Source organism: Trachinotus anak, unplaced genomic scaffold (genome assembly GCF_046630095.1).
Source record: "Trachinotus anak isolate AG129_WGS33_773 ecotype Australia unplaced genomic scaffold, CSIRO_AGI_Tana_v1 ptg000019l, whole genome shotgun sequence".
NCBI lineage: Eukaryota > Metazoa > Chordata > Actinopteri > Carangiformes > Carangidae > Trachinotus > Trachinotus anak.
In genome coordinates, this window is record NW_027273870.1 from 19,542,437 (window position 1) to 19,685,374 (window position 142,938).

Below are 142,938 nucleotides of genomic sequence, written 5' to 3' on the forward strand. Positions count from 1 at the left end.
ACCAGAGCACAAACCTCTGATCATCCAAGAGTCATTTTCAAATAATGCAAAACAGATCCAATTCATTTTTTGGCAAACAAAACCACTGCGCATACTCCATGATAGTTTACAATAGTTAAATTAAAAAATAAATAAAAAATCACTTTTTAGATTCTGTAATATCACATTGGATACAAAGAGGCTGGATGCCTCATCACTTCAGTGCCTAAAGTCAATATTTCTTCCAAAATAAAAATCCATTCTCCCACCCCCCCAGTTCCCTTTGATGTGTGGGTGTCTTGGTCTTACATCAGACATCAGGGTCAAAGCCTGAAAAGGCAAGTCAATTTACAGACAGACATCAGAAGGAGAGGCTTCTCCTGCGCAGGTAGGGCCAAGAGAGCCGGGGCCGCAGCTCCACAACCTCCTCATCTGTCAGATTTGAATGGAACAGACAGCTCGGACAGCTCAGCTAAAGCAGGTTCATTGTTGGCTTCGTTACACACATCGATTTACGTGCAAGAGCGCAAACAGTTCAGCGCAGCGAGTCCTGAAGTGTGGGTTGACTAAGGTGGTGTGTCCACTGGCAGCCATAAAGGTTTATATGTTGGTACATCAAAGCCCCAAGAGAGCATGGTCCAACAGCCAGTAAACTGCTTCATGGTATTAGCAATTTTCCCATGTGCCCTTATCGTCATGGATATCACTGAGTTCATTCAGAGAGACATGAGAGGGATGACAGGAAGCGAGAGCTCACTATGGCAACAGTTGGTTGGTCCAGAGTGGCTGATTTCTAACTTGATGTAGCGGTAGGGTACGTGGCACAAATAAAGCAAATCTTGTTTACACGCCTGTGGGTGTATTGGAATTTCAGTTTGACCAAAGTTAAGATTTAACTTTTCTGTTTTGATCTGCATGAGGAGTATTCAGACCACTGTAAGCAAGTACAAAAAAAAAAAAAACACATTTTACTTTGAACTGCACTGAAGTCAAATATATGTCTTTGTATGAGGAGTTGTCAGACATCAAATAAATGCAGGAGAATACATACTTTTTTTTCTTTTTTTTTCTTTTTTTCAACTCAGCCTCTGAAGAATGTTTTAATCTGAACCCCTACAGGACTGGAGCCTGTTTCACAGAATTAATTGCTTTGACTGTTAAAAAATATTTAATTTCTTGACCAAAGCTTGTTGAAAATATGAAATGTGCATGCACAAAATCTCTGAAATGTTTGGCGAGATTTAATTTCTGTACACAAGGAAACTCAATTACACACCACCGGTTAAATATACTGCATTTTTTATTGCTGCAGTCATTCATCATTTCAATTTGTTGATGCACCCAAAATGAGATTGCATTAACATTTCAGAGATTGTGTGCATACATGTCTCCTATTTTGAATAAGCTGTTGTGTGGAATTCTAATGTCTCGGCGTTCAAAGCATTTTTTTCCACACAGTCTTGGTTCCTGGGGGGGGTCAAAAGGACAATTTTCTATTGTAGCAGGTATAAAACGAATATGTATTATTACTGGCTGCAGCCCTCATATAATCTATTAATAATCTATTAATTACAGTCAACTTCAACATGCTTCAAATCTTCTTGTGTGTGTGTTTTTTTTTTCAAAATCTGACCTTTGTGTGATGCAGATTAGGATGCATGAAGGAAGAGCGCAACATATCCACCACTAAAAGGCAGAACCTCAAAGCCATAAACAACTCTCCCTCCAATATAATGATCTGGCAGGCTCACATCAAATACAAACATGGATGAAAGACAGAGGCAAAGCACCTCCAACACAGCTCCTGTATGTGCCATTACATGCAGCAGAGTTCATTAAGCTGAGTATGTGAGGAGAGATAAAGGCCCCTGTATTGGGGGATTTCCCCCTGCTAGCATACTGTCTGGACATGACTGCCAGTGTCTTTGAATACTGTACAAATGCATGGCTGAGGGCGTATTTTCATCAGGGCCTCAGATCCCAGATCCTGTCTTCTTTCCACACACATATGGAAGTTCCTTCTCTTTTCTGACTTCTTTTTTTTTTTTTACTAGCATGCTAGTTAAACGGTACATACAGTGATTGAAATATGCCTTTGATAAGGATGAAGAATTGATTTATGGCCGTACTTTTATCATCGCTCACTCATAACCCACTGCCCCCAAGCACTCTATCCTGTGGAGAGGTTTTTGGGGAGGAAACCACCTGCTTTGATTTATAACCGCCATGGATTGAAAGTTGTAGTCAGGACTGCAGTGTGTTAAATCCTTGACATCTCTTCTAGGTTGAGTCCCACTGCTGGGCTCTGGGCAGTCCAGACTTTGAGCCTGATGGTCTAAATTATCAGTTATGAGAAAAAAAGAAAACTACACAGGAGGCAAATGGTAAGAATTAAAGAGAATGTGTGATCCGTAGTAAGGTGGCAGACGGTTGTGAACATTAGAGGTGATTAAACAAAACAAATGTCCGCAAACTGAATACTATAGAGCAGGAGAATATGACGTGTGCCGCACAGGGATAGAATTAGCATCATCTTTTCTCCATCTCAGGGCAGAAGGACGCTCTCTAAGCCCAGAAGGTTTGGCTATAAAACATGCATGTTTTAAAAATTACAGCCAAAGCATATCCAGTAGAGGAATTCCTGCTGTTTTGTTCAAACAGATGCAGGCCTGACTGGATATTTGTCTTTAATTGAAAAGTTACAACAGGAGCTTTTCATAGTGGCTCAACTAAAAAAAAATCTTTTGTCTGTGCATGTCAGGAAATTTGTAGACATGTGTACTGTACGTACTGTATTTACGTGTTTGCAAGGACTTACAGATGCTATAGACCTGGATGAATATCAGTTCTTTTTCTCTCTTCCCCTTTTATACATGTTTTTTATATGTTTTGGTTACATACCTTTAAGTAGTATGTAGCACAGACCAGAAATGTGGAGAGGAAGAGATAGGGTATGACATGCAACAGCTAGACTTAAACTGGAGATTCTGTGATTATGGTCAGCTCTTAAACTCATTACATTACAAAGTCATTATTATAGTTCTTGTTACAATGATTACTGTCGTTGCTATTGTTGCCATTATTACTGCTACGATTATTTGTCTTGTATTGCCCATTCATTCTAGTGTTTAAAGTTGTATTGCTCATTGTCCTTATTGTGACCCACCCTAATAACATAGTATACAATTCATCATGTAATATAAACAAAGTGACTTTATGCTTTGTTTTGTCTTCACTGCGTCAACAGTTGTTTGTAACACCAAGCTACAGATGGGACTTCCTTCAGTGAAACACACTGATACACTGGGATCTGCATTGGAAATGCAGTTCGTCTCCTAGGGCTACAGGCCCTCCTCCATTGTTTCACGGCTATCTTGACACCCACTCACCAGAATGGAGGCATGCCGCAATGAACCCTGGGATCTGTGATCCTGCCACCGATAGGCACAGCAGTGCCACAGATTCCATTAAGCTCCAAATTAAAGCAGGCACATCAAAGGGCCTGTGAGGAGGCAGCATGGAGATGTGACAGGGAGAGGGGGAACGAAAATGAGTGAGGGGAGAATAAAGAAAAAAAAAAAGCCTCATTTATGCAATCCCCGAACGTGACAGAGCCTAATCCAAATCAATATCTCTGAGTGGTAGAGTGTTGTTACAATGCTAGTGTGGAACATATTAGCGAGAGATGAAAGCATCAAAGTGGTTAGCTAGATGAAATTATGTCTTTTATAGCACAAGAAATAATTGGAAAAATCTGGGAGAGCTGGCATACGTTTTTGCTAACATGACCACATGTGAACTGGAAGCAGTAGCTTTCTTTAGCCCAAGAGATATTTTGCAACCAAAGTTTCACTGATTCCTGACTGACAGCTCAAAGAAGACTGTTTTCCCACTTTAACAGCCCATACAGACATTATGTGCATTAACATCAATGAAAAGACTTGACTTGAAAACATACCCGCTTTTCCACACAGTTTTTGACAGCAGACCAAAACATTTATACAACACTATTAATGCTATTGGTGCTATTTATTTATACAGTACATCCATTTACTGTGCACGTTGTCCATCTCAGTGGCCATGATTTTTTCTCAGTCGATATCTGAGAGGCTTTATCTGTGTCCTCATGCAGAGGGTAGAGTATCGGGGGAACCACTGGGATCATATTGTCTCTATAGATAATCTCTATTTATTTTTCTGTCCAGGGTGGAAAATTTGCAACAAATCCCTTGGGTTTCTGTGAGTGTTTTATCACTTAGAGATGCTCCTGGAGATGCTTCTTGCGATTGGGGAATGGGAAGGACTCTACGTGATACTGCCCGCATAATTCCCAGGGCCTGTCCAGAAGCTTCTGCTGCTCAAACAATACCCAGGGAGCCTTGGAGCGCTCTACTAGCATCCGTCTATGGTGGTAAAGGGGGCAAAGAGGGGTATTGGACAGGAGGGGTTGGGAGGGGGGTTAGGAGGTAGGGTGGGAGGGTGTTTTTTTTTTTTTTTTTTGCGGCCCTACAGCAGTCTGCCTGATTGCATCGCCACACAAGCGTGCCTTCAAAGCCTTCCCCTCCCCACCGCCCAGTTTGACCAGATAAGGGCCCCCTCACGCTGTGGTTCAGCTAGGGGACAGGAAGACACACGGAGGGGTCAACGGTAGTGCCATCTGCTCCCCATGTACAACAAACACTGCACATCTATATCAACAAAATGCTTCACATATCCTGCCCTGCATATGGACTGGCTCCTCAGACTGTAGCTTTGATCACTCTATAAGCTTTATATTGAGGCATATACTGTGTAATACATCCAGGATGTTTATTTCTCTGCTCATACAAGTTTCATGAGGGCAATGTTGATTGAGTCAATATGTTTGTTCCTTCATTTGGTGCCTCAGACAAATAATGGAGGACTGTTGCAGCGCAGCAGAGAATACAGGCTGTTGCCAGCGGGCTGCCTGGTGTATACAGTGTTAACGATCTGCATTAAGGACCGTGCTGATGTAGGTCAGCTCCCCATGACATCACATTCCTGTTTGTCGCTAACTGCAAGTGCCGCGACAGTGATTGACAGTGGGCACAACACACAAGACGTCTCATTCTTGGAGGGTAGGGCACGTTGGAATGCAATTTAATCTGCAAGTAACAATTCTAAAAATGGAGGATGGCATATCATTTGCCTTGCGGCATTTTCTGGATGAACATGCCAACATCAACCCCATACCGCCGCAATACAGACACACACAGTCCCATAGTTCCCGACTGGTTCCACAGTCTCTGAGTCTACACATCAAGTGGTGTCAGCAGCTGTCACGGAGGCCATATCATGTTGCACACAGGCAGCAAGGCCAGTGCCTCCAGGTTTACTGCTCACTAAGGTGGCTTTTACAACAGCTTTTCATCTTTTCCTTTCTTTTATATGCCTTGTATATGCATTGTCTTCTGCGTCTACTCTCCCTTGCATTTTTTGTGTCATGAGTCGGACGGTGGTTTCCGGTGCTAACACATTATCAAGCCAATCAGGAGATAATGACTATCATCTGGATCTATGTTTAATTAAGTAGTTTCCAGTACGTCCTAACAGCACACCTCTGTTTCCCCTATCCTCAGTCTTCCACCGCAAAACTGCACTCATGACTTCACCTGAAAAGGTGCTTTCCACTTTTCAGTAGGTAAGACCTGAGGGAGTTTGCCTCTCAACAGCCAGGGCCCCCCAGAATCAGTAATCATACTGCAAACTTCAATTACATCTGTGGTTCCAACCATTTGATGAATGAATGGTTTACTTGCCAAGACAACAAAGGAGTAGCTGGATTCAGTCACCACGCCGGGTAATAAAACCAGGGAATATCAAAGTGTTTAGTCAGTTTAAAGACAAGCATGAACTCCAGCATATAGTATGAGCTGTTCCCCAAGCACGAATCTCTACAGTGAAACTGTCATGCAGGGCCTTGTCAAGGAGCCAAAGAAAACAGAATTAGCTTTGCAAAAAGGAGAAAAGTTACACAATAGAGCTGGTAATACCTGGTCAAACAAACCTGTGATTGATGCATCTCAGACAATGGAATAGTTCAAAAGTGAAAAGGATCATGGGACTGTGACCCAGTAGTCTTTAGATCATTTTTCTGGGAGAGGCCTAGATGCGGTGGGGCTTCGCCCAGTGGTAATCATGTTTTGTTTGGAAAACCCTGCTTTATATTACAACTAATGGGAAACAAATTGCCTGAGCATGTAGTCCCCTCAAACTGAGGGATTCCCTAATCCAAATCCACAACTGATAGAGACAGACAGCTTTAAACCTCATACCTTCTTCTGTTTGGTTTGGCAGGGTGGGATGTGACAAGAAAGACTGAGAAGAAAGTCTCTTGGCATGGGCACGGGAAGCCCCAAAAAATGAATAAGTCACATTATAATCCATGACACCACAAGGAGACGAGATGAAGAAACACCAAAGAGAGCCAAACATATGGCTGCAAGAGAGGCCGAGAGAGAAAATCAGAGAGAAAAGACTGAGACCACAAATGGACAGAGTAGAACAATCACACTCTTTCATTGGGGTTTGACGATGAAGGGAAGATGAGGACAGATGAGGGTGAAGTGTCAGAGCAGCTTCCATGTACAGAACGTCTAAGGCCCTGGACCCCGAAAAGATGAGTGAGTCAATGTCAGGCTGCAATCCAGCGGATCTTTGGATACGGTGAACATATGGCGGCTATCGAGTACAATGTGCAGTGATTGATGACGAAATGACACATCTCTGTTTCAGTGCGTATCCCTATGTATGTACACAGGGAGTGCGTATGTGCACGTGCGCGCGCGTGTGTGTGTGTGTACGGTGAAAGGGTGGGGCATAGAACAGAGGCCCCTCTAGCCCAGACTTGAAAAGGCATTCTTTCATCATTGCTAATCTCCCAAACATAAACATGAGAGCATCCACACAGTCTCTCTCTCAGGGCCAAAGGGGTGACCCTCCCATGACTGGAGATGAGGAACTGCACGAGTGCAGTGCTGTGCGTGCTTCTGGCTGTCTGACTGTTTGTATTAGGAAGAGTTTCACCGACTGTTATCAATCAACATATCAGTTTTATAGCAGTTGTTTGTGAGGACATTACGAGATCTTGTCGTAGGTGTGTGAGAAAGAGAGAGAGTTTGTGCATGTGTGTGTGTGTGTGTGGCTGTTTATGATTGTGAAGGATGTGTGTGTTCCTGTGCTGCTGGGTAAATCAGGCTCCAAACAAGGGCGCGACTCGACATGTGAGACAGTTTCATCCGCAACAACCGACAATTAGTTATTTTTCCACAATCACCGTGTAAACCATAATTGCATGTGGTTTGAACAGGAAAAATTATGTCATGAACACATAATCCGTAGATATAGGGACAAAAAGTGATTTGATATCTGTCTGGAAATCGAGCAACCGTATGCTGAGAAACAAATCGGTCGCTGCGCCCAACAAAACAGGGAGATATGGAAAATGCGTCACCTGGCAATGGCTGTCAGGCTTTCAGGGAGCTAGTAAGGCTGAGGTGTGAACTTGCACAGGGCGGCACTGGGCATGCTCTTCTCTATAATAGGGACCCTTATTTCTCAGGCCTGTATGGCTGGCATGAAATAAGCTCAGCTCACATGACACACACTCCTGCGTACACACACACACGCACACACACAAACCCACACACGCACATACATCCGAGCTTGTACAGTACACTGCACCATTCCCTGTGTACAAGCCAAAGCTGTTTTTGCAAAGCGTTTAAGAGATAAGGCCAGTGAGTTAATGCAGACGTACTGCCATAATCCAGCCCCCCCCATCCCTCCGCTCTCCTCTAACAGCTTCTCTGCACTTCAGCTGCGTATCTGTGACAGATTAGGGCAGATCACCAAGGATTACCTCCACCAGACACAGCCTCTACACACTGACCATAGACACCTCCTCAACTCAGAGGGAGGGAGGGAGGGAGGGAGCTGGATTTAAATTTAATATTGAACAGCTGAATTTATCGATCATGTGTTCAAAGGTGTTTCTTTTTTTATCAGGCCATGGTTACAAAAGTAGAAGTGTCACAAACATATTTGTTTTAGTCACGTGTACTCTTCACATCCTGTGAGGAGCTGATGTATTGCTGGGAGGGTGCATGATGCCCTGGTACCTGTCGTTCCTTTGGGATGCTGCTGCAGAGTGAATATAGGTCAGACCTTGTTTTTGTTGTTATTTGCCTTTGATTGCTGGATAAAAGATGTCCACAGTCTGGTACTTGCTAATGATCAACCTTTTACTAAGAACAAGAGTAGCACTCAGTACCCAAAGCCAAATATCTGACAGAGAAATCATTACTTTATTTTCTTTGTTCCAGACTCAACGACTTCATCATCCTGCAGTGTATATCTCAGCATCCTCCAGTGGTCTGTTTGGGTACTGCACACTGGGAGGGGAGAGGGGGAGACATGCAGTGAAGGGTTTATCTTGAGGATTTGATGTGAGTGTGAGATAAAATAAAGCTGATATCTTACCACTTTTAAATGTGTTGCTTTTGGGCATTTTAAGGGCAACTTTTTACATATGATATGCATTTGAAGTGTGAGAAAATTTTCTGCCGAACTTTCGGGAGCTGTTCACTGTTAAGTCCAGAGAGAATATTTTACTCATTTCCATTAGAAGAGAGCCTGAATAAATTAGCAGCATCCTTTATCCCTCTTCATCTAACTACAGCATTTGACAGCAGTGATCTTGTTTATGATCAATAATATATGGATCTAATTAATATGCATATATAATATGTATACAGCTCGGTTTTCATATAATAAAAAGTTTTTATTAATATTCTTTGTAAAGAGACTTTTTTTTAGCCTAAAAATACCTTCTCTTATGTCACTGAGTTGAACCAAACAGATCAAAGGGAATATTTCACAGTGTTATAACATAATAGACGGGTAAATTATTTTATGGGCAAAGTCAGATTTGGGTTACAGGCACCAGTCCTGATCCAAGACTGAAATATAACAACCAATTTTAAAAATGCTTAAAATGCAAAATGGTAAATAACAACAATTCAAAGACATTCAGTCTTTAATCTGTGCATGGATAGCTGGAAACAAAAAGGTGTGTGCATGTGTGTGTGAGTAAATGATGGAGCAGGTGTGTGCGAGATCGGCAAATTGGGGGGTGGGTGGTGGAGGAGGGGGACTGAGACCCCACCTGGACTCAGAACAAGCGGGAGACCGACTGGGGATGGGGACACACACTACAAAGGGCTGGCGGGGCGAGGTGCACTAACGCCATAACACAGCCAAAGTCCCATTGTTCTATCCCTGTTTCATCTCTCCTCCTTCTCTCCAAATATTTGGAGGAACACTCTGAATAACATACTGGTACTGAGAATATTGCACTCTGTATATTGTTGAAAGGAACTTAGGCAGTCTGAGTTTTTCACTCTTCAAAGACGGTTGCTTTGTTTTGTTTGGGTTTTGTTTGCTCCTGTATTTGAATTGTGTACCGTGATTTCGTGGATATCTCATTGTTCCAGGATTTGAGATTGTTGGACAGAGAAGCACCCACTGGCTCATTTATTTTCATTGCATCATGTGACGCATTGTGATTGCAACACACTGGGAAAAGCAAGCTGAAATGATGCAAAAAATAACAACTGGCTCCTGTTTCCCACTGCCACTACTGCGGAGCTGTTTGTGAGAGAAGTTTCATTCTCCTTCATCATTAGAGTTTCAGTCAGACTGCTCCTATATAGGCTTCCAGGGTGCACATTTCCATACCAGAGCCAATGGGAAGTCAGTGATTAAAAATACAAGACCACAGCTTTGCATCAGAGTTCAAATACAGAGCTGAAAGTGTGGAGCTGAGCTATTAATCATGTGATCAATGGGGGATGAGCATGGAGCTCGACAATGCAGGGCGACAGCATCATCTTATAGGGTCGTTTGATGGCTCTTTCCTGGGGACCCCAACATTGATTGGGCCCTGAGGGTGCCCTGTGGCGCTGCCCCGTCACCAGGGCCTGACTGACAGCTCTAATGAAGCTTGCCATCGTTGGGCGAGGGACCGCTCCAGAGCAGGCACCAAACTTCAATCGGCCTGTGTGACGTCCAAAGAGTTTTGATTTCTCACCAGTGGCGAGGGGGTAAAAAGGAGACCCCTGTGGGAGGCAAGCAGCCCCGGCCTGCCTTTGAATATTTCTTCGTTTACCGCATGTCAGTTCTCGGTGTTGGAGATACACAGAGGACACACTTTGGTGGGGTGGGGGTGGCTGTGGTGGATTTTTCATAGACAAAAAGAGAAAAAAAAAAAAAAAAAAGGAGAAGGGGCCCACAGTCCCGTGGGATTAGGTTTTGATGCCGTCATGATGCCGAATGTAGACTTTTTCATTCTGCGTAGCTGTCATTGTGCCAGTTCACAATTACACGTTTTCAAGCAAAGTTTGGTATTTTAGTGGTGAGTTTTACTTGATAAGAGCAAAACATGTCAGGTAACTTTAGCGTTCTTCATAGTTTAGTTGAGATGGATGGAGAAGTTGCAACTATCAGTGCTCTCTCCAGCTCCCTCTCTCTCTCACACACACACACACACACACACACATCCGCTCTCCATGCAGGGAGGGATATTGAAGAGCAGTGGAACCTCAGAAGACTCATCCTCACTTTGTTCTATTATTCACCATCTCTGGCTTCAGAACTCTCTAGGATCTCCATGGGGTTACACTCTCTATCCTGATGGAAAGACTTCTGTGCCGCTGAGAGCCTGTTTACTCCCTGGCCCCGGCCCCGCGGTCCACTGGAATATACAACCAGTCCCTTCACTTCCATGCTCACATCAGAGCTATGAAAAATAAATCAAAAACAGACTGGTACAAGCCATTTGTTAATCTCATGTTCGCTGGCACTTTCTGAAACCACTTGCTGAATCAAAAAGCGTCATTTCACAGATTGGCAGCCCACTTCAGTGTAGCACCAATGATGACATTCTGGCAAACGTCACCAAAAACAATTTACCCTGCTGCACACTGTCTTCCCTTTATTCTTTTCAGTCAGCACCAATCTTTACATCTTCACCCACTATGATACAATATGATCCCCTCTCAGAATGCTCATTTGTACCAGCATAAATAGTTATTTGAAAGATAAAAGCAAACATGTTTGTTTTTTGTTTGTGTTTTTTCCTCTTCTCAACTCCCCAAAGGCATTTATGAGCACTTTGGTAATAAGGACCACAGAAGGATTTAACTGAAGAAGAGGAGCAGAGGATGCTTTGATGTACTCTTAGATTAAGTGAAGTGTACGACGATGTCTACAAAAATACATGCAGAGTATATACTGAGCGCGGGTAGACAGATTTCTCTCTGCTGGCCCTTCCTCTTTGGTCCCAAACCACCACAGCATGAAAGACTGTCTGTATGCTCCGTGGTAGCAGGAGACTTGTATGGACCTTGTCGACAGCTTCAGATGAACCATTCCCCAAAGAAACACAAACTGGGGAGATTTTTTTTTTTTTTTTTTCGCAAACTTGTTTTTTCCCCCAACCCAGAAATTTTCCCCAACAAAAAAATCTCAACTTTTAAAAGCCTGGGTTCAGAGTTGCTTTGATTTTTGATATATTGCTCTGCTTAAAAGAGATTTAGCAACTAGGCAATGCTCAGAAGACGAGCATTGCCCAAGCGACTCGACACAGTGCCAATGTTTGAGTCAGAGGAAGACTCAGAGAAATAGAAAGGGAAGAAGAAGAAGAAAAACTCGACAGAGGGAATGATTTTGTAACTTGTTATGAAACAGTCAGCATTTTCGATTTTCAATTTTATGTTAAATTTTAAACATTGGCTTCAGTGTGATGAGCTATTCAGCCAGAGGCAACAAAAAGTCTCAAATCTAACCTTTTCATATTTTATGTATTCTTGCATATTAGTTAGTAAGCAGAAAGCAACACCAGCTGGCCAGTGGGTGGTGGGCCGGGATGCACGCTTCTTCGTACCAATATACAGTAAGCAGGTTGAAATATCCTTGAGAAAACATGCCTTGGCACAGTGTGACTGCTATGATTCCCTCTATGCTGTGCTATTTGTATTTATTAAGAGTGTTAATGAAAGGTTGCATGAATAATTTAATATAAACAAAGCATGTCATTTCAAGTTAAGAGCAGCGTGGCGAACACACGAAGCAGCCCCCACTGCATGTGGTGCAGACACTGGTGATCTGATACTGACCTCTACTGGACTGCTCTGCTGCGAAATGCAGGAGGGATGCCACACCAGCTCAGCGTTCATCTGAAACACCACCACATGCTCGTCCTTCAACTATAAATTTATTATCAACTCTTAGTCAGTAAGTAGTAATTCACTCTCTATTTTATTTGATATTGATTTTCTAACAGCTCATGATACTTGTATAACAACAATGGCCATCATCATCTTGATATTACAGCCCACCGCTAGAAGACTTTTGAGGCCAACACCGAATAATTTGAGAATTAAAAAAAAAAAAAAAAAAAGATGGTAATTTAGTTTCATATAACAACATAACACAAACAACCACTTTAGTTAAGGACTGGGTTGTTAATTAATTTGTTAATCAAACAACTGAGGTATATGTTTCTATATTACTGTCTCCAAAACATCTATTTCACACTTCTGTATTGTACTTTCTTGTTACTTTATTGAGCTACAAATATGCCTATGCTATGAATCTGGAATAATTTGATATTGGCATATATGTCTACTTTATAATCACATTTTTATTCACTAATCCTTCTCAACAAGGTCTTTGCACAGTTTTATACTGCCTGTGTTTCCAAGCAGGGCTGCAACTAACAGTTATTTCATTGATCAAAAAAAATGTACAGATTTCCTTGATTCATTGGATTTGTCGTTCTGTCTATAAAATGTGAGGAAATAATGAGGCATGCCCATCACCGTTTCCCGGAGCCAAATGTGTTGTCTTCAAGTGTCTTATTTTTGGTGTAAAAAGAGTTTCCATTTACAATGATGTAAAACAGAGAAACACAGCAGCTCCCAACGTTTGAGATCCTGGAATCAGCCAGTGTGTGGTATCTTTATCTTGGACAAGATTATTATTTAATTATTTAATTTTATTCTCTATCACTGAAAAGATTAATCGATCAACTAATTGTTTCAGCTCTACTTTTTGATCAATTCTAAATGATCAAGTATTCATATAAGAGTTGATGAACCCTCAGCTGCCTTTTCCATTAAAGGTGATGTCGGCTGAATATCAAAAACTCATGTATTTACCTGCTCCTATAATTTAGATGTAAAACAGGCAAAGAGTGAGTTTTTAATTAGCTATGTGGGAATTAAGCCTTTACTTGTAATCATAATGAATTTTATTGATTCATTGCCTCCCTTGCTTTTAACTAAACACACACACACACACACAAATGTGATGTCCAGTTGCCCTAAAGCCTCATCCCTATCCACAACAAAACAAACCTTTAGCGATTTTTGTTCCCCTACAAGTAGAGGAAAGCCCACTTTCCACTTCATTCCTACTTTTTAAGTCCCCCCTCCTTTTTTCTACCACCCCCCCACCCCCCAACACACACATATTCACACACCCAGCAGCACTACCACCCCACTCGGCTCAATTAACACTGCAGGTCCAAGGGTGTGAATTATTTAGCGATGAATTATTAATAAATAATAACAAAGGGGCTCGGGGGGAGATGCGGCCCGGTCAATTAGGAGAGAAGGGAAAAGTGAAGGCAAGCAGTGGGGGGTTGGAGGCAGGGGATCTGCAGCTGATCTGATCTGCGCCTCATCATTATCGCCGCCCGTCAGACACAATTACCTCAGCTGCAAACTCCCCGGTACTTCAAACAACAGCCCGTCCCTCTGACTCTGACAGCCCTCCACTTTCTACTACCTCTGCTCAGCCAACACACACACACACGCACACACACACACACACACACACAGACACACACACACACACATTCAAGATGCGGTTGGTTTATCATATATTGTAACATGCCAAAGAAAAGAAAAACACCACCGTGATTGGCAGGTGTCTGAATAAAATCTTATGTCAAGACACCTCAAACTCAACTCATGTTCTAGGTCAGCTAGCAGGATACAGTGCCTATAACACGTGTTCATCCCTGCCTTGAAGTTTGACAACATTGAATCAAAGGGGATTTGATTGACACTGATCAACAGAAAAAACAACAACACTGAATTCAGAGTGAAAACACATCTATACAAAGCCACCTGAATCATCATTCGTGCAGCTAACTGCTTCTATAAGCCACATAATTAGTGTGTGTAGTTGGGTTTCTATTGATTGTAGTATATGTATGTAAAACAAAGGAATAAAACATGAGTATTTCCATACATTAAACTGCAGCTAAGAATATCAACAACACTTGTGCTTCACCCTGCTTTATACCGATTAACTCCCAGCTGTGAAACAAACCCAACGCAAACAATTAACAAAAACAACACAAAGTAGTTGGCAGACATCCAAATACCACAGAATAAGTCCCGTAATGTCACAGAGGCATCCGCTGAGGTAACTCTGACTACACAACCCACAGAGTGACAGACTATAGCTACTGTATATTCTAAGGGAAAGATTATACAGCCATTTTTGGATATGTCTTTTTCTGTCAAATTAATTCAAATGGATTTGACATGTCAATGTTCATCTATAATTTTCAACTGTGATTCTGTACGTCAGTCTCTCAACACAGCAATTTAGATTTGATGTGATATACAGACAAAGCAGCAATAAACTTTTATTTCCCTTTCTTAATGGTATCCATTAACTGTAAATTGGGCTGTTTTGAGGATATATCATCATTTGTAGGTCTTATGTAATCAACCTAATCATGTGAAACTCTGTTCATGTTCCTGAAGATGCAAAATATATTTTGACTATGAGCAGTGTGTGATCTCAGCAAAACAGTACAGCTTAACCCAGACTTTCAATTAATCCACCTGGTATTTCAGATATTGTTATGTCTTTTTATTAATTTATTACTTAGATGGAACATTTTCCAAGCATCTGCACGTTGCATACCACAAGATGGTGCCAAATATCCAAAAGATGTAAGCCTCATGGAGAGAAGGCCTGCTCTTTAACCCTTTCTATGAATCTAATCAGTAAGAATTGAACAGGGTATTGTATGCCTATGTAGATCTCATTTTAATAAAGAAGAGAAAGACTGTTTTTTTTTTTACTTTATCTGCAGGATTTCAGTGGTAAACATGTTTATTTTTTGGGGTGGTTATCATTGCGCATTATTTTGTAATAATGTAATACTAATCCAAGAGCTCCAGGTGGCAGCCTCATCACAAGTTCACAAGGGACCGTGAGAGCACCGTGTAAAACAATTGTTTTACTAACTTGACAGTGTAAGGATTGTGCACTGAACAATTTAGGCCTCTTGAAGTAGAAAAACTAAACAAAACTCACTGAACAAGTCGCCTCAGTCTGTCCTCTGTCTGTCCCAGCAACAGTTGGTTCTTTAGGTCCATATCACTGCAGTAATACCTGCAATTAAGACCAGAGGATAGATAATATACTGTAAGAACCTCATGAAAACAAACCCATCCTATAGTGTAGTATACAATCTATGATCTTCCATGAAGTATGAAAGAGGGTATTTAAGTGTTTTGTTTTTTTTTAAATTCTCAATTTCAATTCTTTTCAAGAATTAAAAATATAATAAGACCAATACACAAAATGTTAAGAGCAATTTATATATAAGAATTTTGTAATCACAAATACGGAATTAGTGCAGTTATCACTTTGCAATTTAATAATTAACCAGCAAACAAAACTCTGCGCAATCAGATTTCATTATGAAAGTGCAGCTCCTCTCAATGGCCTAAAGCACACTAGCCAACTCATTAGAAAAAGAAACTTGGCACATACGCTGAGAGCTGAATGCAGTCTTAAACAGTCAGCAGGTGGCCAATATGAGAGGATAAATCTAGCAGCAGGGTGATGGGTAATGGCTGGTCAGGGAAAAGAACAGTAACTGGCAGAAGATTTTGTCTGATTTTACTGTAGTGTCTCTCTCAAATGAAGCTGGAAAGTAATAACTTACGCCCATTACAATGATACTAATACTACTAATACACTGATGTTTAGTAATGACATCATTTTATTGAGGCAGCGTTTTTTTTCTACACTTTCTCCGTAACAGCTGAATAAATGTAAATTTAAAAAAAATACAAGAAATGGTTATTGGTAAAGGAAAAAAAACCAACCACTTAAAAAACATATGGATTGCATCCAGCCTGTCTGTCAGCTCTCTCCACCTTTTCTCTGGGCGTATTGATGACTTTCACCAATCTCATGGGTTTCATTGGTCTGCAGGATAGATAGGGGAAAGGGATAAGGAGAGGAAGTCAGACAAATGAACAAATGCTTCTATGAATGTTAGCCTGACTTTTCTGTATCTAATAGGTTTTAGTAGAGCAGGGTTTTTTGTTTTAGCCTGTGAGGATCAGATTGAGAAGTAAAGTCTCACTTTGCACCAGTCCATGCTCTTTGTGGGCCCTTATAGGGATTAACACAAACACTGCAGTTTTTCCCCATCACAACATACCTTATAAACAACAGATCTTATTGCAGTATATTGTTTGAAGCTACACAAATGTTCTCCAGAGTAGGCAAAATGACGCATGGATGATGCATGGTGAGACATGTTTTTGAGGAGGGTTCTCAAAGGATTTGTTTAGTCTGTTGGGCTTGAAGCTTAGAATGAGATACGTTTTCTACTGTATCTACTGTAGTACTGTCTACTGCACTTATACAGATTGGTCATTTGACTGGTCGTTCTTTAGAATGTGAGCTATGAGCAAATTATTCCTTTACTGACCACACAGCTGAGGGTTCATTAATTAGTTTGTAGGCGAGGAACTAATAAATCACATATCAATGAATCAGGGAGGAGCTGGGTGGTAAAAACTCAAGTCATCATCAGACTGATTAAATGTAATGATGCATAAACATAAACATAAAGTACATGTCATTTGATTAGAAGGGATTGTGTGCTTTGTGATTATCAAAGAAAGAGTTGAAAATGCTTCCTTTTTTCTCTGTCTGTCATACGCATTCTTAAATTAGCCAGATAAACACAAATAAACAGGGAAAGTTTTGCATAGTTTTAAATGGTTAGTTATGGAAAAAACCTTTATTTAACTAAAAACCTGTTTTAAATTATTTTCATAACAAAACAACATTTTTTTAACCAAATGGAATCATCCTTTAAGTTAATCAAGCATGGGAAGGTCAGTCTAGTTCTTCCTAAAATCCAGATCCAAGGTCCAGAGAACAGAGGAACTTTTGAGAGGGGAATAGTTAACTTTCCTTATTATTTCATCTAAGAAAATATGATGCATGTCATTGTTTTCAGTTTTCTCATATCCAACATCAAAAACCCCCCTTTCAGATTTGAGTGATAAAGCCAAAAACCATACTCTTATGGTTTTTGGCTTTTATTTTATTGTCTAACTGAGGGCTGCAGAGTTTTGACATTTGAAGCGGCCCAAACGGTTACACTTCACACACACCCATATGAGAAGTTGCACATTTGACTGGGTTCAGTCCCAAGATGGAGAACTGTTGATATAAGCTGAAGAGTTGAAAGACAGGAGTGTGATCAGAACAGACATTCCTGCCATTCCCTCATTCTGAAAGTAAAAACAATCTTGTCAAGCCACAAAATCAAGCTTTCTCTTGAACTGGTTTTATTAAGGAGAGAAACCAACAAGAGTCACACTCACCATGATTATTTTTGTCAACAATGAATTACTGCCCATCTATTCAAGAGTGTTGGGCAGTTATAGAGTAAAAGTAGTGAGTTACAGTACAAGATTATTTTTTCAGTAACACGTAGAGTAAGGGATTACAATTTGAAATTCAGTAATCTCAGTAATGTTTTTTACTACAGCATTTTTGGGGGGTTAGCATGTTTGCTGTCTTGTAGGAGTTGGATGGGAGGGTTGATATAAGTTTTGTCTCGCATCTCCATCTTCACACTTACTATTTACTTTGCAAAGGGGCTGAGGTGAGCATAATGTAAAGAGCAATGTCACTAATTGAATCTACTGCATAAGAAGTAGAGACACTGAATTCCAATGAGTAATAAGTAATGTCAACATTTTTCAAGTTATATACATAACAGTGCTTGTGAGACACCAATTTTGAACATCCAATTCCAATAAAGTTGCATATTGAGCAAATATTGAATATGCAAAAGTAACTAAAGGCAGGCTAATGTCCTGCCACATGGGGGCAGCAGAAACAAGTTATGAACACAACATAACACAGAACACAGACACACACTCACTGTGTAGTTTATTAGGAACACCTGTACACTTGCTTTTTCATGCAATTATCCAATCAGCCAATCAGATGGGAGCAGTGCAATGCATAAAATCATGCAGATACAGGTTAGGGGCTTCAGTTAATGTTCACATCAAACATCAGAATGGGTTAAAATATGTGATCTCAGTGACTTTGATCAAGACGATTGTTGGTTCAAGACAGGCTGGTTTCAGTATTTCTAACATTGCTGATCTCCTTGGGTTTTCCACACACAACAGTCTCCAGAGTTTTTACTGAGAATGGTGCAAAAAAGAAAAAAACATCCAGTCAGCGACAGTTCTGTTGACGGAAACACCACGTTGATGAGAGATGTCAGAGGAGGATGGCCAGGCTGGTTGGAGCTGACAGAAAGGCTATGGTAGCGAAGATAACCACTTTTTACAACTGTGATGCCTTGAGGTGGATTGGCTACAACAACAGAAGACCACATCTGGTTCCAGTCCTGTCAGCCAAGAAAATACATCTGCGCAACTGAAGAAAAATGTAGCCTGGTCTGATGAATCTGGATTTCTGCTGAGGTATGCAGATGGTAGGGTCAGAACATGTCAGCATAAATCTCTGGATCCAATCTGCCATGTGTCAGCAGCCCAGGCTGTTGGTGGTGGTGTAACGGTATGGGCAATGTTTTCTTGGCACACTTTGGGCCCATTAATACCGATTAATAATAATTTCAATGTCAAGGCCTGAGTATTGTTGCTGACCATGTGCACTCCTGTGTGGCCACAATTTACCATCTTCTAATGGCTACTTCCAGGATGATAATGCACCATGCCACAAAGCACAGGTCATCTCAAACTGGTTTCACGAGCAACAGATCTGAATCCGGCAGAACCTTTGTGGTAGAACGGGAGGTTCAAAGCATGAACGTGCAGCTGAAAAATCTTCACGTGTGACGCAATCATGTCAACATGGAGCAATACGTTTCCAGCATCTTGTGGAATCCATGCCATGAAGAACTGAAGCGCTTTGCTGAGGGTATCATCATGTTTTACATTGATGTGGCAAAGATCTTAGCAAACAGTTTTGTTTTTTTTTATTGACACATCCAACAGTTATGGAGTAATGTTAGCTTTCAGTTGGAGTCATGTTTCTGGCCACCTGCCAAACCTACGCCCAGTATTCATTCTGCTCTTAGCTCTGTCTGTGGTCTGCACTGTGCTCTCCACCAACCCCTGAGGAAAACACCTGGCTCTTAAGCTGCGAATGCTCCATTATTTTCTCCAGCTAGTTGCTACCTGTGTTTCCCTGCCATCTGATGCTAAGCAGGTAGCTGAGGTGGGTTTTTAAATCTTTTGCTAACAGGGCTATGAGAGTGGTGAGAGTGAACAATAAAGTAAAGTTGTGGCCAGAGAGCCGCATAAAAGAATCTTAATGACCCCTTTCACAATGTCACATTGTCATTTGATATATTTCTCTAAAAATATTGCTTAGGCTATAGCCAAGATGGCTAAAATGTATGAGATACATTTCCTGCTCCTTTGAGTGCTCCCACTGAGGGCTGGAAGCTGTATTGCAGCAGTCCATGCTAACTGCTAACAATGTTTTACTTGTTAGTTGTTGTTTTGTTTTGTTTTTTTGTTGTTGTTGTTTTTGTTTTTTTTACAGTGTTTCTAATAATATTACACAGTGCTCAGACATTTTACTTTTCGGGTTTTACCCACAACACAGTAAATTTAACTCACCTGGAGGCTAAATGGAGATAAAGAGAATCCAAAACCAGATTTGTGATTGACCTCAAAGTCCAGCATGACCCCTGAAGGGTCCTCGAGCCTTAATGTGTCAACTACCTGTCTTATGCATGTGTACAGGCACTTTAAAGTTGGTAACATTTGATGTGGTGATGTGGAAACGGTGCCAGCTTCCTCTTGAGCTGGCAGATCACACACTGCTCAGTCCGCTCTGCTGGTTCATGCAAAACAGCCCAACCAGAGAGAAAAGGAGGAGGAGGGGGGGGGGGGGGGGACAAAGGAAGCGGTGTCAGATGTTGTTAGGAGGGAATGGTATGCAGCTCAGGCTGGGCTGCGCCTCCCTCTGTCCCGTAGCTATCAGCACATCTGTCGTTATTTACACACGCAGCGGCCAGTTTTGACCTGGAGCGCCGGGCTCTGGTTCGCTGTTTGCGGGAGCGTCTGCACCCGGTATGCCCGAACAACGGAGCTAAAACGGGGAACGGCTGACGATGGCTTCGGTGCGGATGGTCGGTAAAGTTACGGGGAGACTTTTGGGAAGTCTGAAGCCTCTTCGCTGCGGTCTCAAAACTACTCGTCCGGCGACGTTTCTTCAACAGGTAATCGTATCGTACAGCTGATTAATTTATCTCTACCTCTGCACAGCTATTGAAGTCCCTGCCTTCCTGCTTTTTGAACACCACGCTCGGTTTGAGTAGCTGACCACAGTCCTTTTTAAGCACCGCTCAAAGATGGCTTTCTTTTTTTTTTTCTCCAGCTCTTTCTTTTCTGCAACAGCAGGCCCGTGTTTCTTTTACTGTCTTAAATCGGATGTAAACTTCAGAACAAAAAAAAAAAAAAGAAAAATGTTTCGCTTTCTCTCTGATGAAGGTTTTTATAAACAAACAAAAAAAAGGCTGTCACTCCAGCTCTCCGCTCCCGTGTCCTGTAATTTTCATTCACCGCCAGCGGGACATCGGATAAATTATTCAATCGCATTTACAGCACCTAGCTCTGCAGGGGTTCAGGTGGTCTACAGATGTCACTTCAAGTCAATCGGTCCAGAAAAGTGTGCAGGCCTGATCATTACCGAAGATGATCTCGTCACTGAAGCAATTACTCCTCTGAGAAAGCTCTTCAGTCAGCCCTTTTGAGCAAAGAGACCATGAACAGGCTGCTAAATATACTCGAAGTAGAAACATACGTCGTCCCACACAATCCTAAGAGACTCCACTATCACCACCATACCCTGCAGCCCACAGTGTGTGCAGCACAGAGGTCAGTATCTTGTTGTATCTCGTGTCAGTATTGAGCATCAGCAATAGCAGCATAGCTCATCATGTATCATAATTCCTGTGAAAGTCAAAGATACAAATCATCAAATGCAAGCAGAGGTCAAAGTGCAGGAGGGAAATGCTGCAAAAAGTGACAAACCCACATTGAGTCCATGTCACCGCCCATTGCAAGAAATTGCAGAGGTCAGCTGAGTCGAGAGCGTGCACGGCCCAACTGGATACCTCAAATCTCTGACAGAGCAGGGGGCAAGGGGCTTGACACCATGAAAGTCACCATACTGAGTGAAAACTGATGTACTCTTTCTGGGATTGACAAAAAAAACCCCAAACAATTTATGGGTTAGGCAAGCTGTCATGACTCACTCCTGCATGCAAGAATGAGGGAGATGAGTTCTATTTTTAGACTGGATCGTATATAAAATCAGAGCTGCAGTCTGTCTCTTTTCAAATGGCATACTGTGAGCAAAGCATTCCTATAGCCACAAACAGACCAGCACATCCCATTCAGCCCTCTAAAGGTGGAGGCACAAGTCATCAAATGCAAACAACGCAAATTACTTCACAAACGGGAACTCATCTTAATATTCTGTACACTCCAAACAAGTCATATTTTCACCAAAATATGGTTAAGGCTATAGTTTTAGCAAAAAAAAAAAAAGTCTCTGAATCATATGAGTGGATAGCAGATAAGTAGATTATGGTGGAGGAGAACTTAGATACGGGTCATTTGGATAATGGATAATGGTATGGATAATTTAATGATGTTTTTCTGCAGTGGAAACTTGTCACCATTGGAATCCATTGAAGCTGGTCATGGATTCTGTTCTGTATCGTGGAGCAAACTTCTCAAAGCTTATTAGACACAAAACAGTATAGAAGTGACATGAAGCTTGTCTGCATCTTTAACCCCTAGGTCTATACAACCAGCAGTCCTGGCTGAGTGTTTGACGATCAACAGACAGATTTTAGGTGGAATATCAATTTAAATCTCAAACAGCCTGACTCAGTGCAGTGTAGTTCCCAGGATCCATGTAGAAACGTATCAGAAAGCTGTTGTAAACTCAGCATTATCAATGACTCTCCCTACCAGTAATGTGGCATTTAGATATTGGACAACATTTAAAACTCCAAGGTCAAGAGTCTTCTGTTCTTAATGGCATGGCTGTACTGCAATTTATTTAATATAGGCTGGTACAACACCTATGATAATACAAATGTTGACAAGACAGAATACTCCTGCGTAGAAAACCAGCTTTCAGAATCCAGGGAGGAAATTGTCAGATTTGTATGAAGTAAGGTGTACAAGTAGTAGTGTGGAAAAGAAATGAATTTTGACCATAAACATCTGGTTAACTTGCAAATCCTTGATAAATCCCCTGCTTAATATCCTCTCATAACAGCAGCTATAGTACAGTGTCAGCAGACATAAATTGAGTAATGAGTAGATGACGGCTTTAGCTGTTGAGAATTCAGATACCATCTGTTGTGGGTAGCTCGGGTGATGGTCATATTTATGTTATACTCTGTTATAACATTGTTAAAGAACAGCCATTACCTGCCACAGTCCACAGGAGACAAATCACTCTAACATCTGCTTTAATTTGCACCGCCTCCAGCAAAAGATTGAACCTTTAGGGAGTTTGGCTTTTATGCCAGTAAGTGCTGGTGCTGTTAGATAATATGTTTCTCTTCAACAGACAGCACTGTAATTCTATACAGGTAAACAGTATATGAGGGAGCTTGAAAAGCTACTAAGTAAATTAGCAAATCTGACTGGCCTGCGGTATTCTTTATGCAGATGAGTGTTACTGAGTTTGCTCTGCAGCGACTGTCTGTTTTTCATTGCCTGTATTAACAGTAACACATTAAATGAACTGTATGGCATTTTGGGAGATACATTTGTTTTCAGTTTTTTTCCTGCAGATGAGAAGATCAATATCAGTTGCATCTCTCAGCCTGCAGCAGTGAAATGCTCAGGAAGCTAAACAGGATGAAGAAGGGTAAACTGCCACAGTATGTCCAACACCGTCTTATTTTCACAGTATGTCGTGTGGATTGAACGTGTGCAATAGATTCAAACGAGATGTATTGGCCTTAGAAGTTTTTGTTTTGTTTGCAGTTTTTGTGCGTAGCAGGTTAAACATGCTCCCACTCTGCAACATACTGTACCTTTGCATTGCGTGCACAGAGATGATTGATGTGGGTCCCTTCATCTGGCTGTGGGTTTAAAAAATATAATCCTGTTCCTTTAGGCAAGGAGTGACAACACTGCTCATTGTGACAAACAAAACATGTTCAAGCAGGGCTTCAGCACACAGGAAGGAACCACTGTTTTGTCATCAAGTCTGTCTTTACACATGTGTAGTTAATGTCATTTTATGGCTGAAATAAAGACAAATGTCTTCTATTCCACAGAAACTTTAAACCCCAAAACGAAAGCACAGCTGAGGCAGGCATCACTTTGTCGTTGACATGTTTATCTCACTGCAGGCATCCATCTGCTGCCTTGCATCTTTCATCGTATGGATTGGCATTGCACTGTAAAGATGGAGGAGGTTTCATTCCAGCAGACCCGACTGCTTGTTTCTCAGTGTCAAGACACGTCATGCCAGCCATAGAGGCTGTTCTTTATTAGGGCAGCAGCCACAGAAATAGAATGGGACTGAACTCCTGGTAGGTTAATTACACAGAGTGAGTGTTTCAGACTTGTGTTTCAGTGGATATCAAGGTCTTGAGCTGTGGACCAGTGCTGCTTAACAGAGCTATAGTGAAGAAAATACAGTTGCTGAGTTTTCAACCCCATTCATACCTGGTACATTGCACATCTGGTGGCCCAGTGGTTAGAACGAAGAAAAACAACAAGAAGTTTTAAACATGCAATTTCTAGCATCTGTATCTATATAAGACATCTGATATCTAGAAAGGGAAACGTGTATGTCAGTGCAAGGTACTAATGCATTGAGGTGCACTGAAATCAGATGGATGCTAGGAAAAAAAAACACTAAGCTGAAAGTTCACCTAACTCTGCCTTGTCATGCTATCTCATAACAACTCGTTCATCTGCAAAGGAAGCAAGTAAGCAGGACCCATGCAGCAGCTTACATGCAGCCATGTTAGGTGATCAGTCTGCTTTCCTAATTTGCATATTGAGATCTGATCCACACCAAAAGTGAGATAAAATATATTTTGTAACATTCAAATATCCTTGGTTTGGACTTGCAGATTGTCTGAGAAAAGTCATAACTGGAAGTGTTAGGATATCCATATACAGAAAAGTTAAAGTGTTATACTGTAGATTACATAAGTAAGCTACATAATGTTGTGGCCTATATTCTGTCTTGTCAACAACATATGCTGGACATACTGTGCATTGGACCAATAATGTGTGAATCCTTAAAATGAAACCTAATCAGTTCAAACCATCAGGCTGCACAACAGCTGAAGCCTTTGGCAAAGGAAAATAATGGGGACGATGGTGATGACCACACTGAAACAGTTCTAACAATACCCAATAAACCTTCAAAGGTTCAAAGTACTGTACTGTGTGGTAAGAGCAGTGAAAGTCTTAGGTGTTCAAAATCTAAAACAACACCGTGAAACAACAGTGATTTCTGACTGAGTGTCTTTTTCTGAAGTAAGTTTGAAGTAGTTATCAATTCACCAGATTAGTCACCCTGTGAGCTTGTTGTCCTGACATGCCCTTGTGATGAAGCATTTCCTGTTGTTGTGTAACCTAAAGGGGAAATATGATTCAGTCAAGCCGGCAGAAACAGCGTTTCTGTGGCAGCTTTGGATTTTAGTTCTGGATGGAAAGTTGTTTTTAGTTTTTGTTTGTGCTCCTCTAAATCTGGCTGTTCAGGACCTTTGCAAAGACCACATAAATTCCTAAATCAATGCACCCCATCCAGCTCTGCCTCTGTTTGTCACCCTGTACCACTCATTTTGGCCACAGTGATGACACGGGTGCGAAGTCCTTTCAAACAAACAGTTACCCTGTCACCTGGCAGTAGAGCTATGTGGAGAGCTGTCAGGAACGTGGAGGTGGTGTTTGTTGGAACTTAACATTCCCATCATGCATTAAATAAATTCAATCTGGCTTTTGATTTGGAGTAACAACTGTAACACTACAGTTTTACATGTTTTCTTTCCTTTGTTTTTTTTTTTATACCTCAGTGAATTATAATTTTTTCATTTTGACACTTTTTTTTTTTACTGTTATAGTTTGAATTTCTGTGTTACCAGACGTGTTATTTGTCGTATTTGCATGAAATTTGTTATACAAACACAAACCTTGTCTTTCCACTCCCGTCATGCCGTCGTCCTGCCTTCATCAGTATCTCACTCTGTTTTCCCTCCGCCCCTCTAACCCAGCTGGATCATTAACTGTATAGCTGAAAACAAATGCTTCAATGCAAATCATTTTCTTGATAGAGTGCTGGCTGTTCTCAGTCAGTCAATTTCATATCTTGGCAGCCTTCGATTTTCTTCCCGCAGCCTTCAGGCCGTTTATCACACGCATACATTTTCCTTTCCTTATGTTTCGAGTCATCCTCGCAAAATACTGTCATCCTGTCATGATTACATGTGTGTATGTGTGTGGGGGGGGGGGGGGGGGGCCTTTGCTTAGTGGTATCAAACCTGTGGTGAGAGTGGGAGGAAATACCCTTAGGAAGTCCAGCAACATGTGATGACAAGTCTGCAACAGGCCATAGCTCAGTTGTGACAGGATTCATAATGCAGTGACCCGCTGGGAGACTGCAGGGAAAATGAGGCTGCTTTTCGCCATGATAACCCTGATCATTGCTCAAGCAGGCTTTACCGCAGGAGAGGGAGAGGGCAGTTTGTCACTGCTCAGTTTTCACACCCCATGTTCTCTCTCTCCTCTTTCCCTTCTCCCCGTTGGAGTGGCATAAATAACATGGATCAAGGGGTAAACATACCTTCAGCTGATTGCTTTGAGAAAGAACAGTTGGAGGAAATTATTTGGTGCTGGGGAGCAGGTGTGCAGCGTTTTACCCTGCGGCTCCAAAGTGACTTCCAAAAATGCGTGAAGGACAATGGACAGACAGCGCGACCCTGCACTCTGGATAGTGATTAGCTGTGTAATTGGAGAGTGTGTTTGGTTTTGATAAGCAGACAAATGTTCAGTTGGGTAGCCATCGGTGACGTTCGTTATCATGTCGAGGACAACATCCCACTCCTCTCTGCAGGCTATACATCTTGTGACATGATGAGGGCGTGATTGCCTGTTACTCATACATTTGCCGTGTGTTGTTCAGGCCGTACAGTGTTTTATGTGTTTTAATCATCTATGGGTGTGTCGGTCTTTTTCCAAAGCCCCAGTGAAGCATTAGATTATACTGTATGTAAAACTGAGATTGGAAATTTCCTCTCCAGTCTGTCCAACAGGGACTGAGCTGACCTTTCTGGCATTTGGGTGCAAGCCTTATAATCTCTGTCTACCACTTGCCTTACATGTCTAAACAAAAGAAAGAGAGAGAAAAAAAAGACTAATTAACATGCAATTAAATTGCATTTAAAATTCACAGCAAATAAGAGCTTGAACTGTGATTTATCATAAATTCACATGAATATAAGTAATAGTTTCACTATCACTAACATCATCTTTTTCCTTCACAATCTTCCATATTGCAGACAATAAACCTTTATAATCATCTTTTTAGATTTTATCTTCCATAATCTTGGTCAGTACCTGCGTTTATAATTGTCAGCAATAAATGTGATTAAAGGTTTTTAACAATATTTCTCCTTCATTTAACCTACTTACTCTGCTATTTCTAGCCACGTGAGCAACAGGTTGGTCCACCACTTTAGTCCAGACTAGAATATTTTCGGAAAATGAATGTTGGATGGATGACCATGAAATTTTGCACAAACGTTTAAGGTCTCCAGAGGATGAAGAGTTTTTCTGTAGTGCCAGCATGAGGTTGACATTTTTGGCTTTAAGTGAAATATCATATGTGAAATTTGGTAAAGACATTCATGTTCCCTACAGGATGCAGTGAAACAGCTTTGGTGATTCCCTGGGATTTCTGATAGCGTCATCATTGGGTCAAAATTAAAATTTGTGTAGTAGTTTGATTTATGACTAAATACCTGGAAAACTGGTGACATTCAGCTTAGCTGTACTTTGTGTTTAGTTTGCACTAGTAAACGATAGCATGCTAGCATGCTAAGATGATTAACACCAAATATCTGCAAACATCAGTACATTGTAACTGTGAGCATGGTAGCATGCTAATGTTAGCATTCAGTACTGCTGTACCTAAATAGTTAACCTGTACTTTTTGCATTTACAGGCATTTACAGCAGCAGTCCCAGTTTATCCCCACAAGGCATGTAAAAACCATTACTGCACTTGCTCCCTATGTGTCCGTCATTGAGCGTAATGAGGCTGGGAAGCTCATCCACTGCTTTTCAATAGTCTGCCGGTGGTCTCAGGTTTTAGCTTGAAACTCAACTCTGGGGGTCATCTGTCACATAACACTCTTCCCCTTAAATCCATATAAATTGTGTTTACTATAAATGTGTAACGTTGTTGTGATGTGTAAGAGCATTTGTAACTGCCACATGTAGGTGAGAGAAGTTTAAGTGTCAGTATTTATAATGTAGTGTGCTACAGACATTAATAACACAGGACCAGGGGGATGGCTTTGGAAATGGACTATTAATCATCACACAGCTCTCAAGCTGCATTATCTGCTACAGTCGCCACGTTGTGTTGATTTAGAATGGGCTTGGTATATGTGCACAAAGCATATAAACTGCCTGGAAGCAGTCAGCTGTTGAGCTGACTCCGGTCACTAATCTTAAACACACAGACACACACACACACACACACACACACACCCCCATTCGGTAAGCTCCAGATCTGCTGTTTTCACTTTAGCAGGGCAGCAATGTGCAGTGTGACTGCAAATATTGCTAAGCTCACTCCCCTTTAATACTACTTTGCCATGCAGCGTTAATGAGAGTGACATGGTATACGCTTTTTACTGCCGTGTGTTGTCATATGTGTTGGCAGTCAGCTCACGCACCACTCAGGTTAAAGAAGAAGCTATGGCTGTGGCAGTGGGGGTGCCATTTAAATGTGTTTCCAGGCTGTTTACTTGCTGGTAATGTGTTTGCTGTCTGGGGTTAATTATGAGCAGTCACAGAATAACTAGACTCCTTCAGGTTTAAGGGACAGTTTAGTTCTGTATTGATGTGTTCTCATTAATGTGACAACATATACAGTAAGAAAGTACACATTTGTAAACTGAGATTTTTCTATACCATTTCTACTGTGACAGATATCCCTTTAATTTATCTAGGTGTATTAGCCAGGGGTTGCCAGTCTTTTTGGCTTGTAACCCCCTTAAAACAGAGACGTCACAGATTATGGCCTCAGTGTGGAAATGACTTGTGAGCAGTTAAAGCAAAGGGTGATTTTTGTTTTCTTCTCAGATTGTTTTTTAAAAAGACTCTTGGAGGCTGTTCATATAAATTATTGCTTAAGAAAAAAACAAAAATAGAGAAAAGTCAAAAAAATGTCTTATTTAGAGAGAATATATTTGTCTTATTTGTTATATCATCCTGTGACCTCTCAGACACATCATTTGACCCCCCCATGGAACCACTGTATAAGGCCATTGTAGTTCCAAATCAATAACTGGGACTACTTTATTGTAGTATGGATTTTTTTTTTTTTTTTGCATGCTATTTGCATCAATGCAATAAAGCACCTGAATGCCAGGTGTTTGATGGATTAGCCAGAGACAGTCCATCAGTTTCTTTCTTTATTGATTTTCAAAATCTGACACTACATACACTGTGATGCAGGGTTTCATCCGTATCACCCACTCTATACACTTCTGTGTATGTCACAACTTTAAATGTTTTTTTTTAAAAACCAAGAATGTAAATGCTTCTTTTAAGTTAACGTTTTAGGTTTCAGCTGTACGCCTCCTTCACTCTTCTTATTTAACCAGGTTCTTCACCGATTTAGTATTGTGTTGCCATAAAGTTGAGGGGCTCACAAGACACAGATTGTAAAAGAATCATCAAAATTGAAGCAGCTGAGGCTGAGACATCTTGACTCTTGCAGGAGTCAAGCTCCAGAAACACTGGTGTCTACAATTTGACTTATGCAGGTGAATGGCATCTTTTATTAGACCCTCCCTTCCTCCTAAACACTCACTTCTTTCAAACCCCACAGCATCAGTTTGAACCATATGTTTTCTGCTAGAATTTTTAAGCCTCTAGCGCAAACTGAGATAACAGCACTAGGGGTTTTTTCAGACTTTGGAAAGGTCCCCTCAGAGCCAGAGAAAAAAAAACAACTTCCACAGTCATGACAAATAAACAGCACTTCATGTGTAAAATCTGTGATGTGCATCTTCAAATGTCAATGTACTTTCACATGGATCATCTAAAATAAAAATCCTCTTCTCCACTCTCCATGGAGAGCTGTTGTGCTGATGTGTAGGTGGTAAAGCTCTGTGAGTGCTCTCAGCTGCATAATAACATCTGGAGATCTTACACAAGCTGAGCAGCTCAAATTTGTCTCACTGGGATCACTTTGTCTGGCTCTTTTTGGGATATGCAGTATTTATAAAATCACAGTTTACAAGACATGGTGGTTCAGATTTGCTTGTAATCCTCAGTTAACAGAAACATCTTTTTTAAAGGTGCATTTGCCCTTATAATGTTTCACCTTCTGGCTCTGGCCACTGGATTGCTGTCATGTCTTTGTGGTCCAGATTGCCACTGAGACAAAGCCCTCGAGTCACATGTACAGTTACTCATTGCTGTACATGAATGTTGCTTTTTTTTCTCCTTCTTGTTAAACCCCCACTCCTAACCAGCGGCGTGTGAAGGATTGCATATCTGGCTTCTGCTCCACCACTGTGCCTTTAGGCTTGTCTGCTCTCTCAGCCCATAAAAATGGGCGGCTCCTTTGTTTCTGTTTAATGCGATATTGATCGAATGAACTCCCAGCTGGAGGACGAAAGGGTGGGAGAAGAGTGGCTGCCACATCCTTGATTGTCAGTTGGACAAAGATGTATGCAAGTGGGACCCTTCTGACTCTCAGCTAAATAAGAAATACTGTGGAGGAATCTGTTCCAACACAGGGGTGTGGCTAGTGGTGAGAGCTTTTAGTTGCAAACTGGAGGATGCAACATTGTGAGTCATTACTGTGCTATGACATGGCCCAACATGTCTACAGTAAAACTTGTGGCCCTAATGCTAAAATAGCTTCTTTGTATCAAATATGAGTTTGCATGTAAACCGAAAGGACTAGGCCTAAGGAATGCCAAGCACAGGAACAGAGTCCTGCTGACAAGAATACTGAAGTGTTGGCTATGGATGCATTCTCCATTGTCAGGAGTGTGGGAGAGAGCTGAGGTCTTGCAGTGATAGTACTTTGTATTGAGGGGCACAGGGGCATTTCATTAAGCATGAAATACCACAACCTAAATTTAAATGGAAAAAAAAGCATTTCAATAGGCAGCGACTGTAATAGAAGACATTCATATTAACCTAAAAGCACTCTCAGAGCCAAGCCACAGCACAGACAACTCAATTGATGCTGCCTTTTGGCAGCCTGTTTTGGAATGGATGTTTTTTCAGATGCTCCTTTTCAAGAGGGACCTATTTACTCTCTGTTTGCTGACACAAGTGTTTGCCTAGGGAGGGGTGTTTTGAACACACAGATCAAACTGAATAAGCTGTTCATGCTGCTGCAAACTGACTACTTTATGTCCTCCTGGCTGTCTGTCGTTCTTTCTTTACTTCTGTCTTTCTCTTTTTAGGTTCAGCAGAGGCGGCCCCTGCTTGGAAATTGTCAAGCTCTTTTCTACAGTACTCTCCCACCCTCCAGTGGTAATATACTGTTACTACCTCCCCTTGAAAATCAACTGCTGTATGTCACACGGCTGCCCAGTTTTTTGACTCGACAACCCTAAACCCTCTGAAAGTAGGTTATCTGTTTTTGTGTTGCAGATGTGTCTTTGAAGTACAAATATGGCCGTTTGGTTCTGGAGGTCCCATTGCCATCTAGGAATGAGAAGTGTCTGTTCTTCCTCAGACCCATGCTGATGAGTGTGGGGGACCTGATTGCAGATCTGCAGAGAGAGGACCCCGGAGTTACCGCTTCTGTTTTCTCCAAAGGTATGACACAGCACATGCAAGCGATACACAGACTGGGTCGACCACATTCTTCAGGTGAAGTGGTTTAACCTTTTTTTTTTTTTTGTTGTAGTCTGGTTTGGCAGGTTGCATGTAAGCACTGAAAGCTGCATATAGTAGTTTGGCAGGATGCCTGCAGTATATCATTAACTACTGAAACATTAATTTTCACCACTGTAGCTATATTGTTTGTGGTGGGATGTAACCAAGCATATTTACTCAAATACTAATAATTTGTACTTAACTTGAGTATTTCCATTATTTATATATATTTATATATATATATATATATATATATATATGTGTGTGTATATATTTGTGATTTGTCATATATATATTGTAGTGGTTCCTATCTAACTGAAAAAAGAAAGAATAGATAAATAGATAGATAGATGAAGGAATTACTTTATTCATCCCCAAGAGGAAATTCAATAAAGGTTAGTTATAGGTCAGATGTAGTTGGATTTATGTTGTATGTGCTCAGTGCATTTTAAGTAAGGGGTGTGACTCACATTCTTCTGACTGGTAAAACATGCTTTTTTCTGTAGCAACATGCAGACACATTGCCCAGAAGCTCCTGAAAAGTATCTTATCACTTCAATCGCTATCAGAAATGAAAGTAGTTTAGGCAAGTTGTTCGATTTTATCATGTCACAAAATAAGACGTTAGAACTGCACAGCGTAGATTCAGCTGTTCCCTATTTTCCCCATCTGTCTCATTTTTGTACAAGTCTGGTTTTGCAGTGATGAGTAACTCTGTCTCAGCTGTAAATTACACTCGCTCTCTGGCGGTTTCTGTCTGAGGTTTATGTAATATATGCAAGAGAGATCTGTTTAGCTTTTCATTATATTCTTAAATGCATTTTCTCTCTCTGTTTTGTGTTTTTGTTTGTGTTTATTTGGGCAGTTTGTCAGAGAAGCATTTCTACTGGGTTCTAGATGAAGTTATATGATTGCAATAAAATACTCAGTTGGACATTTGTCTTATTCTGACAGACGGAGAGCGTGTGGCCAACACCACGCTGATAGATGCTCTGCTGGACAAGGACTTCCAGCTCGTCATAAACAATGCAGTTTATGACATCCAGTCGCCTGAAAAGGGTATAAACACTTTTCTCTCCAGCCGTAAATGATCCTCATTTTGCTTTCCTCTCAGCTGCACTTAGCCCTGCTGATAAATAGTAGGCATTATCTCTCCAGGTGTGACTCATCTCAACATTTCATCTAACTTTCTCATCGACCTTGTTGTGCTCTGTCTTGCAGTGTGTACGTCCAGTGAGCACGCCCTGGAGCTGGAGGACATGAAGCATGTTGTGCATCTGCTACACACAGCGTTGCACCTGCCTGAACACCACCTGCTGAAAGAGAGGGAGCTGCTGGAGAAACTGGACAACCTCAAACAAGAACTTTCACCTCTAGAAAAGGTAGTAGATGTGTGTCAGCATTTCAATGCCATTTTTATCTAATGCCACATCCCTTTGTCTGCCTTTTGAGTACACTTTGACAGGTGACAGATGGCATTTCTGTCCTGCTAGTTTTGCTGGACAGGCTTCCGTGAATTAGCCAGTAAGCTTTCATCCTTGTATTTTTTTTCCTGACAGATGAAGGCACAGCTGTCCCATAGAGCAGAGTTCCACTCATCCAAGGTTATCTGGGCGGGCATGGCCCTGTTATCTGTGCAGGGTGGTGCCCTGGCCTGGCTCACTTGGTGGGTCTATTCATGGGATGTTATGGAGCCTGTCACTTACTTCATCACCTATGCCACCAGCATTGGAGCCTTTGCCTATTACGTCCTTACCAAACAGGCAAGTCTCAGGGACATATAACTCACTTCAGTTCTGTTCTTCTCCAGTTGTAGACATTACACTGTGGAACTGAAAGGAGTAGTTCGGCATTTTGGGAAATACACTTCCTTCTTGTATGAGGAGATTGATACCAGTCTCACATATTAAATATGAAACTACAGCTAGAAGGCTTAATCCGTAACCATGAGATGGTATGTGGTACCACTTGTCTCACTTATTTCACAAAATGTCAAACTATTAATTACAGTTAGTTAAAACTGAAGTCATACATATGCTTACAGATATCTTTGTCCTCCCCATATTAACAGCAAACCTAATTTATTCTTTCCTTCAGGATTATTTGTACCCAGATGCTAAGGACAGACAGTTCCTGCATTACTTTTATAAGGGGGCCAGCAAGAAGAAATTCAACGTGAAAAAATACAATGAACTGAAGGATGAACTGGCTCAGGTTGGTTGATTTATTCAGTTTTTATAACCTCATAATAGCTAATTCCATAGTGACAGGTACAGACCTTGCTGACACGGACGCCTGCTACAACTTTAACGACTATTTCTTTAAGCGTAGGAGCAAAATTGAAAGATAGAATATGTGAAATTCCACTATCCAGCATTTAAATCAAATAACATGTAAATTGCTTAAGGTAGACGCTTTATATATTAGCAAACAAGACAACGTTGACAGTCATGCTAGCATAAAAACTTTAAGAAAAATGCAACTCTCCTATTTATTGTTTCAAGGGGCTACAGCAGCTATGATCGCGCGTCTTCTTAAAATCCCAATAATGGGAATAATCATTGGTATTTGTTTGTGTTCTGTGTGTGACCGTGTTTTCTGTGCGTCAGGTGGAGGAGGACCTGAGACGTCTGAAATACCCAAATCAACTTCAGCTGCCACTTGAACAGATCCACCCAAAGCCATGAACGAAGCCAAGCCATGACGAATTGTCACTCACACTAAGACGCTCCAAAGCAAAAACAATTTTTCTGCTTTATTTTGATAATGGCCCCTTTTTAATGAGGAATCCATATGATTCTGTTTTTGTTTACAACATTGATAACAATGCCAATTATATCTTTTAAAAACGATACAAACACTGAGGTCTATTGAAATAAAAAGTATTTCCCCAACACTGGGAGCATCTCTTGTCTGCGCGATGTCTTTTTATGGAAATCTCAAAGATGTTTTGATGCCAGTAGAGAGATAATAACCCTGTGTTCTTATAGAGGAAAGAGATTTCAACAAAACAACAAAATCACTGAATCACTGTAAATCACGGTACAGAATTTATTGTAAAAAGTCACAACAGTAAAACCACAAAAATACAGTATGAATGTATGCTGGTAACTTTGTTTTTCCTGAGTTTATAGATCATGTGACACAGCTGAAAGTGTTTAAGGTTCACAGTACATGTGTAAAAGAACACCCCTTTTCCCTGAGGTACTTTCCACACTAATGTTTGTTAGCATTTTGGGTGCAAATATGCATTATTAAATTTAGTACTGTAAACTGCTACGACACATAGAAGATCACAAACATGAATTCCCTTTTTTGATGGAGCGAGCTTAAACAAACAGCATGTTTGTTGTGTCTGGATAATCTGTTATGACAGAGCTTTTTCATTATCAGTGTGCTTATAGAGACGTAGTTAAGTATTTAACCCTGATGTGAAAAAAATTGTGAGTGTTACTGTTTCCTGGTTGTCATGCTGTCATGCCACCTGCCTCTCAAGGTACAGTAAGTTGGAAAATATTTGACATACCTGCAACTGTCTGTATGGCTAGAAAAAGCCTCATCTGACATTTCCAGCTTCCACAGAGACAGTGTTTAGAGGAAGGCTGGCCTGAGAAAGGACACCAGTGATGTCAAAATATACCGGTTTCTTTGATTGTTTAGAAAAAAAGAAAGTTAGCTAGAGAATAAGAAATTTTTGTGCCGTACCACAATAGTTAAAACTAGATTAAACAAGCAAGGTAAAATACCACAAAAGGCAATGAAAAGTAGCTAACACAGAGTGTGGTCCACGATAATCCAGCAGTTTAAAAGCAATTTTTTTAAAAGTGCAAAATGTGTATTGAGCTTCAGTGGTTGAATAAAATAACAGGAATACGTTACAACATAATGCAATCTGACCATGAATTATGGTCTCAAAAATTTCCCTTATTTTGAGTCCATGCAATATGTATATATGCACCCAGATCCTGTTGCTTCTCATCTCATGATTAATTTAGGCCTAAAGAATACTCAGTAATTAAATATATGGCATTTGCTGTATAAAGTAGTGCCTCTGCTTCTTTTCCCTGAAGAATAATGTTTTATATCAAAAAAGCATATTAACTTTTATGATGTTACAGAGGTGGTAATTGCTGGTCTTTGGTCATCTGGTACTGTAACATACTTTGAAACGCTTGCATTTTTTTATGGGTGCCTTTAAATTTGATTTTCTAATTGTTGTGACAAATAAATACTAAAGGCAAGATATGATTGCTTTTTACAGACTATTCATTAATCAGACTTATAAGACAGGTAAAGGTTCTACCCAGCCAAAAAATCTGGTTTATGAAGAAGAAACATCACATAAATAGATGAAACCCCATTTTCGAAATACATGAGGTTTCAGGAATGAAGTGACTGCCTGAGGCCAGTAACATTCATGTTTCTTCAGCTCATGTCAATACATGTTCCTGTTATTTTGTAACCACTGATTTGAATGGAAAAACTAAACCTGTAAATAGCTGATTATTCAGTGCATATGTAAATAATAGTGTTTGTAAGCAACATAGAGAAAATGACCAGAGGAAAACAGCAATTAAAAAAAAAAAATCTCACTTCCAGAGACCCTCTTTTCCAGGCATTAATATAAATCAAGCTAATTAATGACTGAGATCTGAAACTGTTACTGTTTTGGTCGGAAGTAGAGTTTCCTAGTGAGCATTGAAGCAAAGCAAGGAACCTGCTTCTTCCCAATCGCACTCCGGTCACTACAGTTCCCAACACTCCTCATCGACACTTTTCTGTTGACCAGTGTGAGTAACTCTGTGAATTCAAGGGAATCCCCATACTTCTGAAGCAGCTCACACAGATCCTGGATATACCAGGATCCGTTGATGGTCTCCCGGTGGGAATAGTAGCCTTAACAAATGACACAAGACAGGACAGGATAGTGGATTTACTGGTCAGCAAAAAGAACATTTAACTACCAATCAAAAGCGGATTCATTAAATTTCAAACATCCTCGGCAGCTCACCTTCAGCCACAGAGTAGCACATGATGATGTCAGCTCCAGCAGGGAGGGTGTATACGGCGCTGGCATCCACCACCACCTCATTCGTCTTTATCTCACTGTCCACTGCATCACAGGGGGTCACTGGGTTATCATGCTTGTCTCCACGGCATGCCTAGTGACAAACACAGCATTAAATAAAAAAAACAGGTAATATTGCATAGTCTGATGGCTTCAAATGAGCTTTGGTTTTGGTTTGCATGTACCTGTAATATAAAGATCTTTGGCTTTCCTACAAGGCTCCTGCACTTGTCTCCTTTGAACATGGATGTGATGTCCTGAATGCTGATCTTGCCATCATGGGCATACACATAGTCATCCTCGCCATGGCTCAGGAAGACGAGCAAAAAGCAGTCTGCATCCGTATGATCGTCCCCAGCAGCTGGTGGGACATCAGGTACTTGTTAAACTTGCAACTGAACGAGCTAAAGTGGACTGTACTACATCATATCACATGTTGGATCTTTGCATGTACAGGACAGCAAGGGAACAGGCACTACAGTGATGATGTAATCGTGCTTCCTCCTGAATATACATTACTCTGTTGGGTCTCACAGGTGATCATGTGCATTCTTACCTTCATTGATTTTCTGTAGGACTTCATCCACTTTGTAGTTGTCATAAGCCTTCACTTCAAAACCCAGCTGGCTCAGTCTAAAGGAGAGGTGAAAATTAGTTGAGCGTGTAATAAAATACAAACAGAGAAGATAAAACAGAGAAGATAAAACGAGTCAAACAAGTGCAAGCACAAGTAGTACTAAAGCACATAGTTATACAAAACACAGTGTTCCCTTTCCTGCCACTGGCTGCAAAGTGATACCTTTTCTCCAAGTTGTAGCGGTCAGCGTTGGTCCCGTGCCTATCGTTCAATGTAAGTTGCCAGAAGAAGCGCTCCTGGTTAAAGATGAGTGCGAGGCCTCGTCGTTTGTTGTTCATCTTGTACTCCTCTGCAGGATCCAAAGCTAAAGAGCTGTTTCAAAAATGAAATAGAGCACATGAAAACAGACATTAGGTGAGCACTGGACCAGAGCAAAGTGAGAATTTTATGCCAATAACTACACAAACAAGAAGAATCTGTTTACCTTCTGATGAAGGCGTCAGTCTCTGTCAGGTTCTCTGTGCATGCTATAAAAAAAAAAACACCAACACATACATGAATAACCCACTTAGAATATAATTATAAAACAATAAAAATAAAAGGTCTAGTTTTATAGCTTTTTTAAAATATCCCAAACACTGTTTTTGCCAAAAATAAATAGGTTGATTGAGCTTTCAGGCTTTTGATTCTTTGTTAAGCAGTACAACTGCAGGTGCATGAATTGCTCCACTGCAGCTGGTATGGGGTCAAGCAGCCATTGTTCTGTCAGCTTAGAGTCCTCATTGCCCTCAATAGCTAGATGAAAGGTGGAGAAAGATGGCAAAGAACAGAGGCCAAAAGTGACACCTCTATGCCCCACCCTACAGATATGTCGGTCAGACTCTGTGTGTGAAGGCAGCAGCTCAGAGGTGTTTGACAACTCTCTCTGACCAATGAGTAGTCTGCAGTGTTTTCACGCCCCCCTTTGGTATCGCCTTGCAACTTTTGCATGATCAAAAAACCAAAAAAGTAAAGTTGAGGTGAGCCAATCCCATGCAGTGTAAAAACACTATTAGAAGGTAGAATCTACCTTTAAAAAGCGTAACTAATAGGCTTGTGTGTGGTTTTTTTTCCACTTACCATCAGTTGCCAGCTTATTATAATGTTGATGATTCACCTCAGTGTGTTTGAACTGACTGTACTCTGGCCTCACCGGTAATAAAACCTGATTTCTTCACAGATTTACACTGTTTCACTTTTGCTTTGTTGATAAATCACATAATAACAGCACACAAGCTTCAATAGTAGCATGTGACAAATGAAAGGAAAAGCCAACACAAAGTGTCTTGTTAAGGTGTTGGGCCACCACAAGTTGTACCAGCAGAATAGTTTTAATGTTACTTGGCACAGATTCTACAAATCTCTGGACTCTACTGGAGGGACGAACACCATTCTTCCAAAACATGTTCCCTCATTTGGTCTTTTGATGATGGTGGTGGAGAGTGCCGTCTAACACGTCAGACCAAAATCTCCCATAGGTATTGAGTTGGGTTGAGATCTGGTGACTGTGTCATTTTCATAATTGGCAAACCATTCAGTGACCCCTCATGCCCTATGGATGGGGGCACTGTCATCCTGAAAGAGACATTTCCTATCAGGACAGCACTGTTCCATCATAGGATGAAGGTGATCGCTCAGGACAGCTTTGCATAGATTTGCAGTAACCCATCCCTTTGAAAAGGCAGGTGGATCCAAACAACGTATCCATGTAAATCAGTCTCAATGTCGAGCACTCACCTGTTGCTGTTTTGCTGTCTTTAGCAACGCTTCCTGGGAAGATGAGACAAAGACCTATTAAGTGCGGGCATTGGAAATGGTTTAATGACATTAAAAACCTGTCCCACATGTTATGCTAACTTGGTGACGAAGTGAAGCGAAAGAAGACTTAAAGCACAGGCGTAACAGTACTTGAAGTATGTAACAGTATGGTAGGAAATTAAAAGTCACTGCATTTACTTTTTTTTTTTTTTTACCGTACAAAGAAGTAAACAACAGGCTTGTCGACTTTTAATTAAAACATATGTATGTGAAGTTGTTACCTTTACAGCTGTCTTTCGCCGTGTTAGACATGTTTACAGGTTGTTTCTCCTCCAAATGACACCACTGAAAAATGAATTTGCTTCGTCAAGACAACACCAATGAGCCTGGATTTAGCCCCTCCCCCGCAATCTCATTGGCTGAATGAGACATACGGAGAAAACGATTGGCTGTGACGCCTGTTACTCAAAAATTAACAGTCAGGACTTCCGCCTTTGTCACTTTTTTTTTTTTTTTTTTTGCCTTTGCCACATTTCGACGCCGTCTCATAAAACATCCAAGTACAGTCTTTTAATCAATCAAAATCGGTTAAAAGGAGATTAGGACAGATGCTGAATATTAGGAAAGTGAAACATCTAATCAAGACAAGTTGAATTTCAAATTTTTGTACCTCATAGAATGAAATTTAATAGCTACTTGTTTCATAGTCACACCACCCAAAGCATGAAAGATAACAATAAAAACCAGTGAGGATGATAAGACCTAGAACATTATTGATTGATCTGCCGATTATTTTATTATAAATAAAATAAATACCCCTCAGAATGTGGCGGAGTCACAGATGTCTTATTTTATCAAAACTGTTCAAAACCCATAGATATTCAGTTTATTGTGATATATCACAAAGAAAATCCTCAACAAACTGGAATGAGAAAATGTTTTTAATTTGATTCACTATTTTCACTGGAAAATATAAGGCAAACAATTAGCTGATTATCAAAATAACTGCCAATTATTTTTCAGTCAAATCAATTAAGCGACTAATCGGCTCTAATACAGCCACCCAGATCCTGTTGCTTCTCATCTCATGATTACTTTAGTCAGTAAATGCCTAAAGAATATTCACTAATTAAATATATGGCATTTGCTGTATAAAGTAGTGCCTCTGCTCCTTCCCCCTGAAGGATAATGTTTTATATCATAAAAGCATATTAACTTTTATGATGTTACAGAGGTGGTAATTGCTGGTCTTTGGTCATCTGGTACTGTAACATACTTTGAAACGCTTGCATTTTTTTGTGGGTGCCTTTAAATTTGATTTTCTAATTGTTGTGACAAATAAATACTAAAGGCAAGATATTATTGCTTTTTACAGACTATTCATTAATCAGATCCACTGTGCTCAAGTATGCTGCAAATTCAAAGCTGTACTGAGTATTATAAACCAGTCAACCTCAAATGCTCTATACTTTTTTCTTACCAACCAGTCAATGCATACATGTAGCTGTGATGAATCACTCTTGGTCCTCCAGTAGTATAGTGATTTAACTTTGAATTACTGCAGCGCTGTTTTTATTGGATTGCAATAAAATATCTACTGCACATTACCAGTTACACCAGAAACCAGACTAGTATGAGGAAACAGGTTAAGACACGTTAGGAAAATCTGTAAATAAGTACATGGGGCGGCCTGGTAGTCGAGTGGTTAGGGCATGTACCATGTGTGAGTGCAAGACTCACCTTAGCAGGCAGTCACCGGTTCGACTCCCGATCAGTCTGCCTCTTTCCTGCATGTCATTCCCCTCTCTCTCTACCCGCTTTCCTGTCAGCCTCCACTGATCTATCATAAAGGCACAAAAAGCCCCCTCCCCAAAAAAAGATATTACATGTTTATGGGCAGCCGCTCACTTATCAGATTTCTCCTGTATTCTCTATCTCAGCGCTGCCACAGATATTTCCACTATCTTGACTGTTGTTTTTTTTTTAACGTTTGACAGATGCAAATGTTAAAAGAAAAAACACTTATAAGCCAGGTCAAGGTTCTACCCAGCCAAAAAAATCTGGTTTCTGAAGAAGAAACATCACACAAATAGATGAAACCACAATTTGGAAATACATGAGGTTTCAGGAATTAAGTGAGACGTTGTTCCTGTTATTTTGTAACCACTGATTTCAATGGAAAAACAGATGCAAACGTTGTGTTTGTGAGCAACATAGAATAGATGACTGGAGGAAAACAGCAATTTAAAAAAAAATCTCACTTCCAGAGATCCTGTTTTCCAGGCATTAATATAAAACAAGCTAATTAATGACTGAGATCTGAAACTGTCACTGTTTTGGTCAGAAGTAGAGTTTCTTAGTGAGCATTGAAGCAAAGCAAGGAACCTGCTTCTTCCCAATCGCACTCCGGTGGGAATAGCATTGGCATACACATGGTCATTCTGGCCACGCTCAGGAAGACGAGCGAAAACCAGTGCTTTCAGGTGAAAATAGTGAATAAAATGGCAAATTCTGAGGGCTAAGTTTTTGATGTATCACAGATTGAACAATTATTTGATTAATTGAAAGAATAATCGGCAGATTAACCGATAACTATAAAAAAAACATTTGTGTGTGTGAATTCCACCCTGAGAGTCTCTGTGGGAAAGGATGCTGCTCTTTATTTTTTGATGACATTTTAATTAACTTTTCCTCCAGTGTTGTCACATTCATATCAGCTGAGCTCACCAGCGCATTCAACATGTGATATTGTACAAATTTTACACAAGGGAAAACAATATCGCTTCAGATGCTCTAGAAATCACATGTTCCTATTATGTGTATGGTAGAAGGGACCGGGGAATAATGTTTTATTTTACAGTCTGTTATTTCTCAATAATTTTTAATGCAATTTTCTTGGAAATAACTGTATAAACTGGTACTAATTATTGGGAAAATACAGGCAAAGTTACATTACAGCATTACAGACTGGGTCTTGCCCAAGCATCCAGAACCCAAGGAAACCCTGAACACCATATTTCCACTTTCCACATCCCAAATTACACAGTATTAACAAAATATAAATACACAGGAGAGATATTATGGTTGACTCTAAAAACTAAAGTAATTTTACATTCACTTGTGTAACAGAAATGTGCCTTTCATAACTTCAATAAAAGCGAGGTGAGTGACAGTATCAACACCCCCCTTTTCTACCCCTTAGAAAATATACTAGTCTGAAAGAAAATTTATTCTTGTTGTCCTTCTGTCAGTGTTCTGCTTTTGAAGTTTCCTGTCTTGTTCCTGTTGCAGAGTTACAGTTCCCTCATCATTTCATGCAGACACACACAGGATTCTCTCTGGCTGTCCTGGTACGGCCTACATCCCAAGTACCTAACTGTGTCCAACAGCAGAGTCACCACCGACTCACAAGCTGCCAAGATGGAAAGAAAGAACAGGAGGAAGAACATGAGCAAACACACAGCAGTGACGACTTTACAGCAGACAGTACTGAGCAAATATTTCATATAGTATTAAATATTAAGATTTTATTGTAGCTTAAAATTGCATTTAGTATTTCCTCTTATTTTGTTTATTTAAAAAATTCCACAAAATCAGCAATATCTACAGGCAGATATCAAGACAGGTCTGATTGAACACTAAACCTGGATTCGCAAAATTAAAACCATCATCAGGATCAGAATAATACAGACTGTGAAATAAAGTTTATGAAACAAAGGACTGGCATGAAGTTGCTGATTTGAGTTAGTATTTTAATAAGCATAACTGCCAACTGGGACCCAGGTAAAGCAAATAAAGCTCTCTCTTGCCCTCTGCTGGAGATATGGTATGTTACCACTGTTTGTACACTTGGTAACTTCATGACCAGCAGAGGAACACATTAAATTAAAATAGCTGGACTTGCCATAGTAGGAAAAGCAAAAGCAGAACTAATACCATTAACAATGGCTCTGTTCTATTTAAGTGTCCTACTGTGGCCCGTCAAATTCCATGAAAAGGCCTTTTATGATGCAGCCAGAGAAAAATAATAGGATTAATTCTGTTATTATTGATTTTAATAACACATTGTTTGGACATATTTTAGTATTATGAATAAATAATGATGTTACCCTGAACTATTTAAAGCTAAAGTAAAAATCAAACACACACACACAACAGCCTTAAATAAAAAATGAACAGAAACTTGAGAGACTATTCTCCCATAATGCAATGCACAAATAAAGTAGAGGAGCTTCTCACACAAGCAAAATATGAAAATGGATGGCAGGTGCAGGAAGAGCTCACAAAAGTTAGCATTAGTTGACTGACTTCAGACAGCTCAAGTGTTGTATCGTTTCCTGATTGCATAAAAGTGCTGTGTATGTTGATTTCCAAAAATATCATAAAGATTAGTATATAGTGCAGAATTACAACTTCTTACCTTGGACAATCTGGGCCGATTCCAGAGAGCCCAGCTCATTCCTGCACATGGTCACGAGACAGTGATTGAGGTCCTCATCGCAGTCGCGTTTCTCTCGGCCACAGGTGTCGTAGCAGCTGTCATGTTGGTTACAGCATTTGGTCATGGACGGGACGCCGTCAAACTGGAAACAACAACTCCGTTACTCTTTGAATGTTTGTCATCAGCGTGTTTTGGACTTGGCTCAGCGGTTAGTCGGTAAAGTCAGTTAGTCGCATTTTTTTAATAAAGTTTTTTTCATCACAATGAAATGCAAAAAATACCAGTCCCACTAAAATTAACAATATTTTGCATTTGCATTCAGCCCCACTTCACATTAGCTGATATACAATTTTAATGTAAATAAAAAAACATTTTTGATATGATTCCCTTAAAATGAACTGTGGCCACAATAATAGCACTGTGCAAAAACTTTAAGCACTTTAGATGTTTAGATTCTAATTCATCATGCCATTCCATCAGGGAAGTGCCCGTTCGGTCCCAAATTGATTGTGCAGCATGACAACGACCCCAAACATATAGCCATCTTCAGAAATGGAGTCAGTCTTGGATCACATAAAGAGACAGAAGAAACTGAGACAGCCTAAATCCACAGAAGAACTAAGGCATGTTCTGCAAGATGCTTGGAACAACCTACCTACCAAGTACGTTGAAAAACTGCGACATGGTTTAGGTTTTTTTCCCCCTGCTCACCACACTTTAATGAACTAATAAATAAAACTGTTCAAGCATTATTTTTGAAAGCATCCTTGCTTTTCTTTAAGTGATTAAAACCTTTGCACAGTATTGCATATTCTGAGTGAAATCTACAGCTGAGAAAAGCTTTGTGGACAAACCATGAAACATACTAGTGGCGTTCAGTTGACATACATAACCTGATATATCTGAAGCTGATATCTGCACGCAAAATAATGTGTGCACACATTATTTACATTGTGAAAAAAGTTTAAATATTAGGCAAGCATGCACTCTACCAGGCCTGCTGTGGACACACAAGATACCCCCAACCTCCCAAACTCTGTCACACTACCTGAAATCCGAAAAGCGAGGAGCCACATCCGTTGGGCGGTGACTGCTTGTACCCCGGACGAGGCACCGGCTTGTGACCTGTGAGACAGGAGCAGAGGTGAAGATGTTTCTTGTTCTGCCGCTGACAGTTATCTTGTTGACGTTGATTAACGGTCTAATTTACAGTTGTTTCACAGGTCGGTTCACTCTGAGAAACGCTTTGAGAGAAGAAAGCAGCTTGTTTACCATCACTGCAGTTATAATGACACAGCCCGTCATGGCCATCGACAAAGACCTGTGCTGCATCCTTTAGTGGTTCGATCATGTGTACCCCAGCACAGATAGTTTTCAGAGTCATCTTCCAGTCTGGTCTCCATTGCCCTTGTTTGCAAGCCAACAGAAAGAGACAAAGCAAAGGTGTGAATAATATCAGTGATGTTTGGATGTGTCAGTAAGCCAGCACGCACAACACATGGGTCCTTACGCTAAAATGAAAGACAACCACTGTTAAGTTACGCCTGTGTTTCACAGACCAATCACCAGAAGAAAGAAAGAAGGCAGCTTACCATTAAACGCTTTCCACATCACATTCAGATATGGGTCAATCTTGTGCATCCTGTTACGAATAGTTTTCAGAGTGTTTCTCCATTCTGGTCTCTTTTTCTCTTGTTCGGAGGAAGACACATGTAGGAAACATCCATAAGGGAACAAAGGCAACAGAAAAACACAAAAGCACAGATGTCAATTATATCCTTGACGTTTGGATAACCGGTAAGCCAGCATGCCTTATTCCCGGGTTCCTGACATTGAAATATGTTCTTAGTTACAGCCATGTTTCACAAATAAATCAATGTTCAGTTTGAGAAAGGATTTGAAAACAAAGAAAGAAGCTAGTTTTACCATCAATATACTTATCGACATCCAGCCAGGCCCAGGCTGCATCCAGGAGCGGCTCACTCTTTTGTATTTTGTCATAAATACTTTTCAGAGTCATCATCCATTCTTTAGTCTTTGGCTCTTGTTTGGAGGCAGGTACATGTGATAAACATTGGCAAGAGAGCAAACCCAACAAACAGACAAAAAAAAGCACAGATGTAAATAACATCAGTGATGTTTGGATGTGTCAGGAAACCAGCATGCATGATATCTGGGCGCTGACACTAAAAGCAAACACAGGCACTGTTAATGTCCTTAGTTGTGTTTCAGGGATCAATTGTTCACTTTGAGAAATGTCTTAAAAGAAGAAAGAAAGCTTACCATTACTAAGCTTACTGCCCACAAACCAGACCCTCGCTGCATCCAGTAATGGTTCACTCTTGTGTATCCCATTACAAATATTCTTCAGAGTCGTTATCCAATATGGAGTCTCTGGCTCTTGTTTGGGGGCTGCTGCCTGCGGAAAACATCCGCAAGAGCACACAAACAAGAAAACACATGTGTGGATATGACAGACCGCAGTCCACTTCATCTCCAGGCCAGAGGCGAGCGCTTCGCAGTCCGTAGGTTTCGGTTTCGTTTCAGGCTTGCTGAGGATCCGGGTGGGGAAAGTGTGTAGTCTTATGACTGTAAAAAAAAAAAAAAAAAAAAATAGTCTAAATAGTTTAATAGTTTCTCAAAATCAGTAAGCTTACTCATACTAACGTTTTTTTCAACTTTAAATTGAGTATTTTACTTCGCTACATATAAAATAGAAACCGTTACAGAGGAAAAACAAAATCACGTGATTGAGTTAGGATTAACCGTGTGAGAACCACAGACTGTTTATAGGTGAGAACCACAGACTGTTTATAGGCGAGAACCACAGACTGTCTATAGGTGAGAACCACAGACTGTTTATAGGCGAGAACCACAGATTGTTTATAGGCGAGAACCATAGACTGTTTATAGGTGAGAACCACAGACTGTTTATAGGTGAGAACCACAGACTGTTTATAGGCGAGAACCACAGATTGTTTATAGGTGAGAACCACAGACTGTTTATAGGTGAGAACCACAGATTGTTTATAGGTGAGAACCACAGACTGTTTATAGGCGAGAACCATAGACTGTATGAACCACAGACTGTATATAGGTGAGAACCATAGACCGTATGAACCACAGACTGTTTATAGGTGAGAACCACAGACTGTCTATAGGTGAGAACCACAGACTGTTTATAGGCGAGAACCACAGACTGTTTATAGGCGAGAACCACAGACTGTATGAACCACAGACTGTTTATAGGTGAGAACCACAGACTGTTTATAGGCGAGAACCACAGATTGTTTATAGGCGAGAACCATAGACTGTTTATAGGTGAGAACCACAGACTGTTTATAGGTGAGAACCACAGACTGTTTATAGGCGAGAACCACAGACTGTCTATAGGTGAGAACCACAGACTGTTTATAGGCGAGAACCACAGATTGTTTATAGGCGAGAACCATAGACTGTTTATAGGTGAGAACCACAGACTGTTTATAGGTGAGAACCACAGACTGTTTATAGGCGAGAACCACAGATTGTTTATAGGTGAGAACCACAGACTGTTTATAGGTGAGAACCACAGATTGTTTATAGGTGAGAACCACAGACTGTTTATAGGCGAGAACCATAGACTGTATGAACCACAGACTGTATATAGGTGAGAACCATAGACCGTATGAACCACAGACTGTTTATAGGTGAGAACCACAGACTGTCTATAGGTGAGAACCACAGACTGTTTATAGGCGAGAACCACAGACTGTTTATAGGTGAGAACCACAGACTGTATGAACCACAGACTGTTTATAGGTGAGAACCACAGACTGTTTATAGGCGAGAACCACAGATTGTTTATAGGCGAGAACCATAGACTGTTTATAGGTGAGAACCACAGACTGTTTATAGGTGAGAACCACAGATTGTTTATAGGCGAGAACCACAGACTCTTTATAGGTGAGAACCACAGATTGTTTATAGGCGAGAACCACAGACTGTATGAACCACAGACTGTTTATAGGTGAGAACCACAGACTGTTTATAGGCGAGAACCACAGACTGTTTATAGGCGAGAACCACAGACTGTTTATAGGCGAGAACCACAGACTGTATGAACCACAGACTGTTTATAGGTGAGAACCACAGACTGTTTATAGGCGAGAACCACAGACTGTTTATAGGCGAGAACCACAGATTGTTTATAGGCGAGAACCATAGACTGTTTATAGGCGAGAACCACAGATTGTTTATAGGCGAGAACCATAGACTGTTTATAGGCGAGAACCACAGACTGTTTATAGGCGAGAACCACAGACTGTTTATAGGTGAGAACCACAGACTGTTTATAGGCGAGAACCACAGACTGTTTATAGGTGAGAACCATAGACTGTTTATAGGTGAGAACCATAGACCGTATGAACCACAGACTGTTTATAGGTGAGAACCACAGACTGTTTATAGGCGAGAACCACAGATTGTTTATAGGTGAGAACCATAGACTGTATGAACCACAGACTGTTTTTAGGCGAGAACCACAGACTGTTTATAGGTGAGAACCATAGACTGTATGAACCACAGACTGTTTATAGGTGAGAACCACAGACTGTTTATAGGTGAGAACCACAGACTGTTTATAGGTGAGAACCATAGACTGTATGAACCACAGACTGTTTATAGGTGAGAACCATAGACTGTATGAACCACAGACTGTTTATAGGTGAGAACCACAGACTGTATGAACCACAGACTGTTTATAGGTGAGAACCATAGACCGTATGAACCACAGACTGTTTATAGGTGAGAACCATAGACTGTTTATAGGTGAGAACCACAGACTGTTTATAGGTGAGAACCATAGACTGTTTATAGGTGAGAACCACAGACTGTTTATAGGTTAGAACCACAGACTGTATGAACCATAGACTATATATAGGTGAGAACCACAGACTGTTTATAGGTGAGAACCACAGATTGTTTATAGGTGAGAACCACAGACTGTTTATAGGTTAGAACCACAGACTGTATGAACCATAGACTATATATAGGTGAGAACCACAGACTGTTTATAGGCGAGAACCACAGACTGTATGAACCACAGACTGTATATAGGTGAGAACCATAGACCGTATGAACCATAGACTGTTTATAGGTGGGAACCATAGACTGTTTATAGGTGAGAACCACAGACTGTTTATAGGTGAGAACCACAGATTGTTTATAGGCGAGAACCATAGACTGTTTATAGGTGGGAACCACAGACTGTTTATAGGCGAGAACCATAGACTGTTTATAGGTGAGAACCACAGATTGTTTATAGGCGAGAACCATAGACTGTTTATAGGTGAGAACCACAGACTGTTTATAGGCGAGAACCATAGACTGTTTATAGGTGAGAACCATAGACCGTATGAACCATAGACTGTTTATAGGTGAGAACCACAGACTGTTTATAGGCGAGAACCATAGACTGTTTATAGGTGAGAACCATAGACCGTATGAACCATAGACTGTTTATAGGTGAGAACCACAGACTGTTTATAGGCGAGAACCACAGACTGTTTATAGGTGAGAACCATAGACTGTTTATAGGTGAGAACCATAGACCGTATGAACCACAGACTGTTTATAGGTGAGAACCACAGACTGTTTATAGGCGAGAACCACAGATTGTTTATAGGTGAGAACCATAGACTGTATGAACCACAGACTGTTTTTAGGCGAGAACCACAGACTGTTTATAGGTGAGAACCATAGACTGTATGAACCACAGACTGTTTATAGGTGAGAACCACAGACTGTTTATAGGCGAGAACCACAGACTGTTTATAGGCGAGAACCATAGACTGTTTATAGGTGAGAACCACAGACTGTTTATAGGTGAGAACCATAGACCGTATGAACCATAGACTGTATATAGGCGAGAACCACAGACTGTTTATAGGCGAGAACCACAGACTGTTTATAGGCGAGAACCATAGACTGTTTATAGGTGAGAACCATAGACCGTATGAACCATAGACTGTTTATAGGTGAGAACCACAGACTGTTTATAGGCGAGAACCACAGAGTGTTTATAGGCGAGAACCATAGACTGTTTATAGGCGAGAACCATAGACTGTTTACAGGTGAGAACCACAGACTGTTTATAGGCGAGAACCACAGACTGTATGAACCACAGACTGTTTATAGGTGAGAACCACAGACTGTATATAGGCGAGAACCACAGAGTGTTTATAGGCGAGAACCACAGATTGTTTATAGGCGAGAACCATAGACTGTTTATAGGCGAGAACCACAGACTGTTTATAGGCGAGAACCATAGACTGTTTATAGGCGAGAACCACAGACTGTTTATAGGCGAGAACCATAGACTGTTTACAGGTGAGAACCACAGACTGTTTATAGGTGAGAACCACAGACTGTATGAACCACAGACTGTATATAGGCGAGAACCACAGACTGTATGAACCACAGACTGTTTATAGGTGAGAACCCAACAAATAAAAAGAGACAAATGCACCGTGGCAAACAACCAAAATCAAACACACCTGCCGTGACTTCTATGTTCGCTTTTACCGACAGTCAGGTATGCAGCACCTTTCTTCCGTCTTTGATAATCCCTCTTTTGACTAGAGTTTATTTAGCTCAATGTTTTTGAAGGTTTGTTTTTGATTATGGAGGACTTCGCGGTCCATGAGACGCACGGTGACGTTCAGACAGGTGTGTGTGATGCAGTCATTCATTGTACAGCATCAACAACTACCATGTTGCCAGGCAACATAGTATTTCAACTGTGTTTCTACTGTTGTGTCTCATTTATAACAATGAGGGTAGGCTAAATAAAAAGAAATACCAGTCTTTACAATGTAATACAGCTCAGCACCTCTACACACTACATCCTCCAAAATGATCAAACAACTGAATCAACAACTCCAACAACTTTATTAATATCAAAATTGCAGGACTCTTGTATTAAACTGAATTCGTTTTAGATAGGTGTAGGAGCACCTATAGAAACCCTGATTTTCTCTCACACAAGTAACTTCAAATTCAAATTAACAATAAAAAAAAAAAATCAGATATGTATAGTTATGACTGGGAAACCCTGAATCCCACTCTGGAAGCTTCTGTAGTAAAGGATGCTGCTGAAACAAACAACCCCCCCCCCCCCACAATGTCTATGATGACAACTGACACAGAATTATTAATAAAGGTGTGTTTCTTTATTTTTTGATGACATTTTAGTTCAGTTTTTCTCCACAGTGTTGTCACATTTACATGAGCTCACCAGTGCATTTCCCTCCATGTGATATTTTACAAAGTCTCTATGAGGAAAAAATTGGTTTAGACCCATTCTTTACTTAGATGTTCCTATTAGGTGCATGGAAAAAGGGACTGGGCAATAATGTTTTATTTTAAGGTCCGTTATTTATTTTCTCTGGAGATAATAATAGTGTAATTTGTTGCTTATTATAAAGTAAAGATCACCTTCTGAGACTGACTGTTTGTTGAGCCGGGTTTAAAAGCAAGTGCTTTCTAGAGGAACTCTTTAGAAAAAAAAAAAACTGCCTCATTTAAACCTAAGAAAAATATTTATCACTGATATATCACTAGAAATTTAATTTTTTATATAGGTTCAATTGTATTCTTGTTGCCATTGGACAAAATGCACATTGTAGTGTGTTCAGATGACCTGCTGTACACCAACTAAAATACTCAGGTTATACTACAGGTTACACTGGTTTAGCATTACAGATTGGGATTTACGCAAGTATCCAAAACCTTGAACACCCTGTTTCTCACCCATCACAGGACAAACATATTACAAAATATAAATAATTAACTGCACAGGAAAGATATTAATTGTCCACTCTAAAAACGAAGGTAATTTCACATTCAATAGTCTAACAGAAGTGCAACACTCTATCGACACTCTATCCCTGAGAATATCTACAAGTCTGAAGAAAAGTTTATTGCAGGTGTCCCCCTGTCAGTGTTGTGCTTTTGAACCAGTCTTGTTTTACAGTCTTGTGCCTGTTGCAGTGTCACAGTTCCCTCTTCACCTCATACTGACACACACAGGACTCCCTCTGGCTGTCCAGGTACGGCTTACATCCCAAGTGCATAACAGCGTCAAACAGCAGAGTCACTGCCGACTCACACGCTGCCGAGATGGAAAGAAAGAACAAGAGGAAGAACATGAGCAAACACAAAGCAGCGGAAAGGTGGGTTTGTTCAAAAACATGCACCTGCATACCTTATTGATCAAACACAGATTTTGTTGTAGATTAAAAACTGCTCTTAAGGCTAACTCTCAATAAGGCTGACTGTGGTCCAGATAGCACAGATTGCAGTGTTTCAAATAAAGCTCTCTCTTGCCCTCTGCTGGACATACTGTATGTTATAACTGTTTGTGCAGTTGGTCACCGACCAGCACTGTGCACAAATAAAATAGAGAAGCTGCTCACATCTGCAAAAAATAAACGTGGATGGCAGGTGCAGGAACATCTCATGAAAATTTGATAGTGTTGTATCATTTCCTGATAGCATAAAACCGTTGCATGTGATGATTTCTAGTATATATATACTGCAAAAACCTTATCATAAAGATTAGTATGTAGTATGGAATTGGGTCATTGCAAGTGACTTGGCCTCTCACCTTGGACACTCTGGGCCAATCCCAGAGTTCTTTGCACGTTCCTGCAGATGGTCTCGAGACAGTCCTGGAACTCGTCATCGCAGTCGTGCTTCTCTCGGCCACAGGTGTCATAGCAACGGTCATGTTGGTTACAGCATTTGGTCATGGAAGGGATGCCTATATCAAACTAGAAACAAGAGCTCAGTTACTCTTTGAGTGTTTCTGTTAAGTGTGTTTTGGACTTGGCTCAGCAATTAGTTGGTAAAATTATGTTTTAGACATGAAAAAAGGCACAGTACACTGTGACTGTAGTAGTCCCAGTAGGTTTAATGCCATGTACAAAATGTAACTCAACCCCCCCCTCCCTGTTTAGATAATTATATTTTACATCACTCAAATGTATGAAAAAAGTAGCAACACTGAGAAGAACTGGTGCTGTTTTAAAGACAAAGGGACGTCACATCAAATATTGATTTAATCCGTTTTTCTTGTTTACCACACTGTATAAAGTAAGTAAATAAGAACTATTCATGGCATTATTTTTGAGCGTAATCTACAGCTGAAAAACATGCCACTGCTGGTTGGTGGACGAACGATGAAACACAGTAATGGCATTCAGTCGGCGCAACCTGATACGTCTGAAGCTAACAACTGCCAGTAATATCAGCAAAGCACACTTGTCAGGTGGGCTCAATTTTTATACCACACATTGTAACTTGCACTTTGGACTACAATGTGTGGTATAGAGTGTGTGCACATAATGGACACCGAGAACCCACACAACAAGCCTCTGTGTGGCTTGGACCCACAAGAAAACCCCCATCCTCCAAAACTCTGTCACACTACCTGAAATCCAAACAGCGGGGAGCCACATCCGTTGGGTGGTGGCTGCTTGTACGCAGGACGAGCCACTGGCTTGTAACCTGTGAGACAGGAACAAAGGTGAAGATGTTTCTTGTTCTGCCACTGACAGTTATCTTGTTGACAGAGATAACCACAGACAGTTTAATGACTTACTGTGCGGCTCCGGGGGTTATAATGTATACCTAGCAGCTTCCAACTGATGCATAAACTCAGCATATAATAAGTTTGTCTCTTACCAGTTATCCACAGCTCTTTCATTATGACTTGACAAGCAAAAGCACAGGTGTGAATAATATCAGTGATGTTTGGATGTGCCAGTAAGCCAGCACGCATGATACCTGTGCCCTGACACTAAAATGAAACACCCACAGTCATACTTCTCTTCGTCACGCCTGTGCTTCACAGATCACTTGTTCACTTTGAGAAAGCTTTTGAAAGGCGAAAGAAGCCGATTTACCATCACTGCACCTATAATGACACAGCCCGTCATCGCCACCAAACAAGTCCAGTGCTGCGTTCAGGTATGTGTCAATCTTGTGTATTCCGTTACGAATAGTTTTCAGTGTCATCCTCCAGTCTGGGGTCTCTGGCTCTTGTTTGTAGGCAGACACATGTGGGAAACAGCCGCAAGAGAACAAACCCAACAGAAAAACACAGGTGTAGCTGTGGTAGAGCATAGTCCACATCACGTCAGGGCCACAAACAAGCGTTTCCCGGCACGTAGGTTTAACTTTGGCCGACGTATTCCTCAAGATTTCGTCCCGATGGCATCCCAGGTTTCACATCTGCTTGTTTTCATTTCACTGCGAAGAGACCGAAGGGTTACGATTCTACCAGCTGCGGCTGTGGTGGTCTTTTCCGGGTTTGACGCTGTCACGTGACCGCTGATAGGCCAATGGAGGTGATGCAACGTCAGTAAATAAAAATACAAGTCTGGGATTCACTTTGAGAACATGAACTGTTCTGTCAACGATAACTTATCCAACACGGCACTTTCTAAAAAAAATTATAGAGATGATGAGTAGAGAGGATCTTTCTGACTCGTGTGTTCTGTAATACTGGCACAGAAACAAATCTACATTTGTTTTATGAATGAATTTATGTTAAATTCTTCTGGGTTGATGTTGAACATGTATTTGATGTGTTACATGGGAAAAAGAGAAATTTTTAATTTTTAAAAGAAAAATAGAGAAAAAAATATATGGATAGAAGTCATGCTTTTATTTCAAATTTATTTCTCATATAGTGTATTTTATGTCAATGAATGCAAATAATCTGAAAGGAAACCCAATAATAATATATATATATTATATATTATACAAATTATATAACCTAATAGTCACCAGTTCAAGCATGAAATTAAAGGTACTTTGAAACACTAAAAGCACCTACAAATCAGAAAGCCATCAGGACTATGGTCATCTACGATGCCTTAAAAACCTTTTTGATTTAAATATGTGTGCACCCCTTTTCATCTTCTCGTTATTCGTTGTATTCTTTGTGTTTATGTTTCCTGTAAGGATCATTGAATAAGAGTTTTTTTTAAAGATGCAAGTCTTTGATATTCAAATTTTAGTTTTAGTGCTGTACAAAAACAATATTCCGGTGCATTTTAATTTCTTGATTAATCACTTTATCTGTAGAATGTCAGGAAATAGTGATTTCCCAAAGACCAAAATGGTGTATTCAAATTGCTTGTTTTATCTGACCAACAGTCCAAAATCTAAACATATTCAGTTCACAATCAGATATGACAAAGACAAGCATCAAATCATCACATCTGAGGAAGCTGTTGCCAGCAAATGTCTGGAATTATTGCTTGAAGAATGACTAAAATGATTAATCGATTATTAATCCAGCTGCAGATACATTTTCTGTTAATCAACTACTAGACTGACTAATCGTTGCAGCTTTGTTTTGTACGAAAGAAATATCCTGCTGTCCACTGACATGGAAGGGAGAAGAAACCTCAGAAAGAAGTTTCAAAACATGGACAAATAAAACCAAAACTGTTTCCATAGATTCATACCATTTAATGTAAGTGAAAAAGAATGTTTATTGTTTTGTAATTTGATTGAACCAAGGCTTTAACATCTGAATCACAGAAACAAATACATCCAGTCTATGGTAATAATTTTACTTTATTTAAATGATTAGGCGAGCATTGAAGAAATTCTTTTCTTCTATAGTTACTTAAATAACTGCATAAATTTCAAACATTCCAAAATGAAAATGTACAACCATTAATGAATGACAGTTTCAGTGTCCTTCCATGTTAAGTCCCAACCACCTTCACATTCTGAAGTGGACAACATAAAAATGTTCTCTAGTAGCAAAACTCTTTATGATCCATTGGTCCTCATCCACACTTGGAGTTGAGTAGGAAGCTAAAAGAAGCATTATGTGTTCCTTATTTCCTTCTTTTGTTTCTGTGTTCCTCAAAAAATGGATTTGGCTGGAGGACAGCTTCTATTTATGTCAAGCAGATGATGACAAAAGCTGTTGGTTGAGCTTAAGAGAGTGATTTTCTTATGCAGAATGCCTCTTACTACTCGAAGCACATGCCTTTACACACCAAGTGTCCTTGTCCTTGTTTCCAGGAAAAACACAGGAAAAGCAGAGTAAACAAAAGAAAATGTCTGGGGCTTTCTACAGTGTGTAGACTGGTTCATTAAGTTGTAACAAGGCGATTCCTGGGGTCAGGCTGGAGTGAGGAGGGAGAGAAGTTGGTGGGGAGATATGAGGAGAGGGACGTTTTAAAACTTCAACAATAGAGCTAAGTTATTTCATTAAGTTTTTGCTCCTAATGTAAAGACTCTTCCTTAAAAAAACATGAACATACACATCTATTAATATACATTTATATGATCTAAAAGCGTCCAACTCATCCGCCTCTGAATAGGTTATTTAGTCTGTCCAGCTCCCTGCAGTTATCCATGGTCATGAGTTCTGCCTTCTTGCGCATTCGGTCGTCCCTGTATACCTTAGCAGCATACAGCAGGTCTGTTTCTGGGTGAGACAAGCAGGAAAACAATGTGAGTGATAAAACGAGAGACTTACAGATATGTAAGCTAGTTCTGAGGGTGCATTTAACCACTCACTTGTCTGTCTCTCCTTCCAGCAGTTATTTCTGACATTCGCTACATAATCCTCCTCCACATTTTTCTCAATCTGCTGCAGCGCAGAGCCCTTAAACTCTGACTTGAAGTCTCTTGTGACGTAGTAGTCAACATGCAGGTTTTCTGTCTGCCGTTTTAAGGTCTGACCCGTGGACCTGGAAGAGATGGGGAAGGTATAAGCTGTTAAAATGCTGACAACTGTATCAATCTAATAATTCGCATATGTTGATTCCTGAGGGTATTTTGTTGTATCGTCATGTCTGTTTTTTAAATTCCAAATCACATTTTCTGCAATGAACCAAGAAAAGTGTTTAATTTATCCAGTATATATAGTGAACACAAATGTGAAAGAAGATCTAAATAAAGATTGGATATCATCGTCTTATGTATGGCACAAAGTTTAGTGAGACATCAGATGGCTTTGCCTGTACAAAAGACAAAATGCTGTGTGTCAAGTTGGCAGGTAAACCAATCTTGAAATTCGATTTTGTAATCAGTTCTCCAGATCCGACAGGTAAAAAAGTGAATGTAGCATATACATTTTGTGATTTGCGGGCTACAGTGTGTGTGTGTGTGTGTGTGTGTATATATATATATATATATATATATATATATATATATATATATATATAGTGCATGTGTGTGCACTTACGGTCTAGAGTAGAGGCTGTAAGGTGGAGGGGACACCATCATCTGGCTCAGTATTGAAACTAAAATCAGGACCACGATGGGCATCAGCTGGATAAACATTGAGAAACCACCCTAGAGACAAACACAATACAACAACTCAAGTAATATATTGTGCAATTAACACATGTAGCGTAGATGTGTATCAACTAAATCTGTAATATTACAAGCGCAGGTAACAATGTTAAATTCGTGTATTTCTTAAAAACAAATAAATAAATGAATAAATCAAGATACAAGGTCTGAACCCATCTACATACATCTCCTCTTTCTTCTGTTCTCTCTTGGCGGTAATCTGCGTGATGGCTGTAACTCGTCCTGCCATTGCTGAAGCTGTGTGCACTTGCTGTAGATAGAAATAGTATGACTGCAGTTAAACACAAAGGTATGAGACATGACAATTATATGTACATGCTGCTCTACATTATGAGGAAAATCAGGCCAGTTGTGTAATTAGGGTACACAAAAGTGCACCAATCATCCTAACAAAGTTCTGTAGTTCTTATTTTAAACCATACTAATTTTTCAGAACCAAAAATTCAGCACATTGTTAAGAGTTGACGAGAGGTACTAGATCCTGTGTGGATTTCTTCTATCACGTGACGGAGTCCATTAAATTTAATTATTTTCCCTTTCAAATGTAAGAAGGCTGTGATTGGACCAATAAGTGCAAAAGGAATCCAGAAATACTAACTTCATAAGGTGGCAACATAAGAGTAGATGATAAAAATCCTCAGAGTTTAAATAGTTCTATACTACATGATTATGATGTGAACTCATCAGTAACAATGGCCTTTGTGTTTGTCTGAGTATATATGCACATTAAGTGCTCACTTACAGGAGGGGAAGCCACCTCCAAAGAACATGTTGAAGAGGTCCTCAGGAGTGATGTCAGCCTCAAAGCCCCTGTGGAAGTCAAAGCCTCCTCCATGTGAGTGACCCGGGCTGCTTAGCTCCTCCGATCCTGTCATGTCATACTGCCGTCTTTTCTCTGGGTTGCTCAGCACTGCGTATGCATTACCAATCTCTGGAGAAGGACACGGGATATCAATGCTTAGATATTCAACTGCTTGGGTCATATGTTTTATTAAGTTTTGTAACACTCATGATTATCAAGTGTGACTACAGCATTATCTCCTTTCTACTCTCCAGGTTTTGAACTGGCTCAGGTCCAGAAAATAGTAAAAACTTACAGGTGTGAGCCATAGGTCAAATCTAGATGTCAAGTCAAACATATTAAACAAGCTGACAAATGTTACATTACATGACATTATTTCCAGTATCATGTTAAGAATACAGCAGCACCAAACTATAAAAGAGCATGCTTACTTTTAAAGGCCTCTGTCGCTCCCGGAGCATGATTTTTGTCTGGATGGAACTTGAGTGCTAGTTTCCTGTAGGCCTTCTTGAGCTCATCCTCACTGGCTTCTTTATTAACGCCCAGCACTTCATAGTAATCCTTACACCGCTTTATTCTGACAGAGAGGGACAGAAGGTGAAAAAATGTACTGTGGATTATACTTGAAAGGCAGGTGATGTTTTTGCCATTAGTGCTGCTTTTTCTTTCATTTTCTGAACAATGCCAGGTGGATGGTGAGATTGTAACTGAAAGTGACATGTTGATGGTTTTGGCCTTGATGAGTGACATTCAAGCTCAGTCTTCAAGCACATACGCCAGGGGAAAATAGTTCACAGCCTTACCAAGCTTTTGATACCACAGGAAGTTTCTATACTCACACAGACAATACTTAACATTTCGAAAAGCCATTTGCCATGTATACATTCTACTGATGCATTTGTCAAGACCCAGTGAGAGACACATACAGTATATACTACCATTAGGATATTTTATTTCAACAGCTGACATTATACAGAGGAAAAACAGAAGATGCCTGTAGATGGGTGTCCCATTCACAAATAATTAAGGATGTGCATGCAGGTGGAAACGCATAGAATTACTGTGCAGATACGAATGTGTTATGTAACACTCAAATAAACAAATGTCAGTTCTGGCTAGTTAACATGACACTTTCAGTGAAAAACGACAGCTAGGAGCAAAAATAATGCTAAACTAGGTTAGCTCAGGAAGAGAGAAATGAAATTTTTTTTCTTTTTTTCTTTTCTGTATGAATGACCCCTTTCCATAAAAAGGTCAAATACAGGAAGATATCAAGCACGTATACTTTATCAATCAAGGCACATACTCTGGCTGGGCTTTAGGGCCAGATTATGTGACTGAAATCAATATTACAAAATGAATATCAATGTTTTTCAGATATTGATATGCATCGTAAAACCAAATATAGAACACATTGATGCTCAATTAAATTAACTTTGTTTAGCTGTTATGCATCAGAAAATAATCAATTTTGTTAGATTTTGATTACAATTTGCTGGGAATCATTGATTTGAACAACTGAATTTTATTTAACAATAATAACATTAAGTTATTACCACTCTTTACTCATGACTGGAGTAGGACTGATGAGGTCACAGGGGACATTTCTGATGTGAACACAGTACACAGCCAGTCTTACTTTGTCTTAGAGGACATGATGCAATTTTAACCCACTGACAGTTCCCTTAGGATTTAGTATGGAAACACAAGGGAAAAGGGTGACTAAGTTTCAGTGCAATACAGTGGCAGGATTGCGTTACAACCAGCAGCATTTTTATCCTAGAAATAAAGTCATAAAGTCGATTTTCGAATCATCTGGTTGGAGGGTGTATGTGGGTAATATGCAGACTGCCTACGTTCCTTTCTTGCCGTAGTCCTATCTCATGGTCTAAAATTAGAGCATGTAGTGGTTACCTGGTATCTAGTTCACACCGCTACATGTCTCTCCCCTCATGGGCAACACACTGAGCTAAAGAGGTTCCCATAGCAATAGCTTTGTGCAAAAGACTGCAGAGACTACAGTGTCCTCCTTCAGCCACAGATGGAAAGTCAGATTAAGTGTGACAGAAACAATGCTGCTGTCCCAGGGCCAATTATAGGAAAGAATCAAAATGTTTGACTGAAGAGGGACAGGTTACAGTACCAACCAGTGGAGAAAGAAACACAGCAATGTAGGGGGGACACCTGGTGAATGCTGAAATTCTCACCTTTGCACACCTTCAACCTGGTCTTTGGTGAAGCATTTAGAAGAATCAACTCCACCAGACTCTTGGCTTTCCCTTTCTGGCTGGGCACCGGAGCTTTCTGAGCTTTCTGCTGGTCTCCTTCGATATGCGCCATTTCCTGTTGAACTCCCATTCTTCGTTAATGCATTCAACAAAGCTGAAGAGGGAGGAGGGAAGGAGTCATAAGCTATCGAGGCTAAAGATAAATTAAATGACAAATCATTATCTTCAGTGTCTTCTATGCGTCTAGATTTTTAAGAACTTCCTGAGGTGAAACCTGTCACATAGGTTTATACATGGGAAAAGTTTTAAAATTGCAGTAACACAAGACTTAAAGAGCAAATAATGAGCAGATAAAAGATAAAGAGCAGATAACAGATTTTTCACATTGTAAATATGCTACACACTAACTCAAAATGAACATTAGTGTCCCTGTCATGGAAGGAATTGAACACCTGCCAGATGCAGGTACAAACTCACAGTATCAAGTGAGTCCTTTGATGCCACAGGCCACCGCTAACAATCATTCACTTACAGTTAAAAGATTTTCACACATATTTTCAAATTGTAAAGCTGACCAGCTGGAACATTCAGACTTTTAAAATCTCTTAATTTAAAACTTAGTCAATAAAAGAAAAAGGTGGTTGTCCTGTGCAACCTGCAGTAACTGAGTCCAAAAGCAAACCTTCTTGACCTCTTTTTAGTCGCCCTTTTTTCCACCTTTACCCAGAACAAATTTGGCTTCGTTTCAGAAAATTTCATTTCATTATTGCCATGTTAGGTGTTATACAGATGGGACAGTGCAGCTAATCATGCTTTGCCCCCAAAATAATGGTTGTACATCAGCATATTGCCGGAGAGCCTTGATGAACTGAGATTGGCAGGTTAACAAGTTAATTCTGCAAAATCAACTTTAGATGAGTACATCAAAGGGTAGTAGGGGTCCACCTTCCCATCAACCACCACTCTTGGTAAAATTAAGATATCATCCTAACACAGACAAAAGTACAGCTTTCCAATTTTTAGTTCCAATAAACAACTCAATGGCTGAATGCAAAGAGGCTGTTGTACACCTGTTACAGACTGAACCCCCACAGCTACCCCTTAAACGTTAGTGATCAAGTGCACAGACCATTTTGTTTACAGACCCGGTTTTGCCTTCAATTATCATTTAAATCCAGTTGCCGATTCCCTACCAGGAGGTGGCTAGTTGACTTTAACCAAGTTGTCAATCATCAACAAATTCACTGTTGTATATTAACTACATCAGTAACTAGTAACTGGTACAATCCAGACTAATGCACTATTCAAATCATTACAGCCCCATAAAAGATACTTTATGCACTGTGCTGTAAAGACAACTAATGATAAGACATTCATTTCAGAAAAAATTACATGAAATGTGAGTGCACAACTATTTCCTCTTACACAACCATAATCTGTCTTTCCCATAGCCCTATAGGCCACTTAACATGTTGAAAACCTCAATAGTGCAATGTTTACTGTATATTTCAACTATTTCTATTATTCTGCTTTGTATTCCAGCTGTTTACAGTCTTCATATGCTGAATCTTATATTTTTGCAGCTGCAACCACCTGTTTTGCCCGCAGTGATCGACAGTTAAATCTCGTATCAAATACACTTCTCTTGATGCTCCGTTTTGATGAATTATTGATAGTCTTCCCTCTTTGATGTGAGCACATCCACACAAGAACGGAAAATCCTGGGTTAACTGAGCCGCTTGGTGACCAGACTGTGACACAGACAGTTTGACATATATGAAAGCACTTTGTGTTAAGGGCCTGACCCTCATGTGGCTAATCTGAACTGCCTTTGAGGAATGCCGATGTGCAGGTGCTGCCTTCTCCTGTCAACCCCTCATGTGGGACTGAAACATCCGTGGATGTAACCCGCTACCTTGTCACCCCCAGCCAGGTAACGCAAATTACATTTGCGCTGTTCCAGTGCACATGTAAAACCTCTATGCCAGTCACCAGCAACCTTGTCAAGCCTTCTGCACAAATGGGAAAACAACCCACAACAGCAGATTCGAAGACTCACTGGCTTTATGTGGTCGCGGTGTAAAGGGAGCCATGGATGCAAAGATAATATCAAGTTCTAAAGGAAATGGTCTATAATGTTCAATTCTTGTTTTCATATTACTGTTTTCACTTCTCTTTTACTTCTTCAATAAAAAGGCGTTAATAAGAATTAAATCAATAGCAGTATATATTCTTCAACATAAGAGGCAAATGGTATTTTTACTCTCATGTCAGTAGCAAATTGTTACTTCTTCCCACAAGGTTATTTTTCTGTTATTATGTCAGTCTGTCTATTAGAAAGATATCTGAACAGTTGTCAACAGTTACAAACTCCCTCAACTGTCTCAAACCAGCAAATAAAGCCATCAAGGTTGTGAACTCTAATCTTGTCAGGGCACCAAGCTTGGGAACCCATACACACCCCTAACTCACCTGCTCCCTTCAATACACACTTAATGTACATTTGTTCTTAAATTATCTAATATCCATGTGCCAAGGCAGTACAGTGTTAGCACATTGTATAACACCTTTTATTTATGACTTGTCTTTTGTATAATGCCTTTTTGTATTGTACGTGTTGTTTATTCCTGTAAGGTACATTGCTTTACATTTCAGCACACTTCCAGCGGTGTGCTTGTGGATTTAAGTTCCTTGAATATTGGCTCAAAAATCTGAAAACTGAATTGACTTATTGACTGTGTCTTGCATGAAACTAAGTGCCCTGTGGGTAGCTTGGGGACTGTCATTAGTGCTTATTATTATATGTACACACACACACACAGTTTAAGCTGAGGGTGCAGGCAAATAATTATGCAGACACAGAACAACATGGTGCATCTCAGTACTGTCCATTTCAACTGGCAGGTTACAATTTAGCAACTGCTGAGGTTTTCAACATGCAAGTTTATATAGCCTACTATGCAATCACTCACAATACTGTATATTTAAGAGCCTTTTAGAGCTGCAGTCCCATCCTTACTTCACACCCGTTTAGAGTCGCCCCACAGACAGTTGTGTCCTGGATTAGCCCATACTTCCAGGCTCTCTCCGGGTCGCTCATTCAATTTAAGGATTGGTACTTGGCTCTGTGGCCCGGACAACATGAACTGCTCGCCCTACATCCTTCTCCAGACTCCTCTTGCCAACTGTGTCCCTACAAATACACGTCCTTTATGGCAGCATTAACAACGTAAGTTTAAAGTAACGTTAAAGCTCTTCAAAGGTCAACTAATCTCTCAGACCCTATAAAACAAGCGACAGCTAGCGTCAACGCCGTTTGGCTGTGGATCGACGTTTCGTGTGACAGTAGTGGAGTTGGTCTGTGTTAGCTGCTGACATTATGAGGCTTTTCCCGTGCTTCACCATTTGTCATCTTTATCGATTTATTCACTTAACTTCACCTTTTAAAACCTCGATCTACCGAGGGCGTAGCGCAAGCTAGGTCGGCCGAGACAACGCCGGGCCTTCCACCGAGCTAATACGGATGTCGCTTTATTTCCCGTCTTTAAACCACAGTTCATTTTTAACCAGCATCGACTAACACCACACGTATTTGTAACCACTACACAACAGTCAGCCGGTGACGTGCTAAGAGCTTAAACCGTGAGCTACGCTAACAACCGTGGGCTACATGCTAACACCTGCTGATTTACGGTAAATACGGAGCTGTTGCTGTGCTAGCGCCGCCCGGCTACACAGTCACAAACCGCGTTACCTTTGGCTCTGTCAGTTGGGTACAGCTTCTCTGCTTTGTTCAGAAACTTCACCGCTTTCTCCTTGTCTCCGGCTTTGAGGGCTTTTGTCGCAATATTTATACATTTTTCTGCTTCGTCTCTGTTCCCTTCCATCTTCTTTCCTCTTCCTCTCCCGGCAGAGTCAGCTGACCCAGCTCACACACACCACGTGGTCGCCGGCACTGACAGCAATCAGGAGAAACATCTTCAAAATCCTCCCCACACCAAGTTTCCTCAAGTAACCCTTAACCCTTCTGAAACCACGGGGATCACCGGTGACACCGCGGCGCATGTGTATTTCAAATTACCGTAGCTAGTTTGAATTAGATTTTTGCAATCTCAGAAATGTTCAATCTGCACTTTTCAAGAATTTATAAAAAGAAAGTTGAAGTTTCTTCTTATAACACACAGTTTTAGGTATTGAATTACATAAGAATGGTAAATACTTGACAGATTTTGAAAGTTCTACTTCTCCTGGAAAAAGGGTGTAAATTATTTACACATAGGGCATTTTTTGACACAATTATTGACAACAACAGACAAAAAAGACCAGGCGTTTTAATAAATATATCTATTATTATGGTGCTAAAAGGGTTAAGAGCCGCAACATAAATCTGGGGGTTTGTGAGATGATTAATGGGAGAGAACAAAAACAAAACAACAAAGTTTGATATAATAATCTGTATTTATTTTTTAATTTTTTAAACAATTCAGGGCAACTGTCAAATGCAGTGAAGGTAAACTACAATATTTCCCTCTAAATGTGTCTCACTATTGAGAAATGTGCTTCTTGGGACAGGCCTCAGGTGTTTATTCAAAATAAATACTGCTCTATGCAATATGAACATGTTCAGCCTGAGCTAAAGCACTAACCTGTGCAACTGGGTCTTTTAATACATCCATGGAAAACCCTCCATGGTACAACAGCGTATGCCTGGTGTACTTCCATGTGTTTACTAGCTAGATGATACAGTGATGCATGCTGGGCAAGAAGAAAATCACATTACAATAACCAACGTTGGCCAAGTTCACTGAAAATGCAGTAGGCAATTTTAGAGATGGTTTGTATTGTTTTACAATGGTAGTCAGACCAAAAAATAAAAATAATTAAAAATAAAAATCAGCCAGTTTAAGTACCTTTGTTTTCTCCACATTTCCTCTTACTTCCAGTTTACATAAAGACCAAAAGGGGAAAATTACCATTCCTCCATTTATTTATATATTTCTCCTTATATACACACACAGATGAATTTTGAATCAAGGCTTGTATGGAACTGTTTGAAGAACATGAATTCATCACACAGCACTAATGAATCTTTTGAGAAAACGCATTTCATGTCACCATTAAGAACAGGACATAATGTGATTCCTAAAATGTATTTAATTCATACAGATTCATACAGTACATGAATAAGAAAATGAACAACTATTTACAAGATGATGTTAGAATTATACCAGGACACATCTTATAAAAAAAATCCTGAAATATTGAAATGAGATTAATCTCATGAACAAGCAGCAAAACAAGTAAAATACTGTCAAACTTTATATTACTGTTCATAACCCTTTTCAGTTCTGTCTCCTGGGTTTTATGTTGTTCTGGTGCTGACAAGCTCTTGTGTAATTTACTGGAAATAAAGTTGTCTTAAGTCAGTATGTACAAGAATGCCACCCAAGGCTAGGTTCTTGCTCTAGATGTAATTTTGGGCCAGTTGTGTTTAATCAAATTTGAGAGGGTTGCGCCTCTAAAATTTGCCCTTCCCAAGTTACCAAAGTAAGAGGGACTGACATCAAGATGACCATCTGGAGGATTTCAAGTGCAGTTACAGAGCTGAAGGCAGCAAACTGGGTTGAGAGACTTTGTGTCAGGTTTTTACCCTCATCTCTGTTGAGTTTCCTGCCATTTAAGCTGGTGTACGTGAAGGCGGGAGCTTGGCTGAAAAGGAGCCCATGGTGTTGAGTGCTGCATGGATGCGGAAGTGTAGCCTGGACTCCATGCTGTAGTCTTTGTAGTTCATCCTACAAATGAGATCACTTTTAAGCACCTTGTGTAATGTTAGAACAGATGCTTCTAGAAATAGCCAGTAGCCGCTACTCTGTAGTTTGCTGGTGCATTTGGTTCCATGTTAGCACATTATTTTCCCTTCAGAGGACTCCTGAGCAATAAAATGTATTCCCTACAGTGGCAAGGGATCAACTGAAGGTGAAATCTAAACACTCTCACAACCAATAAAAATGAAGTGCTATCATGATAAAACAATGCAATACAAAGAGCTTCTCTGTATTGATTCTCTCCCCCCCCCTTTGACAGCAACTGTTCAGTGTAGTGCTGTACAAGACTGCACGTCAATTTAGGCAGGATTTACAACAACACAGCAATAAAGTGTCTGACCTGTGAAACCATCTTGTAGCGAATTGTGGGATATGGTTAATGGAGGCAAATTTTTTTTATTAACTTAATTTCAGTTTCTCTTGCAGTTATGTTTTGGCATTAGAGGAATTTAAGCTTTGAATTCAAATTTTCAGCAAATTTTTGTCAACATAAACATGGAATCAAAAAAAAAAGGATGGGCGTGATGGGATGAAAACACTTACTTGGCATTTTCAATCACTGTGATGGCGGCGTCGATGTCACCTTTCTGCCTGTGCAACAGGCCCAGCTCATACATGGTATATGGGACCAGATAGTTTTCATGCTTGAGATTATTTTCACTGCAAAATAAAACAGCAAGTTATTTTCTGATGCCAACTGAGTGCTCGGATCATATTTATGCCATAGGCTCCCTCTCAAGTGCTGTGTGGTAAGATGACCTCACCTGGAAATGACATTGTTGAAGCACAGCTCAGCCTGGACCAGACGGCCCAAGTGTCTTAGACACAAGCCCTTCAGCAGCAGGACAACACACTGGTCATCCAGGTGATACTCTGATGGGTCTATACATTAAATAAACTTGTTAGTTTCAGTTTGTAGTATAGATTTTTGTAAGTTAAGTGTCTATTAAAGTTCTGTTGTTCCTCTTACTTGGATCATCTCTGAGCTGCGTCTCTGCTTTTTCCAAGGTGGTCAAAATGCTTTGAGTCAGCTCAGGTCTTTTGCCAACTACTGTGAAGCCATTCCACACATACATCATTTCCTGTGACCAAAAAAAAAAAAAAAAAAGACTGTAGTTAAATATGGTGTATTAGTTTGTTGATTGGCTGAAAGTAAAGGGCATGCACATGCCCTCACCAGAGCAGGGACGACCAATTTCACAGGGTTAGAGGAAGAGTATCGCTGGGCCTTCCTTGCTGCGAACTTCTCAGTTGGAATCGATTTCCCAGCAATTCTCAATCTGAGTCCTTCCACCTGCCTACAAACCACGTTTCACAGTTACTGAATTAATAAGTATACCAGTGAATTGTAGTGATAAATTGTTGTCCTCTCCCTAACACACCTGAATAATTCCACCACATTTTCTCCCAGTTTAGACACTTCTTCCTCTGGAAGCATGCTCAAGATGGCGGCTTTCTGGAATACATAGATGGCCTACGAGAAAGGAGCAAACATCTTGTTATAAAAAGGGAAAAACAAAAATTCAGAAGATGCATCAGAAATTTGACCATGGCAAAAGGGACAAAAGGTTACATTAGTTACCTGGGACCACTTGCTCTCCTTGCAGAGAAGGTCAGCGTATCGATAAGCCTCCCTCCAGTTTTGTTCGAAGGAGTAGGCCCACATCAGCTCCCAGTAACACAGGTGGTGAATCTGACGCCACTCTTCCTGTGCCGCGATACATGCCAGGAACTTCTCCTGGGCCTGCACAGAAACCCAAACTCAGTTCTCTTTCACTACAACGACGACAACAACAAGAGCTAAGAGTGCATTTCAGTCAACGCATTCAGTTAGACATTACCAGTACTCACAAATGTGAAGTTTCCTTTGAGCAAAGCAATTCTTGCAATGTAGAAAAGCATGAGGGCTCCCTATGAACAAAATACAATATATTAATACTAAATAATGCCATTTTACTGAACGGGGTTAATAAAGCACCGTATCTGCCATCATTCAGAATCAGCAAAAGAAACTGCTCACATTGGGGAACTTTTCAGTGTAGGGTTTAAGCAGAACCTCAGCCTCTGTAAGGTTTGCTTCACCAGTACCTTAGGGAAGAATAAGAGTGCAGGGAAATATTTTCAGACCATTAAAACCTCCCAATAAATAAATTAGGTTAGTAAAATCTGTAGTCCCCCCCAACAGCATGCTCACCGAGTATCACTGTGATGTAGAGATGAAACATCAGCAGAGTCAGGGTGCTAAGGACAGAGCGCAGGCTGTTGCTGGCTGCCCCCTCTCTCAGCTCTGACAGGCCCAGCTCCTGTAGATAAGTGGCAAATGATTCTTTGATTTGACATAAAAAACACTATTACTACATTATGACAAGGCATTGGTGCAGGAAACCTACTCTGTCTCCTGAGAAACCCAGAAACTCCATCAGTCTGAGGACTCTGGATGGAAGCAGAGACAGCATCTAATAAAAAAAATAAAAAAATAAATAAATAAATAAAAATTTTAAAAACACAGACAAGCCGTTGTGTAGGATTAGTTTATTATGGATATAATTTAACACAACAGTTTGAAGATTTGATGAACTTTCTACAGCTCTCACCAGATTAAATGATCCAATGCCCATGCTGACACCGCCCCTAAAATGAATGTGTGTACTCCTCTGTTTTTTCAAGTCTGCTATGGCATTTGCCATGGCCTGGCAATCCCTGGTTGGAGAGACGACATTTTAAAAAGGCACTAGAATTCACATCAATATGAATATTTTCTCCATTTCTTATCTGTCAGGCATCATCCCCCCACCCCCCAAAAAACAGAAGTCCCCCCCAAGGCTTCTCACTTGTAAATCTGATAACTGTTTCGGATTTTCATCCCTCCTTTGATGAAGCCGATTATACTCTCATCCAGGAAGGTGAGAGCTGCCTTCTGCAGCAGAACCTCAGCATAGCACAGCTCTGCGTGCATCTCTTCTGTTAACGAAAATTAAAGTCACACGTTGGGTTGAAAAAAAGAATAATTTTAGAAATAAAGAAATGAGCAGCAGAGAGGTTGTGTCAACATCAAACAGCAACACACTGTTAAAAACACCATGCTTGTTATCATTTAAATTATAGGCCACAACAAATTGCATTTTCTTATAATGTCCATAAAAAAAAGGAAAAAAACTTGCACATTTCTGCTGTGTTCTGCAACAGACTAACTGTAACCATATTTGCTTATTGTGCTTCATGTTGGTTATTTCTTATCATTTCTAGCTAAATGGGTACAAGTATGTCATTGTCCAATTTGCTACTCAAATTCTTTTGAGTGAACATAGCAATCAATTATGTATATTCCCTGGGCTGTATAGTCAGGAGGTACAGTCGTCCATCACTCACCCTCTGTCAGACTTTCAGCTGGTTGTCTATTCCACAGACTGGTCAGAGTTTCCATTATTCCAGTTTTCTTCCGAAACCTTGTGATGTTAAGGAACACACAGTGTGTGGTGACAATTTAACAGAGACCATGTGAGAAGGAGCAGGACAGTGTCTCGTTCTCTAGAGCAGGGGTTTCCAAAGTCTGAGACTGTGGGCTTCCCCTCAGACAAACCTTGGATAAAGGTTTGTCTAGAAGATATAAGACATGACTTGAGACTAATCCTGAGGCTTTTATCAGTTTCTGATCCTGGGAAAAACAGTAAAATTCCCTCAAACTGCTGCATCTTGTAACTATCTCTTTAACCAAATCACACACATTTACGTTAATTCACCCGATCTCCTTTTGATAACTCATGTAATAACTCATGTAAAATGTTTCCCTTCCATTCAGAGAGCCTCCCCTGAAATTGTTTCATTGATCTATGAATTCAACTGTATCTAATATACGAATAATTTTCTAACTTTAGAAGGCTCCATGCTGTCCTAGTGGCGAATTACAAACTTAGAAAAAACCAAGAACCTAAACTTGATTTTTTTTTTTTCCCCCCCATTTCACCATACCTCTGACATGTCTGGAGGGATTCTCCCAATGACGTCATGGCAGCATCCATGTCCTTTGGTTCAAAGGTCATGCCTGCCTGCATCACCAAGATGCTGCTGTAGCCCATTGCATGGTACATGCTCTGACTCTTCCTGAGGGGGACAAATGCACTGATTGTTTATTACTGAACATAAGGACAAAACAATTAGAAATGTAATGAAAGGCCTTTAACTAACAATGTACCAGCAGTGTGAAACAGCTGCATATAGACTTCCACAGCCAGCGGGTGGTTGTTATGAAGGTCAGTACTAACCAGGGTTTTAGATGAGCCAGTGCATCAGAGAACCTGTTGTTCAGAAACAGGTCAAGGGCAGTGGAGCATTCCTTCAGTGCAGTCTCCAGATCCATTTTAGGTGATCTGAATGAAATATTGGCAAATTAATGTCAGGCTTCTACATCCCAACAGACATATGTAAAAAATGACAGCAGGTCATGCTTAAGCATTTGGGAGTACAGACTCATCAAAGCCAAGACACCCAGACAACTTCAGCCTTCACTTTGTACTTTTGTGTAAACTTGTCTATTACTGGATTAAAATGAGTTTGACCAATTCATTTTTTTGTTTGTTTGTGCAGATCTTATCAAAGCAAACAGTGTGTGTGAAGCAAGGTTTGAGGAAAGAATAAGAAGCCAACCATCACCTACATAGCTCTAATGGCCGTGTGTGTGAGTGTAGTGGATTACAATGAATAGATTTCATCATAATCATATGATATCTCATTCCTGAGGATATTTCTTCAGGATTCTCTATGTTTTATTATCATGCATACCTGATTATTATAAGCAGTATGTACAAATGATTTGGCAATCATTCAAATTCTGTATATGCTATAAATGCTTGTTAAAAAAAAAAGATCCATAAAATAAAAGACTGCATTTAAATTTCACTTACGCTGCATCCCCACTGGGATGGTCCAGGTCCACCTGAGAAAAAAAAAAAAAAAAAAACATACAGGAAAAATATAAACTTTGAGTGAGATTTTCAGTCAGACTTTAAAAGTGAATCTGGACTCTTTTGATCTAAACTTTATTGTGAGAGATTCAGTTAAACTTGCCAAAACCTGTTCATTATTAAACGGTTTTTTCCCCCATTTAGAGTAAAAACATGGTGTGTAGAAAATATATCACAGTCAATGTCACAGTCAGACCTCTGTGAGCTAATTCTGAGCTGTAGCTTTGACTGTCTGATAAACAGCATAACAGATTTAAAAATGAAACCTGGCAACCTTTGGGCTTTGAGTGAAGTCTGCTGCGCTTTTGATTTTAAAACATTTAACAACTTGATTCCTTGCGTCCGTCTTGCATTTGCATTGTGAAAATAAAATTAAAAGAGAGAAACGGCATTAAAAAACAAACAAATAAACAAACAAACAAACAAGTGTTGGAAAACTCAAACTGGTCATTACCCTCGTGTAGAGAGATGGCAGTAATAACCTACCTGTTGCAGTGAATTGTCCTTCGTCTCCATTTGATATTGAGCTAGATAACGAGAATAAAAGTAGTTAAAATAAGAGGACTTCCGATTGCTGTGAAAACGCTCTCTGGCTTTGCGATCAAGACGAATTGACCTCCCGCGATATTTATAAGCTAAAGAGACGGGAGTGGCCTAAATGTGCGAAGCCTGCCCACAAATTAGTCTCTTCGCATCACTGATACATAAAGATTCCTTTCTCCGAAAGCTGACAGGTCCTGAACTTTATGAGCAGCCAGAAATATGATGTCCAGAATCTTTGAATGGGGATGAACTGGATACGTGTATGCAAATTATACTAAATATTTTTTGCCTTAGTGGAAATTCACAAGACCTGTGTAAATAGCAGGCGAGCTGTCCTCTCTACACCGGGAGATTTAATGGGGTGCATATACAATACTCCATTATATGTAAAAATCCTGCATTCTAAATCCACCTCAGGTAAAAATTCAAGGCAAAATGTCAAAAGTAAAAGCATTCGTTTAACATTAAATTGATCCCTGTGACTGATTATTATTAGATATTATATGTTAGATTGTTAATAGCCTACTAATGCGTCAGTGCATCAGTGGCATTTGACTGTTGAGGTAGGGCTATTGTAGTCTGGTGGGTCACGATTAATGGGGGTTTAAAAAAAGAAGAGAAGAAACAATGTTCTGTTCCACAAAGGATTGTTTATCTACTTTAGTTTTTATTTTTATCTTTTTATTTTTTTTGTGTGAAATATTGGATAATTTAACCACTTTAGGTCTTCAACATTTCTTTAATTAAACTGAAACATCTGAAAACTCAACACAAGCAGCACATTTGTAAGGGTTTACAAGCCAAAGAGTTTAGGAATCACTGATTTAATGTCTAACCGTGCTCTGTATTTTATTTTCTTATATTGCTTTTGTAAGTAAGAGCTTGGTCTGAAAAGTAAGTTCACATGTTAGGTAAATGTAACAGAGTACAAGTACAGATTTCCCTCTGAGATGTAGAGATAAAATAGCACAACAATGGAAATACTAAGGTCAAAGGTCTCTCAAAACTGCACTTGAGTCCAGTACTTGAGTAAATGTACACTACTTTGTAGCACCACGCGTAACAATGTATAATAATGCCATCTAAGGAAAACTCCCTCCAGCTACTGTGACTTGTCAGTTATGGTTTAACTTGACTATGACAGCACAAGGGGTGATTTATTTAGAACTGGTTACCATTTCTGGTTATCTGGATGCATGTGATGTTCCTGCATAACTAATTCTTTAGGGTGGTTTTGTAATTTCTCCTCCTCTTCTGCACTCTACTCCTTCAAGCTACTCTCCTTCTTTTTTCTTTAAATGCACCGTTATGGAATTGATGATGGAGCATTATGGCCTAAAAAAAGTCTGCACAAAAGCTCATGACTAGTCAGATTGAAATCAATAAAAGAAATTCTAGTAAACTCAGTCTCCGACTGTAAAATACAGGCAACTTGTCATTTAGTAGGATATGTATGTTTAAATGCAGTCCCAGCCTTAGGACCTTCTTGCAGCTGACAAAGAATCCCCTCTCAGCAGCACTGATAACAGAAATATCTAGCCTACACATATACTAGATTTTTTCTAGGCATGGTGAGTTTTCTTATTCAGACTTGTTTCAGAAACATGTAAATGAAAAAGACAACTTATGTTTCTATTACTGAATTCCTCATATAACTAAACCCATGACGGAACTAGAATATTTGTAACTTTAATCTGTGTCTGTCTGTGTTGTGGTTAAACATACAGTCAGTTGCCTACATTTTCATGTTTTACTAAGGAAATAGGAGACACCTTTATTTGTATTACTTTAATCAGAGGGCCGGTCACACACCAGTCATCTTCATGACCACTGCGATAACCTGCAGCCACTGGTCCCAAACACTACATTACCCATGAGCCACCACGCACTCCCTGCGTCTTTCAGAGGAATCATGGCGGCGGCGGCGGCGGCGGCGTCGGGTCCAGCTACGGCCGGCGACACCAACATCCCAGATTATGAGTATACTGATGTGAACACCACAACGTTTCACATCGGCTCGTTCAGAAACGAGTGGCTGAGCAGGCTGAAGCCGGAAGCCTGCTCCTTCCGGCGGGAGGACGACGACGTGTTCGATGCTAACTTTGCTAAAGAGATGGGGGTCGGCGCGGAGACCATGGCCGAGCTGAAATCCATCTGCAGGTAGTCAGACCCAACGTTAAACCAACGTTTGGTGAAACAGCTTCAAGTCATTAAACTTTCATCTGTGTCTCATATACATTTTCCTTCTGACTTTACTGTGCATTCACACCAGTTTTTCAGGCAAGTGGATATGAGAATAAAAAGTTTAGTAGCTTCTCTTTCTTTAAGGACAGATGCACATGCATGGAGATGTCCTGGTATTTATTGCACAGGGATTGTGATGAAAGGTTGGGCTCCATCTCTGATGACAAATGCACAGCCTCTTGCTTGTAAAGCTGAAATGATTGACCCCATTAAGCATATATTTGTCAATTTCTCAAATATGAGAATCAGCTGCTTTTCTTGGTCTTGCATTATAGTAAATTGAATATTTTTTAAGTCTTAGGTTTTGTTGGTCGAACAAAACTAGACATTTACCAACACCATCTGGTACTTGTTAGTTGGCACCCTAGTTGCTTGTGAGTTCAAACATTGGTTCTCACAGTTATCTGCGCGGATATCTGTCGGGAAGTTGGTGGACATTTTTGTGAATATTTACACTAAGAGTGGGATGATAAGAAAAGTGCATGCCACCAAGACAACCAGTGTACATATGTGTAACAAAGTAAGGCACAGAACTGTTATTGAAACCATTGAAAACACACAGGCAGCAAGTAAAGAAAAATATCCATCAAGAAGCAGAAGGCCAACAGAAATACCGTACTGTCAAAATCCTTGTGCAACTTTAATCTAGCTACTATATTATAGATTTATTTTGTCAGTCAGTTAAATGCTTTCTTGTATCAGTTTTCCCATTCTTTCTCTCTTTTCAGTCTCGATTCACTCCGCTGCCATCCTGAGGATCAGCAGCCTGATACAGAAGTTGTACCTCTGGACCCAACACTTAAAACACTAATGTATGAATCTTTCTCAACTGTTACAATTTGCAGTACATCATGTCCTGGATAAACCAACAGCATGTAAACAAATCATATGCTTTGCTCTGTGATTTGTTTTGAATAGACAAAGGAAAAAGAGACAAGATTACAGAGCTTCGCTGAAAGTCTGCAAGAACAGACATGAACTCTACGCAGATGAACTGGTGAGTCCACTGGAATATTAAGGAAAGCTGTCAGTCAGTAGCATCCTAAGCTAGAATAGCGGAGTAGATTTGAACAGTCTCTGTTCGACAATGGAGGTGCCAGACCTTGGTATCATAAACGTTCATGTATCTTATGTAAGGCTTGGTTCTCTGTGTGATTTTCAGGAGCGTTTAACTGCTGGTAGGAAACCAGAAGCAGCTACTGACATGGTCCCGGAAGGAGAGGTCATTATAACCATCAACATCTACTACCCCGCCATATATGAGAAAGTGAGCATTAACCTTTCTTTTTCTCAGGGTGCTCAATCCCTCTCTCACCATCTTAACAGATACTGCTTCTTGAAAGTTATTCTCCATGTTTCTGACGTTTTTTTTCATCCATTTCCCCTCAGTTTAAGTACATCAGACCCCACACGACTCTGCTGATGACAGGCTCCCACAGCTTGGCGGAGCTCAGAGATGCCATTTGCTGTGTCAGCGACTTGCAAGTGTGTGGCGAGTTCAGCAACACACCAGACATGGCTCCAGACTTCATCAGCAAAGTAAGCAGCACATGTACACTTCATCTGAAGTTCCAAGCACTCTGCAAGATCTGAACATAATTATTTTGTCACGCTCTGTAGCCACACTTAGTGGTCTCTGTATTTACTTTGGCTGTGCCTCTAATATAATAATATCATGTGTCCTGTTCAGGATCATTACAAGTCAGCTTTCTTCTTCTTTGAAGGAGTTTTCTACAATGACATGCGATTCCCAGAGTGTCAAGACATCAGCATGTAAGTTTGATCTTTTATTGCCTGGTTAACATAATCTCATTTCTCGCTACTCAGCTCCCACCTTTTGGTCCTGTTCAGACCTGGCATTAACATCCGTCTCAGGTAATTAGATCACAACTGGAGAGCTCAAAGTTCAGGTGTGAACGCACCCAAGGTGCATTGAGGACACATTTGAAATCCAATCACTCTGACCATATTTGGAGGTGGCCTGGGCCACACGGAAGGACCGCCTATTTAACTGATTTCCTCTGCCACAGTCCGATTAGTCCCAAAGTCCCACACCGCAGTTTGATAAAGAACTAAAAATATTTACTGTTTCAAATGCCTAAAACCGTATTTCATTGTAGAGCTGGGTGCAGCGTATTGATTTACCCAGACCCTTCTTGCCTCTCTCTCTCTCTGTCTCTCTCTCCCTCTCTCTCTCTCTCTCTCTCTCTCTCTCGCTCTCTCTCAGATACATACATACACACACACCAACACAAATGGACACGTTGGATTGACTAAAAACAACAACGCATACATGTTTTTTCGATATAGAGCGGGAAAGTGACATCCAACCACAAATGGTCACCTGAGACAGATGTGAATGCCAGGTCTTAACAGGGTCTTCATCATATCTTACTGATCTGATGGTTTTATTGAAATACTTCTCTTATTGATCATTTAAAGGAATAGTTCAGCATTTTGTGCTCGAACTATGAGGTAAAAAAAAAAGTTCACCTATCAGCACTAAAGCTCACTGATTGACAGGTTATATTTTGTTTGTTTAATCTGTACACAAGTGTAAAAAAGACAACTTGTGATTTTAGTGAGGCGCACTAGTTATAACCATAGTTTGGAATATCATGATATTTATAATTATAATCATTAAATTATTTATTTTATATGTATGTATGTATGTATATTTTGATACAGTGAGAGTACAGTGAGACTAGAACCTGTGAACCTTCATCAAAATGCCTGACCAGGTGTCTGGTAACAGCCCGTGTTCAATAATGCAATACTTACAGCCTTTTACTGTAGGGTAGGCTGTGCATTGGATAAGAACCAGGTCAAGAAGTTTATTTCAAGAGATCTTAAGTAATATAGGAATGGTGAAATATTTATTTGAATGTCACCATTTTGCTACTGTCATGCGATCAGCTGCTGATCTTTTTAATTGAATGGATATATTTATTGACTCCTTGTGATTTCTGTTCTAATCACGCCCATAAACCATAGACCATAGACAGTGGTTGGAAATATTTGGAGCAGAACATTGCACTTGATCTGCCTTCATTCTCACACTAAAAATACCCTCAAAACTTTTGTTGGGAAAGAGTTACTTAAAAGGTGATGTTACCATGAAAAGACAGACAAGGCTCTCAGGCATATTACTCGTCATTCATCAACTTTAAATCCAATAATCACACTCTTGCAAATATCCATTCCCTAGAGTTATCCATCCAGTCAATAAAGTCTCCTGTGTAGAAATCTCATGAGAATTTTTAAACAGATGACAGATGTTGCATAACTTCAACATTTTAAACAGATATCTCCAAAAGTACATTTTTGTAAACTGTTTCCTGGTGTTTGTAATACAGGACTACAATTGAATGGGCAAAGGCCCACAACTTCCCACCCTACAGCCAGGCCAAGATGGAGGACACACGGTTTGTGGATCTGAAAGTAAAAGTGGGCTTCCCATACCTCTACTGTCACCAGGGAGACTGCGAACATCTTGTCATCATCACAGATGTCAGGTTAGAAGAACTGTAGTAATTGTAGTACAAGAATTGTTTTCATAAAGGCTCAGCAGGAAGATCTAGTTATTGTTATATATTTCATTGATTTCTCCACCTGCTACAGAGGGAGTGTTGATCAATCACTCAACACCATTAATAAGTTGTAAATTGTAAATTGTGTAAAAAAAAAAAAAAAAAAAACCTGAGGTGCTGTGTCTCAGAATTCAATGGATTTGTTATATTTGATAAATTGGAAACTTATGTTCTGTTTTCTGTTTTATGTTCTGTCTTTTGTTTTATGTTCACTTTCTATGTGGAAGAGCATTCAGAAAGTTGAATTAGCAACACATTAAGGTGTGTTCACATTATCATGGTTTTGTGAGGGAAAAGCCACTTATAATTCAGAATTTCCACAAGTGTACAATAACAAATTGGCCTCATATCAAGCCCAGTTGGCAAACTATCAACTGGTAGATGCCGCTACTAGGTTTTTTACAAAAGCACTGTTTGATTCTCAGCAATCTACGATCTGCTTTTATGTTGGTCTGCTAATGTATTAGTAGATTAAGTACTTGTTCTCAGGTTCATTGACTGAAGTTCTGTCAGTGAAGAACAAATTTGAAACATCAAAATACCCATGCAATGATCCAGGATCATTTCGGCTCATTGCAGCTAATCATGAATTGGGTGTTTGTTTGGAGTGAGGAGCACATGTGCTTGTGAGGAAAATGTTACCATCAAACCCAGTACCTTTTAATAAACTATCGTCTTGTACTACTCCTGCACAAGACCTGATTTCATTGGCCTTAGCCCGCAACATGACACGTCTGGAATCTCCTGACTGAATCACTACGAGCTTTTGAAATAAAGCACTTCCTTGTCAGATGGAATTTGACTGCTCTCACAAGACGTTATCGCTAATTTGGTTTCATAAGACTAATAGATGTGTGAACGTCTATGAGCCCATTTATTGTTGGTGTGAGCAGGGTAACCTCACATGAATGCAGCTCTTAATGTCACGAATGTGAGACAACTCTATGTTCTCATCACTCGCAACCTCTAAGAAATGGCTCTGGCCCCTTCTCCTCTCTTCTCACACGTTGCAGACTCGCCCACAGGAACGACTGCCTGGACAAGAAGCTGTACCCACTTCTCACTCACAAGCACAGGGTCACCACCCAGAAGTGTGCAGTTTGCCACCTCTTCATTGGAAGGTGTGTATTTAAAAAAAAAAAAAAAAAAAAAAAACAACAAAAAACTTGAGTTAGATAAACAATATGACAGATTTTAAAACTTAAAAAATTGATTACATGTCTTATTTTTGCAGATGGTATACAACCAACGACCAGTTCGCTCCAAGTAACCCGTGTCTCTTCTGTGACAAGTGTTTTCGGATGCTTCACTACGACGCTGAGGGCAACAAGCTGGGGGATTTTCTGGCCTATCCCTATGTAGATCGTGGTGCCTTCAACTAAAGCTCTTCTTTAGTGAATTGCTCAGATCACTGATTTAATGCTGTATAATACAGTTAAATATCTTTGTATTTCAGAAAGAAATGTTCTAAGAAAATGTATAATTTCTTTAAAAAGAAAGTTTCTATGTTTGCACAATAATGCTTTGGTTTTAATATTTTTTTCTGTTTGAAATAAACAATAATACACTTAAAGACTCATTTCCAAACAGGATTGTAGGACAGACATATGAGGGCTAGAATGAAGCCAGCAAACAGCAGACACAGATACACAGGTCCAGTGTACTTTTTATGAACCGTTTCCTAATGTTGAAGATGGAAAAGAGAAAAAACAGAACAAACAAAAAAATGTAATCCATTTCCTTCAGTATTTTCACTCCTGTCTTTCATCGTTTCCCTGAGGGGTAGATAGTTAACACACTGCCTACAAAAAGGTCCATAGTGGGAGGGTTCTCTTATGTAAGAATTTTTTTTACAGCTTTTTTTTTTTTAATCTTGAAAATCTTGAGTAGGTATTTTTCTCTTTTACAAATCTTTAGGACTAACCCAAAAATTTCACGAAAAAGGACCTGTCAATTTCAAAGCCCACTATCCATGATATTAAACTGAAAAATCCCTCCAGGTCAATTGACTGGTGGAGGTACGCTGAGTTTCCCAGGCATGTAACAACACCTCCTCAGGTATTTCCATTCTCATTTCTCATCCCCAGTGCTGCCTTACATAATTTAAGTTTTTTTGCACATCGAGGTGATACCCTTGTTATAATTTGCCTATAATCCATTTGTTACTTAGCCCCGATAAGCATTTAAAAAATAGTGAATCATTTCTGAGAGGTTTTATGGACCTCTAATGTTCTTTAGAAAAATATGGCAGATCAGTAAGGACATAAAAATCCTGTCTAGTCAGTTGAAAGGCCTGGCAGAGTTGCTGAAAGTTATTAAGTTCTCAGTCTGAAAGGTTCCACAGAGGGCACTTAAACCCCCCCCATTCACCATTCCCCATATCTGATCATGCAATGCTGGTGTGGATCGTCCACACTGTGGAAAGCGTGGATCGAAAGCTGGATAATTTAATGTTTTAACCTCTCTGTATTGCTAAAAAACATTTAACAACTTCTAACCATACCTTGATAGAAAAACTAACCCTCTGATTCTGTGATTGATTGATTTATGGGCCATATCAAGATAATCCAGCACCATCTGTTTCAGTGTTAGCCTTTAATTTTTCTTTTTAAATAAAAACTTATTAACATTGTTTACTTTGTTGAAAAGGAATAACAGCACAGTAAACAGCAGCCTCCTCAGCTGAAGTGCTTTACAAAGTTGTCCTCAAATAGTCATTACCAGTCTGTGAATCATGTCTCTCTGTTAATCCTAAAACCCCCAAAAACTTTGTTTTAAATCTGAAATAGTAATTTAACACCCCCCGGAAATCTTGGTTTGCTCCACCTCCACTTGCTCAAATTCTCACATAGCTGCACTGATGCACAGGCGGTCACCAGGACCCTGTGGCATCATTGGTGGGTAAGAAGACCGTATGGCCAGAGATGGCACTGCACTGCTCTTCAGCCTGGTATTATAATTTTAATATTTAATGAATAGCACAAAATATGAATCATTAAATGCACAAACATCAAAATTAAAGTGATGAAAAAATATGTTATGTTCCAGTCTGCTTCATCAGGACTGTTTGGGTTTGATATGGATATTGCTCGATCCTCACTGGAGCACTTGTAAATATGACATTGCCTTTTCCCCAACTGAGTCTCACCCACTTTAAACCTACACCAGACAAAAATGCAGAAGTCGCTCATGTGAAATGACCGAAACTGTTTTAACTTTGGGAGAAGAGTTGGTGCTCATGTAGGACCTCTTCACTCGTAGAAAGAAGCTTATTGAGGTTGAAAATAGGTTTACAGGGACTTTAAGGCTACTGATGTTCCTCATCTTTATGTCTACTGTGATGCAAGTCTACTTATTTGCAGAAATTGAAAAAAATTGTTGCCCAGTTGGTCAATCACAAGTAACCAATAAGCCAAAATTTTAAAGTTCTCAAGTCTCTTTATGTACCTAGAGGCCCACAGAAATAAGCCACATTCCCAGTACATCAAATTTATTTTATGGATGCAACAAACAGAACTACAGTATAGTAATAGTAGTGTGACCACTACCATTAAACAGGCTGATAACTACAGAGTCAAACATCACTGACTGAGAATCTAATGAGGAGGACTTCTGCCTGTCTGATCTTGGTGAGGTGCTCTACACAACAACGACAGCAATGTTTCAGATTAACACACAATTTCTATCATTGCAAACATATGATTAAAGACAAAAGTTGTACCATATGTACTGCTTTATTATTGGATGCTGAAACAGGTCATCAGACAGGCACAAAAATACTCTTATTTACATCTATGTTAAAAAGAAAAACAACTTTAAAAACAGACACTTGCACATGGTTGAAGATAAAGCATTTTCTTGGCAAAAGAAACTTTGGCAAACTGCAGAATTTTCCGAGTGTGCATCTGAAGTGAACATGTATCTATGGTAACGATGTTTCTAACTACAGCTATGTCTCTGTACTCGAAATCATCTGTAAGAGAAGTTAAGCTCAAACTGCTGATTCTGTGAATGCCGAAAGCAAAGTTTAAATGCACAGGAAATAATAGAGTAAAATTAAACCATCTACTCCATTTGAAAAAGAGAACGATATGGGACTAACCCGCTCTATGTGAGCATGCTCATTAAGATCTAAGTTCACAGTGCTGCAGATCTACAAGTTCTCACTCTTTTACACTGTTAATCAAATTCAACAGATGTGACAATATATGTAAGAAGAGGTGTCTGAAAGGTAAAGGTTACACAAAGTACAAAAATAAACTATGCAGTCAGTCAGTCAGTCAGTCAGTATCTCAGGGCTGGAGGGGTTTGACGTACTGAAGCCTTTGAGCAGCAAAACTGACGAAAACAGTCAGTAAACTGGAAACCAGTGATCATCATCAGTCATCAAAAGGAACTGGACAGGAGATCCGAGTTGGTGAGCCCAGTTTGAACGAAGGAGTACAGCAGCACATGTCCTCTCTTTTCCTCAGGCAGCGTGGACACTCAGGTGGACTCTTCCTGAGCTTTTGGGGCACTACAGTCAAAGAAAACAGGTTCAAAGGGTAGTATATATACAGTATACTGTGTGGTTCAGTCTATGTGTCTGCATGTGGACTGTAATATAAAGAATCTAATCTATAGGAATCTAATATTGTTGTTTAATCAATATTCTTGTTTTTAAACAGCCCTTAACAAAAACCATTTATAAGCCATAGACCACTGCTCAACAGAAGAGACGAGTCCATGAACGAGGTGAAGGGTCTCGACTAGATTAGACAACAGCAGGACATGGAGGACTGACTGCTTTATTGGGTTTTTAGGCAACAGTGATTAAAGCTAAAAAAATTGAAAGACCCGACTAACACATTGTTGGTTTTGTTCATTTCGTGGGATATGTTGACAGGGGAAAATATAGAATGATTTAAGATTAGCCAGTTAAAATGTACAATATTTATCAGTATAATTCTTGTATAATGTATGTGAAACATCTCAGTCATGCTGAGGGGAGCCCCAGACAAAACCTTAGGATGACGATCACACGTTGTGGTTTCTGTGTGTTTGAGGTAAACTACCTGTGATTCTCTCCGGCCGGGGCGTCTTCTAGCAGCTTCTCTCTCTCCGTCTCCTGCTTCTTCTCTTCAGGGCTGATATCACCATTCGTCATCTTGTCTTTTGGGCAGTGCACAGAGGGACACGCAGATTCAGTCGGACAGAATATGTCCACACAAACTAAACCACTGCAGAGACAGGAACTCACAGGAGCATGTGACGACACATGGTGAGCTGCAGACCTTACTGAGATAAATACGATTTTCCACCCATTCGGCATGCCTTGCTCTAGAAAGAGACCTTTCACAGGGGCCGCCGTTTTGGTGCAAGTACAGTACGCACATCAGTTGACTGAATCACTAAGGCAAGGATGTGGCTGCAGAGCCCTGATTGCTGCCAGTGTTTCTAATACAAATGTCAACCACAGATGACGTCCTAATGGAGAGAAGTAAGAGACTAGAGGCACATGAATGTCTCTGTTCTCTGGCTGGTTTTCATACCTCACTCAGCTGGTCATAACTGGTTTACCAATAACCAACAGACATGCCTTATTATGCAACTTTTATATGAATCTCTCACTGTTCCATTCAACTGACAAGTGCTGTAATAATACCAGCTCCAAATAGCTCACTGTGGTATGATTTCTTACTTTTACACTTCCTGTGCATATCGAGAACATTTCGAAGTTGTATGCAACAACTGTCATTCATCATCGTTGAGGGGTGGGGGTATTATTTGGAAAGTTGGGTTTGTGGCCTTTGTTATTACCATGCCATTTGCGATGGATGCTATTTCGTTTCATTTTCAGTAACACATGGTCGTATATGCAAACTAATAGTTATATAATAGTTATATATAATATATAAGTATTTCATTAAAGGAGACAAGAGGAAATACTTTCTATTTTCTTGGGTAACTTTCACTCATTCTAGGCAGTCAGTAAAGTGTTCATACATGGCAGGTATTAGATCCACCCATTACCTTTAATATAGCCTGTAAATTGTTACACATTGTCATTTTATGCCTTTTTAGAGCAATTGTAGCCACTTTAAACAAAATCAAAGTATCAGCTACTTGGTAAAAAGGTGCACTGACAGAAAAAGACCTACTAAAATACCTCAGCTGTTTCAGAAGATTCTGTAACACCATAGACACCAAGACCTCACTGATTAAATAAAAGGGAGTAATGTTAAAAAAAAAAAAAAAAAGTGAGCTGGGTGGTTGAAGTGCTGCGGGTCACAGGCAAGTGCTGCAGTCTGGGTGAACTCAAACCTCCAACAGTTCTTCAATACTCCAGCACTAATGAAGGGAAACCTTTAACTGCACCTGTCATACGGAAACCGACACACGCCAAGGTCACATCACAGGCTGGGGTCATGGTTGATCAAGTTACAGTTACCTCAACTGTATGGAAATTCAGCATCAGTAAAACCACTGGAAAACATTCATAACAGACAGAGCTAATGTCCATTTAGTGTAATCACGATCAAATTCTCTCCAGTGACTGCTTATTCATATACAGCGTGAGATTTGATGTGATGTGACCAAAACGTTAAGTTGAAACAAGCAGCTCCACTGAAACAGAAAGAGAGAACCCTAGATGACTATCATCCCATTTCACTAGCTTGGTGCTGGACGTAAATACACATTCATTCATACTGTTATTTAATCTTCTAAAGTCTTCCAATTGGTGAAAAAAACCCATTAAGCCTGTAGCACTTATAGGCGAAGTAGAAATCGCAGCAGTGTGAGATGTTTTGCACACAGATTTCTGAACATATTATATTTGTGCACCAAGAATACCTGTTTGTGTTCCAGACAACTGAAAGAGGCAGCATGCACCAGCTGAAGTGAATATACACTGAATAGTACCTGAGTTGTTTTCCTTGGCTTGTTCAACCCTCTTCAGCGCTCCTTTCTTGGCTTCTTCGTGCTGCCGCTGTTCGGCTAAAGACTTGTTGAGCACTTGGCTGAGCACGCTGTCGCCTTCTCCCACCAGGAACATGCTCTTAAACTTGTTATACAGCATGGTGGCCTTATCCATGATGTCCTGACTGGCCTTGAATCTGCGAATCTGTAACATGAATAAAAACATGCATCACCAGTCAATAAAAGGACTTGGAAACACACCCTTGTGTAGATTTATTGTTCAGTTTGAAACTGTTGTCTTTCCACAGACATTGGATCATTCACTGTACCTTTTTGAGTGTGGCAATGAGTTCACTGTGTTTCTGCAGGTGCTGGGTTGTGACCTGAAGGGATCCTATCTCATCTAAAGCCTCCAAGCACTTCTTCACATCCTTGGGGAGGGGGGGGGGGTGATTTTACAACAAGAGTAAAATAAGTATATAGAAACATAAACAGATAACTCAGAAGGCTGAAGAAATGCCGAAATGGTCTATTAAAAATTGCTCTAATTCTACATATGTGTTTTGTATTGATGTGGCAGATACTGAGGACTGCACAAACTGAAGGCAGCTTTAGTCTCAGTCAGTTTCCTAGAATCATGTTGGTGTTTTATCCTGCTGGAAGAACCATTTAAACAAACTACTGTGCACATAAAAAAATGAAACCTGGTCGGCAGCAATGTTAAGCTGCTGAAACAACTTTCTGTCTCTTTCTCCCCCCAAAAAAGTGACAGTCTGAAGTTAAGCTAGTCTGAAGTGTCTGACTGTCACATTGCTGACCTCCCTCCAAAAGTTGACACTGACCAGCTCCAGCTGTGTCATGACCCTAATGTGTAGGTCATGCAAAAAACCTGCGCTCCAACTGATGGAAAATCGGTGTAACAAAGGGAGTGGGTCTGTGTTACCGAGCGACGCAAGGTAGACAAACATCACTTTGTTAAAGTTATGAGCGGCAAAAGATGTATGAGATCGGCTATATTTATGATCTGACAGTGAACTTACAGGGTTGTCAATTTTGAGTGAAATCTTGATCTCACTGTGCAGTCTCTGGAGTTTCAAATCAGTTGACATTTCTGAGGAAAAGGAAAAAGAAAATGGAATTGTTTTAATTACGTTACTATTTTTAAACGCAACTTCAATGAGGTCACAGTCATCTTGACCTTTGACCACCAAAATGTAAGCAGTTTATCCTCTTCTCGTGTTTTGTAAACATGTGAGCCCTGAAATTCTGGCACTTCTCTTAAATTCGACACCCTGAACAATTTCATTTCAATATTAAAACGACAGTACTTACCTTTCTTCTTAACTCCCGTCCTCTCTTCATTTTTCTTCCCATCATCTTTGTTTGGCCTGCGAGACGCAACAACCACACAGAAATCAGAGATCTCTCCCTTCCTCATCTGATGAGTTTCTTACATCTCCACGTCATAAACAGAACAAACACGAGTAATTTTCTCTTATTCCATTCAATATTCAAATCTTTCTCAAATTAAAATACCAAACTTTTTCTGGGGTTTTTTTTTTTTGTCTCTTTACATAATTGTAAATGTAATACTTGTGGATTGTTGGCTGCTAAAATAAGCAACATGAAGACATCCCTTTGGTCTCTGTACACTTACTCTCTTAATTCATCTGCTTTCCGCCGCCGCACATCTTTGTCGATTTCTGAGCTCTGCTGTTTCTTTCTGCCTTTATTTTTCTGAGATAAAAAAATAAATAAATAAAATCATATAAATGAAAGCATCATACTGACTTTAAACATTACAATCTTAGAAAAAATGTTGGTGTTTCACTGTCAATGGATTCTATCTGTGAAGGTATTTGAGTGGATCGGAAACCTGCCTCTTCGTCATCAGAGCCAGAGGAGCTGTCATCCTTGGACTGTTTCTTCTTCTTGGCTTCAGGCTCCTTCACCTCTGCATCCTTTCCTTTGCTGTCCTCCCTCTTCTTTCTCTTCTCCTCCTCTCCACTCTTGGACTTGTCCTCTGGTGCCCTCTTTCTCTTTCTGTCTGACTCAGCAGCATCCCTAAAATGTATGGAAATTATGTGCTAGAGGCTTAAAAATCTAATGGAAAGCAGTTTAAATACAGCTCAGGGGGTAGAGCCCACAGCCATATCAACTCATATTGTTTATGCAAATGTTATGCTTTTATGCATCCCTTGGACTCGGCCTGTGCATCTGTCTATTTTTCACTGTCACTTGTCACGTGAAATTAAAAAATGATAAACATTTATATTTATTGTTCCTTTCAGAAACAAATCATGTCACTGTGTGTTTATATTCACGTGGTTACATTTCACTGCCTGAGCCTTGCTGGTCCTGCTGCTGGAGCAGAAGCAACTTCTCACTTTTGGGCTTCCTGCCTCTTCGTTTGGGACCCTCACCACCTGATCAAACAGACACACACCAAAAATTCAGTTCACGCAAAAATGTGAGCCGTGAACGCCATGACTCCTGCTCACAGCTGAAATAAAATCTGACACAGGACTATCCTACAATTCTACAGTGCAACATATTTGTCAGTGAGATTGATGCATTTCTCTCATATTTCTTGCTGTGTATCTGTGTCACTGTTAGTCTCTCACACAAGCTACACACACACACACACACACAATATCAAGGGGACTAGAGCTTACCTGAGGGGCTGACAGGACTGGCAGGAGCGTCGTCTTTTTCAGTCTCCTGCTCGGCGTCACCCTGGAGAAAAATGAATGAAAAAAATGAAATGAAAATGCGCAAACTAAAAACATTTCTTCTATGAGTAAACCCGTTAATAAATGCTACAAACCTTTTTCTTTCTCCCTCTCTTGGGTTTAAGAACATCTGTGGAGTCTTTCTGGGCGGCGCCCTGAAACGTGACACCTTTATTAATTTTTGTGATGATCTACACCCGCTCTTAAACATGTAAACAAGAGATGCAACTAAGAGGAGAACTAAATGAAAGCTACATATAACTGTCGACAAAGACATGGTAACGTGTTTGAAGTCCTCCTTTGATTATTTGATCCCTTCAAACACCCCCCTGATTTTTGTTTCCGGAGCGGTAACTTGACATCTAGTGTTTAACTGTGGTATTACACTCAGAGCAATATCAAATGTGTTGTCCCGGGTTCATACTCAGCACTTCAGAATGTCACTGTCAGTTCCAGAGAATGAAAAATGTCTTTCTACAAATTCAACAGTTCTATTTTTGTTTGTTTTGTTTTACTCTCTGGAGCAGTTTCTGCAGTTCACGTCCAGCTCTAAGAATCACCTCCACCTGCCTCGTCACCTGTATTGTGGGGCAGCAGTGTGCGTCAACAGCACATTGAAATATCAAGTGTTTTAAGTCCATACTGACTTGTTTTTTTGTTTTTTTTCCAGGTTTCTATTAGTATGAAATCGGGACACAACTCTTGTCTTGTTAAAATACTCACCACTGGGAAAAAGTGAAAACAAATAACTTAAACAAACCGAGCCCCTCTCAACATACATGAAGGCATTAACTGAGTTACAACTTACCTTTCTCCAAAGCACACAGAAAGCCATGCAAAAATAAAGTTACATCAACTCATTGCAAACAGTAGGATTAGGCAGTATACAGACAGGGAAAAGCAGGAAATGGGAAGCTCTAACACAAGTTGTCAGGGTTGTAAAGCAGAGAAAGACAAAAAAAAAAAAAAAACACTTTCCAATCATTTAGGTAATGTCCCCGACTTAAGCTCCATTTTCAGCAGGCTAGCACAAGCTTACCTGATATTATTTAATCTTAATCATTTCATTGAAAATGCAGTAACTGCTTTCTCACATTATCATCATTATCTGTTTGCAGATCATCCATCACCTCAGTGGCTTGAACATAGCAAACCCAGGCCAGGCGCTTCAATCAAAAAAAATAAATAAATAAAATAAATGAGGCACCGGAAAAACTTTGGAGCCGCCAACAAGAGTTTTGAATCAAACAGAAACAAACCACCCAATTGAAAAACCACCAAGTGTCACATGCTTTCCCACAGGGAGGGAATGAAACAACCTGCACCGCTTTATGGTATCCCAGCATGCAAAGTACGTACATCCTGGTTCTGAGGACCCTGCTCAGAGATCAGAGACCCTTCCTCCTCCTCCTCCTCCTCCTCCTCCTCCTCCTCCTCCTCCTCATTCTCATTCTCCTGCTCAGCCTCAATTCCTGGAACCTGAATGCACCCGAGACACAGCATAGGACGCAGTGCGGTGGGGTAAGCGAGTCTTGAAAGGGAGAAAAGTTAGCGAGTATTCTTCTGTTGCACACACTACTCTTAGCATAACAGCCTTTCAGTCTATCAATACAAAATGACACTGTTCATTTGTAAGCTATTGCCTGCTGTTGTATGTAATTCAATATGAGGCAATCACACGAGACACACACAAGAGAAAGATCAGAAAGACAGCAAAAGAAGAAAGAAGCTGACAACACAGGTACAAACCAGTAGCATGTCGATGCAGTGAAGCGACTGTCTCCATATCTACTCGTACAGATGTGAAGAGAGAAGACTTACTTTGGATTTTATCCCCTTGTCATCTGCATCCTCCTCTCCTTCTGGGCTGCTGTCTGAATCTTTTTCAGTGAAAGATTCTGGAGGAACCGGCTTCAAACAAACAAATAAAAAAAATAAAAAAATAAATTTTAAAAAATTAAAAATTAAATGACACAACTTAAAAACCCTGATAAGCAGGAGACTCTGAATCAGCTCTGCACATCAAAAAATGTCAGGACAGTACGCTGGGTCTTTTGGATAATGTATGAACAAAGGTTAAGCTTTCACAAGTGTTTCATCACAGAGCTTTAGTATAAGCAGTTACCAGCCACTGCATGTCAGGCCTAGCCGACTGAACTCAGTGCTCAAGACTCATGACAACTTTACTGTCAACTCATCCAAGTACAAAATTTCATTCTCTCTCTACCCAATTGTGCTACAATTAATTTCTCGAGACCTGAGACACCGAGTTGCAACCCTAACCCTGACATAAAGTGACCGATGGTGGGCATTTTTTTTTTTTTTTTTTTAAGTGGCTCAGTTTCTGTGCTGGGACTCCTGGCTGCTTCTCCAAACTGGGATCCAAATCTACTGCAGGTAATACACTGAAAAAAAAGGGAAGTATCTCACACAACCTCACGTCAAGTAACCAGAACTATTCCTTTAATGCGGCTGCAGAGAAGCCTGACTTTACATCAACAGTATTTTTACGCTGCAAAAATAAATGCTGGCTTCTGGTCTCCGTATTTAGCAAACCTTTGACTCTCAGGTAACATTTTTTCTGTTTACCCTAACTTCTCTCAAGCAGTTGAAAAAACTCTTCAAAGCTAAAAACCACTTTGGTTAGCTTTAGACATCCGTGGACACCCTGGATCTGGAAGTGGGGATAAAAGTAAACATAATCCATAAGTTGACTCAAAATAGAACAGCCAGGGAGGTAGAGCAGCAACTGAGGAACAGCCAATCAAAGCTAAAGTTCAGCCTCTGAGGGAGAAATACCCAAAGATGTTTTTAGTGGAAATAAGAATACGCACCTTGGGTGCAGTGAGCTCAACTTTTGGGTTGTTCTCAATCTCCCACAATCCTTCATTGAAGCCTTTCCTCTTATTGGGCTTGGCATACTTCTCTTTGTTAGGCAGGTATGGAAAGATATCTTTCGGGCCAAGAAATGCACTGTTGGAAAAAAGATCATTTTAAGGATGTTTGTCCATTTAATACTTTCTGAATGATTAAAAATGTAGCGTGTTTACTGTGAGCGCACAGACAAAACAGGTAACTCTTTTCAGACACTCAAACATTTTTGTATTTAAAGATACACCTTCAATGATGGCACAATGACAGCTGAATAAACAGACTGCATCATTTGAAATGCAACCATTTATCACTTAAATAATGTTAGTATTGTGCACCCACTGTATGCCAGTGCATACAATTCCAAAGCTCTAATGTAAAAAGTTAAACTATAAACAATAAAAGAAGTAACTTCAACCTCTGTAGACTGACCCAGTGCTCAATTATTCCCATGAGGATTTATTTATTTATGTTCAATCGCCTCAAGGATCAGACATTTTTGCCACACAGTTCTTCAGTTTTGTGATTTTCCTACACTTTCACATGGATATTCTATGGCAAAAGCAGTTTCCTGTGTAAACTGTCACATAGACAACTCAAATTATCTACACAGTTTACTTTTTTCCCCACATTTTTTTTTTTTTTAATGACAACACAATTTTATATATCAGTTTTACCTGACCATGTATTTTCTGCAATACTTTTCTGGCCACCGAGACTAAGCGAAACATTAAATACTACTTTACTTAAGTAGGTACAATGTAAACCAATCAAACAGTTACTGGTCTGTTACTAACGTTTCATGGGTGCCAAAGAAGAAGATGGGGAACTTGATGTTAGATGGCTTCACAGCACCGTCGGGGACTTCATCGATCTGTCAGAGAGATGGGAAAGGATCAGGTATTTTCTTACAGACATAAGCAACATAAAGTCGTCATTAGAGCTGGAAAAAATGTGTGCATGTCTGTGATCTTTGTCTGTGGGGTGGATGTCATTATTTGTTATTTTTGTGTGGGTAGATTTTTCCACCTGCATTTGAATGTAAAGTGAAAGCAGTTTCCTTACTATCAATTGTAGTGCTGCAACAAACCGGTATTTTCACTGCAGATTATCTTTGATAAATCAATTATATTGTTTTGTCAGTATGCGCCTGTTATTATTTCCCACAGACCAATGTAACGTCTTCAAATGTCTTATACTTACCAACAACAAACCCAAAGATATTCAATTTGGCATCATGTATGACAAAACAAATGCAAAGACTAACATAATTTAGAGCTGCATTGATTAGTCGATTAATTAAGGGGAAGAAAAATAATATTAATCAACTAATTTTTAATGAAAACTTTTTAACATGACACTAAACTGACTATCTTTGAGGTTAGGATTTTTGGTTGGAAAAAAAAAAGACATTTAAAGACACTTCACTATTTTCAGAATCTTGATGAACTAAATGATTTATCAAGAATATAATCTGCAGATCAATCATCAATGTTTTATCATTATTTACTGTTATTTATTCTATTAATCGATCATAGCTGCTGATTAATTCGGGGGATTTGGCTTTGCCTGGCTTTGCCTGTTGATGAGCTCCAGACTTACTCGGGCAGGCCAGTGAGGGTAGCCCTTCATCTTGGCGAAAATCAGATCACCAGGTTTCCAGTCCCGGGCCATGCTGAAGTTATTACCAAGCTGGAAAATAAAAACGAGTAAATTAGCAAATCGATTCACACCAACTACACTGCGGCGCATCTACTCAGCAAAGGGAAACGTGTATGCATCCACTCAGTGCCCCTCCCCCTAACCACCACCACCACCACCACCACCACCTACATCCTCCAGAGTCCACAGCTCATTGAAACATGACAGTCATCTTTCGGACGACAAAACTAGTCCTGCATCGCACGCTGCCTGTATCCAAGCTAATTTCACTGACACTCGGCAGAAACCACAGTCAGAGTTCACCAGCGTGAACGGGATGGAAGCACAACCTCATCAACAAACCGACGTGCTACCTAGCTTGTAGCTGTTTAAGGCTACCGAAACCACAACGACCCCCTTCATTCACCTCCAGTGTTTGCAGGCGTGTGGCGGTAACTTGAATGTCGTTACTACCTCTGTATGTTGTTAATGGAGCACAAGTTTTAACCAGGAAAACACACCGCTCCTTTTCCGCACAGTCGGATGCACGTTTTCCACTCCCGCGCAGGACGTCGCCAGACTGTACCATTGCAAGGCACAGCGGGGGAGGGTCTGTTTTAATTAATGTCATTATTTATATTATTATGTGTGGGTTTATTTTTTAAAGAAGAACTAAACGCTGGCATGTACTTGAATATATAGTGTTTGAATAGCTTCAGGTGGTTGATGATGGGATTTTATAAGGGAAATATTTGTGAAAGTAACCGCCTTGAGCATCTTACCGCTACAAAGATCGTCTATGAATGCATTTCTGCTTGGGGGGGAAAAAAGTGGGCGTCAACTTTCACGCATGCGCACCCATCCCACATTTTAGCAAATAAATGCAGCCACGCTCAACGTCGTTGCCATGGACACTGGTTGGGGGCAGATCTACAAAGCATAGCCTACACAAATCACTAAATGTGCTTTTAGTAGTTTTTGTAATTTTGGCCAATATATAGCTCACATTTTCTTGGTAACCGAAGATAGGGGCAGAGTGGGAGCTCCACAGCTGTTCCTCTCTTTTTCTTGGTACTGATGCTGAGACCGTCACTTTGCGCACCGCAGGGGGCATCGTCTTTAACAACATCTGGATTTATTTTTTTCATCAAAGAATAATGACGGTATTTGTGAAAAATAAAAACAATGTTTCTTGTATCACTATCATAGAAATTTGTCAAAAAGTACACAGCCCCTGCGGCAAACAGACATGAAAAAATGAGCCTTTCTTCAAATGTTAACACACTGTCACTTTTAAACTCGTGAATTTGAAATTAAACAGTAATTGTGGCCTGTGTAAACGTTTGGGCACCCCTCTACTTGTAAAACAACTTAACCAACTTTAACTCAATTGACTCATTAGAACTTGTAAGGCAGGTTAAAAGTATTGTCATTATGGATCGTCAGCCGATAACAAAGCTGATAACTTCTGTGACTCTGACTGACAACTGGCTGAGGATCCGTACATGAGTCAGTTGGCAGTTGAGCAGAGCTTAGGGTTGAGACAATATTTGGGAGACCAAGAAAAACTTTCAGATAAAACTGCACATCTGAGTAGCTCACCTCGTGCATACTAACAAGGCTGAGTCCTTACTTCAGTGACCCATCTCTCCCCTTCCTTTCCACTGTCTCTATGTAATAACAGAGATGCCGAAGAACTGTATATCTGCTGGGCAGAAAGGAAAAGCAACAGACTTGCAGTAATGTTGCTTGACACAGGAGTGTTGGACCATTCTACTGTGCAGTGTTGATGCGCAAACACGGAGAAACAGAAGGAAATCTTGACAGTAAAGCAAGTTAATGGAAATATTCAGCTTTGGGGTACTGTGGCAGCCAGTGACACAGGAAACACTGCACTGACACAGAGAAGAGTGGATTCTACAAAATATCAGACAACTCTGGACGCAAATGTCCTGCAGTCAGTCAAGTGGGTCAAAGTGAAAAGAGATTGGCTCCTACAGCAGGACAGTGATCCAAAGCAGGCCTCAAATTCCATGATGAAATGCTTCCAAGAAATACAAGCTGAAGCTTTTTGGATCGGCCTTCACAGTCGCCTGACTCGAACTTCATTGCAAACTGTGTGGGTCGATCTTAAACATGCTGTGTGTGTAAAATCGACTAAAAATATCTCACAACGTCAAGTGATCTGAATGAAGAGAGGGTGAAAATTCCTCAATCAAGAAGAGAAAGACTCCTAGCTGGCTGTGAGCTGTGATATCTGCCAAATGTTGGTTTACTAATCACTATATTAACATTTGAAAACATCTGATTTGTAATGTCTTACTATTTACAATTTCCCCAAGGCTGTCCAAACATTTACATACAACTGTATATTATGTATAAGAGTTACTTGAAGACGTTTTTTTCAGTTTCTTCCAGTTTTACTTCAAAACCAGCTAATAAAGGAAATGTGCTCGCTGGCATCATTTAGGCTGATGATGTAACAGTATCTCAGTCCCCGAGAAGCCTTTAACTTTTCAAGGAAGTCACACCAGTGTCAAGTCCTCTTCATCAAGAAGATGTTTCAATTCCTTACATGTAATTGATATTCATATTCAGTGCTGCTTGGTTCTCTTGAAAGTTCAATCAATCAGGAAGCAGCACTTAGTTAAAACCAGTGTAATAAGGATTACAACTGGGACAGATAAATATTTGAATACTTAAAGATAAACCTTTATTAGTCCACAGTGGGGGGATCTAAAGCTTCATGGAGCCCCATATTGCTATGAACTTGACCTCTTTGGATGGATTTTTTTTTTTTATTAACACAATGTCCCACAAGGTTTCTCATCACCTCCGTACTCTCTTAAATGTGTGGGTCATTTTGACTTGCTGACTTCAGTTGGTTGGTATTCAGTGACCTCTAGTGGCAAGATCGGGTTTCACACATGAAATGTAGGCACAAGTGTGTTGATTTCTGTTCTGGGACAGCAGGAGGCCTCAAATATGTTTTAGCTTTTAATTTGAAAAGATCTTGATGTGGAATTCTTCGTGTAAAAGCTTCTTAAAATGAGACAAAACTACAACAACTCCATATCCTGTACTAACAGCTCTTTTCATGATTGAGCTACTGTACTGTCTAAACTCTAGACCTATCTGCACAAACTCATGTTATATGTACCATTATTGTTCTCCCAAAATCATTTTAAGTTCTAGGACAGCAACTAATGATCATTTCATGATCAATTAATCCGACAATTGCCTCTACAGTTTATCATTAAGTCTTAAATGTCCATCACAGTTTCCTGAAATGCAAGGTGAAATGCCAACTTTTATTTTTGCTTGAAAAATGACTTAAATGATTGATCTATTCTCATACTCATCATTATTATAATAGTTCATGATTAAACCTTTCTCTTACATTTTTGTTTGCTTGTTTCTCAAAGGTTGTTTTTTTTTTTTAATTTAGTCTGAAAAAGCTTAAGGGATAATCAAGAATTTAAGAAGACAAATCTTTACATGAGTCGGCCACCAGGCTCTGAAGTGCTTCATACTGATAAATCACTGCAGATGGTGGAGGTACATGAAGGTGACCTCAACATTTGTGACCACACAGATACACGAGCAAGCTTACACAAATCCAAGTCTGTGTGTGTGTGTGTGTGTGTGTGTGTGTGTGTGTGTGTAAAGAGAACAGAAGATGCTGATAGTTGAAGGACAGGCTCATCAGCCACAGGGTCCCAGAGAGGGGGATAAGGAAGAAGAGGAGGCCAGGATAGGCCAGAGCAGGGTGTATGAGACAAAAGGAGAAGAGAGAAGTGGAACCCAGGTACATGCCCAGGAATAACTCACAGGAGCTACCAGGCCCCCTGCCCAGCCTGCGGGGTGAGAGACCTCGGTGTTGGACCCTGGCCAGCTTAGTGGGGTTCCTGCTCAGACACACGGCTATAACGGAGGCCAGGGATGGAGCTGTAGAGAGATGACAGTGTGTGTGTATGTGTGTGTGTGTGGGTGTGTGTGCGGGTATGAATCTGAGTGTGTATCCTTCACCCTGGCAGACGATATGTTGGCAGAACATCCCAGCCCACTCTGTCTCTTAGGGCCACAAAGTCCTGCTATCCTTCCTCACTCATTTGTTAACCTGCCTCTCTTCCTTGCAGAGTCCTCGCTCACATGCTGAGAGAGGCTACTTTATATACGACCAGTGCCATTCAAAATCACCTCCCTGCTTTGATGGTGCACCCTGGCCATAATGGCAATGAGGCAACCCAGAAAAGGAACAGTAAGAGTTCACTGAGGGCGAAATTTGCTTTAACAAGTTCCACAGCGTATAGCTTTGTAGAGCTATAGAGAAGCTGCACCAACAAATGCTGTAGCGGCAGCCTGACCAGCACAGATACACTAAGGCAGGTGAGCTGGTGGGTCTCAGGTGAGCCCTGATGTCTTGGTGACATATGCTGTTTCATGAGCTGATGAAGCAATAACAACAGGTGGAAGCTTTTGAAATGGGTTAAATATAAATTCTGTCATTAATGCACCATTTTTATCAGCTTCAGGAAACTCTTAAGTTGCATACAATGTTGGAAAGTAACTAATACTTGAATACTTTGAGGTACTTGTACTTTACTTGAACATTTCCATTTTGTGCAACTTTATACTTACAAGTTATTTTACAGATAAAGATTTTAAACAAAAACATGATGGTCTTATAAAAAGACAATGCATTGTTATAGATAAACTGGACCACAACATATAAAAAAGCTAGACTACCTGCACTTTGACCACTGTAAAATGACATGTGCAGGTAGAGCTGCATCCATTATTTTTTTAAGCTAAATGCAACGTATTAGCTGGTTTCAGCATCTCAAAAGTGGGGATTTGGGTTTTTTTTAAATTCAGAATTAATTTTATTCATTAGAATAACAATATACAGATATGTTGCTAAGAAACAATCTCAAATAAAGTCAATTTTATTAATATAGCCTCAAATCACAAATAGGCCTCAAATAGGTTTTACAGTCTGTACAGGATACAACGTCTTCTATCATAAAACCTCTGTTAGAATAAGAAAAATGTGTCATGTCATGTCAAATGTTTCATGTGAAAAAAAAAAAGAAGAAATCTCACCCTAAGTAACCTCCTCTGCCATTTCTCAGTCTAAATATGAATTTTTAAAAAATTACAAAGGATTGTCTGAGTTCCTCAGACTTTGTGCAGAAGCATTGATTTGGGGTTTTTACACACTGTGTAACATCATCTGAAGGGCACCTTCTCTGCACTTGAATGAGCGATGGTGTCCTTGAGTTTGTGTGTGTGTCATACACATGGATTGGCATCTTTCCCCTTACTGCTGGCAAGCCTTCAGCATGTTAGAGGAATGGACGGGGGTGCCACTGGAGAATGATAAAGTAGTCACAAGACAGGTCAGTACATTCATTAACGCTATAGCCATATTTGTTAATAAATATGCCTTCATTGGGCAAGGACTTGGTAAAGTACAGCCTAAATGTTCCTCTGCATATGATGCTTAGAGACAATTCTCATAAAGTACATCTAGTGAAAAAGGAACACTTTTGCCATATTTTGATATTTAAAATAAATTAAAGCCTTTGGAAAACAACTTTTAAATCCATTTACCAACACATGTATTTCATAGAAATCTGCATGTTTGCCTCTGCAGACTGGCATTGACAGCTCTGATTCATTAAAAGTGAAGGTGGGAGAAAGTACAGTGTATGGGATTTCTAAAGGAGGCGTCCAAGAGCTTCGTACAATCACCAAGAAAACTCAAACGAGCAGGAGGGAGGAGAGAAAGTGGGAGGGAGCAAAAGGAGGAAGACAGGACGAGTCAGGCCCTCGGACAGCAGGTGAGTGTGTGAAGGCAGGGGATGACAGATGCTTCTGTCAGCGTTCCAACAGTCGCCGCTTTGTGGGAGCAGCGCAGATGCCTCCTCCCCCTCTCCTTCCATGCCTCCCATCCCTCTCATCCCTCCCTTCCTCTCGACAGGCTGTGATGTGGGGATAACAAGACAGGAGCAGTCCTCTCAGCAGTAAAGTGACCACACTGGCACGGTAGTACATGTGGACAGGGGAGGGGGTGAGGTGATGGAGAGGTCCAGGCCTGGGCCCAAGGCTTGAGGAGGTCTCGGCGGCGGTGGGGGTGGGGTTATAAATGTGGGGGTCAGCAAACGAGGACAGGGGAAGGGCTCTCTCGCTGGGCTGTGGGAACCAGCTGAGACGTGGGGTCCGTGGCGGTCCTGCCTGTGAGGAAAGCAGATGTTTTCACTCGGGGGTGTGCCAAGTTTGCAGAGCAACCTTCAGCTGCTTGGAGGTCAGGTCTTTAATAAGGGGGCTGGGCACGGGACATTTCGGAGGCAAATGCTTCAACTTTGATACAACAACATATTAATTATGACGGTAGACCATAGGGCAGAGGGTTGTAGCGGAACATCCCACCCCACTGGTTTGGAGCCTCCATCAGGCTGACATTAGCCAAGGCTGGCTGGCAGATTTACTGCTGTCCCAGCACTAGCCCTCTTTTTCAACCAGACCTCACTGGTGCAGAGGCAGCAGTTTGGATTGGTTTAACCACAACTGACTAACTGTTATGTCTTAGGTGATATCCAAAAGTAACACTTGAATTTGCATTAAAAACCCAAATTGTAGTGTTTAAAGCTCCATTAAAGCTGCTCTGATCAGAATCGTTTTTAGTAACAATGAAAGGTTAGCTCACAGAGAATTATCACCTGACGCTTTATTAGCCCGCAACACTTAAAACTTTTTTCAACATTATTTTTTTTGCCATTTTATACATTCATTGGACAGCAGAAAGATGAGAGGAAATGAGGTGAGAGTGACATGGGGAATGACATGCAACCAAGGCCAGATGTGAACCAGAGGCATTGTGGTTCATGGTCAGCACTTGGACCCTTATGCCACCAGCACATCCTTCTATGGAGCTTTTTAGTGTGTTTTTGGCTCAGTTTTTCAGTTTGGCTTTTTCTTACCAGTCTCATAAGCATAATTTTCCAGCTGCAGAAGAGAGTAGTTCTTAGCAAAGAAACCTCTGTAAAACCCACCGTATGCTACCTGCCTGGACAGATAGGTAAAATTATCCACAAGCTGGTGTGCATTTAGCTGGTAAACAGTCAGTTATTTCCTTACAAGGTGGTAGAGACCAAAAACAGAGCTAAAAGGAGAGGGAATATTAAACTCACATTCACCATGTGACTTCAAATAAATGATGGTGTTTCTCTGTATTTGCTGGATGTGTAGAAAAGCAACTGTTTGCTAACATGTTGAGAGGAACAAGTTTATATGGTGATAATGTTGTGTTTACAGCTTGTTACACTGCCTCCAAGTGGCTAAAAATACGATATTGCATGTTTAAGCAACATTTGTAATGTAATTGACTGGAAAAATGAAAAAGGAGCTCAACTGGTATTCCCAGAATAATCAACAAATCAGTAGTTTTTGTGGACTTGCACCTTATTGACTTGCACCCTATTGTTTTAGTTGACTAGTCTAAGCTATATAGTCCAATCCCTGAAGTTCTCACCAACCCTCCATATAAATTATGTGTGTAGCGCTGTGCCAATGTAAATGAGTATCTGGTGTACAAAAAGTGATATTTAACAGGTGGTGAGAAAGAGGGCTCCAGTGTGATGCTATTGTTGCTTCATTACTGCTTAATAAGTTAAGTAACTGTTTGCTGTCACATTAGCCAGTACCATTTGACTATGTTGTTCTGAGTTTGTTTGGAGTCTGTCTTTTGCATCTTTTTTAAAAATCCGCTGAATTGATCTTTGAAAACAGAAACTTACTCTACAGCTACCAATGCAGCAACAACATGTTCTTTGCTTCTAGTTTTTTTTCTAAGTGTGTTGATAAAGGACATTTTGAAAAGCTGTGAGGTTGCATGAAATAGGACAATTAGTTTCATCATGGAGCCACAATGATTAAAAAAAAAAGTGATCCTAAGACTTTATCACTTCCCAGCACGATGAGTTAAGAAGGGAGTTTCACCTCATCTCAACCTTTGCATTGATTTTCGAGAGAGTGGGAGATCTGGGGATTACTTTGGAGAGCAGCAATGAAGACCTAGCTTATTGGGCCTTTTTTGTATTTGGCAAATGGGCTTGACAAAGATGGAGGAGACAAAATCTAGGGCTTACAGCTGCGGCACCCAATCGGGGGAACTTGAAAGCAGTGCTGGGATGGGAAGCTGGGAGAGAAGGTACCTCATTTAGGAGTGGTGAATTTGGACAGGGGGCATGGGGAAATGCTTAAAGTAAACCACAGAGGCCCCAACAATCATCAGGAATTGAGACGTTTTAAACCTTTAACGGGGGACTGTGATCAAAGCGCCAGCGGATCCTCACTTGAGTGTGAAAGCAGAACAGGAGGGAACAGAGGGGATTCTAGGGGATCATGGCAGGTTGAAAACGTAAAATCAGCACATTAGCTTTATAAGGGCGTCAGAATATAGGATGATCAGGGGATCATTGGACCCATGGGGAACCAAAGAGAATCCAGTATGTACCAAGCTGAGTGGAGGAAAAACCAGGCCACTGCTGACAGAAAAACCTCCCTTATCAAAGATGCAGTCAGAGTAGGAATAATGTTGCTTAATTCCCACAGAAAATAGCTTCATACACAAGTTTGGCTTGAAAACTGTAAAATTCTCCAAGTATATGTTGCCATTTGCAAATAAGGCTATGCTATCATACACTTTACTGCTGATCTCAGTGTTAGAGTCACAAATGAGCAGCTTTCATCAAATCAAACTTTTCTGTCTAAGGTTCAGTTTCAAAGTCATTTACAACTCTGACTATCATTTTATCTAATCAGAGAGAGAGTAAGAGAGGGAGGGAGAGATACCTATAAAACAGTTCTTCCTTAAACCTCTCCATGCCCTATTCTGTGATCTATTGCCTACCGGGTTCAGGTATGGACCTCACGTCTCCTTCCCTTTTTAAACCCACCTCAAACAGAGCGCAAATTAGTCAGGTTCTTCCCCCCTCTTGCTGCAGCCTCTCCCAGTCGCAGGGCTAATGCAGAGGAGCACTAGCCTTGGGTAGCAGGGGTTCTCGCTATGCTGAATTATAAATCAAAGAGCACTTACATGAAACCACTTGCTAATTACATGTTCACTTCGCTCCTTTTTCTCCTTACCATGTCACTTTGTACTGACTATGATCACTGGGAGGTAGGGGAAGGTACAGAAACCTGGAACTGGCTTTGGGATAATCATGTCTAAGTGACCTAGCAAAGATGATAGCAATTATTTTCCTGTGATTACGATGTGCTTCATTGATGTTAATGCCCACCACTTGCTCACACTTTGGGCTCTGTCCTTGATGTGTGCTCCCCAGCTAATACACCGAGAATAGAGGCCAAACTGAGTAGCTCGTAGCGTCTCATCTCTGCTGTACCTTCAGCTTAAGATATTTTTATCTACAAAATCCCTCATCTCTCACACTGTATTTGTGACTTCCTCATCCCCTTCATGTCCTCTGAGTGTCATTCTCCACCCCCCCACCCCCCCGTCTGTGAGGCAAACCAATTTATCACCAGCCAAAGGAGGGCCTTCACTTTGTCTGTTTTCGAGGCTCTCCCTCCATAAACTGCTCTCCTAATGAAAGGGGGTGCTGCGTCCCGGCCAGTCCACAGAGACTCAAGGGGGCAAGAAGTCCAGTTCCAAGTCCAACTTGGGGAGGTAATTACCCCTCTGGTGGACCACTGAGAGGAGCCCTGCCAGCCGGCCAGAGCAACTCACACACTGTGGACTTTCACTTATAGGCCCGTGGTCCGGCCCCCATCGTTAGGGAGGCCCCTGAAGCTGGATGTCATATGACCCGGACGGGGGTGATATGAAGGGGTCGACTCAGCACGCCTTGGCCTGGCTAGCCAGTATTGGCGAAAGGATCAGAGGACCGGTGCCAAACTCAGCAGAGGAGAGGAGAAAATGGGGAGATGGAAGAGGAGGGGCTTTGACAGGAAGAAGAATGAACTGTCAGGGAGAGATAAATAACGAGGGGAAGGCGGGCAGCAGGTGACCCGCGGCAGGGCTGCCTCGTAGGGACAGTGACTGGCTGACCTCCGGTCTGGCTCTTGCAGGGGCCACCCACTGGTCACCTACATCTACCCTGTCACATCACTCTAGAGGCTGGAGGTGGATACCCAACACGATGGACTACGCCATGATCACCAGCACACAGTCTTTAAAAAAGAAATGCAATGTTGATAAATTTGGCCAGAGGAGGAGCTTTAGGTCAAGGAACCGGAGGACACACACACAAACACACACACAGTTTGTTCTGGACATTTTTTTTTTTTATTTGTGGCCCATATTCCACAAACTCCTTTGACAGGACTGAGAGGATGTAGTTCACTTCTTGCCAGTTTTTGAAACATTTATTCAAGCATTGCATTTAAGTACAAATTTGAGATGGTTCATGCATTATAATTAAATGTCCAATAACAGTATAACACACAGGTATGTAAAGTATGTATGTAAAGTATCTGAATACTTCTTCCGCAATGGCTTCCTGCAAATATATTCTTTTAAAATAATCATGCTGAAGCCAATATGAAATTGTGTTTTATAACCAGTTCTTGATAGTTTCTCGGGGTTGGAGATTCAACTCTTTTTCAATACATTTGTTGCTTTACATTTATTTCAAATGAAGTAATGTCAACATATAATATAACTCTTTATATCCAAATAATCCCCCCACATTGGTAACCCTTCATGGAAAAATTACGCTGACTTTATAGAAACGACAACCTGATGTTTCTAGAACTGAGGGTCCATAAATTTACGAGCTAACTTATGCTGGAAAAAACTCCCTCTGGCTATTTTTTCCCTCCTCTTCTACTTTTTTCATCATGAATCAGTGTGTCTGAGTTTCTAATGTAATTTACTTCAGTGAGATGCCTGGGATGCCCATCATTCTCTCTATCTGTTCCTGGTGGTATTGATCCTCCTCTCTGACCAATTTGAGATCTGCCTCCACAGGAGCTGTTGCATCCATATCTGCACCACTGGTCCAAACCCAGTGTCCGTCCAGCCACAACAGCACTTCTTCACTTATGGTATCAAATGAATTGTATCTTTTGGATATCCAAGCCAACTGGATCATTTACAATCAGTGGTCACTCTTATATGATAGATACTTGGCAGCCCATCACAAAGTTGTTGGATGTTGTGAATAATTGTGACACCTACACACATAACTCACTCGCTCAAAACTTTCTGTTACGAGATGGATCACTGCCTGTCTCAAACAGTGTACTTTCCAAATGATTCATTCTATATGTTAACATTTAGTCTTTAGGAAAATTTGCTAAAAACTACAGCACACTCTGTTTTAAGACATTATTTAGCCTTTTTAAATTACACAATTGTGTATTCCAGACATGTTTTTTAAGGATTTGAATGAATTTGGCTTCTGGTGGAGAAAAGCAAACATGCTGGGGAAGTATTGAGAGACATACTAAGACATTGTTGATTTTGGTCTTTTCATTGGATTTGTTGAAAACAACAAAAATATAGAATATCACTGGCTTTCTTCTTTCACAATTAGTCTATTGTTATTTTTTTTCTTTGTTTGTGTGTTTAAATGTCAGGGGTATTTTATTTCTGAATATTGTCACTATTGGTGTTTGAATTCTCAATATTCACCTCTCCTAATTTTTTTTAATGTTAATTTCCCATAGTATTTTGGAAGGCTCTTGAAATTTCTTAATCGTAAAAGGTGTCGGCAAAGAAGCAATTTAAATGAGCAGAGTTAAGATTAATTAAATTTGATGGGACACAGTGAGTAATCTGATTTCCTGTTGGATCAATGCAAGAGGATCCAGGAGAATTGTAGCGTGAGCTTGGCTCACATTCATAGTCTTGATTAGACTGTAGTTTGTGGTCTGAAGGGGCCCCTGGGAGACAGTGGCTCACTGCGGTAAGACAAGAGGGCCTAGTTTGATTGTGTGTGTGTGTGTGTGTGTGTATGTATGTGTGTATGTGTGTGTGTTTGTGTATGTGAATGGGGCTCTTTGCACTCCCCCAAACAATCTTTGCCCAAGGCAGTCAAATGAACCCTATCCCATAGTAGTCATGGTTCTGCCCTGAAGAGAGGTGACAGCAGGCCAGGCCTGAGTCGTCATGGCGATGGCCCGTGCAGAAAGTCGATACTTGGAGAGAAGGGGAATTGAGGGGAGGGGGCAGAGCAAGGGTTGAAGGAAGAGCAGATCAATTTTGCTGTTTGATCTTGCGCAGGCTCTGAATAAATGTATATTTTAAGACGTCTTTTTTTCCTCTCTCTGCGCAAACATTGACATTCTTCATGTTGATTCTTGACTTTTGTGGATAGAGACTTGATTTTATCCAACATCTTGGACTTGTTATTCCTGCAGTGGTTTTCCTGTACTTCTGCAGCCGGGCTAAGGTGGCTGGACATGGGCAGGGCACTGAAGGTTGTGGCCACGACGCAGGCACGCTCCTCTTGGCCCGCTGCTGCACAAACACAGACGGCAGCTATTCTGGCCACCATCCACCGCCCCACACACACACACACACACACACACACACACACACACACACACACACACACACACACACACACACATAAACACACACCTCTTCATGGCATCCACACCCGGCCAAAGTCATCAGGACCCTCACTAGACTGCTATCAAATAACGGTTTTCTCTCCATCAGTGACTCCTTCAGTCCAGACCACACAGTCATGGATACTTTAAGGCACATTGTGTTTGGTCAGAACACACACTCTCTACCTATTTCTTGCTTACACTTGAAGCTCAGGACACATGCAGGAGAAAAGACAAACATTATTTTTTTATTCAAAGCACACTGATGCAAGAGTGATGCAAAATGCTCCAATGCTTGGATAGTGCCAAATACCAATGCACAAATGGTAAACAGTGTTGCGTTTGGTTGCGTTCGGCTCCAGCAGCGCCATCTGACAAACTGAATGAATGTTGATGTTACAGTAAAATACAAAAGGCCTCCAAGACTGCCTGGTCTGAAGAGTGGGAATTTCCACTGTATTAGCTGTCACAAATTAATACTGTTTTCTTACACACTTAAAGAGCCACTACGAGCCTAGATTTACTCTTACACTTTTCCTGTCTGGCCATCAGAAGGTTAGTTTTTAGTTCATGGAGATATTCATGGTCTGTGGGTTTAAAATATACCCTCCACAAAGTTCCATGGGTCTTGGAGGATTTGGCCCATTTACAGCTCTCCCCTACTCCTCCTACTACATGGCTATCCATGCTACATCCCTCCATCCCTGAAGTCCTTCTTGTCCTTGATCTGGTTTAAATAACAGGCACTGCTGCCATAATTATGATTTTATCTCATTTAACATCGCTGGATTAAAGTGTTTCAAGGATGGACAGATTGGAAATAAAGAGGGATTTGAGCGAGAGTTAATGAATTATGCCGACTGGACACTTGTCTAAATTATTTATAGTCTGTATGATATTAAAGCTATGTGGTGATTAGCAATTTAAATGTCTTCAGGGGGAGTTTTATTATGTTCTATATAGGGTATATAAAAGAAAAATAAAACTGCTACTTGTCAGGCCATGCCTCTGTAAAGTGTGTTTAAAAAGGCATATTTATTCCCTTGTTGCTTCAGAGGCATAAATTATGTAATTAACTAGGTGTGAAACTGTTTTGTTTGCTGAGAAGCATCACAAGTGCTGCAACACTCAATGCATGTTCAAATGAAATGACACAGGTTCAAGGAATATAAGATCCCTACAGCGGTGACCATGGCACTGCTCTTCAGGTTGTACAAGCTGTAAACATATTTTAAGGATTTTCAGATGAAACTTTTGAAAATTATGAAATTTTTCTTACCACCAACCAGAAACAAGATCTGTTGCCTACATAAATAATACACATACATGAAAATAATAATGCACAAGTTCTCATTTTAATGTGACATTAAAACACAATCCCTGATCTAAAAATGAGGAAAAGGTCCTTTAATATACGGATTAACACTAATACACCAACAACTAAATGGACCTTTTGGTGAAGGTGTTCTCTCAACTGCTGTCTCCAAGGCCAGGAGTAAACTTTGAATCCCAGATTTTAGCCAACGGAGGTGAGAAGTCTTTAAAATGCCCAGGAAAAATGAAAGTTGTAAATGTGCAATTTTGCAACAACTGGGCAAATGTCATCGACTGATGAAGATCATGTGATATTATTTAAAGCTCCATAACAGCAGTTATTGTTTTCTGATGATGTTAAAAGGCTAGTTTGTATCACCATGTTTGGAAACAACATAGTATTCAGATTAAATAGCAGTACCACAGTGTTAAAATATTCCTTTAAAAGTCCTGCATTCAAAATCTTGCTGTATCAAATTTAAGAGTATCTAATTCTGAAAAATGGGCCCAATAAATGCTTAATTGTTAGGCCACATTTTTTATTGGTGGATTACTTACTTACTATTGATGGATACATTTGTATATAGGATTTTATTACTGTAATTGATCGAGGTGGAGTATTTTATATACTGTTGGGTGGCTTGATCTCATCATATTTTATAAGATTATCACATGTTTCGTAAAATCTTTGGTTGTAAAGTAACTAGCTGTTAATTAAATGTAGTAAGTAAGAAGTATGATATTACCTTCTAAAACTATATATATAGACTCAAGTATTGTACAAACACCTAAAACTGCATTTCAGTACAGTACTTGAGTAAATGTACTTACTACTGTCAAACACAGCACTAAAGTAGCCTATATTTTTTCATCTGTAAGTCAAAAATAAAATATACAGTATTAGTGGATTTAACTCAAATTTATATGGCCTCAAATATTAAGGATTTTTCCTCCTCTGTATTTCACTTTGTCAGTAATAATACCTGTGTGTGTGTGTGTGTGTGTGTGTGTGTGTATTTCACCAAAAGACTTAAATCTCTTGAGCAATTGAATTTTAAAGCAAGGTAATAAAACTGAATGATCCGGACCTAGAGGAATATTTGACATACCGAGAGAACCGGGGTGCTTATGGGATTCCACTCTGTCAATATGGATCTTAATACCGCTCAGCCTTTCCATTTTATGTAGGCTCAATCTGTGTGTGCGTGAGTATGAGAGTGCATGCAAGTTTTCCCCCTTTCTGGGAAGTACTCTCTATGAGTGTATACATTTTGTATTCTACAGTGCACAGCTTATCGTGTGTGTTTGTGTACTTGTGTGTGTGTGTGTATAGGATCCTCCTAGGAGCTGCAGTGGACTATAGTGTGCGACCTGCACCAGCCCGTAGCAGCAGACTATGAGCTAATAACACAGCAGCGGGGCCTGCAGGATCACCTGTGTGTCGGCCCCTGTGCACCACAGTGCCGGCGGGCTGCAGCTCTCCCCTGCCTGACCCCCTGACCTCAGCCTGAGCTAATGAGCAGGTAGGACGGCTGAGCTGGGGCCTAACAGCAGCTGAGCTTTACTCCAGGTTCCAGATGATGACATTTGTCCTCATCGCCAAAAGTGAATGTGAATGTGAAGGAGGCAGCTCAGAATGAATATTTTAGTCTGAAAATCACAAGAGGCTGCAAGGTAAACATACAAAATCACAAGGGCTTGCACACGCACACACACACACACACACACACACACGCACACACACACACACACACACACACACACATACAGCACACACATATAGAGGACAGCTGCATTAATAATTCACAAACATTAATTATGACATGCCTGTATCTCAGTCTGGTGCCATTGCTGAGGGCATGGTAATGTGACTATGTCTGTGAGGACCACCCCTTCCTTTTCCTCCTCTCTCCATCCTTTTCCCTCTTCACGGGACCAGCCACTGCTACCAGCCAGCTTTAGCCACAGGGACCTAATTAACACAACATAAATTATGGGATGCTGATAAAGCAGTCACTGGTGCCATCACAGGGCAGCACGCCGCTGTGCCGGATTTCACTGTCCGCACAGCAGACCGACGTGGCCGACTGTGCTTACTTGGTAGAGTGAGTCTATTTTGCTTGCTTGCAGAGATGTGGGACAGAGGTGTGTGTGTGTGTGTGTGTGTGTTCATCTATATCAGGCCAATGCCACCTCAGTGAGGGTGTGATTAACTCTTGCCTGGCAGTTCGCTGAGGCTGTGCTAATTACTGCTCCACACATTTTCATAATTCCACTGCAAACTGGCCATCCTTCCAGCTTCAATTTTTAATGAAAGGTTTTAGATTTTATAAGGTTTAAGGCAATTATTCTCACCAAACAATAACAAAAGAAATAGTCTGTTTTGAATATCAATCATATCGAAGGGATTTTCTTCTTCAGATTTAGACTGTTTGCCTATTTTTGAAGGTATAGTTCAACATTTTTGGAAATGGACTTAGTAAAGAGTAAAGATCGATACCACTATCATAACATTACTATTGTGTGACTATTTCTTGGCTGGGTGCAGTGACTTCTTGGTGTCTCTGCTGATTGCTTGGCAACCTCACAATAACAACAAGACTCCAAGAAGTCACTGCATCCAGCCAAGAAATAATCCAGCATACAGTATTTATTTCATCATGTACTATAAATACACAGTGCCATGTGTAATATTAAAGGATAGATTCACATTTCTTCAGACCAGAGTTAAAACATTATGCCTACATGCTTTACAACAGATTTTGTAATTGTTACCCCAGTCCATACTAGGCAGGCACACGCTGTTTAAAGACAGACTTGAAAAAATGTGAGGCCATCCTTTAAAAGCCCCTATAACTGTCTGATTTTTCACCTTCTGCTTTCCAGAAATGTACACAAAACAATACATTTCCACACGCAGTATCAGTCATTCTGCTTGTCAGCCTGTATTAACCCAGTAACCATTCTGAGCAGATGTCAAACCATGCTCATAATGGATGTCAAAACATAAACACAATGTAAAATTCAACTCACACACACTTTCTTTCTCTCATTTGCCACCAAGGAGAACACCAAGGTTGCCTGCTTTGGGTTTATGGGCGAAAAAATCAACCCGCACCATGGTACCCAATCTTCTGCTCCTCTTCCTCTGATGGAGATGTCTGAGCATGAGCCATGGACTGTAAAGTATGAGCGATGTTCTCAGACTTTAACGAACAGTGAATATCTGTTTGTGTACATAGAGACACTCACCTACATGGTTAGAAGCTCATCCTCTTGGACAGTGAACAAGGATGACTCTCAAGCACTTGACCATGACAACAGGAAGGCCCTCAGCTAATACAAGCTCCTCTGTCAGTCCCATATGTTTGAACTGTGTCATTAAACAAACACATCAGTCCACAATGGAAACATGGTGGCAGTGTTCCTTTGTTGTTTTATTGCACACACACTGACACCATGCTATTCGTGGTAATTTCCTGTGAAGCTTACTGCTGAACATGTAATATAAGAAAAAAAAAAATCCCTTGTGGTGTGTTTGCACAGGCCGTTGCATCCTCACAGTCCCTTTTCCAAGTGTCCTTTGGTGCCTTTTCAACTTGACCCCCCCAAAAAAGGCCATTTCAACTGCAAAACATATTAATGTTGCATGGCCAGGCATACAGCACAAGTGAGGGGAGGGGAATTCACAGTAAAATCAGAATCGCCCAAACAACCCCGTATGTCCTCCCTTGGAAATACTTCTAAATTGATGTTGGACAGTTCAGCTCCAAAGGAAACATGTTAGATTATTGCATTACTGTAGGCCAGAATTCCCAACTGTGGAAGAAATGGGATTCACTGACCGGTAAAATTATGTCTCCAGGAAGTGATTTTTTTTTTTCCCAGAGCCACTTCACTCCTCGGCAGAACAACTGTTAAACCTGTGCAATGTACATTTCATGTCTGTCAGGCCGGTGAAAATTCAGTTCAGGATACAAACACAGAGGGACTGGGCCAATAATGTATTTCAAGTATTATAGAAAAGTGTGGTGACTAGTGCCTGGAGAGCTGATGGACATCAGAGGAGTTGTCTCATTGTGTCTCATAAGCTTACAGTGCAAATACATTAAAGGAAGTGCATGGAAATGCAGACACAACTGCCAGTGTCCACAAAAAAAAAACAGTCAGGAAAATAACATGGTATATTTTGAAAGTGGAAACACACACAGCTATTTATATGAGTGAAATATCATTGTCTTTTTTAAAGAGAGTTGATTGTTTTGTTTTTTTAAATCCTAATATACATTTAATGAAAATTACAATAAAAAGGAGAAAAAAAAAAAAAGCATAACAGACCAGCTCTGCACACACAGGTACACATGAGAGTTAAACCGCAGGCAGTGTGGCTTCGCAGTCCTCCCAAGGATGTGGGCAGCTGTCCCAGAATCCAGTGTAACTGGGGCAGACCTGAGGTGACCCATCAGTGCTCCCTGTCAGCGACAGCAGGGAGCCAGTCAAAGAGGGCACTAAGAGGCTGACTTTTAGGTCAGAGCGGCCATGGATCAGGGCTTTGAGGAAGCAGAGACCCCTAACAGGCAACACAAAGAATTTTAGATACACAAAAAGGATTGTTTTTTTTTTTTTTACAGTTTGGTGCCAGTCCTCAAAATTGCTGCCCACATCTAAGATTTCTTTTTAATGTAACATTTATTTAACCATCAAAGCATTATTGATATCAAAAATCCCTTTGCAAGAGTTTCTGGCAAGACAGCAAGTATTGTAGTCATGTAAAAGATTTCACCCTTAAAACAACCTAAGCTGAATCTTAAAACAACCCAGCACATGTCTAAAACTAGTAAAATAACATTTTTTGTTCCAGTAACTCAAACAGTTTCCTTGACTGAACTGAGCCAATCACATGTTTGTAGGGAGGACCAAGAATGAGAATCATCATCCTGTGTATCAGCCAGGAAAACACTGACAGGAAAACTGCCACAAAAGCTTGGTGGACGTCATTAGTTGGGCTAAAATAAACACAGAACGTCTCACGAGCACAACGTCAGACTAAATGATGAAGTGAAAACAAAATGGCAATTTAGTATGGTTATCAGGCTATTTTAAGATAGTATGACAATTATACACGCATCATTGAACATGTGATTGCACCACAGTTAAGTCAAGCCAATAAGGCATGAAGTATTTCTTGGATGATTAGCTGCAATCTCTGGTGCTGGATGTTTTTTTGGAAGCTTGAAAAATACAATAATAATATTGAAAAAAGTCTGCATGAGTGTTGGGAGCAAGCCTGGGAGTATATGGAGAGACGAAACAGAGCAGACAGTGAGGCAGTGGTCGATAAACTAAGACAAGATGAGAATGGAAGTCTGGAGCCATCTGTTAACTTCTAGCACTTGAGGAGACAAACCTCAGCCGTAGTTAATGTAGACATGTTGGGGACCAGCAAAGAGAGGCAGCGGACTTAAACAACACTAAGGGCATGATAGCTAGTTCTGAGAAATAAAGTGAACGAAACAGTGGGCTAATGAGCCATGAAAAGATAGAGCCCACAGGCACCAACATCTCTGCCAAAAAAAGAGGCAAGTAAATAAAGTAGGGAAAAAACAAACAAAGACTGTTTCAGCAGCTCTTGGCTCTTGAGGAGAATCAGGCAGTGCTCAGGTAGGCTTGTTCTCTGTTTATCCGAGAACAACAGAGAAATGGGCCGAGGTGTGTTCCTCCAGGTGCATTGTGGGCATTGCCCACGGATGCGCTGTTTGATTTGCGCTCGGCCTTGCTGTTGTGCTTGTCTGTGAGCTCTTGACATGTGCACTGCCGCATGAATAATTGAGGCCTCGCACGCAGTCAGGGTCCAGCAAGCACTGCTTGCTCTCTCTCTCTCTCTCTCTCTTGCTCTCTTTCACTTTCCCTCAGTCCTCCTTTTTCTTTCCCCCCCTCTCTCAACCCTCCCTAAGTCTCTTTGTCTCACTTTCCTTTCAACTGGACTCAGCCAGCCCTCGTCTGTCTTGAGGATGTTGTGGCACCACAGTTTTAGTGAAATTATAACTGAGGCAATATGTCCCCCTCTGTCACCCATTACTTCTATTTTCCAGTCACTGTCCTCATGTTAAAAATCTGGACTCATTTCATCCTGCTGACCTGGGATAACTCCTGAACTAAAGTAATGTCTGTTTGTAGTTATAAGAATCTGAGATGGTTGTTAAAAATGCACAGATACATTCACATTGAGTTTTAATCTTCCAAAAAATAGACATGTGAAACACAGCTCTTTGATTAAAAGTATATCAAAACATTTTTAATCTGGTGTCCATATGTCCCCATAAATTATGTCCTTAGCCTTGTTTATTCCTTTTTCAGTTGCTTTGACTGACAGACACTTGGCAGGTACTCCCGCTGAGTCCATACCAGAGATTTAAGCCGGAGTGTGAGATAAAGAAAAAAAGCTGTACCTGGGTCAGCCTGTTGATGAAGACATGCTAAATCAATGAGAAAAGACTGGAGGAGATGAGAACATATGAGTGGTCTGTCTCTCTGTATCTCCCTCCCACTCTCTTTCCCCCTCCCCTTGCTTTCTGCTTCATACTCAGGCCAGTACAGTTATCAGCCCCAGCAGATAAACAAGTCTGGCTGCCAGATATAACTCCAATATGTGAAACTCAATCATAACTCCGGAAACCGGCTGGGAATATGAACGGAGGAAAGAGGAAAATGAAAGCTGCCATGCCCACAGGGCAAAACCCAAGGTCCCTTTTGGCAAAGTAAAGCTCCCTCTCTTCCCTCTTTTCTATCACTTATTTATCTTAGAAAGTCAAAAAAATCACCATGCAGCAAACCTTTTTTTTCCACCCCCCCCCCACCTTTAAATTTTTTGTGAACATGTTCTCAGCAGTTTTTATAGTGTATAGTGGAGAAGATGTACTTGGTGTCTTCATTCTTAAGTTCAGGACACTGATAGCTGTAGGGTACACATTTCTGAAGTCTTCTTCGCTTTCCATCTTTTGCCAGTAGGATCTCTGTGATTTCCACTTGTCAGTGAAGGCCAGTCATGCAGAGGGGATGGGACCTGTGCATCAGAGGGAAAGAGAAAACTTAAAGGGAGGAAAGGAAAAAAAAAAACTAGTGTGTGTGTTGAAGGGGGGGACTAGCTTTGACTGGACTCACTCATGCTTTGACATTGACGGCCCTGGGAGAGGAGAATAGGACCGGCTACCCCAAAGGACCATAGATAGAGGGAGAGAGGGAGGGAGATAGAGGAGGGGGTGAACTGCCAGAGGCTGCTCTCGTCTTTGAAGCGGGGACTAGAAAGGGCTGAGGGCACTGTTAGCCCCCTTGAAGTGGTTTCAGCACTTGTCACTCTTTCGGGCATCGCCTAGAGCTGTGGACAGCTATGCTCTTTCAGGATGAGGTCCCACAATGGACTCTGCAGCACTGATGCTCACCTTGATGTGGTGACTTGGATCAATAGTCAGACCAGTGAGCCACTGGCACCAGCGTGTTGTGATGTTAAAAAGTAGCTCAAGTGCTTCTCAATGCCTGTGTGTCGGGCAAGTGAGAGGAAGCGGTTCCTGTCAAGATCATCTCAGCTGCACACTGCAGGCTACAAAGTACTGGAAAGCCACAATGGATCACGGTATAAAAAGGCCTTCTGTAAAAGGATGAAAATGTTGAAGAAATGGAAACAAACGAGATGAAAATAACTTTTTTGTATTAACAATAGATGAAATGATTGCACTGGTGTCACTTATTGACAAAAACACATAATTATCACCACTTTACTGTTTCCATTCACTGCACTGTCAGACACAAACAGGCAGCTGTTTCATCGAAAAAGCTGTACACCCCACAAAATATTGGCATAATAAGACCAATGTGTGTTAGCCTTGAACGGTACGGAATTAACTGCTATGCTGGTGAACGTAGGGGCTTAAGACGTCGACATTTCCTTCAGGAGACCAAAACAGAGCTACAAGGAGAGTGAACATTGGAAATCTGACAGCAGCATCAAATGAATGGTAATGTTGCTGCATATCTGCTGGAGGTTTTAATAAGCAACTGTTTGCTAACAAGTTTGCCATGTCAACCTAAAAGGTGTTTATATTTCAGTTTAAATAAATTAATCCAGGTTTACATCACATGTGTGTATAATAAGCAAAAAATTAAGGTCATAATTGACAAGATACACTTTATCAGGTACACATGTACAATCCAGTGCAATCCAATCCATGAGCTCAGCGATAAATTCCACCTTTACAAAGATAACAATGTTCAGTTTTGATTGACACTGTCAGAGAAGTGTTATTTTAACTACGGTATACATTTATTACAGAGGTTGCAGTTTACGGTGGTGTTGAACTGGACAGTATAATATTGAGATGTGTTTCTAATTCATTGACAAACATGAGGGGAAAGAATATTGGCAACACATTTCAATATAATGTAGTCCAGTACAACAGTTTTAACACAAACTGTCCATCATTAGCTTTGTAAAGGTGGAATATGCAGAAGTCATATAATGTGTTGCAGGGGGTTGTATAGGTGTACCTAATAAAGTAGCCAGAAAGCATACATTTAGTCAGTAAATATTTGTCTCACAGAAAGCACTGAATGTTTTCTATTTTGGAGGACAATCTTATTTATCATATATTTCTCTCTACAAACGCCCGTATCTTTGCTTTAGTAGCCCAGCTCAATAAATAGCCTGAAATACTCCTGCTCCCAAAGTACCCACTAAGTACTATTAGTATTTACTGCCTGTGTTTCCTCTGGCCCCTCTTTCGGCCTCTCCTCTCCCCAAAGATAGATTACATCCAAGACAGCCTATGACCGATGGATGGGGGCACAATGCCTGAGCCTTTGGAGAAATATGTGCTTATGAAATCATAAATATTATCTCAAACACTAATTAGCATTAAGAGCACTGGTGATTTTATTTATCAACTTTAGCCACAATTAATAACCACAGCCTTGAGAAGAGCACAAGGCAGATAGGCAGGACATGTTTGCCGCGTCAAGGCCGTAAACCCATTACACACATAGACTGATTGAGGCAGCCCCACTGGGGGAATAAGTAATTGTGCCTGAGAAATTTTAATTGCCCTGAAATGCATTCTAAATTACACCACCTTGTTTTCAGACAGAAGTTACATGTCTGAAGGGCTGGGATTAATGGTGGAGTGTCGTGGGTCCAGTAATGGGCTGCTAAACATCAGACTCCCTTGCTTTTTTTTATTTTTTACATTTTTACTGATTTTATCCTGTGTTTCTTACTTCTTTCTAGAAGTATGGGTTTGGGTTCACTGCTGAGGCCTGGAATTTATGTGCTAATGTATGGTGTGTAATGTTGCTGTTTTATTTTGAGCTTATTGAGCCTATTACTAATTACTTTTTTAAAGCCACTTGTGGGCAGAGCAAACAATTTGACACATCATCATCTTTTAAGTTGATATAGCAAACTTGTTAGCATCATTTCCTTATTTACACATCCAGCAGTTACGAAGCAACATTATCATTTATTTGGAGACATGTGTCTGTCACCCTGATTAAGGTAAGTCAAATTTTTACTTGGCCCTCTTTTGGATGCCACTCAGCTCCTGTCTGCTGCTTGATTCAGCAAAACAGTTTTGGTCTCTATAGCTAATTCCCCCCTTCAAATTTCATGAAGTCGTTCATAATTGAGGGCGTGGCCGCTTTGAATGACAGGTGGGTGCTGTCACAGCTGGCTAGCCGCTTGGTGTCTAGCCACTAGCTGTCACTAGCCACTCTGGGCTGTGTATCTAAGAGACACCAACACAGTGTCCCAAACCCTTACTTCTAGGAGAAAGTAAGAAACACAGTAAAACACAGTAAAAAAGTAAATAAATAAATAAAAAGCAAGGGAGTCTGATGTTTAGCAGCCCATTACTGGACCCACGACACTCCACTATTAATCCCAGCCCTTCAGACATGTAACTTCTGTCTGAAAACAAGGTGGTGTGATTTAGAATGCATTTCAGGGCAATAAAAATTTCTCAGGCACAATTACTTATTACCCCAGTGGGGAGAGACACCAAGACAGGCTTGTTGTGCAGGTAACTGACTAACAGAACATGAGCCAGTTGTCCCCATGGCCTGCTGGCCTGTGCTCTGGTCTCATCCCTCTTTGTTGGAGGCCTTTTTAGATGAAAAGGTTTTGATGGAAATTCTGGAAGGTCGCTTTCACTTGAATGCTGCATACTGCACTGTGTCAGCCTGTGTGTGGGCAGCGCAAGATCACAACACACACAGGGGGGGGTGACTTCTCTGCTCCGGACACCATTACTCCACTATATTTTTACATAGAAAATAGTTGTTTACTGCTATATTATTGCTTAAAATCTTGATTGCAGGACCTTTAACATTACTTCCCCCTTTGTTCCAGAGTCATTGATGCTACAGCTGCTAGGCAGCCTTGCCACATTTTTGGGCATTTGCTTGAAAGACTGATGGAGTTTAACCATGTTACAGCTGCATGGAGACAAGCTAAGAGTCAAAAAAACATATTAAGAGCTATTTGAATAAGAAGCATACAAAATAAAATAAAAAACTACAGAAATTAGAGTGATGACATTAAAAAGCAGACAGATATGAGAGTTGTATGCATCCTCTCATCTAACTGTTGCCAAGAGCCAAAAATGTATTTAACCTATTAATTGCTCCACCTGCTGAAGACATTACCACTGTGTATGTATGAGATGCTTGTTGGTCTGACAGATTGTTTACAGATCAGGGTTGAACAGGGTTGAATGGAGGAGAGGAGATGGAGGGGATGAGTTAAGCACAGTTTGAGGAGGAAGGGGGTGGGATATCCAGGGGATACAGAGCTGGTGGTGGTGGTGGTGGTGGTGTGGGGCTACGGGCGGCTAGTGGTCTCATTGCTAATTATCTTTATTGTGCTTCTCTGGCAGTTTTTTTTCCTGTGCAGGGCCTGTCACTGGCTCTTGTGTGGAAAGCTCTCCAGAGCCCTCCTCAGTGGCCCTTGGCTAATAACCTCTATAGGAATCACTATGAGGTCACAAGGCTTGGCTCTATAGTGTTTTCAATTCCTGTTGGATCGTTGCACTGCCAGGAATATGCAAGGACCAGTTCTACCACTGTGCTCTATGCTTGACTAGCAGTAATTTGTAGCTCATAGGCTTTTAGGAGTTCGTGGAGGCTCACACTGAGAGATGGACAACCAAAATGTACACTCCCAATATGCCTTGGGCCAGTAGAAACTCTGCTTGAGAGCAAAGCACAGTGTCTGGGTTGGGATAAACAGTCAGGCCTCAAAGGTGGACCTCTACCACACCAGCCTCACATGCTAAACCCGCTATACTCTGATTCTCACCTTAACTGTGGGGGAGCTTGGTCGAGCCCTCTGCCTTGAAAAGTGAAGTGACCGCTGGGCAAAAACAAAAAAGGCTTTGACAGCTCTTACGCTGTAGGAGGCGATCACTAGTTGTTGTTTTTCTTTGCGATCCATGACAAGCACGGTGTTGAATTACCTTTCATTCGAATACCCACGTGCACGCTCTTTGTCTGGTACTCATGGTAGAACACTCTGAGAGATTTTTGATGATTTGTGTTTCTATGAGATCTCACAACCCTGTTTTGACCCGGCGGTTGTTGCTGGCGTTTGCATCACCTCCAAATATTTTTGCGAAAATCAAGAGGGGAAACCTATCAGATGGATGAAGATTGGACTGATGTGTTTGCAGAAAATCAGTAAACAACATTAATTCCATATGAATTAATAAGGGAGTATAAAGTGGCAATTCTCACATGGTCTTTTTTCAAGTGAGACTCCTATCAAGCTGATAAACTTTTGAGGTAAAAGTAGGATATTAATCAAAGTTTTGAACTGATGACTCAAAGTCATTTGACAGTAGGAGCTCTCCCATGCCTCATTTTTAAAAAATAAAATACATTTTATGAAAGATGTACTGAATAATTTGTCATTCTCTAGCTTTTGAGAGAGCTTATTCAGGCTATGTTCAGAGCTGTTTGGGGGGCTTGCCTGCCAAGTCTGCAGCAAAGACCTCTGTACTGTACACTTCTACAGAATTAACACATGAGCCAGTTGATCTTTGTCGCTTCAGGGGAAAACAGACACCGTAAGTAAAGCCAGATATAGTTTGAAAGCACCCTGAGATCATACACTGTCTTTAACATCAAAAAAGTGTCCACATGGATATTCTTAATGGGTTTAACTTGGATAAATTATTCAAATCTTCCCCCAATGCTTCTTTCTGGCGAGTGAATCCACAACGCAGAAATGGTCATAGCTAAATGCTATCACTCTTCTAAATCTTTATTAGTCAGTTTTTCAGCACAATCTGTCTTCTGAAACTTGATCCAAATTTTCTGTAACTAATTGGACTATTGAGAATCAATAGAAATCCAGAGTGTTGCAAACAGTTTTTGCTCATTGGACGGTGATATAAAATCTGAATGATGTCTTGAAATTAAAAGTGCACTCCACTTTATGGTATGATGTGACAGTGGGAATATTTCAGTCAACAAAATCTGTCTTAAAACGCATTCACTGTTTGAATTTTAATCTGTGTTGAGACAATATCTCAAAACTTTCTAGTTTATATTTGTGGTTTAAAAGATACTGCATTTATATGAATGCATGTGTCTTCGGCTCACTGATAAGGGTCATATCTTATTCCCTTTATCACTCCACATCACACAGTATATAGCATATACTAAGAATTTGGGCTTGAATTATTACATCATTAATATTTTCATCTGCTAGTTGGCAAATTCAATTTGAAGCAGAGAGCACTGCAGAATGGTGGAGAATCAGCGAAGAATTGCTCTTAGAGATGAGCAACACACCCGCCTGCTGTGAACCATCAAATCATCCTGATTGCTCGACTTTTTGATGATCCTGCCAGCTCTGCTAAAGCTCAGTGGGGCACTCACTTTGATACCCAACCCAACATGGCTTACTGTGACAACACGTCACAGGGGGTCTCTGTGAAGCTAATGTCTAATAAGGGATGAAACGCTGCTTCTGATGAAGCGACTGAATGCCAGGTTGATCTTTACAGAACTGCTCTAAGATTGGCTGTTAATGATGATGTCTTAAGATGGTTGAAGTAGAAATGTTAATGATGGGCCCTCCACTCTTGGATGTGCTCCCGTTCACTGAGATGCTGCAGTTGCTGGTTTATTATTTTATTTTATCTTTTTATGACTCACTTCAATGATTCACTTATGAAAAACCAAATATAACTTAATCACATACGTATAAGAAATTCTCTCCTAATATTTAAATAATCACTAAGCAAAGAACAATGATAATAATAATGAAAGTTAAGGGATGGCTTTATAAAATATTTTCTTTGAAAAAAGTGCTGAATGGCTCTTGCTCTGTATTATACATGACAGGACAGCTAATCACATATCTGACCCCATCCTGTATGTCTTGATTGACAAAGACTTTATTCTAAAAAGTGTCATTATATAACAATAAAGGCCAACAGACTTTGATATAAAAATTTGAATTAAATAAAACTTCAGAATGAAATAACATTTAATAATATTAAATGTTTAAAGTTTATTGGATTATTTCACAGTTTTATGGTTATATTCAAAACTGGATTATTGTGGGGCAAAGTGGGCAACTGCTCAAGGTCCAAAAGCTCCAAAAGCCCCAGATTTACTCCAAATCATCTCGGTTGACATTTGGTTAATCACAAATTTTCACCAGTGCAGTAGAAAGCCATCTCTGATGGCTCCTACATCTCATGGCTGAAGATGGAGTCTGTGTCAAAGTCTTGTTCAGTTTATATTGAGCTCATTTGTTCTAATTTACTTTATCCGATGACTCCGATTCTTTTTCTGTTTGATGAGTAATAACACACAGAAACCTACAGTTAGGTAGTATTAGTATCAGTACATCATAGGTGAGGTGTAAAACTGCAAGCAACCATTACTTTTATTATCAACAGATCTGACAATTATTTTGTTAATTATGTGATTTTTCAGTGTATATGATGTCAGAAAATAGTGAAACAAACAAACAAATAAAACAAACAATAAAACAAAAAACCAAACATGTTTACTATTGCAGAAAACAACAAATGTTCACATTTAAGAAGCTGGTACCAGTTAATTTTTGCATTTTTGCTTTAAAAATTACTTTAAAAAACTAAATTACTAATTTACTAAATTGTCAAAATTGTTACCAGTTCATTTTCTGTCATTCAACTAATTGATTATTTCAACTCTTAGTAGTGGTTAATTTTTGGGTGTTTGGGAAATAAGCACATAGTGAGGGTCTTTACGGGCCCTCTGTCCCCTGGGACCCAATCCAGCCATGCATTTTGCATAATCTCTATTTCTTTATATAGCTTTCACTATCAAAAATATTTATAATAATAAAATTAATTTATACATTAACAAAATTGCTGGGTCCACAATGCAGCAGCGTAGATGCTAACCGCACTAGATTCACTCATTTGTAGGTTTTGGGACGGAGGGATGACCACTTTGACGTCATCTTTTGTGCAGCCATTTTGCGTGGCCTGTCGCGGTTAACCCGCTGTCATAATTTGGGTTATGCTACTTTTTTTTTTTTTTTTTGAAGCATTTGGGCGTTTTACACACGACTAAAAGTCAGGTCATATTTTTCACTTTTCGAACTGCAAGGGCGACACGCAGTGGAGAGAGCGGAGGCAAAGATACCGTGCGTGGTGAAGGCGACAGGTGCATGCAGGTGTTCTGCAAACAACAGTGGCTGTCAATGAAGGTGGGTTACTCCGCAAATCATAGAGCCATCACTCAGTCAAATCTGAACACATGGACATGGCACACATATTGTTAGATTGAGCGGGACGTGCACTCTCTGACGATACTATCATCTCCGATGTGCAAATTAACGCCCGCAAGTCTAATTAGAAATCAGAAAAAAAGACACTCCTTATAACTCGCCAACTTGCCTGAGAATCATAAGGTTTTGAAGTTGTCTTCAGCATCATAGTAATTCAGTGATAGTTACATCTAATGGTACATATCAAATATGATACTTACTGTTTCTCCAAAACACCACTGAAATCTGGTGTGGTAGGTGAGAGGTGGAAGCAGGTATATACAGTCTATGGTGGTGACACAGAGTCGACTAACTACAGCAGCAAAACTATATACGTTACACAAATCAATGCATCAATGATTATTCTCCAGTATTATAATATGTGACTGTGTCACTCACAGGGGTCATTTTTCTGCAGTACGAATACTTTTACTTTGATACTTGAAGTACATTTACCTCTCAATACGTTTGTAATTTTAGTTCAGTAGGAATTTGAATGCAGGACTTTTATTTGGAAGTGTTGTCTACACTGTTGAATTGGTATTAAGTAAGTAAAGGATCTGAATACTTTTTTCATCAGTTAGGTCACAGCTGGCTCACAGGTGCAGGCTGGAAATTAGTTGTTGCTGATGTTGTAGTTTACCATGGTCACCACTACGTTTTGTCAAACGGCCATGATGTTACTGACCAACTGTAGTTAGGACTCTTAACTGACTGTTAAAAGTAAGATGATATTTTCTTTGAGTGTATAGGCAACAGATGGTACAGTGGTCACGTTCAGTGATTTTCAAAATGAAAATTTATAGAGAGTAAGGTGCTAGTATTAAAACATGTTCTTACTGTTGGGTGAAGAATATGTTTATTTGGACTACAGCTGAAATGATTAGTTGATTAATAAATCAGTTGATCAGCAAAAAATGAATTGGCAACTATTTTCTATATTGATTAATAATTTTCCACACATCAAAGCAGAGAAACACTTATGATGACCTTAACCGGGGCTGTATCCCATTTAGGTGAAACAGTTCAGGATCCTGGTGTTGTGCATGCTGGCTCACCTATGACTGATTTTCTTAGTTACATCTGTGCTCTCCCTGCTGTGACAAGTGTCTATTCAGCTTAAGTAACTTTTTAGCCACTTAAATGTATACTTCAGTGGTCAGATTCCAGTGTTGCTTATCTGCAAGCACACCGCTAAATATTCTCAATGCTGATTTTGTTTGACAAATAAGCTTCAACTAGAAAAAAAAAAACAAAAAAAAAAAACAATAGGAAAGCTGTCTCTTTGGCATGACAACTTATTTTGTGCTACGCTTAAACGCAGACCAAACAAACAATAAATGCTGCTGATGATCTCGCTGTCAGAGCCTGCCATTTCCTGTGTAACAGATCAAATTATGAGAGACCTTGCAGTGAAGTGCCGGGGCTCAGCACAGGATTAGGGGGCAACTATCTCAAGGCTGTGCTTCTCAGATAACCGTACCTACAGCAACCTTTTCTCAAACACACAATTATCCGTCCGTTCCCTCCCCCAATCCCCTTCACCACCTCCCTTTTGAATTTCATCAGGGGCTTAATTAGTATACAAATAAAACTTCCCTTATCTCCCTCTCGCCCTAATTGGCCTGTCTTTAGTTATGCCTGGTGAGTGTGTGTTAGTGTGTGAGAGAGCTGGGGCCCCTGTAATTAGGGTGACCGTGTTCACCTTTCCCTCTCCGACGCACGGGTGCTCAGGCAGCCCATAGGGAAGGTGGGGCTCTACATTGTGCTGTAAGCTCACATAAATGTATGTGTGTGTGTATTTGAGCGTGTGAGTGAGTGTTTGGGGTGTGTGTGTGTTTTTCGTATGGGGTTGTTGAGGAGGTGGGCTCAGGATTATTGCTCTGCAATCATTCTTGGACCGTCCCAGCGGCCTTCTCATGAGCCAGGAGGGCTTTGGGTGCTGCCGGTTCCCACTGAATGGAAGGGGGCATCTTACTTTTTTCATTCTCTCTCTTCTCCCCCCCTCCACAACTAAAGTGTTCATCGATTATCTCGGCCCGCTTTTCAACAACTTAATATTAGGTGACAGTGCACTGTGCTCTGACTGTAATTAGAGTTCAGCTCTGAGGTGGGGGGGTGGGGTGGGGTGCAGGGTTGTGGGGAGTGGGGGGGGCAATTAGAACCCTTTGTTATTAAACTTGATTCATCTTCCTCCTGCACGGCTCTGCTCTGCTCTACTCTGCTCTCTGCTGCTCTTGGATGCTTACCAAGGGTATCGGGCCATCCGGCCTCCTGAAATTGGCTAACCCGCAAATTATCATGTTTGCTGCTAGACTTCCCCCATCTGCCCCCGCCCCATCCACCCTTAACCCTTCCTCCCAGATCTGCTCCCCTCACGATGCCAATAACACACAGTAATAACTGTAAAGATCCCCAGTCAAATTCACTCAGATGCCTGGACTTACAATCACAACAGAAGTCGTCCAGAGCCACTGAGAACACATCCTTTACTGTATGACTGCACACCACACTAGAAACTGTTTCATGTTTGATGATGTTATTCATGACTATTAACTATTTTCAGTCTAAGTGTCAGTCCTAATTGATATGAAATATTTCACTTGTAGATACTGTAATTTTTACATCTGTCAAGGAGGGGTTAGTTCTTTTTTTCTTTTTTTCATTAGCGTATTGGGAAAACCTCTTAACGGGTAAAAAATAAATTTGGAGAAAGCATAGGCCATGAGTTAGGGAAGAAGTGATTATTTTTTGGTGGAGATCCAGGTTCAGGTGCAGATCTAGGAATTTTGATAAAGAATTTATTAACACTGAACGATGGTGATTTTATAACATTTCATGAACAACTAAATTTTCTAGCAGGGGCAAAAAAATTTAGCAGATGTCTGTGATGGTTATCTGTCGTGAGTTTTGAATGATCCCGATATAGATGAAAGAAAATCTTAATAGTCTCATATATAAGTGGCATTGAAATAACAAATGTATAGTTATTTGTGGTCTGGTGGATGTATGCAGTGCTTTTTATTTACCTTATATCATAAACCTGAGACCAATTTGGATACATCTAGTTTTAATTTAGGGTCAGACCTGACTCCATTTCTACCAGCAACTGCTGTGCTTTAAAGGGAAAGCAAAACTATGTCAACTATTTTATCATTTTAGTTCAGACACATGTATGTAGTGTTTATATTACATTTCATTATAGTGACATCCATCACTTCAAAGAACCAAAATGACACAAAACTGAATGTGACAAAAATAGAAATACCTCTGTATGTTATTGTAATGTACTCTGAATGTATGATCACAGCTGCAGAAGCAGCTCAGTTACTAGCAGTGAGGGTGTACACACACTTAATTAGTTCATCAATTAAGTCACTTTTTGTGAAAAATAAAATATACTTAAATTTGGATGGTATGGCCTTTAATGATCCTATATACAGCTGCAGTTACCCCTCAAATATTAATATGTATTAATCCATTTTCTTGTAACTATTGTATTAAGTACCGTATGAAGGGGACTGATAACACTCATCATGGTGCCTTTCAAATTAAGTGCAGCTCTTCAAAAATGGAAATGAGGGCTGTCACAGTAACAGTTTGTAGTCAAATCCTTTCATCGGCCACTGTCTCAGTCAGAGGTTACTTGGGCGACTTTCAGACTTTATTTAGCTTGGTCTACCACCAAAAAGCTGTTTGTTTATTTATTTTCCAGTTATAGACATTGCCCATGAGCTGTGTAAGCACCAGACATATTTAAAATATACATATAACACAGGTATTGCAATGCCTGTGAGTGAAAAAAGAAAAGCAGCAGATAATGTTAACAACACCACAGAGTTTTAAATAAAATCTGTTCTGCATTATGCCTTGCTCCAGTGAAGCCTGAATGACTGAGCTGTGACTTAACTGATGTGTAAAAACATATTGCCAAAAATATGGCTATTAAGTACATCGCACTGAAGACTAAACAATTTTCAGTTTAGTTAAACATTACATCGGTTTTCCTGCCACCACTGAATCAGCTTCCCAAGCGTCGTTCTAACCAGTTGCAGCAAGTCGCTGTAGATCATTTAGATTTCCGTTTCTAAAAACTAGGTTCCATCAGCATGATAAACATTTGCCTTCAGTAGAAATCAATACAGTAGAATTAAATTAAAGTAAGCAAACAGTTCTGGAAGTTGCGCAAGTGCACTGATTTTGTTTGTGTTAAGTGTGACCTCAAAATCATCTTGTGGGCTCAGTAATATGTTTCTGCCAGTTTGACTCAGTCAGACATCTCAGCACACACCGCTGAGGATCTCTCTTACAGACGTGAGGTGTGGCACTCCCGGCAAATCTTTTAATCAAGCAGATTTTGAGGTCTATTAGTTACAGAATCCCGTAATTTTTTTATTTTTTATTTGAACAGTTACTTCCCTCTGGTAAACAGTAGACCATTGTTCATGAAACGTAACTGTGGTTGGTAGCATTAGGAAATCTAGTTGTTGGTGTTGTGTTGTCACTGTGAGCAACAATTTAGCAAGAAGAGTGAACTTCTACCACCACCAATAAAACTGTCAACTTTGTGTTCTCTTTTTCTTTGCTGCACCAAACATTGTTAGTTTGAAGAGGTGATGTGAGTTGACAATATTCTCCCTCCTTTCTCTTCTTCTCCGGCCGCCTCCCCAACTCTTATCTCCATCCCTCTGCCCATTCTTTGTCTCCTCCAGAGTCTCCAGGAGCTTGATATGGAGCTTATGGGGAAAAGGGGGAAGATCAATCCTGGTGTCAGCAGCTCAGCACACATCTCTCCCAGTAACGGCAGGACAAGTGTCAGCTGGAGGAGAGGCAGCCGCCATGCAGAGAGAGAGAGAGAGAGAGAGAGTGCGTGAACGAGGGGAGTGAGGGAGAAGAGGGGTTGGTGGTGGGGGCAGGATGAGAAAGAGAGCCCTCTGCATGGCAGCCAAGCGAGTGAGCAAGCGAGCGGCGCAGCCCAAGGGAGTGCACCTCCAGTAGACAAAAGATCAATTCTCTCCATTTCACTCTCAGCTCCTGATAACAAGCAAAAGTTCAGCAAGCCCAGGAGCTGTCTTGCCTTTGAAATGTGCATTCTGGTGTGTTACACACATGCCGTTGCACAGTTACACTCTAATACAAGTGGCCTGCACACACAATCACTGACTAGCAGGTTTAAATTGAGAGGCCCAGTGGTTTTAGTAGTGATTATAAATAATTGTTATACATTTGTTTTCGAGACACGAGAAATGATTAGGAGTAAAGACCATGATGGAACAATAATGTCTACAAAAGCTTTTCATTGGGTTAAATGAGATACAGATAGTGTTCATGTCTTTGAAATTCTGGATACAGTCATTGTTTCCTTGATGAGGATACATGTTCTCCAAGTTTGTCATCAGCGGCGTCCAACACTTTTGATATGTCCTTCCTGCAGCAAAAACAGCATCCTCTAGTTTGCGTTTGGTTCGAGATAATAAAACAGACAGTAAGAGAAAACAGCACCAGACAGGAAGCTGTTGCATTTGGTCAGAATCAAAACATAATTTGTGACAGCGTGCCGTGCCAAGGGTGTGTGGTTTGGATCGTGATTGCGGGTAACATTGTTATTGGCAGAGGGCTTCGGTCAGTCAAACCAGAAACATGCATTTTGAAGAGCTTCATTTTGTTTTTCCTGCAGACACAAGTGTTATTGATAACATTCTCATTTGGGTGAGTTTATGGAATATATTGTTTCCTTCCTGTTTGTGCTGGTACTCAAGTCACAGCACTTGTTTTTGTTCAAATTTTAAAGAGGTCCTCCAAAACCACATGTTTGTGGGTGAGCCCTTACATGTTTCTCATTAAAAGTAACAACTTTTTTCAACTTCTAAATTATTGAAATAAATGTGATGAGATGTCACATTTATACAGGGCGTTGTGTCCAACTCTGACACACACTCTTTAAATACAGTATTTCACAGTCTGAGCATCTAAAGCTGTACCTTTTCCAGTTCACATAAAACTCACATTTATCTAGGTCAAAAAAAAAACAACAACTTCTTAAACATGTTGCCATGGTTCTAGTACTTGAAAGTCAACAACCAAATTTCACGCAAAAGTGGCCAGAGTTTATCTCATTTCCCTGTTTTGTGTAATTTGATGAGTCCTCATTGTCTATTTTGATCGTTTCTCTGTCCATGAAGGTCTATAAATCTCTGCTGAATTCCAGGGAGGCTGATGGTGTGTGACAGTTCTGTAGCTGGTTCTGTTTAAGACAACCACAAACAGAGAGCAGTCCTGTGGAGGTTAGAGCCTTGCCACTTCTCATCAGAGTGAAACCCAGAGAGAGGGTCACTCCCCGTCGATATTCAGGACAGTCGCTGACCCTCTGTAACAGTGGACTCTTTTCACAGGGGCTGGCGGGCCTGCAATGCAGCCAAGCTCATAGAGTTTGGAATTAGAGTTATTTCCAACCTCCTTCGTTTGGAGTCCAAATGTCATAACAGTGTCTGTGTAATGTACCCAATGATTAGGCTTCTCTCAGGGACCCCTATCCATGGCCTCCAACAGATGGCCTGCACCTCCTTGTATATGCAGATTTATTCACTGGGAATGTTTACAGATATCGTCATTACGTGGACATCCATGGCTAAATAAGCAGTTAATTGAAGCAAAAGCTGTCAACCAGTCATTGTTGTTTTTGTCATGTTCTGGCTGAAAGGAACAACTTGCAGAGAGGGACAGCCAGTATCACACAATTGACCTTTTACATGATTTTCAATTACTGGAGAGAGGAGAGAAACGGAGGGGTCCCTGTAGTGCAGCTGTCTCTGCTGTCTCCTTTCCAGAACATCTGCCCATCGAACGTGGCAGCGGCTCCTCTTTCTCCCCGTGAGGTCGCCTGCCCTGCCCAGGATGGGCAGGTGTGTGCTGGGCCAGGCCCCTCTGTCATTAAGCGGCCCAGCTGTGCTGTCACGTCTGGCATAGAGGCGGGTGTCATCCATGACCCTGTCTCAGCCCCCTCGGAGGGGCATACATAGACCTTGACAGGGCAGCTGAGGGTAAAGCCACGCATGGAATATCTATGAAGGACGACCATGTCGTCCCCTCCTTGTACCCTGGTGGGCGCCACCTCCGCATGCTTGCCTACCCTCCTGCCAAAGTGCAGGATGGGCCCTCATCAGCCGTGTCAGTCAATAAAAAGAGAACATCACACCTCCCCTCCTGCTGTGTCCTGTGTGTCTTTTCAAAGGAGAGTAACACACTTGGAAAGAAGGACAGAATGCGCTGATGCAGGAACAAAAGTATATTCAATAGAAACCAGATTGACAAGTTTAATGTGATAAATGGGCTAAAAACACCTCACTGTCATAACGAATGATAGAAATTGTCACTGTGCAGTGCTAATTCTGCCACCAACGTCTTCATGTTCATTGTATTAATGTTTTCAATATCCAAATGATTGTAGGAAAACACTTTAATCAATAACCCCCACCTCCATACCTTGAAAAGCAGCAGTGTGATTAGGATAATTCATTAGCATTTATTTCCCTTTCGGCCACACCGGAGTTGTCAGCAGCACAGTAATTCACAATGTCATTAAGAGTCAGCACCATATTTCATGTACTTTAACTACTTGATTTTGCTTGGACACACATGCCACTAAACACAGACATACTGACATGCTCCCGACTTCTCTCTTTAGCCTCTGCCCACTGAACATACCAGCATCCTCAGTGATGAGTGGTTTGACTCGGTCCTGGGAGTTGATGGCCAAGTAGATCTGTCTGCACCGTCTGCCTGCATTTGAATGTAAGGACCTGTTTCACCTCTGGTCAATGTCTTTTATTTGCTCCATAGAGATAGAAACTGCTGAACACAAAGCCAACAAACAGGAGCTGAGAAATATATCCATTAAGTGACCATAAGTGGTTTAGTCCAGTTCAGATTATGGAAAATGTCATTTTAAATCTGTAGTTGTCACACACTAACCCTAAGTACCATGATCAGAGCTTTGATAGGAGCAGGAGAAGAGATCAGATGGAAATCAGTAACTGATTTTTTGGAAAGAGAGCGGGTGAATTTTTATTTAGACAGGCCATGTTGCACAGTCTCAGCTGTGCCAAAAGCTGACTCAGAGTGTTCAGATTTTTAGAGGAAAGAGATTTTGCACAAGAGGAGGGGCAAACAGAACTGCTTTTAATATACCTAATCTGCGCAGCATGACCATGTATTGTATAACAAAGCATTTGTGAGAGAAAAAAACAATTTGTTGATCAATTGTTTCTTGTTAGAAACACATTAATGAAATACAAATGCAGCGTACAGTGTGAAAGAATGATCCTGTTTCTGACAACTTCTAATTTCACACGCACATCCGCACACACATTTCTTCTAGAGCAAACTTTAAAAATGGAAGAGTCACACTATTTTGCGTGAATGGGTGAAATGCAGTGCCTTTTTTCCTATACTGCCTCTTTGCAGTGCTTGAGATATACTTGAAATTTAAATTGTTAGAGAATATTATGCTTCTGATTGCTTGATACTCTGATGTTTCTGTGAACTCTTCTAAAGTGGTGGACACCGTAGAGACACATAGGGGGTAACTGCTCTAACCCCCTTTGGTCACTTCTTTTCAGTGGCTTTATCAAATTGGGCAAATATTTCCTATAGTTATCTAAAGTGAGAAAGAGCGAAGGGTCAAGTAATCACCAAGAAGATTGTTTTTCCCCCTAAAGTTCACTGTTGAACATTATTTTTATAAGTGTAGCGGGTGCAGGTTTACCGCACTTCCACACAATGGCTGAGTGTCAAGGGGAAACCAACCTGATTATCCCTGATGTGCCCTGAAAGAAAGAACTCAATTTGCTATTTGCTTTATTAACCAGTAAATTATTTACACCAGAATGTTGCCCTATTTTGTTATGGCGACTGTAGCTTCAACATCACAGTTTTATTTCATAACCATAATATTCTTTTGAGATGTTAATGCAACATTAATCTAGGCTGTGCAAAAATTCAGAAATTCAACAAGGGGCCCAACTTGCATGTGTTTTTCTTTTCCAGCGAAACTGATACACTGATGATATGTCATTACACTTGTCTAAAGCAATCTAAATAGGCTCCCATCTCCAAAGCATTGCTGAAAGTTGTCAAGTCCTGCTTGCTGCTAATTTTTTTGTAGGCCAGGGGTTATCGTTAAGCTTGAATAAGTCAAGTGGATGAAGTTTTGCATTTCTGTGCTGCATATCTCTAAAATAAGATTTCCATGGCTGCTGCTACCTCCATACTCCTCTGTCAAAAGATATCTGTGTCTGTTGCTTGTGCAGAGGCCTTTTTCCAGGTTCCCAAAAATAAGACGGCATCACTTCCATCATAAGACTTTTTACCGTTTGTCAGGGTGTAGCTTTTAAAGCGTGCTGAGAATTTATAAGCAGTGTCGGATACAGCTACACCTGCAGTATAACCAGTCTGAATGTGTTAACGTTTACCCTCATTATAATGACTGGGAGAATAAAAGTAAATCCTCCCAAAAATAGAACATGCATACAGATGTTACTTCCACACCTCAGGAAACCAGTTACAATCCATAGTCAAACACAAATAAACAGCTCCTTCTACACTATGACAAGACACTGGAAGTCCTGTATAACTTGGAAGGAATGATCAATGAAACAGAGAAGCACCTGACTTTAATTTGCAGCAGCCACACAAAGCTGTATAATTAAGTTCATAAATATATTAGTCTTACCTGTCATGCATTTCAAAAATCACAAAGCCCCAGGGGCACAATGCTGCATCCAAACCAGAATGCACACAAATTCTTCTTTTGACCAGCAAGAAATCAGGAATGTGATGTTTGTTTGGTCATTTTTGAGTTATTGGATTTTTCAGTGTCAGTGGTGTAATTCCCAGCCTCACCTACAGTGTATACACACACGTCTGGTGTTATTGGCAGCGTGCCTTCATCCACCGACACCTCCAGCGTCCCTGGTGGCCTTTGTCACAGAAGAAAGAGAATGATCAATATCCCAGTTAAACTAGACTTTCAAAGCTGATCGTAGGGCCTCGTTCTGGGGCCTTCTTCTTTAATGAATTTTCTTTCATTCCACACAAGTTTTTAAACATCAAACAATAAATCGGCCAGGGCACAGTAAAATATTTAGATCTATTGACTGTGTTTGAAAAATGTAGAGGGCAAAAACTCTAGTGGTTTGATGCTGATACATTCTGAACACTTTAATCCACCCGAGTGTTTCCTTTTATCTGCCTGGGTTTCTCCAAAAGAGGGGAAAAGGGCCTCAAGAATGTTCTCAAAGATCCAGCTACTCTTTCTTAAAAGCTCCTTACCTTCAACTGCTCTTCTTTAACACAGATATTCTCCGTGTTCTTGATACCAAGGCACACATTTAAAAAAAAAAATATATATATATATCCATGGCTCACAAAATCATTAATCCTGTGAGAAGATCAGATAAATCCTTGAGTGATTGTTCATCTTAAATGACAGGACCTGTTCCAGACAAAAATATAATTGTGTGAAACTGAATCTCAGTTAATTCTTTAGTCTTGTTTAACCATAATTTTCCACTTGTCAATAAAATCTCACATGTGGAAATGTGTTGTGTACCGCATGGCAGTGTGACATTACAAAGTTTGAGAACATCTGTTTTACTGCACTGACAGTTTATTGTAGTAGTGTTGCATTTCGTCATCCTCACCCCAAAAACAAACCCTGAAACAAAGAGGTAATAAAAATTACATCTGTGGTAAGAAGCCCCATTTGTTTTTTGGTGGAAATGGGTTTTTATGAAATATCTTTATGCTGCCATGAAAGGTCCCACAAAAAAAAAAAAAAGAATGGAAAGGGTTCTGGCGTAGAGTTATCTATAAAATACCTTCTGTCTTTCAATATTGACGGGTTGTTTTCACATGGTACAAGCCAGAGATCAAAAAGAGCGTCTGAAAATATGTTATGCTGTAGAAACATTTCATGAGAGTCAGCGAGTTTGAGCAGAACAACATTTCAGTCAAGTGTGTTGTGTGTATGTTGTGCACATCAGAGGAATTTTTTTTTCCCACTCAACAAAAACTTCTCCATATATTGAATGAAATCTCTTGTTTTGTTATTTTTGGTCAAAGTCACATTCAAGGTGAACATCAGCGCCTTGGTCTGACCCCTTGTGGAGCCGATCTACCTAATGTAGTAATAAATTGTACTGTGTGCGTATGCGTGCCTTTGCATATGGCTGTTGTGTGCACGAGTGTGTTTGGCTGGCGTGACAGCCTGGCCTTGACGTTAAACATCTGTCGGGTGATTCATTCGGCTGTGGATGTGCAGTGACACCGAGGCACATCTGCCGAGGTGCAGGCGATCCCTGCAACCTGCCCCTCGTAAGGCCCCAGCTTCACCACCCAAACCACTTTTCTGATGATTGCGTCATTCTCCCTCCTCTCCACCGTGGCTAGTTCACAAAAGTGACATCCTGCCTCTTTCCCCCAGTTCTGCACGCTGGAGAGTAGCAGATGCATAGCCTTGGGGAAATGTAGAAATGGCAAACACAATGAAACTCAAGAACCTTGGAGAAAAAAAAGTGATCTCAAGATAAACCTAATTTTATGTTGTTTTTTTTTCTCATGGCAGAATTAACAAAATTTTATTTTATTTTTTTTTTTGGTGCATTTTTAATGTAGTTGAAACCTTACAATAAAGTGGACAAGACGAGTGGCTGATTAATCCTTTCGTCAATTGTCAGAAAATAAATTGTGAACAATTTTGATAATATAAAAAAATCCAAATATTTACAGTTTTAAGCTTCTCAAACGGGAGGATTTGCTGATTTTTCTCTGTTATATATATCACTGTAAATTGAATATCTTTGGGCAATTTGAGAATGTGTTATGGATGTTTTTATTGCTATTTTGTGGACTAAACTGAATAATCAGAGAAAATAAAAATAAAAAAATTTGACGGAATAATCGATAATGAAAATGGAAAAAGCCCTGGACAAGATTGTCTTTTATTTTGGCACAAATCGACATCAGAATGTATTATATACTGTATTTACTTGAGGGATATATTCAATTCAATTTGATATGTATTTTTTTCTAGTCTGCTTCAAGAAAAGCCATGTTAGAGTGTAATAAATTTATTCCACCAAACGGAAAGATTGAGAAATCATTTGAGTTTAAGTGACAGATGCTTCTCTTCACTACTGTGCTGCGCATTGTAATCACTTGAATGAATACAGCTTGACTAATTAAGGTTATGCAGTTGGCTGGCTCTCTCCAAACAAAAGCCCAAGTAATGTGGATTGTGTTGTAGCACAGCCCCCATAGTATAAGTACAGATGAGAGCAGAGCTGATGTGCTGTTCAGTCTGATGTGTCAGTTGGAGTAAGTGCTAGAAAGATCAATCAGTCTAGCACTTGATTTTCAACATCACATTCATGTTTCCACTTAGCTAAAGATACAATTTTGTTGCGGGATAATAAGCTCATAAATTGATTTACTGTACCGTCTAGCTGCACCACTCTCAGCCCCGCTGTTACCAATGACGAAAACACTGAGGAATATGACTGTGACAAATTAAACGGAAATAGCTGATGACTAACAAACACAGCCAGTGCTGATGATGATGACTGAAATGCGTTGGATAGCCGTTCTTGAGCTTGCTGTGCATGTTTGGCACAGATAGAGTCCAAGGACGCACAAGGCCTTTGATCCTGTCTCTGGGGCGTCCCAGATGTTCCAGCGCAGGGCAATGTCAAGTCTGGTTTATTTGCAGAGGTAATGCCCAGCCATTACATGTACAACTCATCCATCAAACAAAAAGGAACATTTCAGGAACGCTTTTTTTCTTTGCTCGACTGAGCAATTGAGGTTTGTCAGTAAAGGGAGTCTTGATAGACCATAACCACATCTTCAGCTACATGTGCTTTAAAGGGCCCAGGACACAATGTTTCGTGAGGGCACCCATGGGACATTTCCTCTCCTACTTAATGCAGATGTCTGAGGATATTATCTATCATTTGAAGTAAAACTAAATGGGATTTTTCATTTCCATAGATGTCACTGAAGTAGAAGTTGTCCTTCCTGAAATCCTGAATAATTTTAATCATAAGGAACTCATTTGAGTGCACCCTGACTGATTGAACAGCTTTGAAAAAACTCTCAACCAGTAGGTGGCAGTATGATACCTGAATCTACAACTATCCAAATCAAGACTCCTCAATCATCACTAAGAATAAGAACCCTGCCTATTTCAATTGACAACTTATACAATAAAATCTAGTCCAGTTATTAAATGCAAAGTGGTAAAGATATTATTTGATATTTAACTATTTTTATTATTATTATTGTTATTATTATTATTACTATACTATTGCAGATAGAACATTCATATTTAAATGCAAAGTCTGATTTGGCCTGAGCTGTTTTATTTGCTGAGCAGAGATTTTGACTTTAGCAATCAATTTGAAAGGCAGAGGGGAAAACATATTTTAAATCAAATAAAATACTGTAGCATCTGACTAAGAGATCAGCCTGAATTTTAGCCTGAACTATTGATTTAACTGTGAAAGACATGCACAGTGTTTCCAATCAGCTTTATATAGTGTGACTAATGACTAATGCACTGCTTAAAAACCACTCCCATCCATAGGCTAATTTGCTTTGAAATGTAACTTGATGAGATGTGGTTTAAGATCTGGAGAGTACTTTTTGATTTGGCTTTCAATTTTTTTTAATTTGTAAAAGATTCCTCAATTATGAAAAATTCTTTTACATAGAAACATTTTGTTTTTGTTCTTATTCCGGTAAAAAACAGCAAGGAAATTTTCTCTTTGTAAATATGTATATATAAAAAAACCCATTTTCCTCCGCTCTGGCAGTTCACCTTTGTGGTATTTACAACATCCTCCACTTTGCAACCCCAGTGCAGTATTTACCTTTAATTCTTGGAATCTTTTGTAAATGCTTTCTTCTTATATTGACGGTCTCACTCTTCCAGCTGGCAGGGTAAAGGGGTAGGGCGTTCTTGCAAATGCATATGTGACACTATTTTCCCTCCAACTATAGCTTCAATCCCCACTGAAAGCAATTAAAAGGTAGCTGAAATCCAGAGGACCTAATGGGTTAATTTCTGGGCTTGTTGCTTCGGCAATCCTAACACAGTGAATTCTCTTCGTTTGTTTCGCAACTGAGCTCAAGGTGGACTTTTTTATTGACTCTTGTCAAGTCACAAAATGATGAAACTTGTGGCTGCACTGAAAACAGGCCTCCTGGATCAGACGAAATGAGAGGGACGCTGAATATTTTTGTAGCTTATTAAGTTAGTTCTCAAAATGTATTTCCTTCGGTTTTTAAAAAAGGGAAGATGCTTGTACAATCTGCAACATTCGCTGCCTCTACTCAGAATTAGAGATTTATTTTCTGAGGAGGAAAAAAAATCAATTAGTGCTAAATTTATTCATGGATTTCTGCGATCAATGCGAGTCCACTCTGAGGGGCTCGGTGGGACCCAGTTCATCCCAGTTAATGTGTTTGAAGGGGAATTACCATTGATGTTGTTTTCCCTTCCTCTCAGGTCAAAGAGCATCTTGGAGCTGTCACGGCCTGCCTGCCACACGGGAGGAACTTCCCTCCAGTCCTCACCGCTACCCACAAGGCACCTGGACAGGATAGAGGATGGCGAGGAGCAGAGGTTGATGTGAGGGAAAGACAATCAGGTTGGTTGGCTGTGCTGAATCTAACATACCCTCTGTCAGGGAGTCTCTTACTGGGGCTAATTGTGAATCCAATCAAGGCTGGGAATACAGCCTATTGATTTACCCCACTAAACACACACAATAAGCAAATACAGAGGGAATACATTATGTGTGGATTCACTCACATATGGCTTTTATGTTCGCAGAATATTCATATAATCTAAACTCTCACTGCCTGTTATACTGATCTGCTAGGTGTAAAACAGCTGTTCCTCACACTTTCTTAATTGGCTGCAACCACTGTAATTTTAATTCACATGACCTATCATGACTTCTTGATTGTTTTCATAATTCTTGCATACTTCATAATGCTGCTCCGAAAGACATGCGGTGTGATCCTCTGAAATGTTCCTTCAAGGATATTCTTCTCGCTCTCTGTATTGATTTCAAACAGTTCCTGCACACAGGCTATATTTCAGGTCAATTAGACATATTTGGGCATTTGCAAATCATTTTTTTCTCTCAGATCCTGGGGCTCTAAAACTGCACTTTTGGCCCTAACAGCACTGCTCAGATTCTCTGTGGAGCTTGACATTTTGATCTGCAACAGAGACTAAATGATAACCGTTTCCTTGTAAATACTGTTGCCTGCGGGGGAGGGTTTAAATAGACCAAGAAGGACTTTTCACTCACTCACTTGTTTATATTCACAACTCATCTAAATATGGACTGCTAAAGCATTTAGAATATAGTGTGCATTGCATGCAGCAGTGTGAGGCTGCAGAGTACAGTAAGTAGTGCAAGGGGAGACCCATAATTACAGCAAATTATCGTCAGTAATTTTCTAAATTCCTCTGCTTTTACACTTACAATTATGTAATTATGACCTTTTCCCAGAAAGATAGCGAATAGGTTGTGATTGTTCAGTTTGGGCTTTGTTCAACCGACAGTATAATTCCAATATCTTTCTTTCTGTCACTCTCTTTGTTTTGTTTTTCTTTAAAGAAAATGTCTTTAAAGTTTTTTTTTTTTTCTGTTCATGTATGAAAGAACAAGCTGCCTTTGTTTGAAGTGTTTGGTCTTGGCATCTGTGATCACTCTCATCAGGCCTCTCCACTCGCTGAGAGCAAAAACTCTCCAATTCATTTATTTTTATTTCAAACATATCATTGACTGCTGTCTGATCTCACATCCACATCTAAGAGAAAGTATTTATTTGAATCTAACTAACGCCCCTCTCTTCAACAATTTTAAATATAAATGGAGGAGGAATCGATTAGTCACTCACTGATTTTTATTTTTTTTTTATGTTTTCCCCTCATGTTTGAAAAAACATAAAACGAGTAAATAATTCCTTTTTTTACGAATAAGTGCGGCGGACATTGGATGGAATACTTATTTTGCCTTTTAGAGAAAGTCAGCACTGAAGTTTGACCTCTGTGTATTGTAATGACAACCTAAGGTCTCTGACACTTCATGGCAAGTAGATGACAACATCCTCCTACTACCGTGAACATGGTGAACTGGCAGCGCCCACACAGGGGAAGATTTACATAAACACTTTTTAATTGAGCTGCAAATGTTGTCATAAGATGGAGTCATTATTTTAGCACCCCTAAGGGGAAAATCTGCTCATGCAAAAAGAAAAAGAAAAGTCAGCCAGTCACATTATGCCCGATGTGAGGCTGCACAGATAGGATAATATTACATTTTTACAGTGGCGCTCTGAGCCTCTCCCAGATTGCTGATAGTGTTCAGCGCTCAGCGGCTGGCTCCAGGGAAAGATTGCTCCATGTCACATCCTTATCAAAAGAGCGTTTTGTTCCTTCTTTCACATACAGTTCTTATTCCACAAGAAGGCCTGTGATCTGTTATATGTGTGTAGATCTTTCTTCAGCACCCCCCACCCCCCAATGCTCCGCTGTAGATCAATTGTGTTTGTACTGTATGTGAATGTGTATCAAAGAGTCCCCACAGTCAATGCCTCCACTTATAAGGTAATGTACTGACACAGGAGATTCCACGGGGACTGTGCAGAGCTCTCCGTGCACAGCGGCTGTGCAGCAGAGGGAAGGGTTGGGAGGAGGGGGAACACAGCAGTCATATAGCGTGGGAGGAGGAAGCTGGATTGGTAACACACAGCGCTTACACAATACTACCTTCAAGTGGAAAGCAAATATATACCTACATGCAAAGAAACGCAAATGCATACGTACATACGTTGTCAGAGGCTGGTTTCAACATGAAGGGCTCCTGACCTGAGTGTTAGCCATGGTGATTAATCTCGCATCGAACACCTATTGTGTTTCACAGAACCACAGGGGAATACACTGTCAATGAGAACTTTCATAGCAGCAAAAACACTCACCCAGTTGTTTTATTAATCCTTCAGACTTATGAAGGCAGCTGTCCATGCAGAAGGGGAATTATTCCCATGCATTTCAATATTATATTGACCTTATAACTAGGCAAGTTTAAGTCATAAATCCATAGTTGCTCTTGTCTGAGAAGTGGGTAGCCCGGCGCTCACCAGCTCCTCCTTCCTGCACTCGTTCTTTTACAGCTGAGGTGGGAGGCAGGTCAAATACAAGGCTGGGGTTTTTGCTGGATTTAACCCAGCCAAAGGAGAGCGGTGGGAGGATGCAAGTGATGGTCTGTGCCTGTGTGTGTGAATGTATGGGTGTTTAAAAGCAACTGGATGTGGGGTGCATTGTCCTTTTGATGTGTATATGTGCTTTTCTATGTGCGCGTATGAATGTGTGGATACATAAGCAGTGACAGAAGGTGACCCCTCTGTCCGTGGTTTATTATGTCCGGTTCATTTGCTAGGCCAGACTCCATTGGCTGTCAGTTTTACTGCCTGACTGTGTCAGCTGGACAGTGTTAAGTCTGATGGAGTGTTTTTGCCTCTGAAGCCATCCTGAACAGAAAGGCAGGGAGAGCAATATAACAGGCTCAGTGACAGGTTCTCAAAACAGGCGGGCCATGAATATGCAAGCTCCTCCACAAACAGCCAGGAAAAAAAAAAAAAAACTGCTTGATGTGGCTGAATCTGAAAATAAGCAATTTTGCCATACTCAAGCAGCAGCACTGACACTTTCAGCATATTTCTCTGAGAGTCTCACTGTCTCCTCAATTTTATTTCTGCAGCAGGAGTTGGAGGACAGAGTTTCTCCCCTGTTTCATCACTAAATATTAAATAACATTTCTCTTTACTGTCACAACATAATGAAAACAGGAAAGGCATGTGCGAAGGGATAAAAAGAAATCACAATCGGATATTTTTGAGAAGTTATGATATTTGTGCGTTTTTTAATTATGTGGTTTTGCACAAGTAACATGTCTTGATCGATTGGGATAAGGACCTCCTCTTAGCTCCGAATGTGCCTCCACCCCTCCCCTGTTTCATGCAAATTAAGCATAACATGTGCCTTTGATATTGAAATGATCTTCCTGCATTCCTACAAACATTTCAGCCGACGAAAAGGAACTGTGCGTGCACTTTCTTACTGTAAGTTACATTTACCTCACCAAAGCCCCAAGTTTCTTTGGGACCTAGAATTGCTGTTTTGTTTGTTTTAAGACTACTGATATTACAGCTACAAATGATCTAAAAATATTTAAACTAAACCAAACCAGACTGAGGCTGTAACTAATGATTATTTTCATTACAGATTTATCTTTTGATTAGGTCTTCATTATTTGATTAGGTACAGCTTCAGAAAATTGTGAAAAATGCACATTTTAATGTCCCGCAGTTTCTTGCTTTGTCCGACCAACAGTTGGACGCTTGTTGTTTACCATAATGTAAGGAAATGCATTTTGGCACGAGAAACGATTGAAGTTGCTGATTCATTTTTTGTTGATTCACAAATTCATTACTAGAATAATAGTTACAGCTATAATTCAATACTTTTTGATCCCTTATTTTGAGAAATATGAACATGCTTTTCTGTAAAAATGCCTTTTTTTCATTTAACAAAAGAAGCCAAACTCTCAAATGTTAAAAGTCTTGACAGAAGCAGATGTGCAAAACAAAATTATGATTTTTAAAAGTCATAATTTGCTTTAAGAAAAAAGTCAAGTGAAACAGAGTACAGTAAGAATTTGAGGAAGGATTTGATTCCAGCTTTAGCTTCATGACGGTTTTTAATACTCTACACATAAAACGTACAATAACCAGACCTACAAGTGAATCATTGGTTATAACAGACATACGCAATCTCTGGGATTTACTGAAGTGGGTTTATGCTGGGGATTGTAAAAGCACAAAGTCAGTGATATTGTTTTGATGTACATGTGCTTAAACAAGACAAATACAATGATTACACTACATGTAATAGTAGCCTTTGTGTGGGTCCCAGGAGCCTCAGCCTTGTATGTTTTTTCATGCTCAGTGTCTTTTCGGGACACTCTGTTGTGTGACCCAGGGGGTTGCTCCATGACGCGATAACAGAACAGTTTGTGTGTGACTGGATAAAAGTGTCTTTGTGTAACAAGGAGCCCTCATGGAAAATGCACACAGGCCCAGTGAGTGACCCACTGCAACAGACACAGCAGCCCCGACCTCATGGCCTGGCTCTACTGAAGAAACAACACACCGACTCACTAATTACCCACTATTGTTTAGATAAGCAGAAGTAGAGTTACTGGCTCATCCTTCCCTCATCTGTCTAGTTCTTGTTTTTCTGTTGCCTTGTTCACATATCTTGTAGATAGCAGACAAATGATTTGCAAACAGCCTGATAGAGGTATCTTTATGTCTCCTGCCAGGTGCTTTGTAGACAGCAAATTTGGAGGAAATCTCAGGAAATCAGTTGTTGTGTCGGATATTACTGTGAAAAGGTTTCAGGACAGAATCAGATTGGCCCACAGTTGAAGTTCTTCTGGTCTGGCCACCGTTCTGTGTGAGGGGAAAGGGTGGTGATGCTATTAACTGTGCTCCTTTCCTGTTTAGAGGAAGGGGCTGCACATTCCAGGACACACACTCACTCACACTCACATGGGCACTTATGAAAACATTCTTGTACATGAGCACAAATACTTTCATGAGCACCACCTAAACAAACTTTACACTTAGTATACATTTTACGGCAGATACACACGATTGTGCACTCGCACATCTAAATGCATGGGCATGCCTTCCGGCTCTGACACACTCGCTCACTCAATGACTCTATCTTCCTCCCCTACTTCGTCTCTCTCTCACTCCCTTTACTGGAAGGCCACTTTGATAGACCCCTCATAAGGAGAGACACACCATCCCAGTTGATTCCAGGGGGAGTCCTTCAGAAGCAGCACTTCCAGTGGCTTTAGTGCATTAAAGCTTTTACCTTTTGCTTCTAAAGGCACCGGGACAAAAACAGGCCGAGCTCTTTCTCTCCACCAGGGAGAGAGAGAATGCATTGTCTTGTGAGGACACTGATTACTTAGGAATCAGTCATCAATTATTCAAACGATGGCATACTGTATTGCCTCCACCTTTAGCGACAAGACGGCCTTTCAAGGCTGGGAAATGCAGAGACACACCCCGCCTGGTCCACAAGAATCAATACAGGCCTGGGTAGTTTGCTTCCTCGCTTTCGTTTCGGTCTGTCTCGCTCTTCGTGCCAATGTTGGATTTGGGGCCCTGGCATTACACGTTTGGGAAACCTTGAAGTGCCAGCTGCTGAGGAGGCCACAGGGGTAAGGCAGGCCACCATGGAGGCCTGCAGGGTTTGGAAACACGCCTTTGGCTTGTCCCTCAGTTCTCTCCGCCGCCTTTTTGTCAAATTCTACCCACTCCCGTTGGTTTCTCCAATGCCTCTTGTCTTAACTCAGCTGATTAGCTGTAAGTGAGCCTGATGAATGTCCGCCGTTCATCCACAACACCTGGTTCTCAGGAGAGTGGAGGTTGAAGCTGCCTCAAGGATGGAGACAGACGAAAAAAGGGGACTTTCTCTCGGAGCAGTCCAAAGATGGGACCACCCAGGATTTGCATACTTGAGGTTTTTACTTTGCTTTCCTTCCTTGCCTCCACTCAACGGTGTTGCCGAGTTTTCCCTGGACCAGACTTCTGGCACACCTCACACACCCGCTCCTTAGTCACTGTCACTGAAACACAAAGAGCCCAACACACAGCCCTGTGTCCTGTCCCAGACTGTCTGACCTCCCCTCTCTGGAAGCCTTCACTGCCTTGCAATGTTTGCTAATAGACTATCCTCTTACTCTGCTGTGGAGCCAGAGCCCTTATTTTGATCAACCACAGACCGCTAAAAAAAGGTTTAACATCGCAGGCCAAAAGGCCAATTAAAAAAATGAAGTGTAATTCACACCTGATCAGCAAAAGTGAATACTTCTCTTTATTGTTTGTTTTTTGTATTATCACGTTTTTCTAACATGCTGGTATTCCAGAGAGCGTTCCTGAGCGTTCCTGTCAAGGTCAGTCTGCCCGCCACTGCTGTTGCTGTTTATATGTCAGTCATTTGGCCTCTTGGAATATGCCTGTGTTGCAGCTTATGACATGAAAGAAAATGTGAGGGGGAGAAGAAAAATCATAAGGGTGAGGAAAAGTATGGGAGGAGCCAGAGGGAGGGCGGGGGGGGGGGAGGGCGGGGGGGGGGGGGGGAGGGCGGGGGGGGGGGGAGGGTCGCTGGAGGAGTTGGATAACAATGGCTGGAGTCCAAGGTTGGCTAATAGTATCTGACACACTGCAATTTTGAGGCTTATATCAACATTGTTTTTACAGCTGTAATTAAGCCACCTAATCAGAAGCACATTGGTCGGGACAGTCTGGGGCTGTGAGGGGGCAGACACACAGTGAGCTGTGTTCAGCCCTGCGGCAAGGCAGCAGCACCGCACTGGGCTTGGGCTAGGTGGAGGCCAGCCAAGGGAACTGTGGGTGGGAGAGCATCCTGAGTGTGACACACACATGCATACAGATGTACACAAGGGCTGTGCATTGTGAACCAGGGCCACACTGAATGAGTACAGATATGGGGAGGGAGCAGTTTCTGCATGCATGCATAGAATTATGTGTGTGTGTGTGTGTGTATTTGTGAATTTTTGTGGTAATACATCTGTCTAAATTGTGTTTTTGGCTGTGTGTGTTGCAGTAGTCTCCTGGTGGCGTGCATATCTGAGTTTATAAAGTGCTCAGTTATGCCCAAATCTTACTTATGCACGCATGTGTGCTCAAGTGCATTTCCATGTTTGTTCAGTGGACGTTTTATGGTGTGTGTCTGTGTGCAAAAAAGAACAGCGTGCAAATGTGTATATGAAAGCGAGAGGGAACATGTGCATGTGTGCGGTCGCCTCAGCCCCACAGAGGTTCACCCCGCCCTTGTCAGGGCCCAGTGCCGAGTCACCCAAGTCTCAAATGGCAGCAGCACACAGACAGGCACACACAGACACACACACATACAGAGCAGGACGCGGAGCTCAGCTGGGGCCAAAGTCAACAGATGAGCTGGTCTGAACTGGCTCGCTGTGTGTTCTGATTGTAAATTGCACTGGTGATGATTAGAGAACTCCAGCACAGGATGTCGACTCTTAAAACTGTCCAGAGAAAATAATTTTCTACTATGTTCAGGAAACTTTTTTTTCTTCCTCTTCTTTACACCACTCCAGCCCCCCCCCTCCCACCCTCTTTAATTTAAACATCATGGGGCTGTATGTGAGGAGGTGGAAGGAGTTGGTGTGTAAATTGGTTTAAGGCCTCTGGAGTAAAAAAGCCAGACAATGGAGGCTGTTTAGAGTTCCATCTTATCTATAGTAGTGCAGACCTATAGATTTTTAAATGCTCATATGAACTTAAAAATATTCATTTAATGGCACAATTGAATAATTCTGTGAAGATTTGCATGCACTTCTCTTGATCTGTGTGTGCTTGAGAACAGGATATTACATTGTAATATTTCACTGTATCTAGGTATGTGTGCATTAATACCATTACTTTGTTGTTTATTTCTTTGTGGCTGCCACAAAGTGGGAAGGAAGATCAATGAGGGTTTGTGTAACAGAGCCAGAGGTTGATGGGGATGAATGATTATTGTTCTGCTCTTTACCTCCTACTCACTGTGTCATGATGTCATCATCCTGAGACACATAATACTGGGGCCAACCCAGCTTGTTGTTGTTGTTTGCTACATCCCCACAAAAACCACAGCTTTCTGACTCATCACTCACTGACATTACATTGAGCTTGTTAAATGGATTGTACAGAGAAACAAACCTTAGATGGATGGAAACCTTTTGATATTGCTGACACTACATCATTATCAACATCAGTAACTTTGTGATGGTATTATAAGATGCTGGTGGCTCATCTCTGATATTCCAAAATATTTTGGCACCAATAAACATTCCTAAAATGACAAGCCACTAAAGTCAGTATACTTCACTGGACACTTGAGCAGA

General features: G+C 40.6%; 8 protein-coding genes and 2 long non-coding RNA genes across 16 annotated transcripts; 2 read left to right on the forward strand and 8 right to left on the reverse strand.

Moving 5' to 3' along the window:
• Window positions 1-14,072: 14,072 nt before the first annotated feature.
• LOC139636138 (uncharacterized) lies at window positions 14,073-20,152 on the reverse strand. The gene is made up of 3 exons (XR_011694345.1): window positions 20,010-20,152; window positions 16,203-16,305; window positions 14,073-15,480 (listed from the first exon to the last, which is right to left on the reverse strand). It is a non-coding gene; the product is annotated as an uncharacterized lncRNA (long non-coding RNA).
• A 106-nt stretch (window positions 20,153-20,258) lies between these two features.
• LOC139636139 (calcium uniporter regulatory subunit MCUb, mitochondrial-like) lies at window positions 20,259-34,427 on the forward strand. Its single transcript, XM_071503879.1, has 8 exons — window positions 20,259-20,614; window positions 31,105-31,174; window positions 31,295-31,462; window positions 32,477-32,581; window positions 32,744-32,904; window positions 33,082-33,285; window positions 33,620-33,736; window positions 34,132-34,427. Exons 1-8 carry the CDS (start codon window positions 20,507-20,509, stop codon window positions 34,207-34,209), a joined length of 1,011 nt encoding a protein of 336 aa, XP_071359980.1. The 5' UTR covers window positions 20,259-20,506; the 3' UTR covers window positions 34,210-34,427.
• Window positions 34,428-34,549: 122 nt separating this feature from the next.
• On the reverse strand, window positions 34,550-39,361 carry LOC139636141 (caspase-6-like). Its single transcript, XM_071503881.1, has 8 exons — window positions 39,246-39,361; window positions 38,944-38,976; window positions 37,652-37,694; window positions 37,390-37,539; window positions 37,147-37,223; window positions 36,776-36,951; window positions 36,534-36,684; window positions 34,550-36,418 (listed from the first exon to the last, which is right to left on the reverse strand). The coding sequence occupies exons 1-8, from the start codon at window positions 39,274-39,276 to the stop codon at window positions 36,183-36,185; spliced, it is 897 nt and encodes a 298-aa protein (XP_071359982.1). The 5' UTR covers window positions 39,277-39,361; the 3' UTR covers window positions 34,550-36,182.
• Window positions 39,362-41,622: 2,261 nt separating this feature from the next.
• LOC139636140 (group XIIA secretory phospholipase A2-like) lies at window positions 41,623-45,997 on the reverse strand. Its single transcript, XM_071503880.1, has 7 exons — window positions 45,689-45,997; window positions 45,332-45,448; window positions 44,998-45,096; window positions 44,678-44,812; window positions 44,454-44,530; window positions 43,385-43,547; window positions 41,623-42,376 (listed from the first exon to the last, which is right to left on the reverse strand). The coding sequence occupies exons 1-7, from the start codon at window positions 45,897-45,899 to the stop codon at window positions 42,258-42,260; spliced, it is 921 nt and encodes a 306-aa protein (XP_071359981.1). The 5' UTR covers window positions 45,900-45,997; the 3' UTR covers window positions 41,623-42,257.
• Window positions 45,998-50,316: 4,319 nt separating this feature from the next.
• LOC139636807 (group XIIA secretory phospholipase A2-like) lies at window positions 50,317-53,775 on the reverse strand. The gene is made up of 4 exons (XM_071505154.1): window positions 53,353-53,775; window positions 52,878-52,954; window positions 52,053-52,218; window positions 50,317-51,557 (listed from the first exon to the last, which is right to left on the reverse strand). The coding sequence occupies exons 1-4, from the start codon at window positions 53,579-53,581 to the stop codon at window positions 51,439-51,441; spliced, it is 591 nt and encodes a 196-aa protein (XP_071361255.1). The 5' UTR covers window positions 53,582-53,775; the 3' UTR covers window positions 50,317-51,438.
• Window positions 53,776-55,016: 1,241 nt separating this feature from the next.
• Window positions 55,017-63,776, reverse strand: dnajb14 (DnaJ heat shock protein family (Hsp40) member B14). Its single transcript, XM_071504623.1, has 8 exons — window positions 63,582-63,776; window positions 59,807-59,981; window positions 58,031-58,176; window positions 57,540-57,728; window positions 56,962-57,047; window positions 56,667-56,776; window positions 55,997-56,169; window positions 55,017-55,904 (listed from the first exon to the last, which is right to left on the reverse strand). The coding sequence occupies exons 1-8, from the start codon at window positions 63,712-63,714 to the stop codon at window positions 55,780-55,782; spliced, it is 1,137 nt and encodes a 378-aa protein (XP_071360724.1). The 5' UTR covers window positions 63,715-63,776; the 3' UTR covers window positions 55,017-55,779.
• An 842-nt stretch (window positions 63,777-64,618) lies between these two features.
• LOC139636500 (tetratricopeptide repeat protein 39B-like) lies at window positions 64,619-71,522 on the reverse strand. 2 transcript variants are annotated; one of them, XM_071504622.1, is made up of 19 exons: window positions 71,467-71,522; window positions 71,100-71,140; window positions 70,554-70,585; window positions 69,915-70,019; window positions 69,622-69,753; window positions 69,022-69,098; window positions 68,484-68,613; window positions 68,247-68,352; window positions 68,043-68,108; window positions 67,847-67,955; window positions 67,673-67,740; window positions 67,504-67,563; window positions 67,235-67,396; window positions 67,035-67,126; window positions 66,830-66,950; window positions 66,623-66,734; window positions 66,417-66,534; window positions 66,196-66,312; window positions 65,354-65,619 (listed from the first exon to the last, which is right to left on the reverse strand). In XM_071504622.1, the coding sequence occupies exons 2-19, from the start codon at window positions 71,127-71,129 to the stop codon at window positions 65,505-65,507; spliced, it is 1,752 nt and encodes a 583-aa protein (XP_071360723.1). In that variant the 5' UTR covers window positions 71,130-71,140; window positions 71,467-71,522; the 3' UTR covers window positions 65,354-65,504. The 2 variants fall into 2 exon arrangements, with proteins under 2 accessions (XP_071360722.1, XP_071360723.1); XM_071504621.1 differs by lacking the exon at window positions 71,467-71,522 and having other exon boundaries at window positions 64,619-65,619; window positions 71,100-71,252.
• Window positions 71,523-73,041: 1,519 nt separating this feature from the next.
• On the forward strand, window positions 73,042-78,563 carry snapc3 (small nuclear RNA activating complex, polypeptide 3). The gene is made up of 9 exons (XM_071504609.1): window positions 73,042-73,316; window positions 74,129-74,212; window positions 74,319-74,397; window positions 74,563-74,667; window positions 74,790-74,939; window positions 75,091-75,173; window positions 76,757-76,915; window positions 78,004-78,111; window positions 78,225-78,563. The coding sequence occupies exons 1-9, from the start codon at window positions 73,069-73,071 to the stop codon at window positions 78,370-78,372; spliced, it is 1,164 nt and encodes a 387-aa protein (XP_071360710.1). The 5' UTR covers window positions 73,042-73,068; the 3' UTR covers window positions 78,373-78,563.
• A 2,142-nt stretch (window positions 78,564-80,705) lies between these two features.
• On the reverse strand, window positions 80,706-91,728 carry psip1a (PC4 and SFRS1 interacting protein 1a). 6 transcript variants are annotated; one of them, XM_071504605.1, is made up of 17 exons: window positions 91,609-91,728; window positions 91,096-91,185; window positions 90,291-90,367; window positions 89,457-89,595; window positions 88,444-88,533; window positions 87,982-88,101; window positions 86,718-86,777; window positions 86,566-86,626; window positions 86,223-86,316; window positions 85,771-85,954; window positions 85,548-85,627; window positions 85,223-85,278; window positions 84,931-85,001; window positions 84,220-84,321; window positions 83,894-84,095; window positions 82,045-82,141; window positions 80,706-81,506 (listed from the first exon to the last, which is right to left on the reverse strand). In XM_071504605.1, exons 2-17 carry the CDS (start codon window positions 91,165-91,167, stop codon window positions 81,476-81,478), a joined length of 1,536 nt encoding a protein of 511 aa, XP_071360706.1. In that variant the 5' UTR covers window positions 91,168-91,185; window positions 91,609-91,728; the 3' UTR covers window positions 80,706-81,475. The 6 variants fall into 6 exon arrangements, with proteins under 6 accessions (XP_071360706.1, XP_071360704.1, XP_071360708.1 ...); XM_071504603.1 differs by having other exon boundaries at window positions 91,562-91,718; XM_071504607.1 differs by having other exon boundaries at window positions 91,656-91,677.
• A 34,640-nt stretch (window positions 91,729-126,368) lies between these two features.
• LOC139636881 (uncharacterized) lies at window positions 126,369-137,186 on the reverse strand. The gene is made up of 2 exons (XR_011694484.1): window positions 136,910-137,186; window positions 126,369-134,505 (listed from the first exon to the last, which is right to left on the reverse strand). It is a non-coding gene; the product is annotated as an uncharacterized lncRNA (long non-coding RNA).
• Between the last annotated feature and the right edge of the window lie 5,752 nt (window positions 137,187-142,938).

Excerpts from the sequence above, each read along its gene's own strand:
- LOC139636140 (XM_071503880.1), bottom strand. The coding sequence starts at position 45,899 with ATGAAGTGGACTGCGGTCTGTCATATCCACACATGTGTTTTCTTGTTT. Across the intron at positions 44,531-44,677 it reads TCATTATAACTGCAGTGATG|GTCACAAGCCGGTGCCTCGT; the intron begins GTAAACAAGCTG and ends CCTGTCTCACAG. Across the intron at positions 43,548-44,453 it reads CCTCGCTTTTCGGATTTCAG|TTTGACGGCGTCCCGTCCAT; the intron begins GTAGTGTGACAG and ends TGTTGTTTCCAG.
- LOC139636139 (XM_071503879.1), top strand. The coding sequence starts at position 20,507 with ATGGCTTCGGTGCGGATGGTCGGTAAAGTTACGGGGAGACTTTTGGGA. Across the intron at positions 31,175-31,294 it reads TACTCTCCCACCCTCCAGTG|ATGTGTCTTTGAAGTACAAA; the intron begins GTAATATACTGT and ends TTTGTGTTGCAG. Across the intron at positions 32,905-33,081 it reads AACTTTCACCTCTAGAAAAG|ATGAAGGCACAGCTGTCCCA; the intron begins GTAGTAGATGTG and ends TTTTCCTGACAG.
- LOC139636141 (XM_071503881.1), bottom strand. The coding sequence starts at position 39,276 with ATGTCTAACACGGCGAAAGACAGCTGTAAAG. Across the intron at positions 37,695-38,943 it reads AGACAGCAAAACAGCAACAG|CATGCACAGAGAACCTGACA; the intron begins GTGAGTGCTCGA and ends TTTTTTTTATAG. Across the intron at positions 37,224-37,389 it reads CGCTACAACTTGGAGAAAAG|ACTGAGCCAGCTGGGTTTTG; the intron begins GTATCACTTTGC and ends CCTCTCCTTTAG.
- psip1a (XM_071504605.1), bottom strand. The coding sequence starts at position 91,167 with ATGGCCCGGGACTGGAAACCTGGTGATCTGATTTTCGCCAAGATGAAG. Across the intron at positions 90,368-91,095 it reads ACCCTCACTGGCCTGCCCGA|ATCGATGAAGTCCCCGACGG; the intron begins GTAAGTCTGGAG and ends TCTCTCTGACAG. Across the intron at positions 82,142-83,893 it reads AGCCAAGGAAAACAACTCAG|ACAAGATGACGAATGGTGAT; the intron begins GTACTATTCAGT and ends ACTGCCCAAAAG.
- LOC139636807 (XM_071505154.1), bottom strand. The coding sequence starts at position 53,581 with ATGTGGACTATGCTCTACCACAGCTACACCTGTGTTTTTCTGTTGGGT. Across the intron at positions 52,955-53,352 it reads TCATTATAGGTGCAGTGATG|GTTACAAGCCAGTGGCTCGT; the intron begins GTAAATCGGCTT and ends CCTGTCTCACAG. Across the intron at positions 52,219-52,877 it reads CCCCGCTGTTTGGATTTCAG|TTTGATATAGGCATCCCTTC; the intron begins GTAGTGTGACAG and ends TCTTGTTTCTAG.
- snapc3 (XM_071504609.1), top strand. The coding sequence starts at position 73,069 with ATGGCGGCGGCGGCGGCGGCGGCGTCGGGTCCAGCTACGGCCGGCGAC. Across the intron at positions 74,940-75,090 it reads CTCCAGACTTCATCAGCAAA|GATCATTACAAGTCAGCTTT; the intron begins GTAAGCAGCACA and ends TGTCCTGTTCAG. Across the intron at positions 76,916-78,003 it reads GTCATCATCACAGATGTCAG|ACTCGCCCACAGGAACGACT; the intron begins GTTAGAAGAACT and ends CACACGTTGCAG.
- LOC139636500 (XM_071504621.1), bottom strand. The coding sequence starts at position 71,129 with ATGGAGACGAAGGACAATTCACTGCAACAG. Across the intron at positions 67,397-67,503 it reads TCAAAGGAAACTTCACATTT|GCCCAGGAGAAGTTCCTGGC; the intron begins GTGAGTACTGGT and ends GTTTCTGTGCAG. Across the intron at positions 67,127-67,234 it reads AGGAGAGCAAGTGGTCCCAG|GCCATCTATGTATTCCAGAA; the intron begins GTAACTAATGTA and ends CCTTTCTCGTAG.
- dnajb14 (XM_071504623.1), bottom strand. The coding sequence starts at position 63,714 with ATGGAAGGGAACAGAGACGAAGCAGAAAAATGTATAAATATTGCGACA. Across the intron at positions 59,982-63,581 it reads CCCAACTGACAGAGCCAAAG|CTTTGTTGAATGCATTAACG; the intron begins GTAACGCGGTTT and ends CTCCCTCTTCAG. Across the intron at positions 56,170-56,666 it reads TACAGCCTCTACTCTAGACC|GTCCACGGGTCAGACCTTAA; the intron begins GTAAGTGCACAC and ends CATCTCTTCCAG.